General features: G+C 38.5%; 9 protein-coding genes, 1 long non-coding RNA gene and 1 pseudogene across 14 annotated transcripts in view; 5 read left to right on the top strand and 6 right to left on the bottom strand.

The window, feature by feature from the left end:
* The window catches only part of LOC149021459 (GPI-anchored adhesin-like protein), an 11267-nt gene extending 4556 nt beyond the window's left edge, over positions 1-6711 (bottom strand). For 2 of the 3 annotated variants that reach the window (XM_089149691.1, XM_089149690.1), the window contains exons 1-7: positions 6292-6711; positions 5307-5452; positions 5034-5216; positions 4722-4858; positions 3386-3428; positions 2560-2712; positions 1-1061 (exon numbers count right to left, since the gene is read on the bottom strand). The exon at positions 1-1061 is cut by the window's left edge and continues 1235 nt beyond it. In XM_089149691.1, the coding sequence (XP_089005817.1) occupies positions 1-1061; positions 2560-2712; positions 3386-3428; positions 4722-4858; positions 5034-5216; positions 5307-5365 (1636 nt within the window). In that variant the 5' untranslated portion in view covers positions 5366-5452; positions 6292-6711. The remainder of the gene's footprint in view (positions 1062-2559; positions 2713-3385; positions 3429-4721; positions 4859-5033; positions 5217-5306; positions 5453-6291) is intronic. The other variant, XM_089149689.1, reaches the window with a different exon arrangement.
* An 11983-nt stretch (positions 6712-18694) lies between these two features.
* On the top strand, positions 18695-53313 carry LOC149021457 (uncharacterized). Its single transcript, XM_089149688.1, has 8 exons — positions 18695-19250; positions 26760-26907; positions 49154-49304; positions 50119-50244; positions 50421-50501; positions 51357-51549; positions 51889-52156; positions 52551-53313. The coding sequence occupies exons 1-8, from the start codon at positions 19026-19028 to the stop codon at positions 52787-52789; spliced, it is 1431 nt and encodes a 476-aa protein (XP_089005814.1). The 5' UTR covers positions 18695-19025; the 3' UTR covers positions 52790-53313.
* On the top strand, positions 34456-40739 carry LOC149021458 (uncharacterized). Its single transcript, XR_016172335.1, has 3 exons — positions 34456-36600; positions 36694-37137; positions 37230-40739. It is a non-coding gene; the product is annotated as an uncharacterized LOC149021458 (long non-coding RNA).
* Positions 53314-54150: 837 nt separating the features above from the next.
* On the bottom strand, positions 54151-57516 carry LOC149021456 (putative cytochrome c oxidase subunit 5C-1). 2 transcript variants are annotated; one of them, XM_089149687.1, is made up of 2 exons: positions 57431-57516; positions 54151-54674 (listed from the first exon to the last, which is right to left on the bottom strand). In XM_089149687.1, exon 2 carries the CDS (start codon positions 54650-54652, stop codon positions 54461-54463), a length of 192 nt encoding a protein of 63 aa, XP_089005813.1. In that variant the 5' UTR covers positions 54653-54674; positions 57431-57516; the 3' UTR covers positions 54151-54460. The 2 variants fall into 2 exon arrangements, with proteins under 2 accessions (XP_089005813.1, XP_089005812.1); XM_089149686.1 differs by having other exon boundaries at positions 54152-54680; positions 57431-57510.
* Positions 57517-57969: 453 nt separating this feature from the next.
* Positions 57970-60651, top strand: LOC149021455 (Chaperone DnaJ-domain superfamily protein). Its single transcript, XM_089147123.1, has 6 exons — positions 57970-58429; positions 58720-58813; positions 58882-58958; positions 59038-59100; positions 59701-59955; positions 60235-60651. The coding sequence occupies exons 1-6, from the start codon at positions 58325-58327 to the stop codon at positions 60289-60291; spliced, it is 651 nt and encodes a 216-aa protein (XP_089003249.1). The 5' UTR covers positions 57970-58324; the 3' UTR covers positions 60292-60651.
* Positions 60652-68901: 8250 nt separating this feature from the next.
* On the bottom strand, positions 68902-69481 carry LOC149021454 (auxin-responsive protein SAUR78-like). The gene has a single exon (XM_089147122.1). It carries the CDS (start codon positions 69372-69374, stop codon positions 68964-68966), a length of 411 nt encoding a protein of 136 aa, XP_089003248.1. The 5' UTR covers positions 69375-69481; the 3' UTR covers positions 68902-68963.
* Positions 69482-79527: 10046 nt separating this feature from the next.
* On the top strand, positions 79528-80726 carry LOC149021453 (HSP20-like chaperones superfamily protein). The gene is made up of 2 exons (XM_089147121.1): positions 79528-80079; positions 80174-80726. Exons 1-2 carry the CDS (start codon positions 79864-79866, stop codon positions 80432-80434), a joined length of 477 nt encoding a protein of 158 aa, XP_089003247.1. The 5' UTR covers positions 79528-79863; the 3' UTR covers positions 80435-80726.
* Positions 80727-87762: 7036 nt separating this feature from the next.
* LOC149021452 (initiation factor 4F subunit (DUF1350)) lies at positions 87763-101165 on the bottom strand. Of its 2 annotated transcripts, none has more exons than XM_089149684.1 (10): positions 101048-101165; positions 100394-100805; positions 99723-99926; positions 90708-90765; positions 90061-90123; positions 89256-89331; positions 88575-88690; positions 88351-88440; positions 88128-88259; positions 87763-87906 (listed from the first exon to the last, which is right to left on the bottom strand). In XM_089149684.1, exons 2-10 carry the CDS (start codon positions 100774-100776, stop codon positions 87769-87771), a joined length of 1260 nt encoding a protein of 419 aa, XP_089005810.1. In that variant the 5' UTR covers positions 100777-100805; positions 101048-101165; the 3' UTR covers positions 87763-87768. The 2 variants fall into 2 exon arrangements, with proteins under 2 accessions (XP_089005810.1, XP_089005811.1); XM_089149685.1 differs by having other exon boundaries at positions 100973-101058.
* Positions 101166-104006: 2841 nt separating this feature from the next.
* On the top strand, positions 104007-137505 carry LOC149021450 (alpha/beta-Hydrolases superfamily protein). The gene is made up of 11 exons (XM_089149681.1): positions 104007-105878; positions 108708-108984; positions 109166-109351; positions 123649-123798; positions 124551-125018; positions 126045-128369; positions 129196-129401; positions 129486-129641; positions 132499-132733; positions 133292-133605; positions 134589-137505. The coding sequence occupies exons 1-11, from the start codon at positions 105118-105120 to the stop codon at positions 134887-134889; spliced, it is 5379 nt and encodes a 1792-aa protein (XP_089005807.1). The 5' UTR covers positions 104007-105117; the 3' UTR covers positions 134890-137505.
* Positions 135368-137158, bottom strand: LOC149021451 (pectinesterase pseudogene; annotated as a pseudogene).
* A 108-nt stretch (positions 137506-137613) lies between the features above and the next one.
* On the bottom strand, positions 137614-142352 carry LOC149021449 (sucrose synthase-like). The gene is made up of 14 exons (XM_089149682.1): positions 142011-142352; positions 141370-141510; positions 141074-141194; positions 140830-140981; positions 140533-140725; positions 139987-140322; positions 139810-139905; positions 139518-139691; positions 139255-139371; positions 138988-139154; positions 138668-138892; positions 138022-138585; positions 137773-137911; positions 137614-137663 (listed from the first exon to the last, which is right to left on the bottom strand). Exons 2-14 carry the CDS (start codon positions 141465-141467, stop codon positions 137631-137633), a joined length of 2415 nt encoding a protein of 804 aa, XP_089005808.1. The 5' UTR covers positions 141468-141510; positions 142011-142352; the 3' UTR covers positions 137614-137630.
* Between the last annotated feature and the right edge of the window lie 262 nt (positions 142353-142614).

Raw genomic sequence — 142614 nt, 5'->3', positions numbered from 1 at the left:
ATCCAGATTGTTCAGCTCCAGCAGGATAAGATCTAAACTGAGTCTGAGAAACTGCCTTAAAACCAGCATCACCAACGCTTGAATAAGAGTGTGACTGACTCTCCAAAGGTGCCTGATCCTTCCACCCTGCCTTCTCTAGTTTGCTTGTTTGAGCATTCACTTGTGTTTGTGAAGTCAGTTGATCTTTCAAACAAACATCCCCTGAACCACCAAACAAAGCTGTTGCTCGGGATCCAGAATTTGTAACTTGGGTCTGGGTAACAGGCAAATCTTTGAACCCAGAATCATCCAATCGACCTGAAGAACCCTTGGACTCAACCTTTGAAGTTAAAATTGTGTTGTGCGATGTGACATCATCCTTATTGTCCTCATTCAAGCTGGCAAATTTGCTAGACTTACTAGACTGGGTCTGAGAATTTGCCGAAGAACCAGGAGCAGTCAAACTGCTTTCCATTTCTTTTTGATCATTACTTAAGTCCATGCTCATGTCACTAGCCCCACTCCATCTTCTCAGAACGGCCTTCTCCACAACGGGAGGAGTGGACAACACATCTGAAGACTGCCTACGAAGTTCAGCAGACTTCCCTAATGCAACCTTACCAGTGCCAACACTCCCAGACTTCTCCTTCTGCTTGTTCTCAAACATGTTGATCCGGTCCTGAACACTAAGCCGCCTCGATGGCTGACTACTGGCCTCGGACAGTTTTGTCACGCTCTCTTCCATGTCCTTTTCTTTCTCTGCAGTCCCTTCCTTGACCTCACCCCTCTCATCAGAGCGTCGTGTTGGGAAGGATAAGGATGGTTTTTCACACGTAGAGGATTTGGAGTTCTCAGAGGGTTTTGTAGCATCATGATCCTGCTGGTGCTGATGATTGTTATACTGGTGCAGAGATTGGTGGAGCCAACTAGGCCCAGAAGGACCGCTTTCTTCAGCAAGGTCATCAATGGACATATCTGACCCAAAAGACATCCGAACTGCCTGATCATCATCCATATTCTTCCACGCACAGATTAGTTCTGGTCTTCTCTGACACAAGGAGATGAACTCACTACAAGCTTTGCTGCAGAGAGAGAATTATAATCAGGAAAACAAAACTATAATAGCCAACCCAAGAAAAAAATCAGAAGAAGAAACTTGACATCATCCTCTGTGATCTGAAACCCAAACCCTGAAGAAATATAACTAATATCTGAGGAATGAAGGGTGATTGAAAAACACCAATCCCACTTCACATTGTTATCATTTTTACCCCTCAATGAGAAACAACGGCCATCATGTGGATATAAACAAATGTGACAATAAAATCATTAAACACACTGTCAGGTTCAAAGTTTTCTGGTGGTTTGTGCTTGGCCATCAGTCAGGTAATTCTGATTCTATCTGCACTTGGGTGCATTTAACAAATCACACGTTCAATTTCCTCAAAAGATACGGCCAAACTATATCATGTAGCAGTAGCGACACGAAACTTCAGGAAAAATGAAAGTGCATCTCAATAGAGAAAGAAAGGATGCTTTAACTTTCATATCCTCGAACAAACAATTATATCGATTATGATTTACCAAATCACAAACTATAGACAAGTCCATGTGATTAGGGACCTAACACCCATCACTGGTCAAGTTTCAGCACGAAAACAAGTAGAAAAGTCCCTGAAATTTGAATTCAACATACAAATACAGAAGAGCCACTTTAATCTATTACAAGGAAAATGGCATTTCTTATTTGATGAAATTTAAACTTACAACTAAAATTTTTCTTCATGCTTGTTCGAGGCAAAATTTCAATAAAGTGAGATGAGTGTAGTAGATTTTTTTAATGCTTCTTTCAGGCAGAAAAGTGAGACAGGTCTTGGGTCCTCTATCAAATGACTTGAGATTTTTTATTTTTTTTTTAATTTATTGGATTTGGGGGTGGTAAGGTGGTTAGCAGGAGAGAAAATCTACAATTTGATTCTAAGCCTTAATTTGTGACAAAACTAACCACCCTTTGTGTGTTTTTTATCAACATGAACTAACAGTAAAAATGTAATCCAATCTAACAAGTGAAAACACACACCCATACAATTATGATGACCCAAATGAAGTACAAAAAGCCGAGAATGAACGGGATAATAGATATATTCGCGGTAGTTAGAAACCTCTGGATGGTCCAAGTGTACCTTAATCATTCTTTTGTTTCCTTTCATACTCTGCCTTCTGGTCTTTAATTTTTTTTTTCTTTTACAACAACAACCAAAAAAAAAAGAAGAAACCGAATCTGTTTTACGTCTTCTCAGCTGAGCTCTCTCTAATGTTCAGGAAAAAGAAAAAAAAAGAAGCATCAATATGAGTCATACAAATCTAAAGTTTGCAAGAAAGCCACCAAAAACAATTCAAGGAGTGCAAAAGTCACTGCAAAAAGAAGATCCCACCCACTGCAAGGTTTCTGTCTCTCTTGCAGATAGAAGGCCAACCTTACCTGGCAGCAAACTTAAGCTTGTACTAAACTCACAACTAATTGGTGTCAATGTGAAAGCCAACTTACACCTCTGAAAATGAGACTTCTCTTTAACTTACTTTAAGTGATGAGCACCAAATCGATCTGCAAAGAGTCGGAGTTCAGAGACAGTCTTAAGGGTGAAACCAGCAGCCGATGCCCGAGCAAGAGCTGTGGTCAGGTCTTGCTTAACTGCATCAAGTCGCAAATCAATTGCCCTCAGAAGCTCCTTCCTGCTTGCAAAAACAAAAAATTGGTAAAAAGAGTAGAACACAACTAAACAAACAAATATCCATAGTTTTCACAAACCTAAAGATTTATCAACGCCAACATCCAATGGATGATGAATGAGACCCTAACTACTCCACCTAACTCCCAATACAACCCTCTCCCCATCCCTACCCCTTCCCCCCCCCCCCAACCCCCAGATGGAAAGCGCAAAGAGGTTTTCCCAACAAATTGATTGATGTTGTATGAAACCTTCTTAGTCTGTGACATTATGCCTAACCTAGTTTTAGTGATAAACTTTATAGTTGTCTTTTCTTTAATTAGTTCAGCAATAAAACACCTTATTTGTCTCTTCACAACTCTGTAAATGCAGATATAACTGGCTCCAATACTTGAAAAGTTGAACCGACTTAAAAGGCAATAAAAGAACATATTAAGCTTTTTATTTTGGTCAGGGAAAAAAATCTATTAGGTCATTTTTTTTAATTGGAAACGAATATACAGGATATAAGCATCTAAAGAGACAACAAGTCAAGCTCCCCCCTTCATTTGTTAGTGATGGACAGAAAAAGAGACGAAGGATCAACAGGAATAAAGACCCAATGAATGGAAGCACCCTTTAATCTGACCTCACATCATAGTTAAGCAACTAAAGAGATGTAAAAAGGAAAAGCTTACTTGGTTATGTCAGCAGCATCCTGGGCTGCAATTCCATCTCCCCCTGAAGCAAACCACAGAAACAGAACATAAGTAAAGTCTCTGACTGTGCCATCCTACCAGTCACATTATAATTTCTTCTGAATGAAACCTTAGGTACATCAAACAATGGATCTTTGGCCTTGACATCTCATCTTTATCGCATCATGGTACATCACTCACACTTTGAACACAAACAAATTCTCAAAAGCATTATTTCTAAAGAACATATTTGAGTAACTGTTAAATGAATATGACATTGATTTTTATTGTAACTAAATGGATACCTGCATAAACTATTCGCACAATACCTTATCTTGTAACTTTTTTGGACAAAGTGGCTGGGAATGAATCCCAGAAAGAGCAGTCGGGCAACTACCACAAAGAGATCATAAGTAGCATCATTTAAATGTGCTATATTGGAAATCTCATCATATTAAACAGAACTCCAGAAAACATCAGAGGAAGCTGGGTACTTATAAAAGATAAAATGCAGAAAATAACAAAAGAGCACCATGACAGGTCACAGACTTGAATAAGACGAAAAATGCAACTACACAGATGTGAAAGAAAAGCAAGTATCAGAGATAGGAATCACTAATACCCTAATACCCATTCAAATAGCTCTGCAACCCCTCACCTTTATTTTCCAGCTCGTGTGCTGCCATTAGTAGTCATGATTTTATTTGTTAATTTCTAGTAACAACTACCTCAGCTTTTCATACTTTCTCTTATCACAAAATCAACTTAACCCATGAAACCTACTCCTGCACCCTTTTAACCTTCCTAGCCATGCAACTACACTTGAAAGGTCCTACTGAGATCTGCCGGTATTGAGAAGAAGATGTAACATACTTTTAGCAAAATAGTCATGGTGGCATTATGTCGAAGCGACAATAAAAGAAAACTGTCAAGGATAAAAATAAATACTGGGGATGTCCAAACTGGCACAATTATACATTTCCATAAAGACGATTCACTCAGAAAAAATACAACATCAAAACAAAATGACTGGTTCCATCTTAACTTATACGGAAACCATAGGTCTGAATTACAATCAGCAAGTCCGAGAGAGAGAGAGAGAGAGTGCTTGTGTTTTTTTTTTTTTTTTTTTTTCCCTGAAAATTGCCTATAAAAACTAATGGCAAATTTTAGGCATGGAAGCGATGCAGAATGTTGTCTTAGATGTGGAAGTTAGTTTTGATGCATAAAAAATCACTCCAAAATGAAATGCAAAACTCAATTTCCAGAAACATTGAGCTAGCAAATAACCACTTAAAAACTAAAATAATATAAAATAAAAAGAGCAAAGGATTACTTGATATACTCAATGAACCAGACAGCTTCTCTCCTCCTTGAGAGTAAATTTTCCGTGCTCCTTCCAGCTGAGACATTTCAGCATCAAATGTACTGACTAGCTCCAAAACCTCTGGTGTACTAACAAATCGGACAAACCTGAAACCAGGATGCCAAATTAGTGGGCATTGTAACACAACCTCCGAATATGTCATGAACTGTCAACTGTCTACTAGCAAGCACACTGTCTCATGATGAAGGAGATGAAAGTTCAGATTAGTCAAACTGTGGTTTCCAGTTGGCAACCAAAATAAAGAGAAAGAGTGAGTCCAACCTCTCAAGGGTTCCTCTAGTAAACCATGTTCCAGCATTTTTATGTTTATCAACTTCAAGCTTGATAGACTGAGCCGCTTTTGCAACTTGTTCTTCTGCAATTGCTAAATGAGCAACAAATGGCTTTAGCAGACCTGATGTGAGCTTCTCGGTAGCTCCATCACCAGAAACAAATAATTCACATCTGCCAAAGGAAAAGAAAAGGAAATAAATTGAAAATCTACAGCAACTAAATAGTCAAAACCCTTAAAATACCATTAAAAATTCTTCTAACCGTGAGCGTTTTGGCGACAGCTGGAACACAGCATAATCTAGTGGTGTGTCAGATTTCATTTTCTGATGGTATTAGCGGGGACAACCCTCCCCAGATCTTCAGCAGCAAACCTAATTTCAGCAACTCAAAGTCCAAATCCTCCGAATCTGTGGCAACACAACATTCATATCTCATCAGACAAGAGACACTATCCATCAGAGCTCATATCTAAAAACTTTAATTCTGCAATAGCTGGTTCCCCTGCAAGGATTAAGGGGAAACCAATAATGACGAATGCCAAAAGCCAGTGAATTCTTGAAAAGAAAAAATTAAATCAAGTAAACTGCATGACGTTCCAGATGTTTAAACCAAATAATAAGTGACTTTAATAGCTCAATCTTTAATCTACATTTCTCCTCTGACGAGCGAAATGACATGAAAAAGTTTTTGGATTCTTAACAACCGGAAAACAAAAGCGTTGATTTGACCAAGCGCCTACCTTCTTTAATTCCGAGTCCACCATTGATTACTACCATAACGATGTCAAAATCTAAAATGTCCCTTCAAGTAGACAAAGATTTTTCAAAAAGCCAGCGGCAATGAAGCCTCAGATCTAATTGAAAAGGATAAGTGAAACCAGGAATCCCTCAAGGAGATATCAAGTGAAGTTCTGAAGTTCATTTATAACAACAACAACAAAAAAAAGGGGGGGGACTAGACCAAATAGGTAGCAAAATGGACAACCAATTAAACAAAATGAAGAAGAGATTTTTACCCACATTCACGCAGTCACAGACACGATCGAACCAGAGAAATTGTGCAAACAATTCGATGAGCTCAAATCCTCAAATAATGTACTCAAATGATACAAAACCCTAGCTACATCTAGCAAAAACCAAGACGGATTCGTTTTCGTCTCAGAAATTGACTAGATAATGTGAGTGAAATCTTCAAAGTTACAGGCTGTAAGACTCAAACAAACTGATAGATCGAGATTATCTCTTACCTCTTCATGCTGCCAAGACCTTCGATTCCATTACCGATCATCGATTTCATCCCTTCCGGAAACCAACATTTCTTTTTCCTCCTCCTCTTCTTCTTCTTCTTCGTCTTCTCGCTGTTCTTTTTTTTTTTTTTTTGAGGCAACTTTTTTCGTGCGAGTGTGTGGATGTTATAAAATCTTTTTCTACTGTCCTCCCTTTCTTTTTGCTGTCGATTGTTATCGCTTTACTCCTCTCTCAAATGATATTTTCTTCGCTTGGTCTCTCTCCCCCACTTCTAAGAAAAACAGAAAACAGTAGAGAGAGAGAGAAAAGTAAGAGTAGGTGAGGAGAGAGAGGCTTAGAATTCAGACAAAGTAACAACAAGCTTACGTAGAATCTTTCCCCATTAATCCGTAGCTTAACAACATAAATTCTTTTTCTGGTACTGACTGTGAAAACTACACAATTACACCGACAGTGAAAGAGAACGATAGGTCGAAAATTTGAATTACCATAATGCCCTTTATACTCTTGAAACGAGCGTTTTCAGATTTGAAATTTTTAATTTCACCCAACTTGAATTTTTGGGTGATTTTCACATAACCACCATTCAACTCCATAAATTACCACTTCATCTACTTTAGCGTTTGGTTGCGAGTTAGACCTGGATTTCCGGAGAAACTTTTTCTTTCTAATTTAGAGTAATGTGGTATGGGAAAAAAATGTTAAGATTTTGTTTGGTTAACAAGAAACAAAGATTCCAACATTTTTGAATTTATAGAGAAAATAGTTCCTAAACTCTTTTGGGGTCAAGATTTCATTCTTAAAACTCTGAATTTTTTCTAACGATTTCAACTAAATTCAGTTTTTTTTTAATTGATTTAGATTTTATCCAAAAATTTTGCAGTTCACCAACTACTTTTAACATGTTGAGTGAGTTTTAATAACCAATTAAAACACTCAACTGTCTATTACCAATAAAATAAAAAAACACTCAACTGTCAACCCCAACTAAATTTTTTGGTTGAGTGGCTCAAACAGTTTGATTTTTCTATAATTTTAAGCCCTATAATGATAGAATTAGTTTAGTTTTTTAGTTTATTTAATTTTATTGAATTTTAGTATATTGTTTTAGACTTTGTTTGAGAAGTTAATTTCATTTGAAGTTTATCATCTCAATAAATAAATAAATAATGCAAAGTTGTCAATGCAGGATTGGTAAAGTGGTAAGATTCATAGGTTCGACCCTTGTGGACCACAAAACTCCCTCTAAAGATGTAATTTAGGAGCCCGCAAGTTGACCCGGATGAACCTTCGATACCAAAAAAATAATAATAACAATGCAAAGTAAATTTTACCGTATTGTGATATGAAGAAATTGAAAAGTTTCATATTTTTTCATTAATTTGACTTTTTCAGCTAATGATTTGATTTTTTTAGATATTTCAAAATATTAGAAAAACTCAATGTAAAATTTAATAATATAATGTAATTGCAAGATCCACCACGTATGAGATCATCCTTGTATATTAATTATTATTTCTTGGTGATTGTTCATAAGAAGGTTGAAAATAATAATTACAAAAAAGAAATATGATTAATAGCTCCAAGATAATATTAAGAAATAGTTGAGTAAGAGAAATAAAATCAAACCAATAATAAAAATGTGAACTCAAAATCCCATTGTTTGATTTTCTACCTATAGTGATGCAGGTGGGAACAAGTCTGCATCTTTCATGGGGTATAAGGCCAATAAAAAATAGGTATGGGACCAATACCCCATGAAAGGCAAAGATTTGTTTCCACCTGTACACATTTGGTAGAGAATTTAAGTACATTATTTCATATGAGGGACCTATAATATAAACATTAAAATCCCTTATAGATGAGTTTTTTTTTTTTTTTTTTTTTTGCAAGTTGAAAATTAAAAAAAAAATTCGGTAGAAAATTGAAAATAAATTTTATTGAAAGAGGTCAAAGAAATCTCCTAATCAGGGCTTGTTTGGTTATATGAATCGAGAGATTTCAAATCTCTAGATTCATGAATCTGAATTATAACCGTTTGGTTGTAAAAATCTCTAAATTCATAAAATCTAGAGATTCACATTTTTACACTAAAAACGTGAATCTCTAGATTTATGGGTAAGGGATGAAGTCCAAAGATTTCAAAATAACTATACATTTGCACATTCACAAAAATCACGTAGATCAAATAGTTTTTTAGGATGGATCCACAGATTTCATTCCACAACCAAACATCTAATTTTATAAATTATAACTCCATAGATTTGAAATCTATAAATTTGAAATTTATAGATATTTGAAATCTCCAGAATCATGTAACCAAACAGGCCCTAAATGAATTGCAGATGAATGTGTAATGAAAAAATGTGGATTTTTCAATGTAGGGTTGGTGAAGTGGTAATATCTATACTTCTCAGTGGAGAGGTCATGGGTTCAACCTTTACGGACGACAAAGCTCCCCCCTGAGGATGTAATCGAGGTACGTGCAAGCTGACCCAGATGAACCTCAGATACCCAAAAAAAAAAAAAACATGTGGGTTTAACCACAATTGACCACCCCATGCCAAGAAATCCGTAAGGAGCAATTGCTTTGCTCCTCTTGACAAAAAGAAACTGGACCAAGATAAAGAAAGATGTCGGACCCAATTTCTTCAACCAGAGCTAAGGCATGCCAATCTAAAGAGCCCCCATATAAATGAATAGATTAAATAAGGCACTGGAAGTGATTTTTTCCCCCTAAATCATAAGATTATTTGAACCATTTTTACAATATTTTCCAGTTATCTTGATGGTATTATGTAATAATATCTCCCGGGTCGAAAACATTTTGTGGTGTCCGTTGTTCTCTGCTTATACAATAATGCACATATATATCAAATAAGTGGTTACGAAAGCAAAGAAACTGAAAGCCTATTTTGAACTTTTCAATTTTAAAACTAAATTGTTAATCCCAACCTTTCATTTGGTATAAAAATAGCAATACTATGCACAGCAGAAAGATGTATAAAGAGGATTTTTTTTTTCCCAACTAATATAACCACGTGATATAATAGTGCCTTTGGTTACCTCGATGATCAAACGATTACAAACCTAAAATCAATAACCCCCTTATGTAAGCATTATTGTTGAATTCTAGTAAGCATTTGTTTAAGTTGTATTGATCCGTTCAATATTTTAGTCAATACTATTAAATTAAAATTAAGCTTTTACCATCAAAAGAATTCTTAAAATAATTTGATAAATAATTAAACTTTACAGTTTGTATGAGAGAAAAGAGTTAGCATCTTAAACTAGAAAGTCTCTCTAAATTGGTCGAAATACACATTCATTCAAGTAAATCTATTTTAACCAAGCATTCAAAATAGATCACTGGCTCTCTATGCTATTAATAGTACTAATTTGTATGGAAGATTTTTATACAATTTTGAAATCGAAAATGACTAGAATATAAGGGCAATATTGGTTTTTCATATAGTGTTTTTTTCTAAATGGATGTAATACCGTCTTTCGCATCTTAATCTTAGTGAATGGCAAAATGGATATTGCACACTTCCTAACAATATCTTAACAGTGTTAGAAGTGAGGGGGTGTCACGAGCCCAATTTATAAGGCTAGGTGAGGACACATAAAAAAACCATACCAGCACATGGTGTTCACCTTACCTAATAAACCTATCATCAAAGTATTACCATAATCATCCGATCATACTATCATACTACTATTATAAAAGTATGAACTCAAGGGACACTGCTACATTTCATTTACGTTCATACCCCTCTATATTCAATCAATTAGACATTTGTACTAGTAATAAATGATGTCTATAATGGTCAATTAAAAATTTTGAAATTATTTGAATCAATTTAATTCTCAATTTTCCCCTTCTCATTTTTTCAAAAAACCCATTAATCTCTATCTTTCAAAAAAACCATTAACAATAACTAGGCCAAGAATAGGAAGAGTTTATCCTAAACACCAATAAATATTAATTGAGGTTCACACATCTAAACGTTTGAATACCGCTTAATAAATGTAATAATGATATAACAATAAAAAATCATTATATATTGATATATTGAAAGAATATCTCATTCGAAATTTAAAAAAAAAAAAACTATGGAAGCTATAGTCTTCAATCTTTTCGAGAAAAATAATAAATAACGTAACGGTTAATGGTCATCTGCCAGCTATCAACTCCGTGAATCTTTTCTTCTTCATAAAAGCCTCTACATCTAGCAATGTGGAGGAATCCAGTTTTGTACACCAGAATGTCAACATCCAACAAGGTGTTGAAATTATGCAGCTTGTATGATATTTCAGAGACTCTATGTAAGCACAACATCTTAGCTCATTGTGTCCAAATTATATTGGATTTTACAACTTCAATTTAGAACTGTATAGAAATCAAGTGTCGGATTGCATCATTTCTAATGTTCTAAATGAAGTGGTTGGTTTTCACCATCAAAACATGCATGCTTAATGAATACTTTGCTTCTTTCAGGAAACCTAGTGGAGATCGGATATATGGGGTTTTTGATCACCAATTACCAGCAGCTCTGAAGAAGCTTCATTTCAATTGCTATCTTTCTACACAAAATGTTTGAAAATTTGTCTCAGAAGCAGATCCTTATCGGATTTTAATCCTCTAAGGCCGCTTTGGATGGTTCTGCGCAGATGATTAAAATCCATAATCAACCTCATCTGATTGCTCCAAAACTGGGATATAAAAGGCTTATTGAAGGTTCTCTTTGTTATTTTGAAGGCCCAACAGAAGCCTTAGTTGATGTTGTAATACTCTAATATTTTAGTTTCTACAGAGTTGGTTGATGTTTATTTGTTTACCCTGCCCCCAAGAAAAAATGCATATGAGATTGGTGGCTTTGCAATGCTAAACTATATTGTAACCATTGTGTATCCCATCTGGTACTACCATTTAACCACTGTGCATCATATAGTGGTTTCCATCTTAGCATTTTTAATTATAAATATAAAGTACAACTTTGTTTGTGGACTTCTGTTAGAATCTCTCTCTCTCTCTAAAACCATTTCTCGTGTTGGGGGTAGTGTTGCATAGGAAAACAGTCCCGGGTTCGACCAATATATTGAAATTAGTAAAATCACTATCTTGTATAATATCATGTTTTGATTAAAAAAATACTTAAATTCATAAATAATATGTACCAAAATCCTAGAGTTCTATAAGTTTGCTCTTGTAGTCCACCATCCATATTCTCAACAACTCCGTTGTGGGTAAAGTTCAATATTTTATGTTGTTTGCACATTTATCATGTTAAAATGAACTTCAGACAGTGTAACTTAAGTCCATCGCTACAAGCTGACATAGCTGCAACAATAGGAGAAGCATTGGAAAGATTCCACGAAGATAGTAGGAAAACAATTCTTCAACTGGTGGATATGGAATCTAGCTATCTAACTATGGAATTCTTTTGAAAGCTCCCCACAGGGCCAGAAAATAATTCAAATCCGAATGACTCCAACTCCAATGCTGCTTATCGATATTTAGAATACCATTTTCGGAGAATTGGTATGGTGTTTGCTCTTTATTTTGCTTTCTCTTGCATGGATTTTTGGACAAACACCTCAAGTAAATGGTGTCTTGAGGAGTTTGTGCACATCCCAACTACTGCTGTATAGTCCATGAATTCCTTGCAAGGTCAAAAGTCTCAGTTTACAAATGCTTGATTGACTCCCAGTTCTCTAGGATGGTTGTACTTTGTTGATTGTGGGTAATGGCAAAATGAGAGTTTGAAAGCAATGGTAACTACGAATGTATACAAATGCTTGACTTTATATAACCAAAAAATGTAATAAGAATGCATGACTTACCCAGAAAAATGTAAAAAAAAAAAGGGACTTTTATATAAACAAAAAATTAGTGTAGTTGGAAAGTATACGAATGCATGACTTTATATAAACAAAAAGTATTAATAAACTTGATTTTTTTTTTCTTTGACAAAATAGACATAATCACATTGCATGGAGTAAAGGTGGGAAAAAAGTTGTGTGATGTACTATTTGGTCATCTTCCATTCCTTGGTTGGTGGATCTTTGTTCCCCCTCTTTAGCTTTGCCCGCTTAAATGACTTAGCCTTTTACCTAAAAAAAAAAAAGTACGGAAAAAATGATAGATGATGAAAATGCAACCAATACAAAAAAGAATAACTTTGAGTATTATATTCAATTATAATTAATTTGAACAAAAGAAAAAACATATAACCACGTGCAAATGCACGTACATTTTTACTAGTTATATAAAAACATGTGTTCTATGGCATCTTAATGTTCCATTCAATTTCAAAAGCACACATATAAGTACCAACCATTATAGTCTTAGAATACAAAAATCCAGATTATGTCATTCATAAAATTGATTAATTCTTTCTTTTTTTTTTGTTTTTTTTTTTGATTTTGGAAGAATTGATAGATATTGTGGGGAAGAGATGCTCAGAATCAATGAAATTTATTATTCCTATTCAAAAAAATCATCAGAAAAAGGGTTGGAGTAGTTTGAAACATTAGAGCAAGAGTCAATAGTTATAGAAATAGAATATCATGATTATGTTAACTGGATAAATTTCTAACTTTTTTTTTTTTTAATCTTATGGAATTGATCAAAGTCTCAAGGGACGATTAAGAATTCAACAAAACCCTACATCTTTTAGGGGATCTCTTTTTATTGACTCTTTTGTCAAATTGTGATATTTCAAACCATTGAAGGAACCCATTTGAAAATAATTGGATGATGAGAAAATTATCAAAGATTGGCACTCCTTATTTTGATTTCTATGTAAGAATATACAAACTGTTCCTTGCTGTTGGCAAAGTAATTCTTAAATCTTTTTTATTTTATTTATTTATCTATCATATTTAACAATTTCATTCCAACATGCTCATTAAACATAAAAGTACTACACATTTAAGCACTAAAATAAGTTGATACATGTTACTTACCCAAACTCATCATGTTTTATCCTTTTCATATTTCTAAGTTCAAGTGTCAGACCACCCTCTTTCTTGTTAGCATCCCTCCTACAATATATTTCATTTCATAAGGTTTATGACTCCAACAAGAGTAAGGTTATATTAACCTCCCTAGCTAGTGTCCAACCCCATTTTAATTCAATCAAATATCTCAAGTGGGTGCGATTTACTATAACATTCATTATGGAGCTCATAAGAAATGAAAAACTAGGTTAAATGGGGCACAATTTCACATTCAAATATAATTATTGAAATAATACAACTTAAATACAAGGCATTTAAGGGGTAACAATAATTTCTTAAAAAGCAGGGTTTGCAAGGGATCCACATCCTCTGTAATTCATTTCCCTACAATTCCCTGCAATTCCTTAGGATTGTGTCATGTGGCATTTAAGTAATCCAAAGGTTACCCAACAAACTAGAGGTTAAATAAAATTCAAATTTATGGGTGAATTTAAATAAAATTCAAATTTATGGGTGAATTTAAATAAAATTTAAATTTATTTTAAATTAGATAACCATTGGATTACTTAAATCCCACATGGCACAATCTTATGAGAGAATTACAGGGAATTGCAGGAAACAAAATTATAGAGGATGTGAATCCGTTTGCAAGGGGGCATCAGTTATCCCTCAATAAAAAAACCCAACATCATTTGGGTTTTTTGAAAAATACAAAGATGACATCATTAGTTAGATAATAGAGCTTAATATTAGGTGGCATAAGTAATTTCAAGAAAAATCTAAGATTAGTTTAATAATTTCAAAAAAGTAGAGTGTATAAAATAGTAATTAAACTATAATACAAGGGCATAATAGTTTTATCCCAAATAAAATATTCCTTTCAAGTTTGAATTGGGCAGTACAACGCAATGGCCTCTGAAAAATCTCAGCAAAAGATTATCTATTTTATATAATCTATATGTTTGATAATTAAGGAATTAGGTGATCAACATTTTGATTATTTGAAAACAGAAAATAAACTTTCATTATGATAAATATTTGGGGATCATTGAAATTTGAAGAGGTTATATAGTGCTATGCACATCCAACGATGACTTTCTTTTGTTTTCTAATAATAGATTCATTCCCCTTTTCTAACCAATATAAATAAATTATATTTTTACAAATTTTTTCTAATTGTTTTCTAAAAAAATAAAAAATTTAAATTACTTTGGCTGATCTCATAGTTATTTATTTTGGATTCAGGAATTATTTAGATAGAGAATTCTTCGGAGTAATTTGATCAATCAATTTTCTGGTTTGGTCAACAAAATGGTAAAGAAACATAGAAATTAACTACGGATTCGGATTTGAAAATTATTCATTTGCAAAAAGAAAATTTGGGTAAAAAATTCGAATGCTTAAGGGCCTGTTTGGTTACATGAATCCAGAGATTTCAAATCTCTGGATTCAAGAATCGGAAGTAATATACCCGTTTGGGTTGTAAAAATCTCTAGATTCATGAAATCTAGAGATTCACCTTTTACACTAAAAACGTGAAAATGATGGATTTATGGGTAAGGGGTGAAATCTAGAGATTTTAAAAAAATCACGTCGATCAAATAATTTTTTAGGAGGAATCCATAGATTTCATTCCACAACCAAACATCTAATTTTATAAATTATAACTCCATAGATTTGAAATCTATAGATTTGAAATCTCTAGATATTTGAAATCTCCAGACTCATGTAACCAAACAGGCCCTAAAAAAATTTAAAGGAGGAGTAGAATTGTAAAGACAAGAAAAGTAAATATTATTGTGCACCTCTCTTTCCTGTGCACAGCAGTGCGGCACCACAGTTTGACATGTGTCACATTCTTGATTAATGGCTCAGATTAGAAGGGTGGACTTTTAGTGAAGTTTATTTAGTTAACGCCACCCTTTCTAAGGCCGGTTCTAACAAAAGTGAAAACCCACTTTGAAACTCTTTCCATCTCTCATTCTCTCGTTCCCCGTATGTGATGAATGAGGATTTTCCAACCCCAACCTCTTTCTGAAAGAATTCTTCCCAATAGTACATCAAAGAAAATCGACAGCCCAAAAAAATAACTACTGCAAATATGATAACCAGTACCTGCAACTGTTCACTTCATCCTTGTTTCTCTCTGCTCTCTGCTTCAGCTTTGCTACGTCACGTATGTGTACCAAATGCGGTCGATGCATCGCCATGAGCTTAGCTTCTTTGTTCTTTCTTGTAGACGCTCTTCTTGATTGTTTCGCCATTAACCTCGCAATGCTCATCATTGGCCGTATCTCCCTCAATGCCCGGTGTTGGTTTTGCTAATCAGATATGAACTCTGACATTATTAATCAAATTGTAAGTTGGGTTGGGTAAAATTTATCTTTAGGAAATTCACCTGAATCTGCTCCCCTCTGGTGATTGTAGGTGGTTCCCCTATGTTTGTCAAAAATTGCTCTGCCCAAAATCAGAGGATTACTTAACATTCTCTTCCAGCTATGTGTGACTTTAGGAATTCTTGCAACAAGCATGGTGAACTTTTTCATCTACAACATACACCCTCATGGATGGAGAATAGCTTTGGGGGCTCGTAGGGGTTCTTGCTGTGATGCTTTGTATTGGGTCGTTGATCATCAATGAGACTTCAACTAGTGAAACTAGCTATTCATCAGTGAGTCAGGATTCCAAGATAAAGAATAAATCAAATAAAACATCAATCTAACAATCCAAGAATATTCAAAGTGAAACTAGCGATTCATCCTAGGGAAAAAAGGAATTCTGCCACTAGCCTGCAGAAAGATGGAGGAAAGGGAGCAAGAGAACGAGAGATAAAAAGAGTTTCACTATTGGTTTTCCCTTTTTTTTTAGAGGCGGGTCATAGAAACGGGTGGAGTTGACTAAAACGGATCATAAACATGGGTATCTTTTACTTAAAACCCAACCTTCTAATCTGAGCCATTAATTAAGAATGTAACACGTGTCAAACTTAAGAGAAATTAATTATATAAACAGTCAAAATAATGTTGTTTATTAAACAAACACATTCAATGCTCAATAACTTATCAAAAATCCAAAACTAACATTGGCATCCAATAGATAAGCTAATTATGCCAACTACAACAAAGATTATGGTTTTGGATTTATATAGGTTGAAAAAGTGGTGGATGGCCGATAACTCAACCTTTTGGTTTCATTGGTTGCTCTCAAGTTAAAAATCCCATTTATTTGTAGAAGGAAGAATCGTAGAGAAGCCCATGAGTCTTTAGAAATTGTTTGAAGAAGAAATAAAAGAAAAATTAACATTAAATGAGTTGGCAATAAAAAATCGATCAGTTTTCACCTTTTTAATGTCGTTATTGACCAGAACTATTTGCATACAATTCAGTTTGGCCAAAATTAATCGTGAATTTTAATCATATATATGGGTAAAAGTCGAGAGTTTTTTTTTGGGGGTAAAAGTCGAGAGTTTTATTGAATCAATGGAAAAAAAAAGGATTCGAGAGAATAAGTCGGTATTATTCGGATTCTGTGAATAATTCGCGAATTTTCAGAACCCCCTTTACTGATTTTTCTTTCTTGTTTATAGTTTTTCACCTTATCAGAAAATACATAGTTTGTACAAAATTTGAAACACTGAAATGACAAGTGCAGAAAGCATATTGGTATGTCTTATAAATCCATAACTTGTGTTGTAGGTACTAGCAAACATGAAATTAGTCATTAGATATAGATCGAATACAAGTTTTGATGGGAACAAGACATGCATGCTTACAATTTGTATAGACAGTAAAAGTTATTTATCTAAAGTGAGACAGTAAGCTGGATAGAATCTCTAATAACTTCAAATTCAAGTACTGTGGCTGATAGAGCTATACAAGCCCTTGTATTTGCTGCAACAAATCCACCCCCAGGATCCCATAAAGAGACATCCATGCTCTCCCTTCTTGGTGTACACTTGCTGTGTTTATAGATATTCTTTCCATGCACTGAAAACCGTTTAGGTGTCTATAGAAACTTGCTACTTGTACCTACAATTAAACCAACGTAAGACTTGTATGGTAGGTTGATTTCACTTGCCACTTTTGCTTGTAGTCCAGATCAAAGAAAGTGCTGAGATGTCTTTTACTTCTTACATTATGAAGAGGGATCTGAGAAGTAGGTATTTCATTTATTTAGTGATCCGTCAATGAGATCAGTTACACTAGTAGGCTCATTTGGGTGAGGCTGTAGATGTATTTCCTTTGAGGAGAGATAGCCAATGGTCATTTTAAATGTTGGTACTTTAACCACTTTGAGGAGACATCAAGGTAATTGGCACGGTGCGTGACTTCTGGGATGGCTAGACATTGTTGTAAGTAGTTTTGGGTTTGTGGTGGAGTGTATGACTTCTGGGTGCGTGACTTCTGGGTGGAGTAGTTTTGGGCACGGTGCGTGACTTCTGGGATGGCTAGACATTGTTGTAAGTAGTTTTGGGTTTGTGGTGGAGTGTATGAGCTGAAGAGAATAGAGGACTTGGTACTGTTAATGTGTTGTCCTAATGCTTGAGTACATTCAAGAAGAATTTGTGCAATCACCGGCAAGGAAGAGGTGATTAAATTCAGGAGAGTTTCTTGCAATATAATGTATGTTGTAGTGTGTATGTTTGGCAGCCTAGGAATTCCTGTGTATAATGAGAATGTACACCAAATAACATTTTTATTATTCTACAATATTAGCATGTATTCCAAATTTAGATTCATTTATAGGGTCATAAGCGCATCCCCATATCCATGAGGGATTTTTGGAGTTTGGATAGTCTCCTCCGTCGGGGAGTACTCTGTGCTCCATTGACGGCTATTGACCACGAATTTCAAGGAGCCCACAAGGTTAGGGTGATGGGTTTTTTTTTTTTTTAGTATTTTATTATTTTTTAGAGCAAATTGCATTGATATCCCAAAATGAAGGCCATCACTGACACCCCCACTTTATATTTAAAAAACACATAGACCACAAAATTGGATTTTTATTGAACATATTTGTCAAATTTATCACTGAAAACAGTAAAATCACGGTTAGTGTTTGAAAGGTTTTCAATGACCAATTGAACAAATGTATCCAATCAAAATTAAATTTTGGAATCTCTGTGTTTTTTAAACATAAAATCGGGTGTTAATACTTTAAGGCCTCCATTTTGGAATACTAGTACAATTTGTTCTAGCTTTTATTTGTGGGCTCCACATAATTTGTGATTATAATGCGGTGGAGACTGGAGAGTGTTCCCGGTAAAGGGAGATGATCCACACAAAGGATTTTCTTAACAAATTTGAGCAACTTAATAAGGGAAAAACAAGATTATCCAAGATTAGTCCGGACCTCGGATTGGATCTGGGCTGGTTTTGAACCGCCATTTAAACCCATTAATTGCTCCTTCGCACAGTTGAAGGCGCAGAGGTTGGAATTGGGAACGTCTGCCCGTCGGGGCAAAAGATCCGGTTGCCAAGTACATCATGTGTTTTTTTCTCTTTTCGGGACTGCATGCTACATTCGCGGGGGATATGGCGGTTCTCGAAGAACAATAGTAGAACTGTAGAAGCGAAGCGAGATGGAATGGAGCTGCTTGGAAATTGAAATTCGAATTGATCTCTGGACCGAGAAGGAAACATGGGGAAGCGAGACAATTTGACTGCCATATAGAAAAGGAAAGGTGTTTTCTTTATTATTCGCTGCAAGAGGTCGGCTTTCTTGTTCACTCTGACTTCCTCTTGGATCCCTGAGGCAAGGAGAAGGTATGGTAATGGACAAAAAGTCACTTCCTAGGCCTCGAGTTCGAGTTACTGCAAATAAACGAGTGAGACAGTCGTCGAAGATTTGGGATTCAGTGCTTAAGCTTGGGGAGAATGAACTGTACAACTCGGTCAAGAAACTTCAATGGCGAGAAATCGGGGGATTCCGGAATATGGGGCGTGGGGCTTCCTCGGCTTCTCAAGAAAAATTCAGGAATTTTCAACTACAGGTTAGGTTTTTCATTCGTTTATGGGTGACTGACAGTAATCCGCTTCGATGTCTGGGTTTATTGAGTTCAGCTCCCTGGTTTACAACCATTATTATTATTTGTTTTTCCGGTCGAATTTTTCATTTTGCTGTTGTCTTCTACTACCGTTTGAATTATAAACCTGGTCCCGGGAAAACTCGGTCTTGAACTATCACAGCTGCTCTGTTGGGGCTTTCTTGTATTGGTAGTGTAATTAAGTTATATGTTTCTACGGTTCTGCCGAAGCATTCGAGGGGCTGATGTTTAGACTAAGACCCTTATCTCTTTTGATTAGAAATAACAGTAGAAGATGGAGGAGATGTAAAACGAGCAAGTAAACAATATACTGGATACCTGATTGGAATCCCTACTAGCCGATAAAACAGTTGATTGAAACTGGACTTAATTAAAGATAACCCATAAAAAAACAAGTAGTTTATTAGAGAAATCAGAAATAGTGGAGACTGTAACTTAGGTTAAAGGGGGGGGGGGGAATCAATATCTTGGATTCCTGATTGGAATGAGACTGACTACTCAACAGGGTGAGATGAACACTGAAGAACATGGATGGGTTTTGGTGGGCGGGTTGTGGAGAGGAGGTGTAGGGTGTTTCTGCTATGAGGCCAATTAGGGAGAAAGAGGAGGGTACACTAAGTAGTTTGACGGTTCAAAATACCAGGGGAGGGGGAGATGTCAAACTTGCATCCTTTGGGCTGGGGGAATCAAAAAGAAGTCAAGGGTAAGGGACTTTTGAGTATATTCAAGTTTTGCATAGGATTTGATACTACTTGATCTTATTGTGTTTTTAGATTTAAAAACAAATGAAAACAGATATGTTGAGGTGATCCTAAATAAGGCATGGATGTATTCTTGCCATCAGATGATAGGATATGGTTGAAGGGAACATTGTAAAAGGTAGGCAGATCCTTGGTAGACTGGTAAGTAAGTGCAAGTGGATGCTTTTGGTTGAAGATCTGGTAAAAGCCTCGGAGGACATTCGTGAGATCAATTGTAAGCATGTATGATATTTTACATGGATGTTCCTCATGAAGGTGAAGGAAGAAGACCTGGCTTTCAAACTTTTTTCCCCTGAGAAGAAGCATTGATGGTATCTAGGAGATAAGCATTAGCTAATTCTGTTCTTATAGGCACTGTAATTCAGATGATGCAAGCATTATCCAAAATGATTGGGTGAAAAGCCTCTGGAGGTGGCTTTTCAAGGTTGCTGTCAAATCCCAGTGCTAAACCTTGGACAAGTGTTGGAAACTACCAAGCTGGACTGCTGGAGTGGGTAGGGGCTGTGATGTAACCAGCCAGGGGCATTGTGGGGAGGCTCTAAAGAGAGCCTAGGACATCAGTCCTCTTGCGGCATTAGCCAGGGGGACCAAATGATAACAGGGGTAACTTGAAGATGGATTGCTTGTATCCAAATACGCACAAGATAAGGTTAACTCACGTGGGTTACAATGTATTTTCCTTGGTTAATCCGCCCAGAAAGGCTACAAGTGTTATCCTCCTCCTTCCCACCGGATATTTGTTTTGTGGATGTTGTTTTCTAGGAAAATGTTCCCTATTTTTCTTGAACGCCTCTTTAGGGGAAGGTGAGTCTAGCGAAGAGGTTTTGGTTCTCATTCCTCTATTGGATATTCCCTTTGATATTCCTACTAATGAAAGCTCACTTGGAAGATGGAGTAACTACACAAGAACAACAATTGATGGATAAGGACAATAATGTGTAGGGGGAGCAATAACCTACATTGTAGTCTCCCTTGAAGACTAATAAGAAGAAAGCAATTAAGGAAGTCCCCTCTACCGCTCCTAGTTGATTGGAAGCACCAACTCCTAGTCTTGAGGAGAATGTTCCTTGTAAGTCATCTCTTGACTCTGCTTTTGATCCCTCCCTATACTTACCAGTTGCATTAAGAAAGCAACCATGAACATACACCAAGCATCCTATTTCTAATTATGTCTCATATCAGTTACTATCCCCAGCTTTTCAGTACTTTGTTTCCTTCTTAACTTGCTTCTATTCCGAACACCTGGCAGGAAGCACTAACTTATACACACTAGAAGAAAGCGATGGATGAAGAGATGAGAGCCGTGGGGGAAAAAAAACCAAATGTTGGACTTGGTGATTCTACCTATAGGAGAAAGGATTGTTGGATGCAAATGGGTGATGGTATGGTAAAAAAATATAAAGCGAGACTAATAGGCTAAGGGTTCACTCAAACCTATGGGATTGACCACTAAGAGACCTTTGCCCCAGTTGCAAAGATGAATACAATTCGGGTGGTACTATCATGTGCTGTTAGTCTGGGTTGGAGCCTTCAACAACTTGAGGTTAATGTGGAGATTCAAGAGGAAGTATATATACGGATGTACCACCAGGGTACTCTTGTACTATAACTCAAGGGAAAGTGTAAAAATTGAACCATGCTCTGTATGGGTTGAAGTAGTCTTGAAGGGCATGGTTTGGAAGATTCCATAGAACTATGGTGTCCATCGATTATAGACAAAGTAATGCTGATCATACCTTGTTCATCAAGAAAACAAACTTCCATATGATAGTTTTACTAGTCCATGTGGATGATATTGTCATTACAGGGAGTAGTGAAAAAGAGATTTCAGCTCTAAAGATATTCTTGGGTGCTGAATTTGAAATCAAGGATATGGGGCAACTCAGAGATTTCTTGGGTATAGAACTAGCATGTTGAGCAAATGGCGTATCTCTCTCTCTCTCTCAAAGAAAATACACTCTGGATCTGCTTACTGAAATTGGAATGTTAGGGTGCAAACCAGCTGAAGCTCCTATTGAGTTAACTTACATTTGAAGGCCAAAGGAGGAGAACCCTTGCACAAGACCAGATATCAAAGACTGGTTAGGAAGCTGATTTATCTCTCTCACACTTGGTCAGGTATCACTTTTGTTGTTAGTCTGGTGAGTTAGTATATGCATGACCCTCATTCCTCACATCTTGATGCTGTCTATCGTATCCGAAGGTATCTAAAGGCCTCTCCAGCAAAGGGGATTCTGATTTCTCCTTATGGACACTTGAAAATTGAGGCATATACAGATGCAGATTGGGCAGGGTGTCCTGATGATAGGAAGTCTAATCTTTGGGTACTGCACTTATATAGGAGGAAATCTAGTAACTTGGAGGAGCAAGAAACAAGCAGTGATTGCTAGGTCCAGTGCTGAAGCAGAATTTAGAGTAATGGCACAAGGAATTTGTGGGGTATTATGGCTAAAAGGACTTCTTCAGACCTGAGGACAGATTCAAAGACTTCCATGCAACTACTTTCAGATGGTAAGTAATAAGTTAGCAATCAACATTGCGCACAATCTAGTTCAGGATGATAGGACCAAGTATATTGACAGACACTTTATAAAGGATAAGGTTTAGTCTGGGTTAACTCACATTTCCTTCGTCGCATCTGACAACTAGAAGGCAGATGTGCTTACAAAGACTCTGAGAAAAAAAGTGTTTTGCAATATTACTTGCAAGTTGGGCATGATAGAATGATAGATATATTTGCAACAAGTTGTGGGGGGAGCGTTGTAATTCTAAATAATATTAATCTCAAAGATAAAAAATGTCTCAAGGATTTATTTTTGTATTAGTCCCACATCGGGAAGTGTTCTTTTGTCTCCTATATTTTCTATTATAAATAAAGCCTGGCTGTATCTCTCTGACACAAGTCAGAATTCTTGGACAATTCAACAGTAATCTAATATGCTAATGGCTTCTTCTACTCATGTAACCTCAGGAGATGAATTAAGATTTTTCCAGTCTATCCATCTTCTGTTGTTGACTATAAGTACAAATTACAAGTGGTTAGAGCTTCCTACTCAATCTTATACTTAAATAACTTCCCAAGATGGCTATTATCAACAAGACAATAACCACAAGCTACTTCCAACTTAGAATGCTAAGCCAAGTAAACACAAAATAAATATTCTACTCTAGTAACTCTTTGTAATATGCTGGGCATGTAAGAAGTCTCTCTTTAAGATCAGACCTTGATTTCACTGTCAAAACTTAAGGCTACAGGCTCTATCTTTGCAACCTTGCTAAGACCAGAATCATATGGGGAAGACCCACCAAATAATTGATAAAATTACTTCCAATTCTTGTGAAACTGTAGATAATAGAATCTGGAAGTTCCTCATATCTTTTATTTCAGGTCACTTGTCCATTCTGATTGACAAGATGCTCCTCCAAGAATCACTAGTAGCATAGCTACCAACGCACCAGAAGAATCGAGGTGATGGAGGAGTGTCAAACTCAAGGCGACAACAACCAAGGCTACCCAAAGAACTGCTTGGACACCTAAGCAACACCTAGACAACCTTGGTTGGTAGTCAAACTGATGTGAACACAAAGACCACGCTAATTGAAACACCAAGTGGGGCCCACAAGATGGATCCAAGAGGCCACCATAATTCTGGCCGAAACCCCTTGAAGGGCAATTTGGGCATTTTTGCCTCCTCTTGAAAGATGGATTCACATCCAACTCTGAGTCTGCGAGTGAGTATTTGATTTGAATAGTTTGGAGTCTTTATGTTATGTTTGACAAAGTCAACAGTCCTAGTTGAGGTAGGATAGGATTCCCTTATTTTATCCAGTTGAAGAAGTCCAGCTTGATTGTAATTTTAGTTGCTTAGGTCTTATGTTACCTAAATAGCATGTGCTTAATTAGATGACTTAAAGGGTGTGAGTGGGATCTCATATCCAAGGGCTGAGATTGCATAGTAATTTGATAAGTGTTTTTATAGTCCAATTGAATTGTAAAGGAATCCTTATCTGATAAGGAATTCCTAAGTTAAGTCAGAGTCAGTTAATTAGGCTATAATAGCCTCTCCATTGTAAGTTATTTTCCGATTTGAAAACTTTGAGTGTCTAATGGCTTGAGTGCTGAGTGTGGTAGGGTTCCTAAGAGGGGGAGGGAGACCGTGAGGCTGTCTTTGAGAGCTTTCAAATTACATTTCCAGCATACAACCAATCCATCTTCAAGTTCAGAAGCATGAATTCACCAATTCCAGACCATCCAAGTAAGTCCCAGCCCTTCCCCCACCCCACCCGCAGCCTTCTCACACCTACCACCTTCAGCTGTAGCATTCCTCAGCCCCTTCCTTCTTACCTAGCCCTAGAAGCAATCCCAAGTTCCCAACCTAGTCTCAATTCACCCTAGCCCCGTCCCCTTTAGGTTCTGCAAATCCAGCCCCTCTCTTGCATCAATTGTAGGTCATCCCCTTCCTCCCCCTGTTCTGCTATTCCAGCACCACACCCCCCTGGTTAAACCCTCTTCTCTGGCCCCTCTTGTACCCTTTTCTCCTTTCCTAGAGTCTCATCTAACTGTAGAATCGAAACCCCAAATCAATTGCCCCATTCCACCTTGTATTCCCTATTCTGAAATTTCTGCAAGTCTTCTTCAACCTTGGAACTCTGCAGAACTTTTTGAAACTCAGTAAAACCCTAAAACAAACCCTCCATACCCCTTTAACCCTTCCAAACCCGAGTCCAAAATCTGAATCACAAAACCAGCAAATCTAGAGTCCATACCACACTGGCTGAAACCTCTGAAAACCCTGATCCCAGACCTAGTTGCCTTAGGATTCAAAATTTCAAAATCTGAAATTCAAATTACGAAGGATTCAGATCTGGAATTTTGTGTAGTAGGCTCTGAACCTGCCTTGAAACCCTAAAACCTCTCTATCTATGGCTGGAATATTACTGGGCAGCCATCTTATCTAGGGATTACAACATAAACCCTAACCCTAGATCGTGGTTTACATCACAAACATTGTGTCATGGGTTTGATGAGCTTACAACATCCACAGTCGGTTAGTTTCTACAATAGTTGATTTCAGCTTCAATCTTTGGAGTTGCTGCTCACTAATTTTATTTGGCACTAGATTTATGCTGGCCTCGAACTCAATGTTGGGGTTTGAGGACTCAATCTCTTGAGCAACTCAGTGAGATCCAAAAGAATTTTTGTTGCCTGTCATGTTTTGACCTTTGAGAGGGTTAGTTGTTACATTCTTGAAGTGCTCAGATACCAAGCTCCAAACTTAGCCACCCTTTGATCCTTAACCATCTTTGAGAACCAAATATTTTAAGTGCATGGATAGTCTATAGAGAAAATAATTAAAAGAGGGAGGGAGTGCTTTATGGGTGAAGCTACAGCATCGTTGAGGTGCCTTTGCATAATTTAGAGGTAATCAACCTCTTCTCAAGTTTCCTGAAGAGATTAATTTGTTGGTCCCCAGCTTTGGTTGTGCCGAAGCCTTCAGCACCCGATCTATTTTACTGCCTTTATCGTTCATAACTATGAACTGCAAGTGGTTAGAATTTCCTACAAACCTGCTCAATCCCCTACTTAAATAACTTTGATTATGACCATGACTAAATAACTTCATATTGAAACAACCTCCAACAATGCTGAGCCCAAATAAACTCATTTAACTACCATACCCAAATAACACTCGGTACATAATGAACTCGCCTCCCTTTAAGATCAGACATTCTCCTGAAGGTCAGAACTTGGAGATTAGAGGCTCTCTATCTTTACAACCCTGTCGAAACCAGGATTATATGCCAAATGAGTGATAGATTTTGCCCCCATTGCCCATGAAATTGTTGAAAACTGCATCCATAAGTTATTTGTAACCTCAATTTTCGGGACATTGTCCATTGTGATTTATAGAATGGTCTTCCAAAGTTGCTTGGTATTCAAACATTGTATGGTAGAGTTAGTGCACTTGCATTTGCCCCACCCTTGGCTGCTGTTACAGTGCTAAGTTGAGCTTTGTTTCCTTGAAGACATCACTCACTAGTTATATTTGGCTACATTAGGCGGGTAACAGTTATTGACAAGGTTTACAGTTGAGGGTTGCACATAATTCTTTGTAAGGAGTAATTTTCACAAATATATGACATATGTAGATGAACCATATTTTAGGTTTTCTTTGCATGAAGTGAGTGATATCTGTAGGATATCAAGGGTTTGGAAGAATTTCTGTTTTACAGATGAACTTCAAGAATGGTACTGTGATTTATAGGTGTAATGTGGAGGAACATTTGGAAAGATGCTTATCTCAGTTGTGTAATGGGAGAGTTGCCTTAATTTATTTGGGTTTCCCATTTATTTGTGCACATTGTTTATTTAAAAGACTTGACCAATTTTTTTTCTTCTTTTCTTGGGGCTTGGGATTCTGCAGAAAGTACATTTTACATTTCCACGAGATCTTTCCTTTTTTTCCCCCTTTTGTTTTCGATGGGAGCTACCAGCCAAGTAACTGAGTCTTCATGTGAAATTCCATTTTCATAGTATGAAGACTAGTCCTCAGTGGTTTTCAAGAATTTCATGTAAAATAAGGATATCTGGAAACATTTTGTGCTAAATGTTGTTAATCATCTTTGTTAGACTTGTGTAGTCATAATCTTGTTGTTCACCCCTTAAATTTGTCTTCCATGTCTGCTGGCTCAGGAGGAGTTTGATACATATGATCCAAAAGCTCATTTATTTCTGAGACTACAGTTCCTTAAAAAGAGATCGAAAATTATAGAGATTGTAGCAGCCAAGGATCTCATATTTGCTCTTGCTCAGTCCGGCCTCTGTGCTGCTTTCCATCGTAGTAAGTAGCGGGCTCCTCATGATTTTATAATTAAATTAATTTTGCTTTGGTAGGTATATGTTTTAGACAAACCAGAGATCTGGCAAAGATATTGGGTAAAATTTTTTGGTCAGTTTATTTGCACTATTTGACAGTACAGTGTAGAATGTAGATACCTGCAATGAAGTCAAGAACTCTATTTTAGTGTTTAAATGATCTAAAATTCTGTGGCTCTGCCTGTTGGTATAAGTGTACTTTTGTGTACTGATAAATAATTGTGTCTTTTAGCAAAGTAACATAATGATTATGGTGTTACTATATGATAAGTCTAACTATTTTTTCTAGTTGATTGGGTTTGTTGAGTCTAAACTCTAAAGAATTCAAAGATGTTAATATCAAGGATTTTGCTTAATGCGGTTTTCATTGTTTCGTGTCTGGTATTTGTTTCCTGTAGATATGTTTCTTTCCTATCCCAATTTTGTTCAGTTGTTTTCTTCCCTTGTCTGGTATTTGTTTCCTGTAGATACGTTTCTTTCCTATCCCAATTTTGTTCAGTTGCTTTCTTCCCTGTATATGATTTACAGATTATACCTGCTTAGCACCAACAAAAGTTGGAACTGCCAAGTTGGTGTTCTGTGTGCAGTAATTTATGCAATCCGAACTTAGCTTATGGATCTCAGATGCAAGCAGTCCCAGCAATCAAAAGATTCAAAACTGTGATAAAGTAAGCAACTGAACTGTTATAGGATTGAAATCATACTGATAGATGGGGAGAGAGAAGAGATGAGGTCGATTTTCTTCGGACAAAAAAGTGAAGAGAAGAGAACAGAAGAAAAGAGGAGAAAAGAAACAATGTTTTGAATAGGAGTTGTATATGCCAATCTCAACAACATCAAAACTCTTAAAAAGAACCCTTACTGATAGTCTGATGCAGGTGCACTACCTTGGTCTGACCCAAATCCATATGGGTACACAAACAGAAATTAACTGGGTTGATTTGGGTCTTTTGACTAGTAGGCTAGGAGATATTGTATGATTTTTATTTTGGGATTAACATGCAATTTTTATTTGGTAGCTTATGTAGAGATGTCTGTTAGGACTGATGATTTGAGTTTCTGGATTAGTTTTGGTTTCCTTTGATGTTGGGTTTCTTTTTCATTTCAAGTAAATGCAATCCTGCAATTGGAACTCAGATTTGAAGACTGGAATCATGAAGTGTTTGTAGTGCCTATGTGGCTGGAGTTATCATGCTATCCTGTTTCTGGCTCACCTCTTTGGTGATTTTCCCATTCCCCTGCGACTCTGATATCCACTTTTCAGATTTCTTCCCAATTCTCATACTAACCAGCTCTCCACTAATTTGGTGTTAGAGCCGAAGGATTCTTCTCTCTCTAATAGTTGTATTTCTCCTCCCTTTGAACGATCCTTTTTCTTTTGGTTGTAACCCTCTCATCCGATTCCCGTAACAATCTGTAGAACATTCAATGCATTAAGCACAGGCAATCTTCTCAAGGTTGCCTTTTTCCTGCAGTAGGTTTTGATCAATTTTCCTTCTCTTCTGCTTTATTTTATCACCTACAACACCCCCCAAACCACAGAAAAGAGAAGAAGAATGATGTGAACGGTGATCTGGGGTTTTAGTTGATTGAATATTGTCCTAGAACCAAGCTCACCCCAGGATCCTCTTCCCTGAGAATCAGCAGTCTTCTAGGGCTATAATCCCCTCCGTTATATGGTTTTTGTAACAATGGATAGGAGCTAGGGTGAGGTTAGGGCTAGAATAGGTCTCAGCCAGGCTTATAGGTCTAGGGGTCTGCATTTTTAAACTTTACACCTTGCTGTTATTGAAATTTCAGAACTGGATTTTTACTTTAGGGTTTGACTTCTAGGGTTTGTTAGGTTTTGATGGATTCTAGGGTTAATTGGAAGGGTTCTAGGATTTAGCTAGGCTGGAGTTAATTCTGTAGTTATTATCTTGTAATTTCAGAATTAATCCAAAAGGGCTAGGGCTTAGAAAATTTGTCACTTAGTTGGATTGAGACTCTTAATGATGTAACCATCATTCTAGGGATAGGAGTTTTGTTATTGTTTCCCTAAAATTAGGGTTAGCCCAGAGTCCTCTCTTTGTGAACCAGCAAAGTAATTATTGAACCTGGGAATAGGATATTTTAAGTTTTTAACAAACTTAGATGGATGATTATGTTTGGGAAAATTAGGATTTTGGGGAAAAAATAGGGATTCATAAAAACCTAAATAGGTTGTAGGAATTAAGATGGTAATGAGTTTAAGGTTGTTAAAATTTGCATGAGATGTGGATACAACTTCTGCTGGATCGATCTGGATCTTCTATAGTTTCTATTTTAGTGTTGCAGTTCCTATTTTTTGTAGTTCCCTTTTTACTTGCTTTCTATTTTTTGTGAAACAAAATATTGGAGGGAATATATTGTCCTAATATTTGGTAATATTTGTTTCTATTTTAGTGGACAGAATATTCTGTCCCTAGTATATTGTAATTGCAGCCCATAAATAAAGTGGTCTGTGAGTGTAGGAAATCTATCTAGAATTGTAGGGAGCTATCCTATCTCTGCTGGTTCATCCTCCTTCCTCTTTGCTTCTTTCTTCTTTTTAGATTCTGGTTTGATTCTTAGAGTCTGGTTTCTGACATGGTATCAGAGCAGTGACTACAGATCCTGTTGTGAAATTATAAACATTGTAGGTTGAGAGTTGGGAGGTTTTCTTGTTTGTGGTGAAACCTAGTTCATATAAGAAGGAGAACTAGAATTTGATGAAGATTTATGATTTTACATGATGAATCACAACCGATGAATTCTGATCTGCACTGCCGAAGAACCCTGGACAGTTGTTTTTCCTAGTAACTTATCTGAAATTTTCTGCAATTGTTACTACACTATCGTTGAGGCATTCCCTGCCCTATTGGGTGTTTTTCCTCCATAGCTGCTACAGTTTGTTGTGAGTACCACTGAGATTGCTGCTGCTGCCCTATTGAGTCTTTGTGTTCTTGAAAAAAAATAAAATCTGTTGGTGTTGTATTGGATTCTGCTGTAAGATATACTATTGCTGCCTCTGTTTTATTAAAATTTTCTGCTTTGAAAGATACTGTTGATACCATATTGCCTTCCAATTGCTTCTGTTATTGGTTTTAAGTACGACAAGTGTTTGGAATGTTTTTTTGAATGGTATAGTTACTTTGTTTACCAGAATCAACTTCAATTGTGTTATTCTTCTAGTAAATAAGGTTGCTTTGTGGTTGTCATTACTTAGAGCTGATTTTGAACAATAAGTGCCGACTACTATATATGTTGCTGTCTTATATTATCAAAGAAATAGGACCTTGTCTTACTAGTACTACAACATTGTTGCTGCTGATTCAATACCTTTCTCTGATTTAATTTGTTGTTATCTTGGATCTTTGGGATACACTACTGGTTCGACTCTTCCTTTGACGCATTTGCCACCTTAATATTGGTTGGTGCTTTCCTTATTGCTTACACGGTTTATTGTTGTTATGTTGTGAGTATTACTTTTGCTATTGCCCTGTTTGAGTTGATGCTAGAGTTTTATACTTTTCTATTATAATGACTAGAAGTTCTTGTATTTGGTTTCAAGTAACATGGTTCCTTCCTCAGTAGTGACTTTGAGATGCTGGTAAGTGGTTTTTATTATTTGTCCATGTGTATTGCTACATGTGAGGGGGAGATTGGAGTTCTTTACCTACCTACTTGGTCCATAGTAACCTGTAGTACATTTTACCTACCTACTTGGTCTGTAATAACCCATATTGTCTTTTACCTACCCACTTGGTCTTTAGTAACCCATACTACCTTTTATCTACATACTTAGTCCATAGTAACCCATATTGTCCTTTTACCCACCTACTTGGTTCAAGTGACCCATGCTGCTTTTTATTTACCTACTTAGTCAGCCGTAACCTATACTGCCCTTTTACTTACCTACTTGGTCCATTGTAACCCATATTACCTTTTACTTACCTACTTATTTCGCATCAACTCATACTGCTTTTTACGTACTTACTTGGTCCACACTCCATAGTAATCAATATTGTCTTTTACCTACCTATGCCTCTACCTATTACTTGCCTTCTTACAAGACTTATGTGTGGACATTGGAGCCACAATTTTTGTCTATTAAAGTGGAGATTCCTCCCAACTATTGACATTATTTGGATAGTGTCTTTGATGTTGTTATACTTATGGATATGGTTCATCTTCAATATTGCCTAATGTTCTCATTTGTTCGATGGTTCATTTAACATGAAGATTGTTGCCTGATGAAGTTCTCTTGGTGTTTATCGGTGTTGGCTTGTGCTTAACATTGATGAAGTTTTTTAATATATGTTCTTGTTACTCCAAGCTGGAGCATGGGAAATTTGTATGCTCTGGCTTGAGGGGGAGTGTTATGATTTGTGTGAGATTTGGATACTTCTTCTATTGGATGGAGATCTAGGTCTTCTTTGGTTACTTTCTAATTTGCTTATTGCTTGTTTCACAAGTAATTTCCCTAGGATAGTTTCTTTTTTAGTAGATTTGGGAGATTTAATGCAATATGTAATTTTCTTTCTTGCTGTAACTCATTTTGGGAAAACTTCTTAAATGAAAATCTGATTTTATATTATTAATATAGGAGAGAGCCAATACATGTATGAGCTCCGTCTTCTCTTTCTCTTCTCATCTTCATTCTTCTTCTTCTCTAAATTCTTGGGCCGGTTACAGGATCCTAAAATTCTAACAGAGGTTTCACAAAAGATTATGGGATGTTTTAGGGTCTTGGGAAGATCCTATGGACAAGTTAGGGTTTAGCTAATTTGATATGGGTTGGTTCGAGTTTTAACAATATTCCTATGGTAAGGTTTTGAGATACCCAGAACCACCCAAGAGCTGAAAAGAAAGGTTTTGGGTTGTTATGGGTTGATTCTTAGGTGTAGGGCTGATTCTTGGATGTATTTCTTGGTTTCTTGGTGAGTTCTTGGACTCTTTCTCGATCTGTCTCTTTTCTTTTCTTCTTCCCCCACCCCTCTCTTTCTGGTCTGAATTTTCAGAACTTGCCACGAGGCCTAAAGGGGAAAAGAGGGGCCAAAAGGGAGAAAGAGGGGGCGAAGGGAGTCGCAGGGTATTGGGGAGGGTGGGGGTGAGTCCTAGGTTTGCCGCAGTGGGTGGGGAAGGGGTTCTTGGGCTGTCGCATGGGCTGGGGAGGGCTGGGGAGGGCTGGGGAGGGCTGGGGAGGCTTACACAAGAAAGAGGAAGGGTGGGGAAGAGTTGTGGCCTTGCGGGTGAGGGAGAAGGGGCTAGGGTTGCTGTACTCACTTGATTCTGCTGCTGGGTTGTTGAATTGATGCTGGAGATTGGGAGAAGCTTGTTGGAATTGATGAAGAATACCTTCTAAAACTGCCGTGGCCCTCCATTGAAAGTCCCGACTTGATTTCCCTCAAGATTTAAATTCTTTGTATTCACTTCAACTTGTCTCACAATGAGGTAGGGTGGGCTGTGTATAGCCTTACAACTGGAGGGAAAAGACGTAGACTCTAACTTAGAAACCTAGCTTGACTCAACTTGGGAATCCTTTATAAATTAGGATCCTGTTTACAACTCAATAAATAACAACCACAAATAAAAATAAAGCATCTTGCAAAATCACAACTAATTATCCAAAAGGAATCTTAATTAAAAATGGATTTCAATTGGGACTCCAACTCTAATTGGGACTTAAACTCTTACTCAATTAAGGAAATACAATTAGATATAAACTCACAAAAATAAAACAAAAATTACTAGACCATAATATTAATCAAAATAAGTGGGAAAATGACCAAAATACCCTTAATAGGGTTCGGCCAGCCCACTAGGTGTGCCACTTTGGCATCAGTTTAGGGCCCAAGTTAGTGGTTTGGTTAGGGGGAGGATTCCTGTTTACATCGCTTAAGGTGTCGGCGAGGTTAGGGTTTAGAGGGAAGGTAGAGAAGGTAATCCTAAAAGGGTTTGGGGTTTGGTTGAGGAGTTTGGGAGTGTGGAGAGTTATAGTGAAACTAGGGTCTACGGTTTCTAGAGGAAGAAGATGCAGTGTAGGAAATTTCTGCAGCTAAGAGGGATGGGGCTGTGTAGGGTTTTAGAACAGGAAAATAGAGGGGAGAGAGGTGGGGTCTAGGGGAGGGTTAATAGGGGGAAGGGGATGGAGGTTTAGGGTTTAACATAGGGGAATGGGGCGCTGCTGCCGTAAGAACGGAAAGGGGGAGGGATGTCTGTGATGGGTTAGGAAAGGTGGAATTGGGTTTGCCATGGGGTAGGCAATTGAACTTACTTGCGGGAGAGTGTACTGGTTCACTCTAGGCTGCTATAGGTGCTGTCACAGGGCTGCCTCAGGCTTTAGAAGTTGAAGAAGATGAAGAAACTGCTGAAAACTAAGTGCTCAGCCGTGGGGATCCTTTTTGGATCCCATGCGTCCAATTCTCTTCTAGAACTCTCTGCAAATTTTATAAATCCAGTCTGAATTGTTTACAAGGTAGGAGGGGCTATTTATAGTCTCATTACATTAACTAGGACTCTCTAAAGAAAACTAACTAGAACTCAATTTAGGGAACCTACTTGGACTCAACTTAGGGATCCCAATTGGATTAGAATTCCCTAGTACAACTAAATTTTCTAAACTAGAAAAAAACTTAAGTAGAAGTTCCTAAACAAATACGACTTACATAATAAGAGATCAACTTTAACAGGGAATCCTACTTGAAATTATATTCCAACTAAGACTATTAGTTACATCAAGAGACTCGCAACTATAACTCAATTAAGAAAGTAAAAGTAGATTCTAACTCCTAACAGTGTGGGGAAACCAACTAGACCACTTTGCCCCAGGAGGAATAGTAAAATGACCAAAACACCCTAGTAGGATACGGGCCGTAGGGTTTGGGGAGCAACCCTAGGCCCTATGCTGCCACTGGAAATGATTCACATAACAAAGAGAGAAAAAAGAGAAGGGGGGGGGGAAGTAAAAGGAAAAAAAAAACTGTTTCAGAACTCTCGCTGCAATGGAGTTGATTCCCCATGTTGGGACCTCCTTCAAAGTCATTCATGATTGAGTAGGAGCTCAGCTTTCAGGAAACCGCACCAAATGTCTTTTGTTCCCTTTCTTCATTGAGCTGTAATGTCCTTCATGAAGAATTCTATATGTTGAAGTCCAGCAGCGATAGCTGGGTTTAGTAACGGATTTTTTGGTACCTCTATTTCTGTTATTTTGTAGGGTTGGTTTTCTTTTTTTGTTCTCATAGTTCTAGCGGTAGTTAGTGAAAGGACAGAACAGGATTTTCATTAGTAATTACTATCTTATAAATATATCTTGCGATTAGTAGGTTCTCAACCTAATCATACCTTTCCTCAAGCTTGTGTAACTCTTCTTCCTCTTCTTTTCTTCTTCTGTTTCTTTTTTCTCAGCTCTTTGGCTGGTTACAGAGGTCTTGGATTGTAACACCATGAACTCAAATCCTTGCTTGTTTTCCAAGTCTACTATGGTTATGGTACCCACCCACCCACCCCCACCCACAACATCGTTTCGTACTTTATTTGTGATGCGTCCAAAATCTGCTTAGCTTTTTGATCCTTGAGGATTAACCTGCAAAACAATGTTAGATGTGGCCCGACCATGGGGTCGAGAGGCTACCTCTGAAGGCTAAGTCAGTAATGGAACTGATCACAAAACTCTGATGAGTTGCAGAGCTTGAATTCAATATAGAATGGAGGGAAATGATTTAGATACCTTCACCGTGTGTTACTCGCTTGTTTAAATAGTTTTTACCTTTGATTCTCAACTGTTGGGTTCGCTTGTGTCTCCTCTTGATGGCCATTCGATCTTAAGGTGTTACCCCTTCTTCGTGGATAATGGCGGTTCCCATGATTAGCACAATCGCCCACTTCGCATAATGGCAGTTGCCATTTATGACTCGATCATACATCCTAGATTCCATTGGATCATGTTTATCTCCATAACCGCAAGGTTTCTTCCTCCCTATGCAACTGTCTGGTTCGAACCTTAGGCCGGTCTCGATCATAGTTGAGCTGCTCCCGATCGGAATCTGTGACCCGACCGTGGTTAAACCCGGTTTGTGCTGTTTTACCCACATCACGAGCCCCTCAAGCCAAGTGATTGGAAAGAACCGAATGATTATTTGGTTTGCCATTCCCGATCCTGACTCTTGAATTGATTGTTATCCTGAATTCAAACGTCGCCTCGCATTTATTGTTTCAACAGGGCAACAATACGCTCCTCGAGCTGCATGCCTTTCTTGTTCCCTATGCCGAAGGCACCACGTGGACCTTTCCTGCAGTTGTCATCATTACTTTGATAAGTTTGAACCGTTAGTGATTGTTAGCCGTTGATCTTCGTTCAATCTTGTTCATCGATGATCGGTACTCGAACCGTCGCTCACCCTAGTCCACTGATTAAAGTGAATCTCAACCATTCATCGTCTCACCTCTGGGGCTATTTAAACCCATTTCTCCTCAGTTCTCGTCTTTCGCTTCTTCATTTCGTGAATTTACCTGCACTCAAAGTTTCCAGGGCTCTTTTTTGCGATTTTCAGTTACTCAACTTCCGGTTTCAGGCTTCATCTTATTCAAGATTCGACAAGTAAGTTCCTTTTCTTGCTCTTGTTCATTCCTTTGCTCCTCGTTTGCATTCTTTCGTAGCTGCATCAGACCTTTGTTTCCTTTAGATTTTTCTTTCTTTTCCACAATGGTTAATGATAGAACCTCAAACGATGACTCTGTCGATCGTATGATCGACGGAGAGGGCTCTGCTAACCAAGTGAACCCCTCTCTCTCAGTAGAACTATCTGGTGATAAGGATAAGAGAATTACCAACCGATGGTATACCTCTATCCTTCTGTCCCTAGGAAGCAACCTGGGAATGTGTAGGAGAAGAAAAAAATTGTTTCTTCTCAGCCTTCCTGATAGCAAAAGACTTTACCAAAAGCCTTTGCTGGAAGTTCCCGATCATCCAAAAGACCATCTCATGGGCCCAGCTTTTATGTGTCCTAGATTCGTCCGGAGGAAGTTTCTTCTATTTTTAGTTAGTTTTCTCTTCCTGTTGATTATATTCTTCGACTCCCGAACTCTAATGAAAGAGTCAATTCGGCTCTTAATGAAGAATTCTCTATTTACACCAATACCTTGAAAAGTGGAGTTTGGTTCCCTTTTTCCTCTCCCCTTTTCTCTAAGGTACTTAACCACTGGGAGATATGCCTAGGTATGCTCCTCCCTAGTAGCTGGAGGTTGATTATCAGGCTTCTTGGCCTTTGTCACGAACCAGAAATAATTCCTTCTCTTCCCATTTTTTCTCAATTCTTCTACTTAAGCAAATCCAACCCTCCCAGTTGGGTTTTCTTTTCAAAGCGCAATAAGTCCGAGCTTGGATGGTCGGGGAGTATCTTGGCCAAAGTTACCTGCCCCTCAAACCACAAAGGGTGGTGCCATCGGTATTTATTCTGTCGAGCTCCACCTTCGGATCTTAATCTTCCGATTACTTGGGGCAGCTTCGACTCCCACACTGAGGTGAATCGTCCCTTAGCCTTGTCTCCCAACAAAGCAATCGCCGTAAAGAAGATAAAATCTATTCGTGCATGTCAGGAGATACACAGTTTGGCTATGGAGTCCGAGGCCGTTCTCCAGCTGTGGTGTCTAACGCTTGGTGAGCTCCCGAACCCCATCAATCTTGCTTTATTAATTCTTTGTGTATATATCCTTGATGATTTTTTCTAACTGCTTTCGTTTCCTCTTGTAGTGCCTCCTCGATACAATCCCCAAGCCGTTCGGGCCAATGCTACCAGAGGATTGGCTATAGTTGAAGAAAGAGTTGCTTGAACCAAGAAGAAGGAAGATGATCCCCCTGCTTCGAAGGTTGTTGTTCAGGCTCTGAAAGGAGTCCTCAAGGTTCATCAAGAGCCTTCGGGGAAGGGAAAAGCCCCCGTTGATGTGGAGGAATCCACACACGATGACATGCCTCTCACAAAGAGGAGGCATGATCTTCAAGACGACGCCAGTTCAAATAAAAGGTGTTCGGATACCGAGGGTGAGATCTATATCCCGCCTGGAAGTTGAAAACGACCGACTGCATCATGGATGATTATGACAAGGCTTTGGAGTGGAGTACCTTTGCTCAAATGCCTACCGAGAGCAAAGCCCTTGGTTCTGTCTCTGATGAGGCATTTGTGAACGCCTCAATCAAGTAAGTCTTTGCCTTTGCACCTTGTAAATTTCTGTAGAATATTTCTAATTCCCGAACTTTGCTGTTAATCATTTTTCTTTGCCATTTTGTAGGGTCATTGCAGATAGCTTCCATAGGCAGATGGAGGCTATTCTTCAGGTTGGATAGCTTAACATTTGGTCAAAGCAGCTAGAGAAAGAGGTAGAGGCGAGAGGCGCTGAAATTCTTCGTCTCCGAGGAGAGAATAAGAAATTGGAGAAAGTCTCCAAGGACCTTAAGGTTGCCAACGGGAATATTGGTAACCTTAATCGGGAAGTGGAAAGGCTTTGGGGGGTATTGAAAGAGTCAAAAGTAAAGATAGAAAATTTGGTGAAGGAAAGAGAGGAGCCTCAAAGTCGGGCAGCGCCTTTTAAGCCCGAGGAAATCTCTATAGAGGCCAGGAAAGCTTGCGTTCGGAAGTACCTGAACAGCAAGCCCCTCAACAAATTGTTAGTCCCTTTTAATACTCAGGCTTATAGAGATGGGCAGAATGATGTATGGAAGTTGATCCTGAAGAGGAACCCGACTTTTGATACTGCTCCTCACCAAAATGTCTGCCACCCCGAAGTCTTTGAAGCCCTTCAACTCCCTCTTCCCGAATGGGCGAATGATTTAGAAGATCCTCCAGCAGCTGATCCCAACCTCGATTCTATCTTAGTGATTCTCTGCCTTTATCTCCTGAACTTGAGGTGGTTCAAGAAAATGCTGCTCCAGAAACCACTGCTCAAGCCCTTGGTCTCGATCAAGTTCCAGCCTTAGCACAAACTCCAACCAGCTAAGAAAACCAAGATCAAGCTTCATGAACATCTCTCTCTTTGTTTTTTTTTTTTTAAACCGACTGCGTTTGGGTTCTTTTCTTCCTTTGTACTTTTGTATTTTTGTACTTTTTGTAAAGGCTGGCCCTTTATGGCCTATGTGTTAAAGAAAACCTTCTTTTCAGACTTGTGTGTTTATGCTCATGCGTAGTTTTACTTTCTTTCGCCGAATGTCACTTAAATACTGGCTTTTCTTCAACCAATATTAGTCTCGTTTGGGTATGATAGATGTTCCATACCGATGCCCTATACTTCGAAAATTCCTAAGAATTTTGCTAAGCTTTTGGAAGTCTCACTCGGGCTTAGCAGAAGCCTCGTACTTAAAAAATTCGAGAATTTTTCTAAGCTTTTGGAGGTCTCACATGGGTTAGACCGATGCCCCATGAAAATTCCTGAGAATTTTGCTAAGCTTTTGGAGGTCTTATTCGGGTTCAACCGATGCCCCATACTTAGAAAATTCCTGAGAATTTTGCTAAGCTTTTGGAGGTCTCATTCGGGCGTAGCCGAAGCCTTTTGAATTGATGGTTTTACTCTTGTAATCCTTGTATGCCCCCCATTCAAAGGGGTTTGGTGATCAAAGGTACGAATTGCATTGATAACTGAAAATTTGTTACATCCCATAATTGGAATAATATCTAAGGATAAAACTTTTTAAGATGCCTAGCATTCCACGACTGATCAAGTTCACGATCGGTTGCTCGATTCTTCAGCTTATAAGCTCCCGAACCAATTGGTTTGACGATCATGTATGGTCCTTCCCACGAAGGTTCTAATTTCCTTTGATGACGTGGATCAGATGCTAAAGTGCTTCTGAGGATTAAGTCTCCCGATCGATATTGTCGATGCTTACTCAGGCATTGTAGTGGGAGGCCACTCTCCTTTGATAGCGTTGAGTTCTAGCGATGGCTTTTGTTCGGACTTCGTCTAGCAGATCTAGGTTGTTTAACAGTCCTTGCTTGTTTGCTTTCTCTTTGAATTCCTGTTCTCTGAGTGTTCCTGCCATCACTTCTCTTGGGGCCAAGGCTTCTGACCTATAAGTTAATTTTAATGAAGTTTCTCCCGTGGGTGTTCGAACTGTCGTTCGGTTAGCCCAGAGGACATTCGGGAGTTCCTCGACCCATAAAGCTTTGCGTGATTCAAGCCTCTTCTTTATTCCATCCAACAAGGTTCGGTTTGTTACCTCTACTTGACAATTGCTTTGGGGGTATGTTACTGAGGACATCCGATGCTCGATCATATAAGTACTACATAATTGCTCGAAGTGGGGATTGTTGAATTGAGTTCCATGATCGGTGACAAGAATCTTTGGGATCCTGAACCTATGGATAATTGACTCCAACATGAACTTTTCCACCCTCTTCTCAGTGATTGTTGCCAATGGAATTGCTTCGACCCATTTGGTGAAGTAATCGATTGCCACGATTAGGAATTCTCAACCACCGGATGCCTTGGCGAACTTTCCCATGATATCAATCCCCCACATTGCAAACGAGATCAGGTTAGGGATTGACGTTAGGGTTACTGCTGGTTTCTTCGACACGGTTGAATGGATTTGACAATTTTTGCAATGACGCACGTACTCCAGAGCATCTTCTTTTACTTTCGGCCAGTATAACCTAAGCCTCAATATTTTATGCGCCAATGCCCGACCACCCATGTGTACTCCACAGATTCCTTCATGTACTTCTGCTAAGGCACTTTTTGATCTTTCGGGTCCCAAACATCTGAGTAGTGGTCCAACATAAGATCTTCGGTACAGTCTACCATTCTACATTGTGAACCTTGCCGCTTGAACATGGATGACTCTGGTTTCTTTTGGGTCTTCGCCTCTTCGGGCAATTTGTCGTCCCGAATATATTCAAGGATTGGGTTCATCCAGCATCGCTTTTCCTCTATGTACCGGATATATTCAAGGATTGGGTTCATTCAGCATTGCTTTTCCTCTGTGTAAGATATTTCCCTTTCCTTTGTGCTTGAGAAACTTAACTCCTCAATGTACATTGAAGGTTCTAAGGTCTTTTCCTTTGCATTCGCCAGCTTTGAGAGCTTGTCCGCCATTGTATTTTCCTTCCTCGGAATCTGACAGATTCGGACCTCTTCGAAATCTTTTCTTAATACTTGTATCAACTCCTAAGACATTTGCAGCCTTGGCTCCTTCGTCTCGGACTCTCCCTGTACTTGGTTAACAATAAGTTGGGAATCACTGTAAATAGTGATCTCAGATATTGCTAAAGCTTTTGCTAACCGAAGGCCTACTAATAAGGCTTCATATTCGGCTTCATTGTTGCTTGCTTTGAACCCGAACCTCAGAGCATATCGTATGATAAAGCCCTCGGACTTCTTAACAAAACACCTGCTCCTGCCCCTCGCTTGTTGCTCGAACCATCTACATAGATATCCCAAATGGTCGGGATGTTGGGTTAGGTAATTTTTTTTTGTTGGAGTTGTTGTCTCCACCATAAAATCTGCCAAGGCCTGAGCCTTTATAGCTGTTCGGGGTTTGAAATCTACTTGAAATTCTCCCAACTCCACTGACAATGCCACCATTCGACCAGACAAATCAGGCTTATAAAGGACTTTTTTCAAAGGGAAAGTGATTAATACCTCGATCGGGTGTGCTTGAAAATAAGGTCTTAACTTTCTTGCTGTCAAGCCTGTCATCATTAAAGCCAAAGCCTGTTTCTCGATCTCCGAATATCTAGTTTCAGCTAGGCCTGTAAACGGACCGGATTCGGCTCGGATACACCAGTATCCGAATCCGATTAGCAAATCCGCTATCCGAATCCCGGCAAAAATTTAGAGAAGGCATCCGAATCCGAATCTTTATCGGATATCGGATAATAATCCGATCCGATAAAATATCCGATTATTGATTGATAATTGTCACTTTTTTACATTTTTTATTATAAATTTCTAATTTCTTATTACCGAATACCGCTATCCGAATCCGATTACCGGTATCCGAATCCGATTATCATATATTTTTAAAGAAAAAATGTTAAATACTTTACTCTATCCGGATAAAAATCTATCCGGATATTATCCGATCCGATAAACAACTATCCAAATCCGAATTCGGTTGCTTAGTGGACGGATATGGATATTTTCCGGTAAGAAAAATTTCGGATACGGATACCCTTAAACGAATACGAATGCAAATTCGGAGGCGGATTTCGGCTATCCATTTACAGGTCTAGTTTCAGCATCCAGGAGTACGTGGCTGACATACTAAATTGGCCATTGCTTCTTGTCCTTCTCTTCAACGAGAACTGCACTTACAGCTGAAAGTGAAGTTGCCAAGTAAACTTGTAACGTTTCACCTTTCTCTGGTCGGGACAACAAAGACGGCTTCTAGAGCATCATCTTCAAGTTCTCGAACGCTTTCTGACACTCCGCTGTCCACCGTGCCTCTTTGCTTATTTTTAGATCTTTCAAGGCCTTGAAGAGCAGACACTTTTGTGCTATGAATAGGTTCAAAGCTGCAACCCTACATGTTAAGCACTGTACATCCCGAACAATCTTTGGGGGCTCCATATTGATCAAGGCCCTTTATCTTCACAAGATTCGCTTATATTCCTCTTTGGGAAACCATGAATCCTAGGAATTTACCCGAGGACACCCCGAACGCGCACTTCTTTGGGTTTAACTTCATCTGGTATTTTCTTAAGACTGAAAATACTTTTGTCAAATCTGCTATATGCCCCAAACGCTGAAGGCTCTTCACTAGCATGTCGTCCACATAAGCTTCTATGTTCTTCCCGATCAGATCTTTGAAGATTTTGTTCACAACTCTTTTATAAGTTGCTCCCGCATTCTTTAACCCGAACGACATGACTTTATAGTATAAGCTTTCACGATCGGTCATGAAAGCCGTAAATTTTTCATCCTCCATGTTCATCAGGATCTGATGATATCCCAAATACGCGTACATGAAACTCAAAGTTTTATAACCAGCTGTCTCATCGATCAGAAGATCTATTCGGGGCAAAGGATGTCAATCCTTCGGGCATGCCTTGTTGAGGTTTGTGTAGTCATTACACATCCTCCATTTCCCGTTCAATTTCTTAACCATCATAACGTTGGCTAACCAAGTTGGACACTCGATTGGTTTGATGAACCCCAAACTCTTTAGCTTTTCGACCTCACTTCTGATAGCCTCGTGTTTCTCGATTTATAAATTTCTTCTTCTCTGTATCACAGGTTTGGCTTTAGGGTCTATCCATAACTTGTGTTCTGCTACCGATCGGTCTATACCTGGCATGTCATTTGCCGACCACGCGAACACGTCAATATTCTTCTGAAGGAAACCCTTCAATTCTTCTTTGATGTCTGTTGTTTGCTCAGACCCGATGAAAATTGTTTTTCCTTCATCGTCAGAATCCAACTGGATTCGTTCCAACTTTTCTACAGGTTCGGGCCTCTGCATCTCGCCCTCGTCCCGATCATCCCGAACCTCGATTGATAGGGCTGTTGCCTTTCTGGGCCCATCCTTATCCTTTCAAGTACGAAACATAACATTGCCGGGATGTTTTCTGATCTGAATTTACCTCCCCAATCCCCTTATCAGTTGGGAATTTGATCTTCATATGCTTGGTTGACACCACAACCCCCAACTTTGTAAGGGATGGCCTTCTGAGTATAACATTGTATGCTGGCAACTCCTGAACGACTAAGAAGTTTACCTGAATAGTTGTTTCTTTGGGGAAATTTCCAATTGTCAGGTCCAGTTGTACTGACCCCTCTGCAATTGTTGACGATCCAACAAATCCATATAAGTGAGTAGAAGATGGCTTTAGCAAATCCTCCTCCATCTTCAGTTTCTAGTATGCCTCATATTACAAAAGATTTGCAGATGACCCTGTGTCAACCAATACTCTGTGGACCTCCCGACGACCAATCTCGACCTTGATCACGATCACATCATCATGGGGTGTGCATACACCTCTCTCATCCTCTTCATTGAATGTGATATTGTCCTCCACATTCGGTCTCTTTCTCTTTTGTGCCTCTCCCGAACTCACGAACTTAGACTTGGACTTGGCCTTCAATTTTCTGAGGGATTCAGGCTTTGGGGCCCTGAATATGGTAAGGATTGGAGATCGGCTAGCTCCTACAATTTCCTTTCCTTTCTTGGATTGGGAAGCTTCAACCTGACGATCTTTGTTTTCCGAATGCTCCCTTCTTTTTTCACCAGTCGCTCTTCTTTCCCGATCATCATCTTGGCTTTTCACAAAGTTGGACAAGTGCCCCTGGGATATTAGCCTTTCAATGTCCGCCTTCAGATGTCTGCACTCGTTCGTATAATGTCTGTAATCCTTATGGAAACAACAATACTTTTCCATATTCCTTTCTTTTGGTTTGGCAATCATCTTTGGTGGCCACTTTAGGATATCCTAATCTTTGATTTGCATTAAGATTTCCGACTGCGGAGTATTCAATGGTGTATACTCCTAATGGTCGGCGAACGTTGCCTCCATCCTGAACGAGCTTTTCGGCTTCGATAATTGTTTGGCACCTTTGACCCCTAACCTTTGTCAGATCTCTTTTGTTCTTTATTATAAGCCTTTATTTTTCCTTTCCGAGCATCAACTCTCCGTCGCTTCAGCCTGCTTTTGACGTCTCTGCATAAGTTCGAGGTATGTGGCTGGCATATCCTGTAATAGCAACTCTAAAAGACGCCTATTGGTGAGACCTGTGAAAAGAGCTGTCTTGGCTACTTGTTCGTCCAAGTTTTCGATTTCCATAGTAGCTTTGTTGAACCTTTGCAAGTAGTCCCGAATAGACTCGTTCCTTCCTTGCTTCACAGTGAATAGAGTCTCCTCGGTCTTCTTGGTTTGGATCCCACTTTGGAACCGACCAGTGATCTTTCGCGCTAGTTCTTCAAAATCTCCAATTCTTCCTGATGGTAGGTCCGAGAACCACTTTTGTGCTGCCCCTGTAAGCGATGACCCGACTCTACACATAATTTCATCCGAATTACTAGCAACAACCATGGTCTGTTGGTAGTAACTTATGTGGGCAATCGGATCTCCCAACCCGTTGAACGGAGAAAAAGTTGGGAGCCTAAACTTGTGGGGTAACTCGTACTGGCTACGGTGTCCACGAACAGAGTTTTTTGATGATTGAGTAAATATCATCAGTCCTCCTACCTCTTGTGAGTTGTCCCAAATTTTGATTGATGTTTGCCAATTCCCAATCAATGTTTACTGCCCGAGTACCATCCGATCGAACACTATCTCGACCTGAACGTTGGGATGTCGCCATATGCGTGCGTACCCCTCATTCAAGTTTGGTAAGAGTCCCGATTCGACTCCCCTGCACCCGATCCTGAACTATCTGTCCATCTCTTCTGGGCAATTCCCCAGTTCTTTTTGCTCCCAATCGACCTTCTAAATCCCCGCACGGATCTTGCCTAAAGTTCTGGCCTTCGGTTTGTTGTCTATTTCTCTGAGGGAAATGCCCTCGGACTGGGGAAAGTCATATTCCAGCCCCTCGTGCTTGCCCTTGAGCTTCCTCCCGATCATTGAGATTAGGGTGCCTGGGAGCTCCTAAGCGCTGGCCATCGTCCGAAGCATTTGCTACATCTCGAGAAATTGGATTTGCATCTGGTTCATCTATTCTTGGAGGCATAGTTGTCACGGCGACGAGGCAATGCGAGGCGGTTTTAGCTAGTTGGGGCGATGAGTCGATGAGGCGCCCTCCGAGGCGCTTTTGAGGCGGTCGAGGCGTTTTAGTGTACATCTCATACACTAATTCATTATAAACATATCTTATATATAATAAAAAAAACTAATATTAGCCATTTAGCCTACCTCAAGTCATCCAACATACTACAAACCACACATAGTAGGTCCTAAATAATAAAATTGATAATGATACCAAGCTTCTATTCTGAAAAATCAGAAAATATAAGATGAAGATGATGACTAAAAAAATTACTTTACATGGTGATGAAGCTGATCAGCCGATGCAGTTGTTAATAGAAGGATCCATCATAAGCAAATCAGAAATTCAGAATACAGGATATTGAATGAACCAGGGGAGCCTGTTGCAGAGGTTAGTTTCTATTGTGATCATCAAATTATATATGTTTAGAAATGTTGGTATGAATTAATCTGGAAGTTAATTTGTGTTTTTGTTTTGGGTTTCAGGCAAGGTTTAAAGTATCTCACGATACCATACGATACTAGCCGATACGTATCCATATTTGACCCAACCGATACGATACATCTCGATACGTCTCTCTATTGAATTACACTAAAATACATTAGCTAGAGCGATACAATACTCGATTCAGGACGATACGTCTCTTAAAATCAGCTGACCGATACGATACTCGATACCGATACTTTAAACCTTGGTTTCAGGTAAAGCAAAAGCAATCATGCAAGGGTGAACCAGGGGAGCCTGTAAAGAAGAAGGTTTACTGATCGAAGCAAAGCTGATGGAAACAAAGCATCAATCTCAACTGTTTGATGCTGAAAACAAATGGTTTGCACATGGTGCATCAACCAAGCTTCTGAAAAATTCATGCTTGGGAGCAAATTGCAAGAAAAAAAGAAGAAGCAACATACAGGGAATCAGTGATAATACAGTCATACACCATGCAGTATGCAACAACCAAACCAAAAAAAAAGCAAGTTGTAACAATCTTACAATCGCAGGGGGAAAAAAAAAATCCGGCAACATACCGTCGCCTGAGATGGTGACCGACGCCGCTGTGATTTGATTGCTGCAACTACAGTGGCCTTCGTATGAGCCTATGAGGGGGGAAAAAGAAAAAAGAAGAAGCAGAAGTAAGAGTAGAGTGACCAGAAGTAAAAGAGAAGAAAAAAAAAGTATTCGGCGACATACCGTCGCCTGAGATGGAGACCAGAGTGAGCGGAAGTGACTCGCTGCAAGCCTGCAACCGTCGGAGGAGTTGCAGAAGAAAGAAGAAGGTTGAGATACGGTGGAGTTGCAGAAGAAAGAAGAAGAAACAGAGTCGCACGAGTCCAAGTTTCCAAATCCTTCAAAGGCTGTCGCCGGTGATGACACTAGTTGTTGCCGGTGTCACTGGTGTCGCCAGTGGACTCTGTCGGAGTCGGAGATGAAGAGAGTTGCAGAGGGAGAGTAGCAGAGAGCGAGAGAGAGACTGAGAGAGAGAGCGAGAGGTTAGGGTTGAGATTGAGTTTCGATCGATTTCAATAATCTCGTTTTTCCTTTTTTCTTTTTTTCTTTTTTTAAAATTAGTTTAATGTTACAAATGATAATATGTAATAATATGTAACACCTATATAACAACTCACCCATTAGATTCTTTCCGATTAGAATCTACGTTTCAAATTAAATTTCACCTTTGATTTGGAATCAAATAATTTACAATTCTAAACCCCCAATAAGGCGATCACCCAGTGCAATACGGCGTCTGAGTCGTCTGAGGCGACAACTCAGAGACGCCCCATCTCTGAGGCGCCCGCCTTATGAACTTTGCTTGAGGCGACCATCGCCTCAAGCCTTAGAAACCCGCCAAGACGCCAAGGCGCCAAGGCGTCGCCTTGAAACCTATGCCTGGAGGTTATTCGGGTTGTTCAGGTGTTCACCTTCGACCAGTCCTTCGTCTTTGTGAATTTCTCCGTCAAGAACAAGATTTCCTTCAGGGGGTTTCCTCCCGGAGGAGGGGTATATTATGATTCCTCAGCGTAGTAGATCTTGTATCCACCATGGCTTTTCAAAGCGTTTCCCACAGACGGCGCCAAATGATGTGTCCAAAATCTGCTTAGCTTTTTGATCCTTGAGGATTAACCTGCAAAACAGTGTTATATATGCCGCTCGACCGTGGGGTCGAGAGGCCACTTCCGAAGGCTAAGTTAGTAATGGAACTGATCACAAAGCTCTAATGAGTTGCAGAGCTTGAATTCAATATAGAATGGAGGGAAACGATTTAGATACCTTTACCGTGTGTTACTCGCTTGTTTAAATAGTTTTTACCTTTGATTCTCGACTGTTGGATTCGTTCGTGCCTCCTCTTAATGGCAGTTCGATCTTAGGGTTTTACCCCTTTTTCGTGGATAATGACGGTTCCCATGATTAGCACGATCGCCCACTTCACATAATGATAGTTGCCACTTATGACTCGATCGTACATCCCGAATTCCACGGGATCATGCTTATCTCCATTACCGCAAGGTTTCTTCCTCGTTACGCAACTGTCTGGTTCGAACCTTAGGCCGGTCTCGATCACGGTTGAGCCACTCCTGACCGGAATCTGTGACCCGACCGTGGTTAAACCCGGTCCGTGCTGTTTTACCCACATCAATTTGTTTTCTTCAGTTTTCCTAAATACGATGACTTCCTCGCATGTTCCTTTATTTTTGTATTGTTCGAAGTGGCTCCCTAGGCATTAGTTCTTGTTACCCAACATGTACTCTCTTTGGACTCCTTAGTTGTCCTTTAAATTAAACTTCTACAATCCTCTTGTAAATCCCCATATCTTTACTCTTTTGTCACTATCTCCTTGAATTGAATATTCTTATATTTTTGTGGGACCCTGATGATTCCAAATATAACCCTGGGCATGGATTGCTTTTAGTTAAAGTGCAACTGCCCAGTGGAAAGCCTGCTAAATTATCTGTTGACTGACAAAGGCACAGTTTTGTCTTGACCTGTGGTTCGATCAAGGATAACAATTTTGATGCCGACCAAGGTTTCGACCCGCCAAAGCCAAAATTTGGTTGAAACTGGTCGAGACTTGATATTTTTTTGGGGTAAAACTTGACTTGTGATAGGCTTGGTCAAAACTGGTTGAAACTGCTGAAACTTTTTTTTTTTTTTTTTTGGATGAATAAAGAATTCATTACCAAAGAACCCCTAAAGGGAGAGAGAATGTACAAAGGGAGAGGAAGGAGGGGAGCCAATAGAAGCCAAGGGGAACAACCTAGCTCAAGGGGCAAACAAAGGAAGGGGGGGGGGTAACAAGCCTACAACCTATTAGGCGATGAAATTGAAGAATCGAGGCCCTGGGTAATAACAGTTAATTTGTTCCTTAGGTATCATGGACAAGGGGATGGGGGAGCATCTAGAGTATAGCAGAGACATCAAATCATCTGGTTTTCCAAATCACATTGAAAGACTTGGATTTGGACGTCGATCTTCTAAGCTTTCTCACCACAAGTGAGAGATCATAGCACCAAAAACCAACTTACCTATCTTAACCCTTTCTAGCTAAAATGTATCCTCTTTGACTAAATCACTGAACTTTTAATCCTGTATACTAACTCCATTGCTACTTTATGGGCTAATAGAGTAGGTTCTCTACAATTATGCCCTGAAAAACAATGTCCCAACCCATATATTTAAGCACTCAGGTCAATTACAGCCTATTGGACTATCACATGCGCATTATCAGCTTTCCAAGCTTGTGCATGGGCTTCCATTCGGTAATTGGAATTAATGTCTGATGCAACTGCATCACCACTAGGTAGCTTACATGGAGATGCTTCTTTGCGTAGCTTGTGTAAGAGACCTTTGCCGTATCTCATATCACTTTATTTTTATTGATTACTGGTTGGTAATCCTTTTCATATCTGACGCTTTTTCCCATTGAGAATTACTATGGACGCGTTTATTGTTGATTTTATTAAAAATAATGGTGATTGGTTGACTGCTGGTCAAAATTTGTTGAAGAAAACATTGGAGTTGAGATTAAGGGGGCATTAAATGTTGTGTTAGATAGTTAGACGTCTCGATTGCTTGAAATCCCCCTGCAGTCATGCATTTTCAGATTTCTGAAAACAGCTTCTTTCTGTTAGTCGCTGTTTAGGATGATATCATGGGTTAGAAAAATCCTAAATACCTAAACTACCCTTTTACCCTTCCACTAACACACTTCATCATTGTGTAATTGCTTTACTCTCTCTTGCTGTGGCAGTTCGCAGATGCTTGAGAATTAAACAAGCAGTACCTTGTGCCCACTACTAACATGACTACCCATCATCATTGTGTAATTGCTTTACTCTTTCTTGCTGTGGCAGTTCCCAGTTGCTTGAGAACTAAACAAGCAGTACCTTGTGCCCACTACTAACACAACTACCCATCAATAAATTTTGTTAATAGTATTATTATTTTAGTTATTGTGCTTGTACAATATTTTGTTTCGCTGGGTGTGTTATACTGACTTATTAAGTGGTTTTCTTGTTTGGCAGCAACAAATAAACGCCTGTGCTTCCTGAATATCAGCCCTGATGAGGTGATTAGAAGTCTTTTCTACAACAAGAATAATGAGTCACTCATTACGGTGTCAGTTTATGCTTCAGACCACTTTAGCTCTTTGAAGTGCAGAACCACTCCTATCGAGTAAGAAGTAAATCTTCATATTTTTGCTTGTTTTACTCCCTGGCATCTGGCTTGGGTAAATGCAAAAAGAACTCCTTAGAAAATGCTTTAGGTTGGATTCTGAGTATCGAGGATAATGTTCGTGTATGAACAGAATATATAAAACTGATTGTGTTCATACTGTGGATATTTTGATATTGATGACCTTTATGTGAGAAACCTTAAAAGCCTGGCACTGCGTCCTGTCAAACGAATATATGTACGGAATGGTTGTATAGGGTTTAACCCTCCTTCCCTATGTAAGTTACTTATTATTTTTTAATACATTATTATCTGATGGTTGGGATGGGAATTCTGGCCCGAACAATCTGGATGATTAGGCTGCGTTTGTTTGCTGGAATAAAGGTGGGGTGGGAAAAAAGGGGTGGGAAAATTCTTGAAAAATGTGAAATTTCTTACTTTCCTTTAAATCCTAAATGGTAGAGTGTTTGGTTGCTTGGGGTGGGAAAGTGGGAAACAAGGTTCCTTGAATCAAGGCCTTGTCCTGCTGTGTGGCGTCACTTTCCCACCCCATGCTTTTCCCCCTTTTGGTGGGATTTTGTGGGGTTGGGAAGTGTGGGCCCACCTGATCACTTTTCCACCCCTTTCCTTTCCTTTTCTTCTCCCTCCCCCACTCTGTGGGCCCACTGTTTTTTTCCACCCCTTTTTCCCCCCCACCTTGCCCGCGCCTTATGGTTTTTTGAGTTGCCTCCGGTCAATCATACAGAGTTCATATATCCAGCAGTTTCCTTCCTCCCACCCCCGCATTTGTTTACTTTGGTTAAAATTGTCACAGATATATTAGAAGGAATCAACTGGATGCTGGAATCCCACTCTTTGAAACAGAGTCGCTGAAATGGCCTGGTTTTGTTGAGTTTGATGATGTTAATGGAAAAGTTCTGACTTATTCAGCACAGGATGGGTAAGGGATTCTCTTGAAATTCCTCTTGGTTGTTGCAGTTCAGTCATTCCCATGACATTGAAGTTCCTATGTCAATTTGCACTAGTTCAGAATTTGTGCATTTGTTGTGCTACAAATCTTCCCTTACCATCTATCAGTTTCAATCTGACATTCTTGCTTGGTGCAAACTTGTGTAGCATATACAAGGTGTTTGACCTGAAGAATTACAACTTCTTGTATGCAATATCCGACAAAAATATTCAGGAGATCAAGATCAGGTACTTGTGTCTTCTATTTCATTATTTGATGATCTGATATACTTCCAATGATGCTAAAAAAAGCGAATGACATCTTGGTGGCCAGCAGTTTTCCTGTTGAGGAGGGTCTCATCTGGGGAATGCAGGCCTGACAGGCCATGCTAGGCTGACAAACTCCTGTCTCAGTAGTCAGAACTCTGGCTGCCTAGTGTGATCCTGGCCAACCCGGGCTCTGTTTATAGATACTGCAATATAGAGTAAGTGTTGAATTGTAAGGGTTGCTCCATTTTTGTGACCGAGCAGTCACAGGTTTGGATCTGGAAACAGTCTGGAGTAAAGCTGCACATACTTTACGACCCTCCCTAAACCCATGGTGGCTGGAGCCTCTTGCACTGGGTACACCCTTTTTGTTAATAATATCCCATAAAGGGTCATTATCAATATGGTCTATCTCAGATTAGATGGGCCAGATTAGTACCACGAAAGTGGTGAAATAGAGTTGAGCAATACCATAGGGCTCAAAATAAAGATTCAAAGAAATTGTTTTACGAGTTGAGCGGGCTGAACAGCCTTTGTCTTCCTCTAGCCACCTTGAAATACACCAAATTGTTTCCATAGTGGTGTGCCCGAAATTGCTAAATATGTCACATCTCATCCCCCTGATAAGTTCTTTAATGGTCTCTGATGTGTTACATTGTTCTTATTGCTTTTACTCAGGAATTTTAAATAAAAAATAAAAAAATAAAAAAATAAGGTTAAAGTGCTAGGCTTAAGCAGACAGTTTCCAATGACCCGCGCTTAGGGTGTGCCTGTTGCTTGTCTGTCAAATCTTATTTTAGTTAACTGAATCCTGTATGATACTTCTGTGGATGACAGCCCTGGAATTATGCTACTAATTTTCCAAAGAACTCCTGGATGCGTGCCTTTGAAGATACTCTCAATTGAAGATGGAACAATTTTGAAATCATTCAATCACCTTCTACACCGCAATAAGAAGGTTGATTTTATCGAGCAGTTCAATGAGAAGCTTTTAGTCAAGCAAGAAAATGAGAACCTTCAAATACTTGATGTGAGTATTTTCTGGTTCTCTAGTGCATAAATTTGCATGTATGGTGAAATATACTTCAAACAGCATGCCGGGGTCTAGTACAATGGTTGGGACCCATCATTCCATTCCACTGTTTATCTGGGATAAAATTAGCTTAATCAAACCATGAATCCCATTACATTCTTTTACGTGGTAACAGATCCCTATTTCATGAACCCTGAAACTGCTAGATGTGTGCCTTGTGGATGTGAGTTACCATGTTCCCATACTTCTACCCGCTAGATGTGTGCCTTGTGGATGCAAGTTACCGTGTTCCTGTACTTCTACCCCTTATCTGTACGTTCTTAAATGTTTGTGCAGGTAAGGAATACTGAGTTGATCGAAGTTAGCCAGATGGAGTTCATGACACCATCTGCCTTCATATTCTTGTATGAGAACCACCTCTTCCTGACGTTCAGGAACAGAACTGTTGCTGTTTGGAATTTCCGAGGAGAGCTAGTTACATCTTTTGAAGATCATTTGCTATGGCACCCTGACTGTAACACAAATAACATCTACATTACTAGTGATCAGGAGCTCATAATTTCTTATTGCAAGTCCACTGAAGAATCTGAGGATGATGGTCAATGTAAGTGCTTCTATCCCTGCATCTTTGTTGTTTGATCCATACTTCTCAATTGGTTATTAAGTCTAGTTCATTGTGGGTGTGATGAGGCATGTTCTATGTACTCATCCAGTTAAGGGCCAAAGGTAAGAGATCGATTGGCTCAAGAGTGAGATCAATGGAGAAACACAGAAACTATTCTAAAATAATCCAGCTTTTACATTTGAACAGCACTGAATTGGATGGTTTCGTTCATACCAGATAATTGAAAGTATATGGCATCTGGGGGCAGCATATTCATCTTTCTTCAAACTAGGTTGTTATGCACAAAATAAAAAATGAAAAAGTCCAGGGTTTTGCTTTTTGATTAATTTCATTTAAGATGAATTGTCCTTGATTTTTACAACTTATTCTGCAGCTTGTGCAGTTGGCTCAATCAATATGAGCAACATTTTAACAGGGAGGTGTATTGCAAAAATTTCGTCGAGTGAACCCACCCTCAAAATCAGCCCAAGAGGGAGAGGTGGGGGCCGGTCATGTGTCCGGAGTACAGTTAAAGAAGCTCTTGAAGATGTTACAGCCCTTTTCTATGATGAGGATCAGAATGAGATTTACACCGGCAATAAGCAAGGACTAGTCCATGTGTGGTCAAATTAACTGTGCTGTGTAACCCGAAGGGCTATTGGGAGTTTAGCCTTACCCTTTGTATAGATTGTTCATGTGAGGATGTGCTGCTATCTTATATCCCGAAGCAATTGGTAGTCTTTAAAATTGAAGTCCATTGCTTCGGTTTTTCTTGGTAAGTTTGTAAATATTTGTAGATTATAACATAAAATAATGGGTTTTTTTTTTTTTTTTTTAATCTTGTTTTGGCATATTGGCGTCGCTTCCCTAGAAAAGAAAAGGAAAAACGCTATCTTTATAATTGTAGCACGTAAACAACCTCGGATCCACTGAAAAATATCTGCATTTTCATTTTCGCAACTTCAACTAGAGAATTGAAGGGGCCAGATGATTTCTGGAGTTTAGCCTACTGTTTAGGGCAAAAAAAGGTCCTTTGCCGTGCTGAGTTTTCTGCATTGCACAGAAGTAATTTATTTGTATTCTTAGTCAACTATTTCGTATATATGTGCACTGCTGTGCACAATTCCGAACTGCAGAGGATTTTTTTAGAGTTATCAGAAGGCTGGAACAGCTGTGCACATTCAGGTGCATTCGCAAACGAAAACCTGATCCATACCCAGTTGCTTGCCTGGCCAAAGCCTTCTCTTAAACCACGAAGAATGGTTATTGTCCATGCCGTTTGTCATTGAAACAGCTGAGATGGAACTGGAAGGTTTAGGTAGGTAACCTGATCGTCCAATCTCGTCTTTAAGAATCACCACCATGCAGCATTTCTGATTTGAAGGGTTGAGTTGCATCACGAATTACTTTGACTTCAATAGCATGGTGGTGCCTTCCCTGGACTTATAACCATCTGTTTTCTCTTTTGGTGCCTTCTCAGATCTGCTCGGGCAAAAAACATGTTCCTTCTTCAATGGGAATCTAGCGCCTTCTCTCATGCTTTGCTGCTAAGTTCATAGAAGCACATGTTGAGAGGCACTCTTTCCCTTGGGTCATCGGGAGTTATAGGTCTTTCCAGTGCTTTTGGTTACCTTGGGTTCTTACGGTAATCAAAATGAGAGCATGAGATTTTGTTCGTAGCTTTCCCTGGACAGAAGAAACCCAACCTCGTTTGTTTCCAGTGCTATCAAATTTTTTGTTCAAGAATCTAAACCAATTCAATAACAGCATGAGAATCATCTGTAATCTGCCTGGCGTAGTTGGCGTAGTTGGTGAGAACTTGAAGCATGCTCAACTGCATCATCCGAATCTCAACCATTCCAGCAAAAAGAGACTCGACTAATTCGTCAGAATATCCTCCAACATCAGGTGGTAACCAAAGAGTTCTTTTTTATATTTGCTTCAAATTCAACAATCATGCTTTACCAAAAAAAAAAATAATTAAACAATTATGCATGAAGAGGCATTTGAATCTCAACAATTCCAGCAAAAAGAGACTTGACTAATTCGTCAGAATATCTTCCAACATCAGGTGGTAAGCAAAGAGTTCTCTTTTTATATTTGCTTCAAATTAAACAATCATACATGAAGAGGCATTCGATAACCAAATTTGTTTTTAGCAATGTTAATACCAGACATTTATTAATACTAAAAAGCTACTCATTTGTGCTCGTTTCCGTCCAAACTTCCACGGGTCGACTGCATAGTAACACAATGAACAAAAAACCATGTCGAAGGTATGGGAACATATTGGGGGGCGAAGGTCTACTCTTCAGCACCGATACTGATCTCACCTTTCTCAAGCATATCATAAAATGCTCTTGATTTCCTTTGTTCATTCCAGTGATACATTTTCCACAACCCCCCAGCGAACAAACCTAGGGCAGTCCCAATGATGATTTCCTTTACCACACTTGGCCCTTTCAATGTGGCGTGAGCAATCTTGTGGCCAGCCATTCGCTTGAGCAGTTAAAATTCCCTGCAACTTCAAGAGAATAGGAATAGCAAATACGTCACATTTAAATCCTTCCAAGCATCATGCTCTAAGACCAAACAAGGACATTTTCAGAAGGAAATTTTTTTTTTATATAAATAACAGTGTTGGCAAAAATCATGCTTTTAGCCAAAACAATATCATGGGGACCAACCATCAGCCATACCAATGTTTTTCTGTTACATACTCCCAACAACCAACCACCACCCACACACACACACACGCACACGTGGAGGAGGAGGAGGAGGGGGAGGAAACAAAGAAAAAGAGAAAGAAAAAACTGGAAACAAAGAAACATATGTGCAGACACACAAACGGAACTACAAGAGAAAAATGAAGCTTATTGATCCTGCTCTATAGTCTTAACTCTTGTTACAAAATCAAACCAGTCTTAATTAAATAGTTAACAAATCAAGTTGAAACGCCTAATGATCATCGATTTTCTCAAGTCTTGGCTTAAGAGATACTTGTATTCCTCCCTAGAAAACCCAGCAGATGAACCAATGCACCCATCTAACCCACGCGAAGAACACTCTTTAAGAATATGAGCTGAATACACACAAGGTAAACATAAATCCACAGTGTGACATACCCAAAGACTCCATTTGTGCATGGAACCAAAGAAACCCATTAAGCTTCCCCCACCCCCTCTTTCAGTAATCCACCAATTGCAAATATCAGAAGGTTGAAAGTGGTCAAACTCAGAGATAATGCTGTCTCTATCCTATGGAAAGTTCTCCAAATTCATTCTTTTGCAAAAGCACCATTTAACCTTAATTCTCAACGCTAGAGTTCCTCTCAAATACAATCACTACAAGAGTCATCCTGTTCATCAGACTCCAGAGTGCAGTCATTGCCATTTCAGACAGTGACCCCATTCTCAGGCATGAGGGTTCAATTATGTAGTTGACTCCAAATATCAAATTCACAGAGATGACTCACATTCAAATGAACATCATAGTTCTAGAACTTCAATTGGACTGGCCATACTGGCAGAATCTTATCAACAACAGCTAGTTTGCAATCATAGTTGATTCAGCAGTTCCCTTCCATGCTTAGGTTGTTACCGATATCCAGACTCAAGAGAAGCTGTTTTGCATAAACTGGGATAATTCGATCTCAAAGGTCCAATGCTAAAATCTTGGTTGAGAAAAATGACCACACCAATCCTTGAAATGGCAGACAGTATGCAAAACAAACTTTCATCTGACTAAGTTTGTTTGATCACATTGAAGAAAACTAATGTAGGTATGCTATCAATAAGGTCTCATACGACACTGCTTGGAGAAAAATAATGAACACCTTGAGGAATTCTTGGCATGATTCAAATAATTTTTTAACCATAGTGCAGTAGGGAATTGTTCAATGGAGAGCTCATGTAGTATTCCATAAGTAGTACAATATCTCCACCAAGGCCACCTTTTTTTTCTTTCCAACCTACTAGCTCAGTATCTTATTTATTTAAGTCCCATGCTCCACCAACAGAAATATGTAACAAATATCTCAAAGATTGTCATTGTCAAATGATTTAAAAATGCTCAGGGATGTCAGACGTTTGCTTGACATGATTAAAACAAGATCATAAGTCCTAACTTTAATTTTTTTTTCTTCTTGCATTCAAACATAAAAATTTACATCAGACTTCATCCACAAAGAAACATTTGGCGACCCTTAATTCTTCTCTTTAGTCAAACAAACAAAGCATTAAAAGATACAAAACATTCACATTATTGTTAGAATGAACCTGTTTGCATCTTTTGGTTTATCCTAGCAAAGTATCATCAAGGAATGTCTTGATTCTGATTTATAGAAGTAACTATGATTTAACAAGATTATTAGGTTATCAGTCCATATTACATTTCCCCCCCACAGGAAATAGCCTCAAAATCCAGTTAGAAATTATTACCATCTTACCAAAGACACCACCTAAATGGCTTAAAACATCTTCAATCCAAGATTAGAAATCCGAACCCTAACAACTCTAAGAAAAGCCCACAAAATAAAAAAATCGAGTAAAATCAGATAAAATGAAAAAATAAGAAGAAGAAAAAATCTCACTTCCTGATGAATTCCAAAGTCACCCCCGTCAAGGAACAAGGCGGAGGTGAAATCTGACTTTTCCTAAAATGCTCAACAAATGAGAAAAGAATTTATACATATACGTCCAACACTGATTTCTTTCCCATTTGGTGTGCTGTTCTACACAGGGGCTTTCTCACATTAGATTCTCAAAGGTCCCCGTCATTTTCGTCACGGTTTCAGTTTGTGCTCTAAAACATATGCCTTAAGTTTTGATCGCTAAAGTTTCGAAATCCACAGGCTCAATTTTCCAGTCGGCTTCAAATGGGAGATATTCCGCAAAGCGTTTTCCGGTAATCCCCTTCTCTCTCTGTGTTTTCTGATATTTCCGGCAGGCTTTGGAAGAGAGGAGATGGGTTACTAAAGTAACAGAAGTAACGACATTTCTAGGGTTAGATCGGCCAACGCCGGAGATAGATCCGACCATGAATCAAATCAACCAGAAACGATACTCTTCTCATCCAGGAATTGAAGCGATCCAAACAGAATAAAGAAACTCTAATCCAGAAATAAATATAACCATGTATCTTAAAAATACCAAATCAAAAGGCGTCAACGCAATGAATCTTAAAAAAAAGAAGAGAGAGATCTCCATAGCCATAGCTCACTAGATTTCTGGTAAATTTAAAAAAAAAAGAAAGGAAGAAATTCAAAGAACAAACCTATTCCTGCAATTCGCGAAGGCCGCGGTCTCAGTGGCAGCTCGATACCAATGCGCGTCTCCGAGAAGATGATGGTGAGACGAATGGGTCTCCGTGGTGGAATTTTATCACAGAAATCGCCCGGTCTAACCGGTAGTCGAACCGGTCGCCAGCCATCTGTTCTCGATGAGTGGTCCACTAGTCATGATCCCTTTACTACTACCATGATTGGCTCTTTTAGAATCATCACTTAGGAACCGTTGGATTGGCATAATTCTTTTTGGGAGAGGTAATGGTACGCTAAGTAATTATGTCCAATTACAGGCTTAATTCCGTAGTAGGATTTTTTTTTTTAAAATTTACAAGTTTACGGCTGAGTTGGCCCGGTAGGGAAGTTGTGACCAATGCCGTCAAACGAGACTAGTAGAAAAAGCAGAAAGGAGAGAGAGAAAGAACCTTCTGGAGACACTAATGAAGATAAACTACGATCTAACGATGAATCTGAGCCGTCCATCAAATTCCATTAACCACAGAAGAAATAAACAGGAACTAATGAAAGCTTACTTAAAAAGCTGGTTTCTGGAGTCTTCTAAAACCTTAGCGTTTTGGGTGGAGATGTCTCTCTGGATTTTCTCTTCACCCTCCACCTGCAACCTCATCTCATTCCCTTTCCTAATCTCTACGGAAGCTTTCTCTCTGAGGTTCCGTGTTTGAATCAATCAACTATGTAGCTTTTAAGGTGTCTTTTTGTTTTTCCTAATTTACTAAATAGACTTGTCTTGTCAATCTCCTTCTCCTTCTCCTCACCCAGCCCTTGTTCTATCTATATGTTTGAATCACGGAAATTCGTCGACAATCCCTAGTTTCGGTCGGTTCTTCTGTTGTGCCTTTTGTTCATTTCGTATTGATATTGTAATGGCGGACGGAGAACAGAAGAACAATGATTTTTATGCTGTTCTGGGTTTGAAGAAGGAATGCAGTGAAGCAGAGCTAAGAAATGCCTACAAGAAGCTTGCTTTGGTTAGAATTAACGATAAATCTTCAATTTTCTCTTGCATACTTATGTTTCGTATGTGTTAGTTGTGGCAGAATACAAGCCTGTTCTTATTTTATCCTTGTTCAACTTTAAAAAGCCATTGAATGGTCATTGTGTATGGAAATTAGACCAGACAAAGTGATTAATTTTTTGAGCAATTAGTTTCTTATTCTTCTGGTTTTTGTTTTTATTTTCCTTTTTAATGTTTTTTTATGGAAGAGCGTAACAATCGCAAACTTTGCAGTTTTAGTAATTGTTATTTGCATCCCTGCAGCAATGGCATCCAGACAGATGCTCAGCTTCAGGGAATCCCAAACGCGTAGATGAGGCGAAGAAAAATTTTCAGTCAATCCAAGAAGCTTATTCTGGTAATCCTAGTGTGTTTGTTTTCCCAAGAGTGGAGTTTCCCTTTACTCACTTGACGTTGTTTCTGTAGTTCTCTCCGACTCGAATAAGAGGTTCCTGTACGATATCGGAGCATACAATGAAAATGATGACGATGATGACGAAAATGTAGGTTGTAACGAAAAAAAGTTAAATAATTTTGCTGGGCGATGAGCAGTTTCTGAGTTCCCATTACCAATTGTTGCAGGGAATGCGGGAATTCTTGGGTGAAATGGCGGAGATGATGATGATGAATGAAACGGATCCCAGTGTAAGTACTGCCTCTTCCGTATTTGAGATTCTTATCTTTGAAGGTGAATACTTTCTTAGAGCGAATTTGATTGGACTTTCGTTCGATTGATCCCATGAAAAGTCTCTTCTCCTGAATTTTCTAACATTTTTCGGGCAAAAAGGCTTAGCTTTCCCATTCTCATCTCGGCCTCCAACGAGTTTCTCATGAGGGTTTGATCAGATCAAAGGTGGGCATTGACGTCACAGATCAAACTGCTGTCATCGTCTGTGGACCAAGTTCCTCTTCATGGGTGGGTGAGTGGGTCCTCCCATTTTGATCTCGCTCGAGGTTACAAAACGTCTCTGTTTCAACACCAGTAAGATAGAGAGCCACGTTGACCTTGGTTCTCCTCTTTAATGGCTCCCCAAAAATTAAGGGTGAAAATAAGAACCAATCAGAGAGTAGGGAAGAAGCTTCAAGAAGGTCATTTAATGGTGGTAACCGGGTGGGTCCCAGGATTCTTTTTGGACGTAATGGAAAAGCTTCTTCATCATCTTCTGCTACTTCCGAAGCATTGCCGGAAGCGTAACTGGGTATCTGATCTGATAATGGTTTCCTGTTTTTATCTGTTTCGAACAGGGGAATGGGCAGCAGAGTTTTGAAGATCTCCAAGAGCTGTTCGACGAAATGTTTCAGAGTGACTTGGAGGCTTTTAACTTCTCAGACCGTTCTTCAAGTACATCTCAGAGTAACCCTTTTTCTTCTGGTAATACCCACAACGACAATGGCAATATTGGCAATGGCAGCAAGAGATTTTGCTCTGGGCTGGTGAACTCAGAGAGATCCAGTAGCTTCGATGCTGAATCCATAGAAATTCCCAGATTCTGTATAGGAGTAAGTCCCTCCAATCTCTCTTGATTTTGTCAAGTGTTTGGTATGCTTTCTTCAAATTTGGCGTTTTTGATAATTTGGGTTGGCAGCCCATATGGTTCATTGGAGAACTCCAGACATTCACCACGTGTTTATTTTCTGAAACGAGCAAAACGTGTGAATTGTGTTATCTCGTGTCTCTCTTTCTTTCCTAATCAGTCTAGATCCTCCTCACCATTTGGGTAGAGAAATTATGTGTGAGAAGCATTTGAAGTTGGATTAATTTGTTCTTTAATTTGTTAGGCAAATGGAAATGAGAAGAAGGGAAAACGCAGAAAGGAAAGACGAATTGAAATTTGATTCCAGATGGGTATGTCACCATTACCATCACTGCAGTTGTTTTGGGTTGAGAAAGAAGATCCATGTTTGCGAAGGCATGCTTGGAGATTTGAAGATTTTTAGCTTTGTTAATTTGTTATTAGTTATGGCATGTAAGAGACTATTGCTAGAAGAATATATTAGATTTTCTAACGGCTACTTAGGGTTGAGTGTATTTATTTAAGATTAGAGAAATTCTAGATCTTATATTAAGTTTTAGTATTTTTATATGTTTTTCTTTTCTTTTTAGTTCTATTGTACACCATTCTAAACTTTTAACATAAATAGTTCGGAAAATTTGTAGTTGGTTATATTTTGACATTTGGGCAAAGTAAGAATATTTTGATCACACCGGATTCAATAGGATATTGGCATTGTTATATTTATGATTGATTTTTTTATTATATTAATAATAATTTATGAATTTTGAAATAAGTTCATAGTTTTATAATAATAACATTTAAATAAGCAGAGGGTTTTAAATTTCAAGGGCTTGGCTTAGTTGACAAGGTCATCAAAGTATGATGTCAAGAATTCATAAAGAATTCGAATCTTTTTGGGATCAGAGAATATTATCGTCCCTAATACATGCTGTCTCCATTTAATAAAAGTAAAATAGAATAAAATTAAAACATAAAGGGTGGATGTGTCTCTTTTGTAATTTTATATGATTTCATCAATACTCATTGATGGGTATGTTCATCATTTAGGGTAGAATAGTTCTTTTGAGTGTTAAAATGGTTAATTAATGTGTTATTTAATAAAAATCGATTGATTGTTCAGATTAAATACAAACTCATTTATTAAAAAGGCATTAATTAGGGAAATAGTCCTCTCTAGCAGGGTAGTTGTGAACAATCTCTTGAAAAGGCATCTACATCTGAGATGTATGCTGGAGATTGACTATTCATTTGAGATTAGTAAAAAAAGGCTCTTTTTTCTCTCTCACTCACATTCTCTGAGTTCAAATAGACAAGAGATTACACGGGAAGAAGGAACAGAGACAACAAAAGAAGACATTACAATAAGATTTTATGGAGTCTGAATCTTCTACTCATTTGGAAAAGAAAATTTTTAGTCCATATGATTGGATGCTTGATACGTGTAAAAATTAAACACAAAATCCACAACTCCTAAAATGTAAGAATTCATTTTTCCAAGAAAAAAAGAAAAAGGAAAATGTGGGAATGCAAATATTTTCTCTCTTTCTCAAAAAAAGGTGATTTTCTTGGGAAAAAAAGAGAGGTTTTTGTTTAAAAATTAAACATGTGTTATGCATCTAACCATGTTGATTGAAATTATTCATCTCCATATGGGTAGAGGATTCAGACTTGATTTTATGTGATTCAAACTTTTCCTCTAAAGAACGTGAATTACTTCAGTCCAACTGAAGAACCCTAACCTCGCCGTGCTTTGAGGTGCCTCCACTTGTTCTGCTCTCTTTGCCTCTCCGTCCCTCTCTCCACCTCTCTGGTTTGTTTTGAGGTTTTTTATTTTTCCACCTCATTCTCCACCCGCGCTTTGAGGTTTTTCTTTTCCATCCCTGTTCTACTCCCTCTAGTTTTTCTTTTTCCCACTCTGTTTTTGCTCCCTCGCCTCCTCTCTCCCTCTATCTGCCTCTCTCGTTAACTTTCTCTCCGCACCTCTCCTGTTCATTTTTTCCACCTACTCCCTCGCCTCTCTCTCTCTCCCTTTCTTCCCATGAAGTTTCGGTTCGGGAAAAGAAAAAAAAATCTATCCCTATTTCTCTTTGTCGCTCTCTCTGCTATCTCTTTTTCCCCAATCGGTGGAAAGGTTTGGTTTCTTAGAGAGAGAAAGAGGGGGGGGGGGGAACCTGTTTCTATTCTTTCTGTCACTTCTTTACTATCTCTTTTTCCCGAATCGGTGGAAAGGTTCAGTTTCTTAGAAAGAAAAAAAAATTCCAAGAAGATGCGAAGTCTAGTAATGCATTCTGCAGATTTGAAGATTTTATGCCGGAACTGGATGTGTCTCCCCAGGATCTGAAAGTTTTGTTGTTGCGAGAGTCTCGTGTTGCTGGTTGTTGTCGGTGTATCTTCACCGTCGCTATTATCTCCGCCCTTGTGGCATGTATTTCCGTCCTTGTGGCGTGTCTATGTCCGCCTTTATGGCATGTCGGTTGTAATAGAGGATACATATGTCATATTCCTTGAGCTTAAATGTTGTTGTGGTTGTTACAACCATCTTTCTAAGGGTTTGGGCTCGACCCATTCCTTAGCCAGGATGATCGTGTCTATTGCATGTATGGCATTTGATCAATTTCCATTCCTTGGTTCGGATCGAACCTTGTGTTTCATGCATTTATCTTTTATATTTATTTATTTTCTTTGCTATGTCTGTAGTTTCTTTCAAGTTCATGAATGAAGCTCTTCAGTTTACCCAAAAAAAAAAAAAAAAAAACTTTTCCTCTAAAATGAGTTTATTCTATGAATAGGTCTCCATTAATTTTATCTTTTAGGGTTGATTCCTTTACTTTAAATAAAAATGTGGAGAATAAGCCCAAGCCTTAATAAATAATGACAATTGCAGTCATTATGTCATAAAGCCAAATATTGGGATTAGAGTTGGGGAGTGAGTATTCACCCCTTTGCCCTTCTTCTAAGATACTGATAGCGTTTCCAAAAAGGTTCTACACTCCAGATGACATAGTCTAGTTCATTAAATATCCCTACACAAATTCTAACTACCACAACAAACTTAAAAATTTATAATTTTCGATTCCACACCATTAGACAACAGTTATTAAAATTAACTATAGAAAATGTAGTACTTAGCAGTATAATGGCTAAGGATGGTTTCCGATGTAATTGTACTACCTAGTTTTTTAAAATATTTTTTTTCCTTATTAAAAAAAAAAGAAAAAAAAAAATCCTCCTCTCCATTTTTATTTGAACTATTTAAATGGAGAATGGAAACATTATAGTTGTGTAATAAAGTGGAGAGCTTTTGTTAACACTAATGAAATAGAAGAAGAGCAAATTGCAATGGCACCCCAAAATGGAGGCCTTAAAGCACTGACACCCACTTTATATTTAAAAAGCACATAGACCTTATAATTGGATTTTCATTGAATATATTTGTCCAATTTATCACTAAAAACATTTCGGTCACTAAAAACATTTCAGACACTGTTTATTATAGCGATAATTTTTAAAATAAACAGTGATTTAATTAATTTTAGTGATAAATTTGACAAAGATATCTAATGAAAATCTAGTTTTTGTAGTTTCTATGCTTTTTAAACATAAAGTGGGATGCCAATGCTTTAAGGCCTCTATTTTAGGGTGCCAGTGCAATTTGTTCAATAAAGAATAAAAGAATTTGTGCACGTGTATTTGCAATCTTAAAGAGAATTAATTTGTAAATTTAAGATCGAGAAGCATCATATATGTTTTATGTATGCAAATATAAAATGCTCATGATGCTCATAAGTATTATATATTTGTATACATAAAATAAGACCACATGAGGAAAAGTGCAACGTTTTTAGGTGGCCAAGTCGGCCAAGTTGCAATTTACTGCAAATTGGTAGGCCTTAAAAGTTAAAAAGGTTTTAATTATAAAGACTATCAATTTAGTTTGACCTTTTCAATTCAAAATGAGCCCAAAACAAAGAAGGTAGTTGAGCCCCATCATGATTTGTTGAATAAAATCATAATTTCATTTGATATAATGGTGAATATATTTATTCAAAAGAAGCTTAAAACACATTTTGATCTACCAAGTAAAACAGCATGCAGCAACAAATTGGCTATGTAGGCTGTCAGATGAGCACAGAGGACTATCTTGTATTGAGACCATGTCTCACTCAGGATGTAACTATCAAGCTTAATATCTATATATTTTCTTTTTATCATAAAAAAAAAAAAAAAAAGTAAAACAGCATGCTATGAAGTGACTTTGGCAGCTGAAAAAAGGCATTTCTTCAATTCCAATTGGCTAATGTCACTTGAAAGCCATTCTCATGCTAATGCTTTTGTCCGATGGCTCGTGCCTAATGTGAGAGTGCAGCTGTCCATCCAATCGTTGGCTGCACGTGCAGCAGCTGCACTGAAGCAAAAGCGTGCTAGGGATGACCCTTGGAAGTCTCATTCTCTGGTTTTTATTGATGTCAAATGATGTTGACAAGTTGTGTTTTGTTTTTAGGTCTTTCTATATATCTGATTGCAACAAAGGTAATGGAAAAGGGAAGAAGAGAACGGAAGTGAAGTGAAGGAAGGATTCTTTTTCTCTTTATGTCTTTGGTTAAAAGTTAAATAAAGTAAAATTAATTTTATCAATTGTTGTTTGTTTGGCTATAAAATAAAAGGAAAATTACATGATTAGTTGCTTTTAGGTTTCCTTTTATAAAAATAGTCATTCAATGTTTCACTTTACAAAATTAGCCAAAACTGAGTTTGCATTTACGAAACTAGCAAAAATATTGATTTTTCACCTCTTTGGATATCTTTCTACCCTTAAAATTGATGACATTGAGCAAAAAAATCAATATTTTGTCCAAAAGGAAAAAGTCATTATTTTTTTTTACCCTTTGGTCATTTTCTCCCTTATGTCAATATGTCATAGGTCATTTTCACTCTTATGTCGATATGGTCAATTTTAGGGGTAATAATATCCAAAGAGATGAAAAAAACACTATTTTGGCTAGTTTTGTAAAACAACAATCCAAATTCCATCTCAATCAAGTTCTTTTTTCCTTCACTACAAATGAACTCTTTGAGGAATAGTGATTGTGCATTCTGTCAATCTATCCCCTGCTTTTAGAAATTAAATTAAATCCCAAAAGAAGAGGAAGAAACAGAGGATTTTCTTGGGTTTCAGATCTTCCTTTTGCTTTCAAATCAAAGAAGCCATGGGACAGAGAACTTACTGACATTGATGATCAAAGCAACGACCTTCTTGCTTCCTTGGATGGTTGAAGATGGAACTTTTCACTGTTTTGTACTTTTATTTATTTATTGAAGCTTGAAGGAAAGAGTAGAAATTAAATAAACCCTAGATGGTAGAAATGAAATGATACAGTCCTCTGCTCATTCCTTACGAGTGTGAGGGTGTGAGGAGGGGGTGAAGGGAAAAATCCTAACCAACAATCGGTCAGAATGTTGAAGGTGAGCTTTGCTGGCCAGATCTTGGGGGGGGAATATTACGTGATTAGTTATTTTTAGTTTTCCCCTTTACAATGGGTCTTTCATTGGATGGGCCTTGGTGGGTGAAGCATTGGCGTCGTGGACTTCGATGCTATATGCTCTACTGGAGGATTGGCGTTTCATTGTTTTCGAGTTTGATAATCTTGAGTTAGTTCAATGTTGTCTTGGGAAGGTTAAATGCCCCATGTTTTGCATTGCCCAATTGTGTAGACCAATTTTGTCCTAATGATTCAGGCCTCAAAGAGATTTTGTAGCAGAATCTTCAAGGTCAATGGACAATCTTTTCAATTATATCCCAATGATTCAGGCCTCAGAAGATAACCTGCCAAATCTGGTTAGGGAGGAGAATTTGGATGGAAGAATTTATAGGAAATAATTCAAATTTGTCAAGTGCTGAGTCTCAATGTGTTTATTAGCTTCAAATTAGGATATACACCGAACTTTGGCCCAAAATGACCAAAAATATCCCCGAAATGGGAGGTCAAAATCTAACTGAAACCAGGCAAAATTTTGCCTAGAATTTTGGCGAATTTTATTGGTTCGCTAGTTTGCCATGAAGCAAATCGGCAAAATTCGTTGAAAATTCGCACTTTGCTATGAACATAGAGATTTAACATAATTCACTTGCAATTTTCAATTTGGCTACATGTTGGTAACTCATGCTCATATACCAAAACTGGGCTCAGACTAGAATAAGGAAATCCCAAGCATTATTCCTAAGCCCTCTTATTCCAATAATGTAGTCTGACCCCATAGGCTGAGGTCCCAAGCTTGCATGCCTTAGCAAAGAAATTATAATGAATGGGCCATGAATCAGTTAGGGCAATACCAGAGGGCAATACCATAAGCAATTTGCTCTGATCCCCACCTAAGTCAAGGATGTCAAAGAGGGAAATTCTAGGCAATTGAGATGATTCGAGTTATTCGGGGGTGTTGGTCTTTTGCTAAGCAACAATCTCTTAAGAGTTACCCATGATGACCTTAGTTGCTGCACAACCACAAGACAATGCTGTCCATGCTCCTATGCTTTGTGGTCCTTTGTTGCCAACGAATGTATACCTGACTGCCCAACCAAGAACCTCTGAACCCATGCTACTCCAAGCCACCTTACAGCCCATAGAATACTTCCAAATCAGAAACCAAGTTAACACCTTAACCCTGATGCTAGCAAAACCCATAACTGCTTCAATTTCTGCAGTTTTGGCATGGAAGAATAAATGATATAGCAACAATAAGAACTTAGAAAGAACCTGCAAACCCATGTACTTGCTGCCCACAGTATACTTGATTAATAATTCTATGAGGTAGTTATGAGGATAGCATCAATCGATGTCTTGGCTTTTAGTCTTCTACATTTGAATGCGATATGGCCATGGCCCTCTCGACCTCTCCTTCTGAAGGTAATGTAAGAGACCAGACCAGGTGATCATGCCGTGATACGCTTCACGAGGGTTTGGCTCTGTATCAAACAATTATTAAACAAGGAGACATGCCATGTGATATCTGAATACATTAGAGTCTTCGTGATCTGATCACAACAATTAATCTAAGCTGCCACCCTGCAACAACTGAAACCAGTGGCTTTCCATCTTCTCTCTCCTTCCATTCTAATACAAAACAAGTTTGGCTTTGACTAGCAAGATTCACATTCATGCATGGCTACTGAAATAACCCCCCATCATCCATGTCTGACTGGCCACATAACTCATTATTTTCCTTCCACTGTCTTCTCTTTTGTTCTCATCTGAAACATTTTAATGGTTTTTTTTTCTTTCTTTATCATTGAATCAAGTTCAGTCCTTGATTTCCTCTGCTCCCATCTCTTATGACCATGCAGTGTTATTATCTTCTTAAATTCCTTTTGTTTTTATTTGTAGACAGAAGATCACAAACCGATCAAGCAACACCAAACCATCCGTCGGCTTGGGACCTCCATTGTGCCACAAATTGTCTTCTCTTGGCCCACTCTCACATGGGGCTGGATTCTTCTACTAGTGCCCAGAACAGACATGTACGCATGCATCCATGCATGCTTTCCTTTTCTTTGGTCAAAAAGCTGCACTTGCTCCTGTCTTTATCCTCACCTACCATCCACCTCTTGTTGATGAAGTCTAGAATTGATCAAGAAGGAATGATGAGATTATATGGTCATGATTAATTATGCTTTGCACGAATATCAAATGTAAAATTTCAGTGCTCTTCGGCAAAAGGGTTTGCTCACAATTCAGGAGGTATATTTTTTCTACTCTAAGCTTGTTGGAAAGTATCCCCACTCAGGCTTGGCTAGATGTGACTGAACTTAGAACTGTTATAATCATTATTGGTTGGATTTATCAATCTAGAGGCAAAGATTCGAATCAGCTAGAAAATGTCCATTCTATTTGGGTTTTGTTATGTTGGGTAATGTGGCTGTCAAGAAACAATTATATTTTTAATGAAATTCAAACAATTTTGTCAAGTACATTAGCCCTCTTCCAAAAACTTCTAATGGATGCTAATTCTATTGGGGGAGATACAAATTTGGACCAGGTCGTAGACATTAAATGTTCTGATCCTTTTTTCAAGCCACCTAATAAATTTACCTGATGCATTATGGTTGGCAGCCACAAAGTAGGCTGGTCCCTATTTTGGGCGAAAATGATCGATTAATGCTGCCGGAACGGCTTGCCATGGTCACCCTACCAGGCTTGAACTAGACTATGGGATGCCTTGCATTTTCCTTCTGATTTGCAAACTTTGTTTAATTCGGTTGTTTCCGACTCAGCTAATGGTTAGCCCTTAACTGGTCAGGTTTCCCGATGGCTAGTTGGGATTGGTTAAAGAAAATTCTGCTTTAACTCTTTTGAGCAGGGCATTTGCGCAGGACCCTAAATGCCCCGCAGATTACTTGGCAAGAGCCGGGGTTGTGGGGGGGGGGGGGGTTCGGGGGGGGCCCACCGCCTTTCCTTGGAACCCTCCAAGATCTCAAGGGGATTGCCATACATTACCTGGGAAAAAAAAAAAAGGGGGGGGGGGGGGGGGGGGGGGGGGGGGGGCTTGGGGGGGGGGGCGGGGGCGCCCCCCCCCCCTTTTTTTTTTGTGTTGGTGTGGGTTTTTGGGGGGGGGGGGGGCCCAGGGGGGCCCCCCCCCCCCCCCCCCCCAACCCCCCCCCACCCCCGGGGGCGCCCCCCCCCCCCCCCCCCCAAAATCAAGTTGCCCACCATCTATTTGTGGGAATGTTTCTGTGGCACCATCTCATTGCTTGGTGGCTATTCCTAAGCTCACATAAAGATTGGAATGTTGTTCAAGTCAGATTGAACTGGATAAGAAATTAGAGATTTACAAAGATTGGAATGTTGTTCAAGTCAGATTGAGCTGGATAAGAAATTAGAGATTTACAAATGGAAAAAATTAATCTCTTTATCATACAATTTTTGAGAATTTGGAAAAAATTCCAATGGTAAGATGATCAACAAGAGAGAGAGAATTAATGAGCATACAGCAACTAATTCAGGAACATGCATAGAACTCGACGAGCTCATTTAACGATTCCTGCTGTGTTTGTAGTTCTGCGTTCTCCAGCATCCAAAGCATGTGCTCGAACAAAACCACCTCACAACCCACCGTTATCGAGTCTGACTCTTCCGATTTCTCTACTAACTCACGGAACAAAGGATGATCAATGACATTGGAGCCTATGAGGTAGCGCCGCCGAGATTTCCCGACGTAAACTGGCTGATGTCCTTCATGAATCTTTCCGCTGTCAACACTTTTGTCTACAGATACAGCAGGGAAGTGGTCGTCGTAATCGGAAGGGTTTGCAGCGACGATTGAGCTATTGTTGTTACGACCGAACTTATTCATTGAATTCCATTTCTTTAACGCCGATTTCAGCTTCGTTAGCTTCCCACCTTTCGCCATTTCAGCTTTTTTACGAAGCTTTGAAGAACTGATCTCTGAGCAACTCAGAGAAACAAAGAGAAGAGAAGAGCAGAGAGAGAGAAGTGTTGGAAGCTTGGGGACGAGAAGGAAAGACCAGAGAAAGTTCGTATATAAAGGAGGCGAGAAAGTATATTTATTTACCGAGGCTAAGGCAAACACTTGGTGGGTCCCACGAGCGCCACAAGATAACAGTTGGAAACTTTGCTGTTGATTGGTTAAAACTTAAAACCAGCAGCGCCGAAAAGCTACGTTTGCAGTTTGGAGTGGGGATATCTCTTTTCCTACCGAGGAACACTCTGTGCTCTTAGGACGGCTTTACAACCACAAATTATGTAGGGCTCATAAGTAAAAAATAATAAAATATTTTAAAAAGTCCAGGACTCTAATCCTATGGACCCCTATAATTTATGATCAATAGTCGTCGATGAGCACTTTCCAGTCGGGGGAGATGACCCGGATTCTACAATTTGGAGGTTCTTTTCTAGTTTTTGTTTTGCTCCTTGAAACCTAGTCACAGTTTTTTGGTTCTGCCACACACGATAAACCTAAAATTAGTTTATTGTTTTCCCCCAGTGTTACCAAGTCTAAGAAAGCTAGATAAGAATTGTTTTCAGTCAACATCGAATGAGTCACAATGGCTTTGAGTCTGTAAGTCAAGAACGGAAGTTTCAATATAGGAAGTTGACACCGCTATGTTAGAAGTACGACCACAAAAATTTAACAACTATTCTGAAAAAAACTAAAATAGTGGTTGTATAATCTTAATGTAATGTTAAATTTCTTCCTTAGCCAACTGTATTCTCAAGAACTATGAATGTTCCGTTTTTTGTATGCTACTTATCAATTTATTTTATCACAGGTGATCACTCTTCTGCATAAGATAAATAAGGCAAAAAATTTCATACGTATGCATTGACATATTAATACTTCCAAATCACAAATGATTAACTAACCATATGATCCAATGATGATAAGGTCTGCCATTTATTTTCAAGACCAACAACTCTTAAATTCTTGAATCATGTCTTGTAAGAAGCTTACGATTGGCATTGTTGGAAAATTTTAATTAATTTGGAATCCTTAATAGGAAATTAATTTGTAGCATATCTTCATGCATCCCCCACATGGACTCATATGCCACTACAACACAAAAGACATAACTAGAGTAAAGAATATTTGAAGCTATGGGGTTTGTTTAATCTAAGATTTTGGAGTGATCACTAATAAAATAGGAGATTTAGACATACTATACTACCCACATTACTATATTCTTATAAAATTAAATATATATGTTACATATTAGAGGCCAACTACCCATTCTTGTATTATAATATATGATTTGTAAAGGAGGGTGCGGCGTTTATATATACTAATACAACTTAAAGTGATCACCGTTCAATATGGAGAGAGAAAGAGAGAAAATAAAATCTTTGTCTCGCACTTTTGTATATGGGTTGCATTGCTTTTGAGACTAGGAATATACAAATTTTTGGTTACATTATGTATCTAAGTCAATCACGTGTAACTACCAACTCAGACGTGTCTTGGTGTAAAGGAAATGATAAAAAGTGGTGTCGGCTTCGTTCTACGAAATCATAAAGGAGAAATTATAAAGGCAGTCTCTGAACCGGTACTATGTAACTCAATGTTGGAAGGGGAAGCTCTTGCTATGAGAGCTGGATTGCTGTTTGCATTTTCAGAAGACTATAATCATCTTCTGGTAGAGTCAGATTGTAAAGTACTGGTCAAATACATAAACAGTGCTTCCAGCTCCCCTCCCCTATGCTTAGCTCCTCTGATGGAGGATATTAGGGAGTTATGCTCTTCTTTCCTCTTGTGCTCCTTTCACTTTGTTCCAAGAGCGATAAACGCAGTCGCAGATGCTCTTGCAAAGAGGGCCATGTCGATCCCGTGTACGACGGTTTGGCCTATTTTCATTCCTTGGCTTTAGGAGTTATGCTCTCCGGTTGCCTAGGCTGTTTCGCGGGTTCTTTTTTCTTTTTCTTTCTTTTGTTTAATAGAAATTTCTTACCCAAAAAAAAAATAATGTAACTACCAAATCAATGAACCTATCTGATGATGATTGCCTTGTGGAATTAATTGAACCTTTAAAACAAAATTCAATCATATCTGATGAGATCAAGGCATGTTATATAAGTAATTTTCTGACCTAATAATTGAGGTTTGGAAATATACTCTCTATGTCTGTCTCTCTCTCTCTAGTATTAATGGTTGAAACGAACTGTTGAAGCATGTGGTCAAGGGAAATTTAAGATCACTAGCACAGATCTGCCAAGGTTTAGGGTCATGTGCTTAGGTTTATTAGCAGAGCCTATATCGCCTAGAGAGAGAGAGAGGGCATGACTCTCAAGTTAATGGCTTCTTAGGGGAGAGAGAGAGAGAGCAACTGCTTGGTTGTAAAAGCAATAAGAACAACTAGAATACATGAATGGGTGGATCTGGAAGGAATTAGGTTCTTATGATAGTGACCATACGACACTGGACATGGTCTCATGCATGCATGCATGCTTCTACTATCACAAGTTGGTGTAGTGTCCATTTCATTTCATTTTTCAATCCAACCAGATATGATGTTGGATTTCTTCTTCTACTTTGCTATGTAGAGCAAAAACTTAGGAAGAAACAATGTCGATGACCGTTTTACTAGAAGATGGAAAAGATGAAGAATGGTGATCCCTTTTGTAAAGATAGAGACTATAGTTTGAACGGAAGTAGAAAAGATGAGGAGAAACTTCAATCACTGTAGATAGAGAAGATGAAGAATCCAGGGTTGATGAAGCAATGAATGAAAAAATTATCGAGTTTTTTACACAGCATCATTATTATTCGGGTGAAAGTAGTGACCATTTGCTATTATGCTTTAAATTATATGGCACCCATTATAAAAATTACAAATTATATTCATAGCTAAGATTTTTGTTAAATGATGGAATGACGTCAGTGCCCTTATCCCCATCTAACTCTTTTAAAATTTGAATTGCGAATCATCCAATTGCCCTTGGGACGGTAAAATGACATTACTACACCCAATTTGACTCAGTAAATGACCTAAATGCCCTGACTGCCATTTAACTCATTGAGTGGGTGATCCCTTCACCCATCTTCTTCCTACCTTTTGCTTGGCAAAAGACGCTTTCCACCGTTGGCTCCTTGCCCGAAATCATCGTCTGTCGTAGATGCAACAATCCTTCACATCAATGAAGCACTCTGATTTGGAAATGAACAAAAAATGGGTTGATTCTTGTTGGGTATCCTTTATCTTCATCCTCATTGTCATTCTTTTGAGTTGTTCGTCATGTGTTCTGTGCCAAGACGATGGAGATTACTCTAAAACGGACAATCCTACGGTCCTTCCACTCCTTACCAACCTACCCTACAGTCAGATGTCCAATCTCATAGTAATATTTGGCACAGAGATTAGCAAACAACTGGGTTTCTACATAAACGATCTGTGCATTACTCGAATCACCTACCTTCTTTAATTAAGAGGGGAAAAAGAAGCTCAGTTCATTAATCATGTTCTTTTCTACTCATTGCCAGCATATTTTTGTTCCAGAATTTGAGTGTGTTTAACTATTGAACAGGGAAAGGGATTTGAATGAGGCATTCAAGGTTTAGTTCATTCATCATGTTCTTTTCTACTCATTGCCAGCATATTTTTGTTCCTGAATTTGAGTGTGTTTAACAGTTGAGTGTGTTTAACTTTTGGCAGCCTTGCTCTTGGCGCATTCTTTGGAAATTACCACTTCCACCAAGGGCCCTACATTTTATATGGAAACTACTACATCAAAAGCTTCCCACTGCTGACCTTCTTGTTGTGCGTGGTTGTAATATTCCAACTTCCTGTCACTTCTATGGCACTATGGAGAAATCGTCTGATCATATATTTCTCCACTACAGATATGCAACTATAATATGGCGTGATCTACATTTTCCGGCCCTGCTAGGAGCTTCTTCCATTAAAGATGTGGTGGAACAGTCTATGGATCTAGCTTTGAGAAAAGAAGGGACAGACAAAATTATCAACTCTCTACTCGCATTATGACTTCTTTGGAAGTCTTATGTGAGTCTAATCTCCACTCCTACTTTCAATCAACCAGCACAAGTAGTCTTCCAGATTTGGAAGGGCTTACAATTTTATGTTTCTCCTGAGCCTCGAGTTCCTATACCATCTACAACTTATGGAGTTATCAAATGGATAGCCACCGCCCCCTCCTCACTGTATCAAAATCAATGTGGGTGGCTCATTTATTAGGAGCAACGGCAAGCGGGATAGGGTGGCATTGCCAGGAACCATTTGGGGAAAATGTTATTTGCATTTGGACAGAGATCAAAGTCTCAAGATATTCTGACATTGGAAGCACTGGCAATGAGAAGGGCAATGTCATGGGCACAAGATTTCCAAGTGACACGAATAATGATGGAGAGTGATAATCAAGCTTTGATAGCTATCATTCAAAAATATCCCCATGAGGTGCCTTGGAAACTTTATCCCATCATCAAAGACATCACTATACTGGCAGCATCATTTGCATCTATTTTCTTCACTCATGTTCCTAGAGAAGCCAACTTTGTAGCTGACGCGCAAACTAAGGAAGGAGCCTTATCCCAAGATTTTTTTCTATATGTACATACCCCCCTAGCTCTATTAGGTTGTTTATGTTACTTGACATTTTATCTGTAGGTTGTAATGATGGTTTTTCTTTTTAATCAAGTGCTTTTTCCTACCAAAAAAAAAAAGGATTTGAATGAAGCATTCAATTTCTCTTCAAATACGACATTCTTGTCTAATTGCCTTAAAGACAACAAAAGGTAGAAGCTTCTCCACTTGTAAGATTTTCATTTTCTTGCTATTAGTTTAGTTTTATCAATTCTTGATTCATTTAAGAAATATATTGATGCCCTAAGTTTTTGTTAGTCAACACATTACGGAACATGCAACGTCTTTCATCTCAAGTTAACAATAAAAAAAAGCGAGCTCTATTGGATCTCTGGATGTAGTACAGATTAACCTATTGAGGTATTTGAGTCATACTCAAATATGATTTAGGTATTTGAATTGTACCCAACGTATGTTTTAATATAGGCCATCAGATTAGTTATAATCTAACAGCATAATAAGCCTTTGTGGGAGAGTCCAACTAACAGTAGAACCTTGTGTTGTTTTATAAATACTAGCTAGAAGCAACGATTTGGGTATTCCAAATTAAATAGTCAGGGTATAATGTTTTAAACAACATTGTGCCTAAACCCTAAACCTTAACAACCTTAAAGCATTAATTATTTCAAGTTAGAAGATTTTCTCAAGTTGATCGCACAAGAAGCATTGATGAGTTTGCCAAACAATCCAAGGACTTGCTTTCAATCTCCTTTTGTGAGTAAGTCGAGCGTACGGTAAGTTAAACTTTTTTTTACTAATCAAAATAATGATTGCTCTTTTCATTAAGGCGTTCTAATTTAAAAAGGAATTTCGGTTTTTTTTATTTTATTTTAAATTTCTTACTTTGGGAATTACGCAATAAAAGTGCGTGGGTTACAACCATTAAATTGGTTTTGTCCTTCATTACAACAAGTTTTAACTTTTCTCTAGACAAAGCATGTGGTTTGTTTCTTTTTTCTAATGTCGAAACTTCTTACCTAATGTTGATATGACAAAAACAAAAGAAAAACAGGATTTTTTTTTGAAAAATAAGAAAAACAAAAAATCCTACATTGAGATGAATGTGATGAAAATTTTTGTTTTTTTTTCTGATTTTGATTCACACCTTACCTACCAACCAAACCACTCACATCACCATACAAATGGACAAAAAAAATGTCATGATTTAAGGAAAGAGAAACACATACTTTGGTTTTCTTTTTCTTTGAAAATACATTTCAGATTTAAGGAAAGAGAAAATAAAGTTATCATGATTACTTTTTCGAATAATGTCATAACTATTCGAATTAATTATTCTTTATGTTTTGCTTTTGAAAAAGCATGATTACACTAAAGTGAATTGATTCTTTGTTAAATGTTTTCCCACAGGGCCCCCCCCAGAGGGGGGGGGGGGGGGGGGGGGGGGGGGGGGGGGGGGGGGGGGGGGGGGGGGGGGGGGGGGGGGGGGGGGGGGGGGGGGGGGGGGGGCGCCCCCAGCCGAGCCCCCCCCCCCCCCCCAAAAAAGGGAGTGGTGACCCCCCCCCCCGGGGCGCCACCCCCAAGGTGGGGGGGGGGGTTTTTTGGCGGGGGGCCCCCCCCCCCCCAAAGAAAGACCCCCCGCGGGGGGGGGGGGGGGGCGGGCGGGGGCCCGCCGCCGCCCTCCCGGGGGGGGGGGGGGCCCCCCCCCAGGGGGGGGGGCCCCCCCTGAGGCCCGACCCTCAGGAGACAATGCATGGTTATGTGCTCTCTCCCGAGGGGGCCCGGGGGCGGCCTTATTTCCCCACAACAAATGTATAATCTATACCGCATGTGGGAGATATCGAAACATTAAACATTGGTTTCTTGTTGTTCAAGCTTTTCTTGTTCTTTCAAATTACTTAGATTAATTTTAATAAAAGAAAAGAAAATAGTATTTAGTTAAACTTGTTTAATTTATCTCCCTTGATTAATTGTGTCAAGAATTATAATGGATGTTGTTCCAATTAATATGGTCAAACTGCATATTTTTAATGGGTCTGAGTTTAATGCCTGAAAAAGAAAGACACAGTTTAATTAAAGTTTTTGAATATGTTTTATACAATACAAATCTCTTTTGAAAATACATTCTCACAAATCTCTTTTGAAAATACTGTTGAGAATGTTGATGAAATACAATGGACAAGAGATGAGAATTTCTATAGGAATTATTTGTTGAATGTCATGTTAGATAGACTTGGAGAAACCTATATCAATTATAAAAGTGCTTAGAAAATATGGGACAGCCTAGTTGTTCAATATAAGAAGGAAGAAGAATTGTCCAAAACTCATCTAATGGACAAATTCATATACTTTCAAATTTATTGAAGATGCAGAAAGAAATCTACATGGACCAACATTAAGGGTATGTCATGAAAAGTTTTGAACATAAAGTTTGTAAATTAAATATGTAACAACCCCATAATTCTAACCTGAGATCAATATTACAAGTCCGAATATCCGAAGGTCCAGCCGGAATGAACTTTGAAGTATTCAGATTGAAGTCCATGATTCATACCCTGAATCCATAGATCTGGATTCTGCTGATGAAGAACCTGTCATTTTGGAAACTCAAAGAAGATCCATTGGAAACCCTAATGGATTGGGAAAGTGGATCATCAGTCGGAGTCAATATGTGATTGAAGATGTCCGGAATCAAAGTAAGATCACCCCCCACATGTTGATTAGGATTATTTGAGTTGGAGATCAACCCCTTGAGCGAAGCACCCAAGTACTAAAAAGTATTAGGGGGCGGTTGCTTAAGGCGGTTGATTGACCAATCAATCGCTCCAAGCAACCGCCCAACGGCTCAGGTCTGCTTCCGGGGTTTAAACCCTATTTTGCTCCGGTCCACTATAAATAAGTAACTTCGACCTTTTCTCTCGTTATTATATTCGGGATTACCGCTACAGACGGTTAGGAGTCAGAGAACACGTGGTAGAAGATGAAGGAATTGTGGTTTGAGAAGAAGATCCAATCCTCGTCACTTTAGCAAATCTTTCATAAATTAGTTGATCTCACACCCTCTATCTCATTTCTTCATCTCTTTGAATGGTGAGAGTCTATCCTCCTTGACTGGCAGTGAGTTATTTGTGATGGTTCTATCCTTCCATCAGTGATTTTGGTTAGATCATGTCCGAAAACGGATCCTTATATCTGAATAAATGATTGATTTGATTAAAAGAGATGATTTGGTTATTAATCATTAGAATTCTAAGGTTTTGGTTTGTGCTTGTGTTGTAGGCTCCTTAAGGATGAAATTCGGATCTAGATCATTTCAAAATCGGATTAAAATTGAGAGATCAAAAGTCAAAATTTCGGATTTGGAAGTTGTCTGGAACAGTGGAGGTTGCTTAGGGCAGTCGCTTGATAAACCAACTACCCCAAGCAATTAGCTGATTCACAATAGCTAAGTCAGTCCAATTGTTGCTCTGTTTAACTCTTGTCTTTAATGTATTTTTACAACCCTATTCTAGGTAGTCTCTGAAGTTCTTTGGACTTTCTAATTGTGAGGTTCAATTGCAATTACAATAACTTTTACATTCCTACAAGTAAGGACACATTCTTGTATATATGATGAGATATGATCTATGATAAACTGTTTGATTAATTGTATGCATCATTATTCTTATAACTTCTTGTAATAATATGATGCAATGATTCGTAGTTGAATATATATTGTGGATCATGTTTAGATGTATTTTAATTACTTTATGATGTTGAATGACTGATTATGTAATGATGAGTTATGATGTGTTGTAACTATGGTGGAGAGTATCCATATTGGGCATACATTGCTTGGGATATCAGGAGTTGTGGTATGGGACATTACTTACTGATACCCCCAACACTATCATGGTTACTGGATGACATACCAAGAAAATCTAAATTGCATGGTTAGGTACCCACACATGCTACTACCATTTCGTAGGGGTGTCAACGGTTTCGGGTTGGGCTGGTTTTTGGCTAAAAACACTCAGCCCAAACACTGTCCATTAAGAAAATAACAGTTTCGGGCCGCTATGATTTGGATTTGGGCTGACTAACAATTTAGGCTAACAGTTTAGAATTGGGTTTACTAATGGTTTGGGTTCGGATTTATTAGCAATATGTTTTGAGTACCTTGTTAATGTGTAGAATTTATCAAGAGCATGTGCACACATACAAGCATTAAGTTCTCTCCAAGTCTCTTGTGTTGGGTGTTCAAAACCAACAAATTTTTTTCTACAAAGAAGTAAAAATTATAGAACTACTATACAAAAGAAAGCCGGCATCTTCATGAATTTTAGTGGGTTGTCTCTGCTTATTCTCTTCTCCCTTCCTGACACTTGTAAAAATGGCTAAAAATAAAGCATTAAAATATTTTCAAATGATAATACATTTCCTAAATATTTACTAAGTCCATCTTCCCAATGGCGAAGGCTTTGATAGGCTTGTTGTTTGCATATTCCAAAGCAAAACAATTAAGGAAAACAAATGAATACTTGGGGGTTTTTCAATCTTTTATATTTAAATTTATTTTATTTTATTTATTTATAATGGGTTTAACGAGCTGGTTTCGGACCAAAGGTTCGGGTTAGCGGGCCACACATGGGTTGGTCTGGACCAACTCGAACGAGTGCAAGCTAAGATTGTTCAACCTAAATACAACCCATTAAACTTCAATTCGGGCTATAAAGGACCGGTTCGGGTTAGGTTTTGACACCCTTAGAAGTTAGTGGTTCAATCCCCCGTTCCCTCTGCACCTTCCCTTTCCCACATCTCATCCCCCTTGGATCTGTAGGCCCCGGTCACTATGACTGGTATAAAAAATGGCCTAAAAAAAATCTAGTAACTCTCTAATTTTATTTTTTTTTCTTGAGCTAAGATTTATTCGGGTCAACTTGTACACATTTTGACGAATCCGGATCTTCTCCCCGTCGGGGCAGTACAGTCCCCCATGGCTTCCTAACCACAAAAATCAGTAGGTCCCACTAGTGAAAAAAAAAACTTTTTTTCCATTTTTTTCAAAAAGTATTTTTCACCGTAGGCCCCACTGATGTTTGTGTGGTCAGGACGCGTCCGACTCCATTTTGACTACATCCTCGAGGAGATGTTTGGTAAGAATGAAACTCACAACCTCTTTACTAAAAAACATAAGTCTTATCGATAAGCCAACTCTATATTTACAACTCTTTCTAAAATTATTTCATTGAAAAACACACACAACTTTTGCATTGAAAAATTGATGTTGCTGCATTAAAAGTGTCTTTTCGAAGCAGATTTTTTTCGTTTAAGTTCAAAAATCACAAGAAACAAAACTATTTTATGAAGCAATTTCCGGACTAACCATTGGAATTGTTTTTCAGTCAATTCTCAAACGGGTCCTTTGTTGGTTTTCACATTTTTATTTTTTTTTTCCTTAAAAGCTATTGGATTTGTGAAACCCTAAATCACCACCACGTGCTATGCTCCTCCTTCGCATTTGCAATTTTGCTAGGGTCCTGGAAACAAAAATTACTGCCACGTGTAAGGAAATCTGAACCGGAATTTTCTGGATGGTTCCGACGAGTCTAGAAACCCGACCACCTCAGCTTCTCTCTCTGATTCTCGAACTTTCCTTTTTACGTTTTAAATCCCTCACCCCAATCTCTTGGGTTTAATGTTTCCGGTCGAACAGGTTCGTTGCAAATCTCAGGGAGACCTCGCTTCGCAGTTGCGTAGCTCTGTATACACTCTGTTGTTCATCGATTTAGTTTTTCCTTCAGGCATTTGATCTTCTGAGTGAACTCCACATCGATTCAAGCAGCGATAATGAGCTCTGTTTTGGATATCAGTGATGGCCTGGCTTCGGCTGTGAATCATTTCTTCGGTTTCCCAGAGAACATCGAGAAAATGATGTTCCCGGATCGCCATATCGACAACCAGGAATCGAAAGGCATGAAGAGCGTTCCTGTAGACATTCTTGATAGCCCTAAGGAGTACGTATTCTATATTGATGTTCCTGGTCTGTCGAAGACTGATATTCAGGTAAACTTGAAACCCTCTGGTTGCAAGAATCAACGATTTCATCTCTTGCTGTAATTGTGCTTCTGATATCTAACGATGGATCGATCGTGTACAGGTGACAGTTGAAGAGGATGAGAAGACACTAGTGGTCCGAAGTAATGGGAAGAGGAAGCGTGAGGATGGAGAAGAAGAAGGATGCAAGTACTTAATGTTGGAACGGAAAGCTTCAATCAAGTTCCTGAGGAAGTTTCGGCTCCCGGAAAATGCTAATGCCTCTGCTATTTCGGCCAAGTGTGAGAACGGAGTCTTGACTGTGATTGTGGAGAAACTGCCACCACCACCCAAATCCAAGACCGTTGAGGTTGCCATTTCGTAAGAGCAGAACAGAGTCCATTAGGGAAGGCAAGGGAAGCTTCCCTGCACAAACGGTTCCAGTCATTGTAGCATTGTAGATAGAAAATGGAGGTTGTTTTGCAATGGTTGTAGTTGATGTGATCTTTCTTGTTAAAATTTGACATTTAACTTTCAGAAATTCTAGTGTATCTCATCTTATCTTGCCAATTGAGTTAGATCTTCCAATTTGATTTCCTGTATGGTTAGCAATTACATCAGTTCACCAGTCATAGTTGTTAATTCTATGATTTCTGTTCGGCCCTATTGACCCATTGATCAAGAGATACAGAGTGTGACCTTCACAAAAGGGGCATGTATAACCTCTTTTCACTGCAGTTGTAAACCATATGCACCTGCTTCATTGCCCATCAAAGCTTTTGAGCCAGTTGCATGGCAATCTTCTCGGCAAGCGTTCTGGTGTCATTCAGTGACAAGGATTTTAGACTCTGGGCAACAGCACCTGTTGGGGTTTGAACATTACCCACTTCCCATCTTGAATCCTAGAGAACAGATAGATTGTCACAGTCTGTTACAGGGTATAAAGCACAAGCAGCTCTACTATTTATTCAACAGGGGAAAACAATTCTAAATGCCTAAATTCGATGTTCACAAATGTTGCAAGTGTTCAAATATTTTGAATATTGAAGAATCTTTTCCTCATTTAGTGCCACTATTCAAGAGGGAATAGGGTGTGAAATGTTCATATACCTGCATGCAGGGTGTGAGATGATTCCCAGACAACGATAGCTTGTCCAATGTTCCTCTGATAGAGTTCACGCAAGGCTCCAATATCTCTTCAAGCAAAATTAGTTTCATCAACGGTAATCCAAGTTGAACTTCACCTGGGAGTCAACATGTGATTTCAACGAATTATCATCAACCTAGGTGAACCAACCAAACCAGCAATGCACCATTCCCAAATGTTTATTTTAAGGGTAATTTTCATCTGGACCCCTGAGGTTTGGTCTATGTCATTTTAGTCAAAAACTGAAACTTTGCACTACTTCCCGTACTAGTCATTTGGAAATTATCACTTCTTTTGCTTTTCTTTCTTTTTTTTTTTTTATTTAAAAAAACATATAATTAATTAATTAAATCTTTGACCGTTGTTGTTGTTTTTTTCCTTGGTTGCTTCTCCTCCTTGTTGGGTCCTGTATCTGTTTTTTTCTTTCTTTTTTGTGTTTTCCTTTTTTGTTTTCTTGTTGGTTTGGTGGGTCCTTTGTTGTGATCCCTTTGTCTTGGTCTCTCTTTTTTTCTTTTCTTGGTGTCTTTTTTTCCTTTTTTCGCCTTTGTTTTTCCCTTGCTTTGGTTCGTGTCCTTCTGTCCCCTGTTTTTCCTGTCTTTGTTTGCTTTTTTTCTTTCTTTCTGCCCTGTCTCGGTTCGCTTTCTGTTGGCTTTGGTTCGTGCTTGCTTTTTCCTTGGCTGCTCGTGCTTGGGTTCTTTGGCTGCTTTCTTTTTGGGGCTTGCTGGGTTCTTTTGGCTTTCGTTGCTGCGCTTCGGTTCTTTGGCTTGGAGTTTGGCCTTGGTTTTTTGGGGTGAGGGGTTTTTTGGGGGTTGGCTTCTTGGGGTTACACGTTCTTTGGGGTGTGCGTTCTCTGGCTGCGGTCGGTTCTTTTCGTGTGGGGGAGTTCTTTTGGGGCTGTGGGGGAGTTCATTGGGGTGTGGGAGTTCATTTTGGGCGGGTGGGGAGTTCTTGGGGTGTCGGAGTTTCTGGGCTTTGAGGGAGTTCGTCGGCTGCGCTTCGGGGTTCTTTGGGGCCGCTTGCGGTTCTTGGGCTTCCTTCTTTGGGGGCCGGTGTCGGAGTTCTCTCTGCCGGCTTGCGGGAGTTCATTTTGGGCGCGCTTGAGCGGAGTTCTGGGCTTCCTGGTTGGCGGGAGTTCTGTTGAGCGTCTTTTTGTATAGGTCGAGATGTGAGATTTTATCTCTCTTTACTCCCCGGCATGTAGGTCAGTCTTTTTGGCTGTTATGCTTCATCCGACTTTTGCTTGTATGTAGAACTCCTTTCTCTGATCATGTATGCTCGATTATATCTCGAGCTTCCATACTTGTAATTTTGATGTATTTTGCTATCCCGAACTCGCTTTGTATTGTATCGGCTTTTGTTGTTGAGCTTATTTGTTGTTCTGAATTCCATGTTGGCTTAAAGTATATTGCTTGATATTCCACTTCAACTCTGGTTGTTTGGTATCTCGTCATGCATCTGTTTTTGCGTTGAGTCGGAAATTTATCTGATATAAGTCATCTTCTCAGAGGTGATAACATCTCTTGAAGGATCTTTGTTGTCCGAGACTCCACTTTGAATATTATATATAGTGATAATCCGATCTGCACCATTAGGTAGTCGATCATATAGATATAATCTTCGGACCCATGTGTGCCATATTTTGTTGCCACTTTATACATCATCACTTGAGTCCCACTTTTATGGACACATATATCTTAGATTCAACTAGCGGCTTTAATGGCATCCAACATAGTCACCGGGTCCTCTCCGTCAACACGCATCATTGTCTTCGGATCCGGGTGTTTTTGGAGAGAGGTATCTTTGGAGTTGGATAACCTCTGCGGGGTCCTTCGTCTTCATCTCCACGTGCCCATCGATTGCTTTGGATTTCTTTCTTTCTGACTCAAGAATGAGTCGACTCGAGTCTCAATTTGTTGGCGTCTTGCTTTCTTTCTTCTTCATTGCCATTCTTGATGTGAGTTTCTTTGGCCTTGCGTTCCATCTTCACCGTGCACCGCTTTTTTGCAATCGCCACGCTGGCGGGCTTCCTTTTTCGTGTCCCCGCTTGGGGTTCTGCTCCGTCGGGGTTTTTCGTTGCCTCCGCGTTGATCATCCTGTGCCATCTCCTAGTGGGGTTCTGTGTCGCCGGCCGTTGCGGTGCGCCGTGTCCAACATTACGCATGTTCGAATCGGTTGCCATTCTTCTCCGTGTCGCGTGATCTGTTCCATCTCTCCGTTTTTCCCACCTCACAAGGGAATTCGACACAGAGTGATAGTATTGATGATATCCGTGCGGCATAACTTACCATACTTTGGCAGACATAGTAATCACTTTATTGACATACTTAGAGTTTATAACATGCTTTGGCTTTTGGCTAAAGACAAATAAATAATATTATATTGAACCTCAATCACGTTATTGTGAATCAAATGGCATCGTTTGGAATAATCATGCAAAACCAATGCACTCAACAATGTGATCGGATTTAAGCTGGTGAGTTCCACCGAATTTCAAATATCGATTTCGTAAGTAATGATAATAGTTCCTCAATCTTCATGAGATTATTACTTGAGGAGAAGAGACTCATGTATACCGTACCTTATGGTGATTACTCAGAAATTTGGGTAGTATTACCTCACAAGGATTTGATCACCTTATTATTATTGAAGGGTTGATTTAGCGATCTGTTTGCCGATAGCCTTTTGATCAGTTTCCATAGCGGGCCAATTGTTCTGCACAATCTTTCATCCCTTCCCGGTTGAACCCGCTGGCTCGCCGTGCCTCCGGCGATCTAGTTAGGTCCACTGGAGCAAGGTATGCTAATTCTGTGTAGTTCTATTCCTCCTTTCTCTTGTGCTCCTTTACCTTTTTATAGATTTTCTATGTATGAGTTTGAGTGAGGCTCAACCCTAGTTAGGTTGTGATCGACTCTTAGTCATTGAGTCCTACTCAAACACGAGTAGTTGAGTCGTGTCGGATACTATTTCCTTGGCTGAATCTTATTCGTTTACCTTGTTATTCCCTTTGTACTTGTTCGCGCCTTGCTTGGTCGGTCTACGTGTCCGCTGTCGGACTGGCTCAACCCCTGTTTGATTCCGCTCTCGGCGGCTTCCGTTGGTTTGCTTTTTATTCTTTCCTTATCGTTAGCATTCGAAATCAAAAGAGTTGTTTAAGATCAAAACATCATGCCATTCGAAATCAAAAGAGTTGTTTAAGATCGAAACATCATGCCCTTGAACCTCGCGTCGAAGCTCTGCCACTTGAAGTTTTCTTAACCCTTCGAGCCATGGAATCGTCGGAAGTTTCAGATTTGTCTTCTCCGACACAGTCTTATCTTCGAGCCATGGAATCACATCTTTCTTATCGTCGGACGTTTCAGATTTGTCTTCTTATCATCTTTCGCCATGAACCGGTGTTTGAGGTCATGATATTCTGTTTACAGTTCTGTGGCGTCAGAAGATGAAGATAAGTGTTTCGGTTCTGTATTTCCATAGCCACAGAGTCCCAGCTATTGGTTCCATGACGGTTAATGGCACATGCCAACAACAGCTTCTCCCAAATCCCCAATGATTGCTTCACAACATCTTCGACTTTAGCCATGGTTTCTCATATCTGACGCTCCATCAACCTTTCTGCAATTCGTAGATAATTTATTTTTTTTCAAAACTAGGGTTTTTTCTCTTTTTATTTCTCTTTGGATTTCTTCGTCACTTAATGAAAATTTACCTTTTTCAAATCCTTGAATCTTGTTTCCACTTACCTGAGTTTTCCAAAGTAGTCCGGTGAAGCAAGAGAGCTTTAAGCTAGGGATTCAAAGTTAAATGAGTTGAATGAAGAAACATTCAAGTGTTTGATGTTCTTAGACGGTTGCTTTGTGGTGTTTCGCTACAGTTCTTCAGAATTGGATTTCGAGAATCACAAATGAATATTAACATAAATTTTATTTTTTTTCATTTTTATTTCCTATGTTTTTGTTTAAATTTAAAAAAGGGTAAATTTGTCATGAAAGTTATAATTTGTCCTTAAATTGACTTTTTCTATAGTACAGGGGAGGCAGATGCAAAGTTTCAGTTTTTTTGGACTAAAAATGACATAGACCAAACCTCGGGGGTCCAGGATGAAAATTCCCCTTATTTTAATTACAGCATGACCGAGGGCGCTTGATCATAGGAACACCATGATTTCCTAATCAAAATCTTGTATTACTGTTCCAGCTGCATCAAGTAAGGATCACTTCCATGCATCTCCTGTAAAAATAAGAAATACATATTAAAACATATGGTCGTGTCACCTTATATATTACCCTCCAATATGTGCATGATATCAGAATTCAACTAGCTTTTCTATTTATTCACAACCCAAAAGGGAACTAGAAGACAAGTAATGTCTTGTGCAAGGATGACGCCGTGGTAGTTAAAATATATGGTAAGAGAAAACAGAAGGAACAATCAGAGAGGCTCCATGCAGTTGACTGAGGTGAGTTTCTTTTCAGAAATGTTGGCCATCAAGTGTTTCTTAGAAAGCATGGCCACTGTAAACTGTACAGAGATTCTTATTACCCAAGCCCCACAAAAAAAAGAGGGGGGAAAACACAGGATCTCATATATGAAGAGAACACTGGTAAGGAGGGCCTTTTTGGGTATCAACTCACATTCTCATTTTTTTATTTCTTTAATTTTTTTTTTTGTTTTGGTATTGATTTTACATCTCTTTTTTGCGTAAGGGCCTGTTTGGTTACATGAATCTAGAGATTTGAAATCTCTGGATTCATGAATCTGAGAATTAACCCCTTTGGTTGTAAAATCTCTAGATTCTGAATCTGGATTCACCTTTCACATTAAACGGAATCTATAGATTTATGGGTGGGGGAAATCCGAGTTTAAAATCTATACATTTGTAAATTCAAAAATCACTCGATCGGTGTTTTGATGATTCGATTTCATTCAACACCAAACATCTAATTTTATAATTATACTCCTGTTTGAATCTCGATATTTGAATCTCCGGCTCTGTCCCGGCCTAAAAGTATGGAGAAACTCTCAAAATCCATAATAGATTTTTTTATAGACGTCCCATAAAATTCTAAAATTTGTTTTTATAAGTAGGAAATTTAAAAATTCTAATGCAATCTACAAAATTTGTCATTATTATGTTTAGAGTGTCAAATTCCATAATTTTTCTAAAAATGTTTCATGTAAATTCTACTTCACTTTGAGAAACAAACACATTAAAAGTGTTTAGATTTTTATTTTATGTTGCAAAAAATCATACAAAACTAAACAATTTTATCAAACGAATTTCAGCAATTTTTTTGGTTCTAGAAGTTATCAAACAGATTTCCTATTGTTCTTTATTTTCTCACTCCCAACCCCTAATTATCTGTTCTCATCTCTCAATATTCATGACCACGAGTAAGCATCCTCTATTGTGCATCATTCTTTGTTGTGCACAGTAGTGCACATGTATATCAAATAAAAGGCTGAAAAAACAAAAGAACTAAAAAATTATTTTGAACCCTTCAAAATTAAATTAAGCTTTTAATCTCAGTTTCCTATTTGGTATAAAGAGTGCACAGCAGATAATTTTTTTCCCATGACCACCTCAGCCTCTCTTTTTTTTCTTCCATCTCGAACTTTCTTATTTCCGTTTTAAATCCCTTCAGCTGTGAATCATTTGTTCGATTTCCCAGAGAACCTCCAGAAAATGATGTTCTCGGATTGGTATATCCATAACCAGGAGTCGGATGGCATGAAGAGTGTTCCTGTAGACATTCTTGATAGTCCCAAGGAGTACGCATTCTATATTGATGTCCCTGGTCAGTCAAAGACTAATATTCGGGTAAACTTGAAATCCTCAGGTTGGAAGAATCAACAATCTCATCTTTTGCTGCAGTTGTGCATCTAATATCTGACCAAGATTGTGTACGGGTGACAGTAGAAGAAGATGACAAAACACTAGTAATCCTAAGCAATGGGAAGCGGAAGCGCGAGGATGGAGAAGAAGGACGCAAGTCCTTACAGTGGGAGCGGTAAGCTTCTCCCAAGTTCTTGAGGAAGTTTCGGCTTCCAGGGAATGCTGATGTCTCTACCATCTCGGCTAACTGTGAGAATGGAGTCTTGAATGTGATTGTGGAGAAACTGCCCCCACCACCCAAATCCAAGACTGCTGAGGTTGCCATTTCTTAAGTGCAGAACAGTGTCTTCTTCTTTGCGCCATCAGGGAAGGCAAGAGAGGCTTCCCAGCACAACCAGTTCCTGTCAGTCTGTCACCGTCGAATTGTAGATAGAAAATGTAGGTTGTTTCGCAATAGTTGTAGTCGATGTGATCTTTCTTGTTGAAATTTAACATACAGCTTTCAGAAACTCCAGTCTATCTACACATATTGCCACTGTAATACATTTTGCCAATACAGGTACCATAGTTGTTAAGTTGTTAATTCAATAATCTCAGCTCACCCAATTGATTAAGAATTAGAGCGTGTGGCCTTCCAGAAAGGGGCATGTCAAGACAACCTCCTTTCACTGCAATTGTAAATCATATGCACAGGATAGGATATCACCAATCAAAGCAGAATGTAAGCTGGACCCTTATTTCATTGCCCATCAAAGCTTTTGAGCCAGTTGGCAATCCTTTTGGCAAGCATTCTAGTTTCATTCAGTGATGAGGATTTCAGACTCTGGGCAACAGCATCTGCTGGGGTGTAAACATTACCCACTTCCCATCTCAAGTCCTAGAGAACAGAAAGATTGTCACTGTTTGTTACAGGGTATAAAGCACAAGCAGCTCTACCATTTATTCAGGGGGAGGTATAATTCTAAATGCCTGAAAAGATATTCACAAATGCATAACTGATGAAAATTTTGAATATGGCAGAATCTTTTTCTCATCTAGTACCACTATACATGGCAAAAATTTTGATCAACAGGGGACAGGGTGTGAACGTTCACATACCTGTATGCAGGGTGTGAGATGATTCCCAGGCAATGATATCTTTTCCAATGTTCCTCCCATAGACTTCACACGAGGCTTCAATATCTCTTCAAGCAAATCAGTTTCATCTATCGTATCCAAGTTGAATTTCACCTGGAAGTCAACATGTGATTCCAACAAATTAATACACTAATTTGCGTAAAAAGACAGAAAGTCTTCTGGTCTTCACTAAGTTGTCTAGTACCAGTAAAGTGTGAGGAACATTGTATGAATTCTTCATACAAACACGATTCTCAGAGGGTGTGGGCTTAAACTCTGAAATCCCCTGGGTGACCTGAAGATGATAATCCCCCAAAAATGTTAGTTGAACAAAAAGACATGTGTTGGTGCATATTATCATGAACCAACGTAAACCAACCAAATTACCAACGTACTACGTCCAAATGATGATAGTAATTACAGCATGACCTGATTCATGACTGAGGGCACTTGATCAACAAATTTATTTAGAGACCCCATGATTTCCTCATCAAAATCTTGCATAATTGTTCCAGCTGCATCAAGTACTGACTTCCATGCATCATCTGAAAAAATAAAGTTAACACATATTGAACATACTTTTTGTCGTGTCACCTTATAAATAACTACACAAATATGTGCATGTTATCAGAACTCAATTAGCTTTTCTGTTCATTTGCAACTCAAAAGGGAAATGGTAAGAAAAACAGACGAGAAAAGAGAAGGAACAATCATGGAGGTTCCATAAAGGCAACAGCTATATGATTTTCTTTTCACAGACATGTTGCCCATCAAGCGTTTCTTAGAAACCAAAGTCACTGTAAATTGCAAGGATGAAAGTGGGGTTTCCTAATATGGTAAGAAAAACAGAAGAGAGAACAGAAGGAACAATCACAAGGGTTCCATAAAGGTGATTGCTAGATGAGTTCCATTTCACAGACATACTGGCCATCAGGTGTTTCTTAGAAAGCATAGTCAGTCTAAATTGCACAGAGAATCTTACTTATGAAGAGAATACTGAAAATAGTATTTAGAAACCATGTATCTCAAGTGGAAGAAAACTAACACACATGAGTAGAAATATCGTGCATGGAGCAGGCAAACAAAAGCATGGATAGGCTTCAAGAATACCTGAAGCACTTCTAGCCATTGAATAGACGGGAGAGGCTTCCATCATAGGCATCACCTGACTAACCAGCGGGCCAAACTGCACAACAGAGTTAGCATACACATACAAGAGCACCTGAAGCAACTTATATTGTTTTAGAGAAGTACTTCAGAAACTCCAACATGACTAGGGAGAACGACAAAATGAAACTTATTCAGGAAGCCGTAAAAGCTCAAAGTAATGAACTTCAAGAAACTATGTTTCTCTCCCTTCATTACATTGGAGGCTTGGAGCACTTAGATATAGAGCAGAAGCCTATTGTTTCATCCACGGACATTTTGAAATGGCGGTGGATAAGGATGGAGGTGTTTGACTAGGGGGAAAAAAGGCATTCACAGAAGATGTGCAAAATGAGTATCTAGAAATAAAATATAATCAACAATATTTGATTATCTACAATCTATTTGAGTGAGGATAGGACTTTAGGATGTACAAGTCCTTCAGTCCTGTGAGCCAAAGCATAAAAAATTTGAGTATAATCATATTCAGACAGAATAATTAATTACAATAGCACATAAGATCAAGCAGCCTATAATCAATTGGATACTTTGTATGGAGACATTGCACATAATGTTCATGATCCTTTCAGGCTTCCCTATTACTAATTTGATGACAATAACAAATTTCAGACAAAAAAAAACTTCAAATACAGTGGAACAGCAGAACAGGAAATCTAAAGCTAACTGTATCCAGACAGGAAAAACTCGGTTTAGCGGTTGGGATTTAGTTGAGCATAAAGTAATCTAGCATGTGCAGAACAAATATTACCTGCTCAAAGTAAGGAACTGCCTCTGCTGCTGGTTTGTTGTTGAATGAGATTATGGCATTAGCCTTCAAGAAGATAATTGTGAAATTTCTTTGTCAGACTTCCCGGATTTTAATTTTAAACTAAATCAAACATCAATTGCTGCATGTTTGTTTGATATAATGTCCTTCATATGATCCAGCACAGACAAACTTTTCTTCAAGGTGCACTTAATTCAGCCATGTGGCACTTCCATCCATTGGATAATCTAGTCTGGACGAGCCACATGGCAAAAATCATATCTAAGTTCAATCTTACACCCCTCATCAAAATGCACATGACCTTTTCATAACGCCCGTCTTAGTCTGCACCCTCTTGGTAGCCATGGATTTTCTCACTTGGAGAACACAGTTTTGCTGAAATATGACATGCAAGCAGGGACCTCCAGGTCTACCTGTCCGTAGTACAAGCACTAATACATCATCTAGGGAAGCTTAACTCAATCGCTGGTGAAGGAAACTTTTGTCTTTCCTTCTTCAAACCTTTTTTTATCGGCATTCTGGTTTTGACAAGCTAAACACAGATGGCATATTTTCTTCTTATAAAGCTCATCTAACGGGGCCCACCAATAGTAATTTTTGAGAACCAGGAATAAAGAGAAAAGCAAAACCTTTGGTATCTTCTCAGAGAAATAGCTTCCTGTAAGCAATTGAAGTAGAGCACCATTGCTGCAATTCAAACACAAAAATCACAACTAAGTTCAATCATATAAGAAACAGTTGGTGCTTTCTGGTCAGCTGGCATAATAACTAATGTAGTATTATTCATACAGAGAAAAGTAAAAGAGGCACATGTTTTGCAAGTGCATGAACACATATTAGAAAGTCTATGTTTTTACTTATGCAACAGTACAATCAGTACCTCATAAGGCAGGCAGGATAAACCGCGGGGGGGGGGGGGGGGGGGAGTAAGGCTGGCTATCTTCAGGACAGCAAAACCTTCCCCACCCCCCAGGAGCCAAAAAAACCCTTACGAACAAACAACACTTGTTTGGAGATAGATTTCATGATGAGGATATAAGTGAGCAGTTCCGAGTTTACCAGCGACATCGACGTAGAGATCATCCCACAACAGCATCTATGTGGATGGATGATGAGTTCGGAGGTTATCGGATTGTTAAGATCCTATGGTTCGATGAGAAACACTGCTCATAAGCAATTTTTCATTTTATTTTCCTTAGTCTTAGTGGGTTGGGTAGTAGTTTACTATTGAAATATTTTAATTTCATGTTTTGAGTCTTTATGGGTTGGGCCTAGAGTCTATTTTGGCCCAATTTTGAATTATTTTGTGTTTGGGTTATATTTACAACCTATGTTGGGGTTGTTTTGGGAATTAAACATGTAGGGTGGGAGCGATCAATTTTTTTATTTAAACCTTGTATGGAATTTGTTTTTGACAATGAATGAATGAATGAAAGAATCTCTCTCTCTCTAGAAGGAACTAGGTCTTCCCCCTCTCTTTCCTCCTTTCACCCTTGTTTCCCACTAGAAAAATTCCTCTTGCTCTCCTCTACAAAGATCTACTCTCTTTTTTCTCAAAAAAGACCTAGTTTCTTTCCTGGAAATCTTCTTCTTCTTTTCCTAACCCCACGGTTGTTCTGTTTTCTTGCAAAAAAATCTTTGTTCTTTTTTTTCTTCCCTCTTTCCCTTATTTCCTTTTATTTCCCTACCCTACGGCAGTCTCTGTTCTTTCTTTCATTAGTCTCCCTTCCCTTCTTTTTATTTCTTTTTCTCTCTCCCTCTCTTTTATCACCTCTAGTACAGCAGTCTTGTTGTGGTTCTCCATTCTAACCCTACTCTCCTTCCTAGGATACACCATTACTTCAAAATATTTTTTTCTCCTTTCCTAGGATTCACCACTACTTCAAAATATTTTTTTCTTATTTATGTTCCTAAATGCTTTCTAACCCTTGTTTTGCAGTCAAGATCAACAGGTAACATTATCTCTCCCTAAATATTTCTCATTTATTCTTTGGCAGCAGTTTGTTTAAAACAAAAACTTCCTAAGACTCCCTTTACATTGTTAATTGTTGAATTCCTTTTTAGAAATCTGATATTGATTAGGACAGCTCTATTTTCTTTAAGTTTCTTAATACCCTTGCATTCAATTTAGTGTTATGGTGCCAAGATCCCCATCCCCTTGTTTCCCTATTGATTCTTATTTAGTTGTGCTTACTAGTAGGACTTTTTGTGTTTATTTCTCTACTTTAGCTGTCTTACATGCATGATTAATCAGAATTCAAGTGCTGCAAATTCCTTTATTTACTATCTGTCAAGAATAGGCGTTTAATTCTAAGAGTCTAATAGCGCATTTTGTAGGTCCCCTAGTTTCTAGGGTTTCTCCTACATCAATTATGGTATCAGAGCATGGTTTAGAGTGTCAGTACTGCTGGACTTGTTAGATTTCAGGTTGTTAGAATTGCTGGTTTTTAGTTTAGGTGTCTTTAGGTCAGATCGTGTATGGTAGTAACCCGAAGTGGACACATGTATTTCAATATGACTGGTTCATCAAGAACCCAATTGACCCCTGACCAATTGACTCAAATGCTCCAACAAAATGGAGAGATCTTAAAGGCCATTCAAACAACTCAAGAGGAGTTAAATAATCAAAGGGTAGCACAGGCAGCCCAAGCCACCACCATTCAAGCCATAGAATGTAATGTTCAGACCCTTGCAACATGACTTACAGCCATAAAGGGACAGCAAGAGCAGCATGGACATAATGCTCAAGCCAATGGACCTAGGAATGAAAACTACCAAGTGGACCTCCAAAACGTTGACCACCGCTTCAAGGATCTTGATAGAACTAGGGATAATTTCCAAGATAATGGAAGAGGTAGAGGTAGAGGTCGTAGAGCACGTGGACATCTTGGTCCTATGCATCATGCAACCTATGAGCATGACAATGCTCTTGACACCCATAATAGAGGATTCGATATTAGAAGGATAGTCAAGGTAGAGGCCCCATCTTATGATGGCCAAATAGATGCGAAAGTCTTACTACATTGGATTAGACAAATGGACAGGTACTTTGATTTTTATAATATGTCGGAAGAGGTTCGCTTTAGGTTTGCTAAGATTAAGCTTACCGGGGCTGCCCAAGATTTTTGGACAAAATTAGAGTACCAAGAGAACAATCTAGGACTTGAGCCAGTGACCACTTGGGTTGAGATGCACAAAAAGCTTAAAAGAGAGTTCTTACCTATCACCTATAGGCTGAACTTGTTGAACGAAATGAACACCCTAAAGCAAGGGAAATTAACTGTGACTTAAGTACATGGCCAAATTCAATGAACTTAAGATTAGAAGCCGTACTCGTGAGGATGTTGAGCAAACACTTTCTAGGTTTATTATAGGACTTAACTCAGATATCCAATCACGACTTGCACCCCACTTAGTGCAAGATGTCCCTCAAGCCTTTAGGATTGCTCTAGAACTTGAGATGTCCATGAAGACTTTTCCTCAAAAGAATAGCTTTCAGCCCGGAGAATCTAGTTTCCGAAGGTCTACCCCTAACACCACCAATTTCCAAAGACCCCCTATTAATCCACAGCACCCAATTGATAACAAGGGTAAAGGCATTTTGGGAATTCCCCCCATGAAAGCTGGCCAACTCCAGTGTTTCAAATGCCAAGGATTTGGACATGTTGCTAGGGAATGCCCCAACAGAAACCTTTATGTTGGAGGGCAAGACCATGTGGATTTAGATCAGGATGATGATCAGGAGCCTGAGTATGAAGACCATAGACCAGATGAGGACATATCTGATGAGGATCCTAATATGGTATATGGGTCTAAGCTTGGAGTTGTGCATTGTATGGTATCACAACCCAAAGATACTGATGATTGGCGACGGACTAATATTTTTATTACCTATACTTGCTATCAAGGTAAGAACTGTCGAGTCGCCATAGATAGTGGTTGCATGAATGTAGTTGCTCAAAGTGTTGTTTCCATAATGGGGCTCAAACCAAAGGCTCACCCCAAACCGTACAAGGTTGCTTAGGTCGATCAATCTACTATCCCTGTAACCCTTAGGTGTTTAGTTCCCCTACATTTTGCTGGTCATAAGGATAGAGTGTGGTGTGATGTCCTAGAGATGGATGTTGCTCACATCATTCTAGGGAGACCATGGTTATATGATAGGGATGTCACTACCTATGGGAAATCTAACATTTGTATCTTTGAATATAAAGGGAAAAAGATCCGATTGATCCCTAGAGCCCCAACAAAGTTTAAGGTTGTGGAGCATAAAGGTAGTACCATCAAACAAACTTGCTCTAAAACACTTGGCATACTAAATCAAGCTGAGTTTGCCTGTAATAGCTCTAAGAACCAAACCACTGGTCTGTCACCTTTTGAGGTTTGTCTAGGATACCAGCCCAAGGCTCCTATAGACCTTATTCTAGCTGTGTCTAGCTCTAGGACTTCCCCATCAGCCGAATCTTTGCGCAGCACATATCTGATTTACATGCAAGTATAAGACAACAAATAGCACTGAGTAATGATCAATATAAGTCCAAAGTTAATGTGCATCGACGACTGCAAGAGTTTCAAGAAGGAAATATGGTGATGGTTAGAATTAGACCGCAATGTTTCACTAAAGGTAAACCGAGCAAGCTACATGCTCGTAGTGCAAGACCATTCGAGATTCTAAAGAAAATAGGAGCTAATGCCTATGTTCTTAATCTGCCAACTAACATGGGGATCAGTAATATTTTCAATGTGGAGGACCTTGTCCCCTTCCATGGCACTCCTACTACTGCATCTTTCTATCCAGATGACCTTGACACCCTTCCCTTTGTTTTTGATGACCCTGCTAGTAAGACCCCTTCACTCCCTACTACTTCAGTACCACCTATGCCTAAATTTCACAACAGAGTTGAAACAGTTGAAGAGATTCTTGATGAGAGAGTTACAACTACAAAAGAGGGAGGTTACAAAGAATTCCTAGTTAAGTGGCGGGGACATCCTGAGATCGACAGCACTTGGATCACGATGGCGGAGCTACAACGACTTAATCAAGGCATGCTAGAGTACTACCAAAGCCTTTATTCACCGGAGGTGAATTCTTCAAAGTCGGGGAGAGTTGATGAGGACATCAGTGAGCGGTTCCGAGTTTACCAGCGACATCGACGTAGAGATCATCCCACAACAGCATCTATGTGGATGGATGATGAGTTCGGAGGTTATCGGATTGCTAGGATCCTATGGTTTGATGAGAAACACTGCTCATAGGTAGTTTGTCATGTTATTTTCCTTAGTCTTAGTGGGTTGGGTAGTAGTTTACTATCGAAATATTTTAATTTCATGTTTAAGTCTTTATGGGTTGGGCCTAGAATCTATTTAGGCCCAATTTTGAATTATTTTGTGTTTGGGTTATATTTACAACTTAAGTTGGGGTTATTTTGGGAATTAAACATGTAAGGTTGGAAGGGATCAATTTTTTTTATTTAAACCTTGTATGGAATTCGTTTTTGGCAACGAATGAATGAATGAAAGAATTAGAAAAGAAGCTCTCTCTCTCTCTCTTTTATCAACTCTAGTACAACAATATTTTTTTCTCTTCTTTTTATTTCTTTTTTTCTCTCCCTCTCTTTTATCACCTCTAGTACAGATATTGCTTTGTGGTTCTCCATTCTAACCCTACTCTCCTTCCTAGGATACACCATTACTTCAAAATATTTTTTTCTCCTTTCCTAGGATTCACCACTACTTCAAAATATTTTTTTTCTCTTATAAAAAATATTTTTTTCTTTCTCTTATTTCTGTTCCTAAATGCTTTCCAACCCCTGTTTTGTAGCCAGGATCAGCAGGTAACATTATCTCTCCCTAAATATTTCTCATTTATTCTTTGGCAGTAGTTTTGTTTATAACAAAAACTTCCTAAGACTCCCTTTACATTGTTAATTGTTGAATTCATTGTTAGAAATCTAATATTGATTAAGACAACTCTATTTTCTTTAAATTTCTTCATGCCCTTGCATTCAATTTAGTGTTATGGTGCCAAGATCCCCATCCCCTTGTTTCCCTATTGATTCTTATTTAGTTGTGCTCACCAATAGGACTTATTGTGTTTATTTATCTACTTTAGCTGTCTTACATGCATGATTAATCAGAATTCAAGTGCTGCAAATTCCTTTCTTTACTACTTGTCAAGAATAGGTGTTTAATTCTAAGAGTCTAATAGCCCACTTTGTAGGTCCCCTAGTTTCTAGGGTTTCTCCTACATCATTTCATCAAACTGAGTCTTGAGAATGCCAAAGAGTGGCATTACACTATGGCATTCTCCAAAATAAGTCGATTACAACACAGAGCCACCGAAAACTTCTTTGGAGAACTTTCAAGCTGCAATCTGGCAGAAAAACCAAGGCAAGGCAATCTTCTTTGCAGCAGAGGCTTCATATCACCAACAACACTTTACCCATAGCAAGAAAGCCTATTACTTTTTAAGTCTTTTTGAAGCTCTAAAAAATGAAAAATGAAAAATGAAAAATGAAATTGAAATTCTAACAGCTTTTGTCACAAGAAGCAATAACCTGTGGCACAAAGCTGAAGCCTACACAAGAATAAACCTGCGGGACATTTTTTTACCCTTTTCTTCAGTCAACATGTGTAGTACCTGGTTGATGGTTTGATCAGCCACAACATCCTTCCACATGGCTGGAATATAGATAAGAGTTGGACTTCATCCACAATACTCTAGATCAGGGCTTTATTTTTACTTTCTAACAATTAGAAAGATGAGTGTGACTCAGGAACTACTTTGGAAATGCTGGTCGCCCCCTGAAAATGCTTTCTGACTGTCAACATTCACCTTCAAATTGAATGGCCTGTTATTGTAGGAGATAGACTCCTGAAATTGCACTTTTATGCATCATAAACCAATATCTAGTGCAGACCTACATAAGCTCATGCAGACTCAAGGGAAAACAAGGCTGAGGCAGAATGTGGTTCAGTGAGGTATGTAACAAGGGTTGAGTAAGACAGAAAGGGCTGGATAAAACTTACTGATGATCTGAACCCAATTTTGAGTTCAGGTCAGTGAACAGAAATATTAGAAAAAAAGGACAGCATAGGATAAGACAAAAATCAGAATACAATAAGAGTTTAGGAGTATATACTGAAAATATGTCAGAAACATGTAGCAAATCAGTACCACAAGTCAAGATCAAGAAACAACTTTATCAATTCCAAAAGAGAAGTAGAAACTAGGTTCAAATCAAGAAAGGACAGAATAGGGGAGCATCTGACAATAGAAGCTCCAATGGTCAATAGGGGATAATTTTTCAGTTGAGTTCTCTCCAAGGATAGGAGTTGTTCGATGGCTGGATCGGAGTGTACTGTGAGGCCTGGAGAACAACTCAGCAAGTTTGGTTGGAATTCTCACAAAACAAAATTTAAAACAGGAAATTTAAGATAGTGATCTTACTCAGCAAATGTTGGATCAGTGATACAGATCACAAGGAACCATAGACGAGAAGTTGAGCATAAAAGCAATAGACAAGCCACCAAGCTTCTCACACAAGGTGTCAATTTCATCGCACTCCAATTTCCTTCTCTTTATCAAAACCAAAAGTTCTCCATAGAAGTAAATCAGCAGTAGTAGCTGGGGGTCATTATCAAAACCATGGCTAACAATTTGTATGTAAGCATTCAATCATCCACATCATCCAGCTTGGAACAACCATTAAGAAATGCAAGTCCAAATAGCATATTTATAAACACATCACCGAGTTGAACGTTGGAGTTGACAAATAAAGACGAAATAAGAGATTTGCTGCATTTCTTGCTAAATGACAATCAACCTCAATATGCTTAGTCTTTTAATGAAAAACTAGATAGCAAGCAATATAAATTGTAGCTTGATGATAATAATATATCTTCATTGGTTGAGGTCCTGCGGAACCCAACTTTGTAATGGTATCAGTCATAAGTTTACGCTCAATCTAGCGGTTGATGTACAATATCCAGCGGTTGATGTACAATATCCAGCGGTCGATCTACGATCATCCACAGTACAAGCCTAAATCAGCATCAAAATAACAATATCAGTGTGAACATGACAAGAGTAAACAAGAGATTTGCCGGAAGTACCTTTAAGATATCTCAGAATGCAACAAGTCTCATCCCAAGGACCATGTTTAGCTTTCTCCAAAAATTTGACTGATGACTTACATGGCAAAAGCAACGCACACACTGACAAATAAGTTTCCCAACTTATCTTCTGTACCGAGTTATAGCCTCAAACTCTTTGCCATCATAGCCCCAAGCTCCAGATTCTGATCCATATGATTGTTGACAGGCTCAGAGCAGCCCAATATAGGGGTCTAAGATAGAAATTTGTACTATATATCCCCTCGGACAAATTGACACCATTATCGCAACAAGAAGTTTCAATCCCCCAAGTACCTGAGTGCTAAAAGAACCAGAATACAGATAAGATGAAGAGAGCGGACCTTGGTGGAATGATAAAGGTTGCTCCATTTTGACGGAGTGGTAATGGGTTTCAAGTCTGGAAACAGCATCTCAGCAGAAGCAGGGATGACACTCTGTATGATATGACCCTCCACATCTCCACAGTGGCGAGAGCCTTCTACACTGGATCCCTTACCGAGCAGAAAGGAAAGGAAGAGTATGGAGAACTCATGGAGAGACAGCAGAAAAGGGAATGTCCAACATAATAGAATGATCTATTGCCAGCCCCTTATATTTAAACTAATCCGTGCTGTTTTACATCACAGAAATAAACTTGAAGATACCTAATCCTAAAATCTAATCATAATAGTAAACCAAAATCCAACTATGTGGAGACTTTAAACTACTTCATCCATGGGAGCTCCAGCCAAATACACACATTCTAACAGTATAAAATCCAAGTGAACAATCAGAAACAGAAGTTATCATGGAAGAGTATGCACCAATTATTATAACTTTAAAATTCATTTATGGAAGTTTCACCATTCACAGAAGATTTTAAGTATAAACATTCCATCCTAAATCCACACATTCAACCTCGACCCATTAAGTATACCATCTTGAACAGTAGGCACAAAACTACAACAACAAGAATCCTTTTCCGAAATAAATGGGGTCGGTTACATGGATCCTTGCCTTCCTATTAGCTCTATTTGAGGCCACACTAGATACAATGCCTAAGCTACATATCCTTTCTCAACACTTCTCTTAAGGTTATCCTAGGTCATGCCCCTAGTTCTTCTAATTCCTTCAATATGGATTAATCGTTTATTGGAATAAGGGCATTTAAAGGCCTTTGCATGGTTCAGCTACCAACGGTAGAAGATTGGATAGTGGGGAGGATAAAGACATGCCAGCTATTCTTTCAACATGGTATAATCCACATGCTGAACATATTCCAACCGCAGCCCTCTCTTCATGTCCTTTTCTAGGTGCAAGGAGAACCTTCTTGCATAACAAGTTCAGCAAGATATCAAATCCCAGCCAAGAACAAAAGATGAAAATTGGGTGGGGGGCACTAAATCATTTATGTGAGCCCATAAAATGGCTCATAAATTGAGCATGAAACATCATAAATTGAACATAGACAACTTCCATTATCATGAAGATATATTTCAGAGGCTCAGGGATTCAAATTATGAACTCACCTATGACCAACAGAATAAAGTGGTAGTGAAATAAGTTCATTGGATTCTAGACCCGCATCAGGTAGTCCAGATGTCAAGATCCTGTCCAAGCAAGAATTGAACCTCGTATATACATCTTGGGCAGCTTGAGTATGATCGAATGTTACATTGTATGGCACAATGATGATAAGGAACCCTTCTTTTGCCAAAAGATCAATCAGATGGCTGCCAAACAACCAATCACATAGATAAATACAAATTCAAATAATAAAATACCCTCATTAAACTAGCAGCATTGAATTTTGTCAAAAATTAGAACGCTAACACAATAATTTGACCCACTACATAAATTTTCTTGGAAATCAATTGTTATTCCAAGAGTAAAATGTGACACTTGGAGTAAATGTCGAAACATGAAAACTTTTGGGAAGAATAATTTATAAAATTAGGTTGACTAGTCATCCATAGGATCACGAATCCACCTTAGATTTAATTATTCTTTTTCTTCTCTCTTCTTGCTTTTTGGAAAGAGGAGGGGCCTATCTTAGGATGTAATTTCCTGTACACGCTTTCTTATATATATGAATGTAATATTTTATGACTCAACTACTGTGAAGAGAGAGGTGGGAGGGTTTGGAGGATTTCGCTGTTAAGTATATAATTGTTTTCCATATTCAAACTTAGATTCTTACCTGTATGTAACTTCAGGAACCGCCCCAACAAAAGCCCCGCCCAAGAATTTGATAATCGCACAAGGCTTCTTTCCCTCGGGTGGGGGAACAACCAAACAAGAATCCAATTCCAAGTAATTTTTATTCTTGAAGTTGCCCCTCCCCGCATATCCATTAGAAACCATCTTCTTACTGGGGCTTGCAGAAGCCGCCCTGAGTTTCCCAAGAAGTGGAAAAGAAGGAGTTGGGTCAATGTCTGGATTCCCAAGTTGATTAAACTTGCGAGAAGCAATCTTGAAGTGAAAAGGCTTCCTTTTAGAACACAATGATCTATGTACCGTCAGATCCTCTAGATGACGAACTCTCACTGCCATGGTTGGCAGACTAGACGTACTCGAAGCCATCTTACTCCAGAATGATTAATTCTCAACTTCTGCAGGAAAAACACAGTCCAATGCTGTTAATCAGCCCAAAGCAAGTAAATGGAGAGTTAAGATTTAAATCACGCAAATTTCACAAACGAAAATGGGAAATGGAGAGTAAAGCGAAAAATCCAAAGACAGAAAAGATAAATTAAACAAATGAGAAGAGTAGAAGTACCAGAAGCCTTTGCTTCCTTTTACTATTAGTAACAGTAATAGTAGTAGCAGAAGAAGCTAGGAACCAGAAGCTTACCTTGATGGGAGAATTTCAAGAAGGCTATGGAGTTAGTATTTTATTTGACGAATAAATCATTTGTAAGGAATGGTGTTATGGGGATAACATAAGCCCACGATACCCCCTTTATCACCATTTCTAGCTTGCTCTCGCTACTCTCCCTGTTTGTCTCCGATAATCGTTTGGTAACTATTAAATATAATATATTATTTAATAATAAATGAGTTTGTTATAATTAGGTAAATAAAATATTATATATTATCAATTTGGTTTGGTTTGGTTTGGTTTTAGGGTTATTTTTTTCTTTTCTTTTCCCTAATGAAGGGTTTGTTTTACCTTCTCTTGTTTATATGTACTAGTAAATTTTTATATGTATGGTAAAAAAAATTAATTTTTAAAATAAAAATATAGTAATTAATTAGTTTTTAGATTTATGTACAAAATTATTAATAGATCTCATAATATTCTATATTGGGCTTAGACATTTTATAAAACTTATCAAAACTCACAACCAGATAAAGGCATCTTCAAGTAATAGTCATAGGTTGTTGGATTATTATAAAAATAAATAATATTTCAAATAATATAATGTGTAGTAGTAAATATAAATAAATATTTAAAATTATGATGTTTATTAAAAATGCTATCAATGAAGCATTTTGAGAGTTCTCCATTTCTTTTTAATTTTTAATTATTTTATTTATTCATTATTCATGCATTTTTCCATTGTTCGAAAAATTTTCAAAGATACCCAATATAATTGGCCAAAAACATGAATTTTCCAAAACTATGTCAAATTGATAATTACCAACTTTTACTTTAAAAGCTTTAATCAATAAAGGAAATGATGTTGTAATATTTTATACAAATTGAGGAAGAACAAGTAATTCATGGTAGAAGTAATAAAACAAAAAAAAGTAATTATACTTCCACTCACATGGAGTTGAATTAATTTCAATTTACATGGATGAATGCTTGACAAATGTTTTTTCTAAATACACGATATTGTTTTTAGTAATTAATTCCTCTCTATGTGCACGGAGGATTCAGATTCTCAAAAACATGCTTTTCATTTTTCAGTTATTCAAAAGTGAAGAACACTATAACTATTTTATGACGTCGTGACTATTTGATCTTTCATTTTTCTCATGCTTGTTTCTAGATAGAATATCCTCCTAAGATGGGAAAGAAATTTCATTCTCCAAGCAGTAAATCTAGTTTGGGAAATTTTCAACGCGACCCCTTGAGTTATCCAATTTATCAATTAGATTTTCTATAATATAAAATATATTAGTGACACTTTTGCTGCAATGAAATGAAACTTAAGAGCTGATGTAAGCAAATTAAACTTTTCACAAAGACAATAAATATCCTTGAATGAAAAACCCTATCCTCTTCTTCTTCCATCTTATATCTGCATTTGCATGAATAAACTTATTTTATTTTTCTCTCATTTGCCATCTTCTTCTCTTAAAATGTGGGGTAATATTGAAAATGAATAAATAAAATTTAAGTGAGTGTTAATAACAGGGTACCTAATGTATAAATTGAATAACTACTCAATGAATAACATTAATATTAGGGGTAATGTAAAAGTAGCCTTGAAAATTTCCCATTTAGTTTTACCCCCAAAAAACTTATATACAAAGGATTGACTTTAGTAACCTTTTTCTTTTAAGAACATTTTTTTTTTGGAATGAGGTTCATTCGGGTCAGTTTGCGCGCACCATGAATACATCCTCAATGCGCTTTTTATATAATTAATATAGGCGAGGCTTCGCCCCTGGCCTTGAGGGGATTCGAACTCTGACCTCCTATATAATGAATAGTGTGACACATAATATCCTTGTTGAAGTTGGAAGAGAGATCCGCAATGTCATTATGAATCTTTGACTATAAGCACGTCCATGATTTGAGTCGTATAAAAACGTACTTTCCTTAAAGTATTTGAACGCCCCTTTATTGTGCAAATTAGGTTGACCATGACATTCTCACTTCTAAGAAAAAACAACTCACAAATCCCAATGGCATGCACTCCAAAGGAAATTACTTGCAAGAAAGTTGGAATGTAGTACTCACAAAATACACACACTTCAATAGAAAATAAGAGGCTAAAATTATTATTGTTAAGAATCATTAAAAACCAACTCTTCTCCTTACATAGAAGAGGAAGAGACACCTATGAAGAATTATCTCTAAAGAATATGTTCTAAATCATGTCTTTTTCTTTAAGACTTGTTTTTTAGTCATTAAAACAAGACTTTTCGTAGACTACCCAATGGCTATTTAGGTATCTATTATCCAACAAAGAATAACATCACATCTAACCTTTCATTATAAAAAATATATATATTTTTTCCTTTTTTAGAACAGATAATTTTTTATATATTGAAAATATATTAAAAATGAGGATATTACATAACATATCATTAGCAAATCGAACCCACAATCTTTGATTTCACCAATTGTGCAGCCTTGCAATAGTGTCCCACGCAATTTGTTGCCAAAAGGCAAATGCAAGAGCAGCAGAAATAAGCTTTTTGCAGCAACTGAGAGGAAGTAATCTTAATTTCCTTTGATGCCAAATAAACTATACCTTTTATTACTAGGAAGAAAAAAATTGCATGATTTGAAATTAGGACTTGGACCTGAAAAAATGGATTTTTGTTCACGCTTGTGCGAATTGAAATATGACATGTGTTGTATTTTCTATCCAACGGCTAAAATATAAGTGTACTTTTGTAATTATATCATTTGGGTTAAAAAAACCGGCATTCGAACTTGAACTTACAAGTTCTGCTTAACCTACATCTTCTCTATTTAATGAAGGTCTCACTACTCTACTCTAATGAACTCGCTCTTCTTCTTCTTTTCGATACTCACCACGCGAAATCTAAACCTTTACCCAAAATGTGCCCACCATCACAACCGGGATCTCTTTGATTTTTGCATCGTTTCAGGTTTGAGACCCAATTATATCATTTAGGTTAAAAAAACCTTTTAAATTTACAAACCCATCTTTCATAAGAACTCAAATTCACCTAATGAACCCGAAAAGCCAAACAATACTAAAAACGAGAAATCTAAACCTTTACCCAAAATTTGCCCACCATCACAACCGGGATCTCTTTGATTTTTGCATCATTTCAGGTTAGAGACCCAATTTTTCATTTTGACTTCCAATCTCTTTGATTTTTTTCATCGTTTCAACTTAAAGATCTCTTTTGAGATTGTGAGAACCCAAGCCGAATAACCTACAACTCACAATTTTTTTTCTCTTAAAAACCCAAACCTTGATGTGATCGTTACAGGAATGAATGCAAAAGAGATGAAAGATTATTTCAGCATAAAAGAAGGTTGTGGTGAAAAATATACAAACAACACAACCGTGAATTTGTTCTTCGAAGCAGAGCTGCTCTTGAGCGGAAGTTAAACCCTATAACTCTTCTTTCCTCGTGGTTCTCCTCCAAATAAACAAAAAGAGAGAAGTGCAGACCCAAAATCGAAATGGAAGAACAAATTCACGGTCGCATTAGATGGATTGGGTCACCGGTGACGAGGGCAGTTGGCCAGGGTTTCCACAATCACAAAATCTTGTTTCAGATTAGGTTTTTGGGTTCATTTGTGAATTAGATTGTTACTAAAGTTACCTTTTGTAAATTTCAACATTTCTTTCTAAATAGATCGTACAATTACCATAATACCCTTTATTATGACCGAACTTAACTCATGACATGAAGTTGCAGCTTGTGCGGACAAAACAAAAATTCAGAAAAAACCACATTACTTTTCCCGGTAGCCCATCAAAACTAATTCCTCCTGAACTTTTTGGTTAACCGCCAACCGTCCTCCCTGATCAGCTCTTCGTCTCCAGCGCTCTCGCGCTCTCTCTCTGTCTTTTCCTTCTGGATTGTCCCAGTGAAGATCGAATACGACACGCAGGTGGTCCGCGTTCAGCTTCAAGGGCTATTCTCCACCATCCATTCCCAGTCAGCGTCTTAGACGTTTTCAAGTGATGATGTTCTGCTAAGGGTTGAGGAACATAGAGTGTTAATGTGCGGTGATCTCATCTCCGAAATCGTATACGAATGAGTCTCCGATTGAATTACGCTTCTCTTCAGTCTCAATCTCCTTGTCTTCATTTCCATGGGAATTTGCAAATCCCTGGTTTTCTCTTTTCGAGGCGTCGAAAACTGAAACTGGAACGGAGTTTCGCTCTTCGTAATCACGTGTCATCTTCGCTATCCGATTCATTCGAGAACCTGTTTCAGGATTTGGTTTCTCAGTTCCCATCGGTGAATTCTTTGGATTTGATCGCTCCAGCTTTGGGTCTTTCATCCGGTGCTGCGTTATATTTTTCTCATTTCAAATCTCGTAGGAATTTTGGAGTTTCTGATATTGGAGAGTGGATTTTGTTCACCAGCCCAACGCCATTCAATCGATTTGTATTGCTTAGATGCCCTTCCATACAGTTCGAAGGAAGTGAGCTACTGCGGGAAGTGAATGACAAGCTCGTGCAGGAGGATAGGCATTTCGTGAAGCTGAACAGCGGGAGGATTCATGTAAGGCATTCGAATGAGAGACATGGCCATTTTGAGGAGAAGCTCGTTTATCAGAGAGTTTGTATCCCCACAGACGACGGAGGGGTTATTTCTTTGGACTGGCCGGCGAATTTGGATTTGACAGAAGAGTCTGGATTGGATACCACACTGTTGCTTGTACCGGGAACGACAGAAGGAAGCACAGCTAAGAACATAAGGTCATTCGTATGTGAGTCTCTGAAGCAAGGCTGTTTTCCCGTTGTCATGAATCCAAGGGGATGTGCAGGTTCACCTCTGATCACTCCCAGGTAAGCCTTTTTGTGATCTGTTGTTTCATTTTGGTCCTACATGTTGCTAATGACAGTTCCTAACTGAGGACTATAAGTGCCATATCCGTCGAATGTCGTGTGATACGTAATACCTCCTAATGATTATCAAGGAAAGACAGAGAAAAGACAGAGAAAAAGGCTCAGTGGAGCCCTTCTCAACGGGAATATTTTCTCATAAAAAAGAAAGATGGTGCAGGAATTTCTTTAACTACCCTATCTCCTTCAAAATAAGGATTTGCATCTTAGGAATGATGCAATTTTGAAGTACGTTGAAGATATTCAAAACCAGTAGCCTCAATTTTGTTTCATTTATGGAGAGTCTGGATATACGGATTCTTGTTCTTGCTAGGGCATGGCGAAGAAATGCTTGTGGGTGGAATTAGTTGTAAGAAATGATCATTAGTTGGACTTTTGTGCACCTTGACATGGAAGAAATGCTTGTGGGTGGAGGGCATCCTGAAAATGCTCTGTGACATGTTGTGAGCTGTGGAGGGCGGCACCATAGAACCAGTCCATTGACCTGATCACAAGCTTGAAAAACCCTATAGAAAACTTCATTCAAATTCAAGCCCCCTGTCATTGTTTGAGGTTTTTGTCCAAATAGTATAGTGCTCTGTGTTAGTTTACTTGTATGATAAGCAGTGTACAAAGGGTGGAATTAGTTCTGAGGGAGAAGGCTGCTGTTATTAACTACTTGGGAAGACCTTTTTCCTGGTTCAATGTGGGCCTTATTTACCCAAAAAAGGGGGTGGACCACAGTAAAAAATATTGTTGGGTAAGGCTGCATAGGAAAACTGCTCCCGGGGTTCGCATGTGCGGCAGCCTTTAGCGTCGGGTTCAACATTTCTAATGTTATCTTTCATAAAACAATGGGAATGATCTCATCTTGTCCTTTCACTGGCAAAGTTTCTATTCCTTCCACCCCCGTGTACCCCACGTCTCCACGACAATATGGATCTCTAACCACTCTCTGGAATAAGGAGTATGCGATTTGAACCAGAATCAGGGCCGAAATAGAGCCTAGGGTAGCATCCCCATACCCTATGGCCTGCTAGTACCAGCAGGGGTATTTTGGCAAATTTTCAATGTGTTAGTTGAGTCTGCTTAGGGTTTATTGGGTCCAATATGCTTGAGGGATCCTAGATCTATTTTTATTTTTGAATTTGAGTCATTGAAGAGTCCTTGTTAGGTTGGGATTCATAAGTTGCAATGGAGTCCCCTAGTTGTAGTCTACTTCTTGCAAGGATTCTATGTCTACTCCTAGTTTTCAAATTGGATCCTTCTAGAGTGAGATATAAAAGAGTTCTTGTGTTAGCATGATTCATTAGTCCAAGTAGGAGTCTTAGTTTGATTTGAGTTCTAGAAGTTCAGTCCTTGTGTTAGGTTCTTCTATAGGCTATAAATAACAATGTAAAGTTCAGTTGTTGATTATTGAATAAATAATTGATTGAAGGAATTGGTTGGAGTTATGGGTTCCCAAGGAGGGAAGCCTACAGCTGCTAGGGTTATTAATTGTCTGCAATTTCCAAGTGTTCTCCCTCTCTCTCTTGCTTGCAGCAGTCTTGAACTTCTCAGAATTTCTGCAACTTCTCAAGCGTTTTGCTTCTACAACCAAGTACAAGACACCCGCTAGCCTACCCTTCCCCTTATTTCTTCCCCCATCTGCAGGCCCTACCCTATCCCCCTAACCCCAGTTTCTGCAGTTGCAGCCCTCTCCCCACCGCAAGTCACCTCCCTCTTTCCAAAAACCCTGCAGCAGCTTCCCATCCCCTCCCCCAACCCTAGTCTCTTAACCCCTTCCCTTTCAGCCTTAGACCTAAAACCCCAGCCCCTCTTCTTTCTTTTCTTCTTCTTTTCCACTTTCTAGTTTGTTGCAGCTTAGGAATTTCTAGACAATCCAAAACCAGAAAATTAGCCCAACCTAATACCCTAGGTTTCCCTTACCCAGTACCTACCCCTATGAGGAATGAGAACCCTTTCCTCATACCCTACCCTCAACCCTAAGTTTCAGCCCTCCCTTGTCCTCTAAACCCTAGAAAATTCTGCAATTCATCTTCTTCATTAGAAAACCCTAAACACTTATCTTCAAAACCCTAAATCTCCTTAACCCTCATCCAAACCCTAGGCCCTTTTAGGATTAGCCTCCCTATTACCTATTGAACACTAGACTTTAACCCTATCCCTAATCCAAGCCCTAGAAACCCTAGATTCAATAATTCAATTGTGAAATTAAATTTGCAGCAAGGTTTCAGACTTAGTAGTCTAAACCCTAGCCGAACCTAACCCTACCCCATTCCCACCCCAAGAACCATCCTCCAATCCTAATGCCATGTCAGTTGGGTATTTTAAACCCTAGTAGATTGTTGATTCACTTGAAGAGGATCTTGAGGGTGGACCTAGACCTAGGGCTTGCTTCAATCAATTAAACCCTAGATCCTGGTTCACTTCAGTGTGGTTGGATGCATTTTCCATTTCATAGACTACAAACCCAGTCAAATGGTTTGATGTATCTTGGTGTGCTAAATTTGCTTTATTTCTATAGCAATCTAAACATACGCCTTTTGACAAAAAGGGGGGAAAATTGCCAACAAAAATACCAGCAACATTGCACTGTACTTTCTGTTGTGAATTTTGAGAACGTCCGAATGAGGATCTGATGCAAGTTCCCTTAGTATCTGTTTAATTCTTCACTGCACTCAATAGACTTCTTTCACGGGTAAATCATTTATCCTCAGATCTTCTACAATATGCTGCAAATGAGAAAAGGAAAACTGATCGTAGAAACTCTCTACTACTTTCTTTATGTAGGTTATTTACAGCGGCAGACAGTGATGATGTCTGCACTGCTATACAGTTTGTAAACGGTGCAAGACCATGGACAACATTGATGGGTCTCGGCTGGGGATATGGTGCAAACATGCTGACAAAGTACCTTTCAGAAGTTAGAGAGAGAACACCTCTTACAGCTGCTGTATGCATCGACAATCCTTTTGACTTGGAGGAAGCAACAAGATCATCCCCTTACCATTTTACCATAGAACAAAAACTCAAAGGTGGACTGATTGATATTCTGCAGTCTAACAAGGTTGAACCTTTAAAGAATTCCATTTCTTAAATTTAATGTTTTATCCTTGACCTTATAGAAATAAAATGATGCTTGTAGAGTTCCAAATTTGAGGTTTGTTAGTTTGCTGTTTCATTTGATAACATTATTTCAAGCATCTACCACTAGTTGCTGACATGTGCAGAATTATATTTTTTTTTAGGAACTCTTTCAGGGGAGAGCGAAAGGGTTTAATGTGGAAAAGGCTCTTTCAGCCACATCCCTGCGTGATTTCGAGAAAGCCATATCCATGGTTTCTTATGGGTTTGAAGCTATTGAAGAATTTTATGCAAAATCTAGTACAAGATCATTGGTTGGGAAAGTGAAGATCCCTGTTCTCTTCATACAGGCATGCAGTCTATACCCATTATGCTATAATTATCTTGGAATTCCTATGCATTACGTTAGTGTTGTGTGTCAATACCTTTTCCATGTTCAGTAAACAATTAAGTTAGGAGTACTTTACACTTTCAAGGGGATTGGTTGTCATATATATGCCCATTGATTTAATATCCCCCCCCCCCATTTTGGGTTAGTCATTGATCTAGTATCTTAGGCTCTCTTGTGGATGAAACTATTACCATATGTGTCAAGGCACCAAGGCAATCCAAGGCGTGGAAGAATGCCAAAGCATAGGCAACCCACTTAGGTGATCAAGGTGCCTAAGTGTTATTTTCTATTTATGATATTCTCTAATGTTATTTAGTATGTTCCAGTATGTACCTTGTATTGTAAGAAATTAAGATTAAGCAACATCAAGTCATCAAAAATCAATATTAAGCCGCATTAAGTCGTCAAAGATCAACATGGAACTAGAAGATAGCAAAACTGAATGAGCAAGCCATTGGAAGTATAAACAATTAAACAAAAACAAACAATTTGGTTAATATCATTTTTGGAAATTCCGAAATTTCGAGCTGGCCTAAATGAAATGCCAATCGAAATCTGAAACTTGAAATATGTTGCTGAAACTTCAAAAATTCCAAGGGGTTGTACCGTAGGGGGGCTTTTGACTATGGATATGGATATGGTGGAGCATATGGTGTTTCATCTGTTGATTCCAATAGCATGTTTGTATATGGGTTTCGGGATAGATTACATGCATCATTTGTGGACTCCATCTTTGGATATCCATCAAATCTAGCACATCCAGTTATGCCAATTCAGCGACTAGGTTGCAGTCCATGGTCATAAGACACATTCCCTAGAGTAGGATATCCACTTTATGGTGATGATGCTACCTATAGAAGGGCAATGGCGGACTACATGGATAACTTTATCCGTACCATGTCATGGCTTGCTTATGCCTAATATTTAGAGTACTCCATGACCCATGGGATGGATCCAGCCTGACAAAGCAGCTTTTATTAGATTAGATTAGGTCTCATTTATTGTGATTTGTGTATATTTGTTATTATGGACCTCTGATATTTTGTATGATGTATCTTATTTATTCATTCAGTGTAATTTTTAACTGAGTATTGAATTCTACACTTCTACTTGTGATTAAATTCTACTTGTTCTTATATTTGTTGTTGCATTTAATGAAAATTTTAATATTCTCTTGCATAATATCCATATTCACATCATACTATCATACTACTATTATAAAAGCACGAACTCAAGAGACATGGCTACATTTTCGTTTCCTTAAATACCCTTATGTATTCAATCAATTAACACTTTAAGTCACTGATAAAGGATGTCTAAAATTGTAATTTTTAATGATAAGTATAATATAATTAATAATTACAATTATTATTAATAAATAATTAGTTGAGATTAATATTAATTAATACCACTACCTACTTTGAATTCTACCCACTCTATTGGAAATTGAAATAGTCTTTAAACACAAATTAAATAAATTATAATTAAAAAAATTAGCTTGCCTATTTTCATATTTCTTAGACTTATTATTAAGCACTAATATTTTTGGATCTAATAAATAATGCAACGATCTCCAAGATCTTGAAATTTCATCATTAATTACAGGTACATTAAATAATTATGTATATAAATTTAAATTCATAATAAATATAATTTTACCTATCCAGCTTCCTAGAAACAAATTTGGAAAGGCAAAAGATTAAATTGGGCATTCAATTATATCTATCCATTTCCAAGAAAAAAAATTCTTCATAACCGAATTATATGCCACATTGCCACTAAAGTCAGTCTATATGCCTTATAATTTGGCCAAGAATAGATAGCATGCTGTAATTTCAAATTATGAGATAGACTTTTATTTGATTTTAAATATTTACAATTAAACAAGTTCAAACAAATACAATGTAGAGGGTATTACTTTAGATCAAAATCCATGTCTACTTCTTCCTTAAAAAATGATAAGTCTTCTATTCACCTATAGTTCAATCGTAAAAAATCAATTTGCAAGATTACATCACACGTGTTTATGCACGTGCATCATTACTAATTTGTAAAAATGCATATTTTAGAACTCCAGTTTTGCCCACATACAACCATGCATTTTCCTATAAAGAACATCTCTTTGGGTTAGGTTTTAGGAAAAAATAATGCTTCCATTTTGTTTATTGGCCTCAAATTAGGCTACACCAAAAAAATCCCTCCCCCCTCAAAAAAAAAAAAAAAAAAAAACCACTGAAATTGACCATCAAAATCTGGTACAAAGTTGTTCTAGATTTTGCCAAAATTTTGGTGAAATTTCGAAATTTCACTAGTTTTGACCAGCTTAAAATGGAAAATTGAAACAAAATTTTTTACCTTGTTTATAAGTAATTAAAGTGCTCTTGATTTGGGAAATGTTTCGGTTGAAGTATATGCAAGTTTTTGGTTGTTTTACTGTTCACATGAACAGTATTATGTCAATGATGCTACTCTACTTTCTGTTTCTAATGTAAGAATCTTGCTACACAAGTTTTGGGAGTTTCTAGAAAGCATAGTTTTTATTTTCTGTTAGTTACTAATTTTAGAAATTGCTTTTTCAGTACTTTCTATTTTGGATAGATTTTATGAGTTAGAAGACTAGAAAATTTTGCACATAAGTTGTACTATTTGTTTCATTTTTTAGAGGGCAAGATGGCTTGCTTCTCAAGTCGTGATCTAGACTAGTGATATCTATAAATAAGATGCTGCGATTCTAGGAGTTCTAAGCTAGAATCACAAACTTATGTGATTCCTATCAATTCTTCTTCTTTTTTCTTCTTCTTCTTCTTCTCTCTCTCTCTCTCTCTCTCTCTCTCTCTCTCTCTCTCTCTCTCTCTTCTCTGTTTTTCCGTCTTCTCATTTCTTATTGTTATTGCACTGCTTTTGTTGATTAAAGTTTACTTTTCTAACATGGCATCAGATTTGTTTTTTATCAAAACAGTGTTGTTCTCAGTATTCTCTTCCGAAGTTCTATTTCGGTTTTCCTTGGTGTGCAGCCACCTACTGCTGCAACTGATATACTGTTAGATCAAGTATTAATGTAAACTGATCTTCCCCACCTATTACACCTTTGGAAGATCCCAGAACTTGGATCATATTTTGATATTTTTTTATCTCCTTTGTTAGCCTTTTGATTTTGCATACTGTAGTTTTTTGCTCTACCCTATTCGGTTCTGCACTCTGCAGAATTATTTTGTGGTTCTTCAAGTTCTGGGTTATTGGTTCGTGAGTTTATATTACAGATCATGGGATCTTTTGCTGGTTTCTAAAGATTTATTTGGGATGGCTACTGGTTTACATGGTTTGTTTCTTTGATGACTTATGAAGGACTCAAATAATACCTATCCATGCTACTAACAACCTATGGAATCTAGAGGAAGTTTGGTGTTGTTTCAGATTAGACTCACTTCATGTGATAGATTTTTGGGCAAGTTTCTTTAGTTGTTCTCTAAGATGAAGACTGGCTGTATGGTTCATATTGCAATCTTTTACGTGATGGTTCCTACATAAGCTTTTTTTGTGTCTTCTCTAAGGTGCAATCTACTTAGTATTGAATCCTTGGGCAGTTGTTTCCTTTTTATATAATAAGGATTGCGATTTACCTATCTGGCTGTGTTTGTATCTCAACTACTAGTTTGTAACCTATAATGTTATACAATGTTTCCTGTGAATCTTTGGGCTGCTGTTTCACTTAGGTTTCGGTTAATTAATCTATTTTAAAATTTTTCTTCTTGATTGACATCATTATCCCTTTCCTATCTTTAATTCCACCTTCTATACCCCTATTTTCATGAATTGGCTGCCTGTTACATCCTTCGTTTTTTTTTAAATGTTGTCAGTACCTTTTTTTCATTAGTTACCCATCTCTGTCATACTATATTAGAATCTTGCCATTAAGATTTTTTCCCCTTCTAAGGACAGCCTAGTTCCTTTCATGTCCATCACTTTTTTATTTACAAATAGCCTCTTGAAAAAATTGATTTATTACAGATTTGCCATTGGGCTTATATATTTACCAGTAACCCCCTGAAAAAATTCTGGTTTAGTACAATGTTGTTGTTATCTTAATCTACCATAGGGAGAGTTTGCAAGTTGTTTCTTGGATTCAGACTTGCTAGACGAATGAAGATTATATTTACCATAAAAGTCTCATTGGAAATTGTTGCTTGGGATCTTTTTATACTGGATATTGGTTTGTCATTAATTGTCCACGTGTAATGCTACACATGAGGGGGGGGAATGGTGCCTTATTCTATATCTACTTAAGGTGTGCTGAAAGATATTATTTGTGAAGATCTTTGTCCTCCAAAGGTGGTATTCTATAACAATACCTTTACATACCTACCATTACCTATCTTTACCTATACTACCTTTTACGTATTTGGTCTGCAGGAACCTATACTGTCTTTTACCTACCTCCTTGGTCCGTAGTAACCCACAATACCTTACCTATTTGGTCTGCAGTAACCTATGTTGTCTTTTATCTATCTATTTGGTCCGCAGTAACCAATACTTCTGTTTACCGACCCACACTTGACCAATTACTTGCCTTCTTGCGAAGCGCTTATATGAACATTGGAAATGTTTTTGTTTTTTAAAAATATAAAAGTTAGGCTAGCCAACATAGTTTTTTTTGTGTTAGGTAGAGCACAAAGCAAGCTATCTAACTGTTGAAAACATGGACTGAGGTTTCCTAATTAGAATAAGATTATGTTTCCTAATAAGTCTAGAGTTTTATTTCTATTTGTTTTATATTTCATTTTCCTACTTAGTATAGGGCTTAACTTAGTTGTAACTATAAATACCCTATTGGGGTCTTGTGAATAATATAGTTTTAGAGGAGCAATTCTCACATTACAACATGGTATCAAAGCAAGGTTTTGTTTTCATCCTACAGAGGTGCTGTAGAAAAAAATTTTGAAGTCGTTATTCACGTGTTTGTTTTCTTTTCGGGTATCCTGGAAATGTATATTGGGTGACTAAGTGCATGTCTAGGAAAATTTTGTCTGAGGAGTTTGGTATTTAAGCGGACCAGTTGTGTCCTTCCAGTCTTTCCTGGTGTACTTTGATTCAACAATATACCAATTGGAGGTAATCTGAAGAGATATTTTTCATGTGAATTAGTGGGAGTAATTTTGAAAATATTTCAGGGACTTTTTGAATAATTTCTCCTTACGATGATGGATGATCCCATATCTCCTTTATCTGGTACATCTGAAGAGTCTCCCATGTCTTCCATTTATAAGGATCGTGATTTTCTCCGCATCAGATAACCACTGTGAAACTTAATGGGACAAATTATCTTAAATAGTCTCATTCAGTTTCCCTCGTTGTTGGTGATTGTGGTCTTATGGGCCATCTTGATGGGACTTCTACAAAACCTTCGACACCTGGTCTGCAACTTTTCAAGTGGTGTACAGATGAATGCTTGATATGGGTTTTCTTATCAACTCCATTGAATCTAGCATAGCAGAGAGTTATCTCCTCCTTCCTGATGCGACAACTATTTGGAAAGTTACTAAAGATATATACTCCAGAGTTGGCAATGATGCACAGTGCTTTGAAATTAGACAGAAAATCAATCAGTTACAGCAGAAGGACCTTCCTCTTTCTCAATACTATAACACTCTTCGGGGATATTACCAGACTTTAGATTTCTATGGGAAGTTTACACCGAAGAATGCTGAAGATGCTATTGCCTATCAACAATGGGAAGATAAACAGAGAATTTATAATTTTTTGGCAGGATTGAATATAGAATTTGATCAAATTCGCGCACAAATCCTTTTTAGAGAGCCTTTCCCTTCTTTGGCTTAAGCCTATGCCATGGTAAATACCGAGGACAGTCGAAAGACAGCTATGGTACACACTCAAACATCTAATAGATCTGCATTGGTGGCTGGTTATGGCAATAATAAATCTAGTTCTTGTAATTTTCGCCCTCCAGTAAAGTGCGAGTATTGTGGAAAAGAGCGTCATACAAAGGACAACTGTTGGAAGTTGCATGGACATCCAACAAATTCCTATGGAGGTAGAAATGGAATCAAGGGTAGTAATCAAACATCTGCAAATCAAGCCAGTTCTGACACCCTGAGTACTCCAACACCTCTTTCCTCAGATGAGCTCCAACACTTTCGCCAATTGATGTCCAGACTTGACTCAACTTCTCCAGTACCTGACTTCTAGTACGAGTATAGCCTTTGTCATTGATCCCTTTGTTGATCCACAAATCCCCACAGGTATTTTTGGTTGTCACAATGTCAATTTGATTTATCCCTCCTGGGTAATCGACTCTGAGGCAACCGACCATATGATAGGCTCATCTACTTTGTTTCATACTTATTCATCTGTCCCTATTGCTCAGGATGTTTGAATGGTTGATGGGTCTCTCTCCCCTATCTTTGGGAAATGATCTATTATCTGTTTGCCTTCTCTTACCTTATCTAATGTCATGCATGTTCCTAAGTTTTTGGCTAATCTTTTATCTATTAGTAGCCTTACTCGTGATATGAACTGCAAAATAACTTTCTTTCCTTCTCATTGTGTGTTTCAAGACTTGGAAATAGGGCTTACGATTGGCAGTGATAGACAGAAAGGGGGGCTCTACTTAATGGATGGGTCCCCATCAGCTCTTTCTACGGTCTCCAGTTCCACCTCCCCTGCACTTTTTACCTTATTACAGTGGCATAGTCGTCTTGGCCACGTTCCTTTACCTATTTTGTCCAAATTATTTCCTGATCTGTTTAAAAGGTACAATTTGAATGATTTTTATTGTGAGGCATGTATTTTGGCCAAACAGACCAGGCATGTTTACCCTATTTTAGATAATCGTAGTAAAATTCATTTTTCAGTCATTCACTCTGATGTGTGGGGTCCTTCTTGGACTATGTCTGTATCTGGTCATAGATAGTTTGTTACCTTTATTGTTGTACTAGGATCACATGGGTTTACTTCACCAAAAAAGTGACGTTTTCTCGTGCTTTCAAAATTTTCATAATATGATTAGGACTCAGTTTAGGGCGACAGTCAAAATCCTTCGTACGGATAACGAAATTGAGTACTTGGGTGGCGTATTCCCTTCCTACTTAGCAAACCATGATATCATACACTAAACTAGTTGCGTTGACACTCCACCTCAAAATGGGGTTGCCGAACGCAAGAATAGACATCTACTTGAGGTAGCACGTTCCCTCATGTCTTATATGCATGTGCCTCTTCGGTTTTGGGGTGAAGCCATTCTTACTGCGGCATATCTAATTAACCGAATGCCTTCCGAGTCTTAGACCAACGCTGTCCCCTTGAGGTTCTTTTAGGTACACCAGTCTTTACAGTCTTACCTAAAGTTTTTGGATGTGTTGCCTTTGTCCGGAACCACCATGTTCATGGAAAGTTAGATCCTTTTGGGTTAAAGTGCATTTTCTTGGGTTATCCTCCTACACAAAAGGGGTATAAGTGTTATCATCCTAGTTCTCGTCATTTTTTCGTCTCTATGGATGTTTTGTTCCAGGAACAAATTCCTTTTTTTTCCCCCTACACCTCTTCAGGGGGAGAGTTTTAGTGAAGAGTTTCCAGTGTTGATTCCTCCTTTCAATATTTCTCCTGAGATTCCTGTAGATGATCCTCCTTTGGAAGATGGAATGACCGGACAGGAACAGCTGGTGGATGATATACATGGGGAGAATAGACCTTTGAAGACCTATAAAAAAAAGCAACAAATGACCCCCTTCTGAATCAAGCCAGTCAAAAGCTTTGGTTCCTGGCCCTGAATAATCCGTTCCTCCAGGTGAGTCTTTCTTTGACCCTTCTTCTAATCCTACTTTGGACTTACCAATTGCATTAAGAAAGCAGCCTCGAACTTGCACCACACATCCTATTTCCAATTATGTTTCATATCAGTCTCTATCTCCAGAATTTCAAAGTTTTATTTCCTCTTTGTCCTCTACTTCTATTCCTAACACTTGGCAGGAGGCATTATCTCACTCAAACTGAAAAGAAGCTATAGATGAGGAAATGCAGGCTTTGGAAAAAAACAAAACGTGGGACATGGTGACTTTGCCCATAGGAAAGTAGACTGTTGGGTGCAAATGGGTGTTTGTGATCAAGTACAAGGTAGATGGGATTGTTGAAAGGTACAAGGCAAGATTGGTGGCCAAAGGTTTCACTCAAACTTATGGCGTTGACTACCAGGAGACATTTGCCCCTGTTGCCAAGATGAACACAGTTCGTACTATTATTTCATGTGCAATTAATAAAGGGTGGAGTTTACAACAATTAAATGTGAAGAATGCCTTTTTGCATGGAGATCTCCAAGAAGAGGTATATATGGATATACCACCCGGGTATTCTACTACAAAGACTTATAGGAAAGTGTGCAAGTTAAAGAGGGCTTTATATGGGTTGAAGCAATCTCCAAGAGCGTGGTTTGGAAGGTTCCATAAGGCAATGATATCTAATGGCTATAAGCAGAACAATGCAGACCACACTTTGTTTATTAAAAGAGATGGTTGCCACACTACTATACTTTTAGTATATGTGGATGATATTGTGATCACAGGTAATAGTGAGGATGAGATTTCAGCATTAAAGACTTTTTTGGGAACTGAATTTGAGATAAAAAATATGGGAAAACTAAGATATTTCCCAGGTTTAGAGTTGGCATATTCTATTAGCGGTGTATCTCTATCCTAGAGGAAGTATACATTGGATCTTCTCGAGGAAACTGGAATGCTAGGATGTAAGCCTGTTGAGACTCCTATTGAGCCTAACCTACACTTGAAGGCAAAGGCAGGAGAACCAGTTGACAAGATAAGGTATAAAAAATTAGTGGGAAAGTTGATCTATCTATCTCACACTAGATCTGACATCACATTTGCAGTTAGTCTTGTTAGCCAATATATGCATGATCCCTATTCCTCACATTTGGATGCAGTATATCGGATCTTGAGATACTTGAAGACTACTTCAGGAAAAGGAATTTTAATTTCAGCTTATGGACATTTGAAGATTGAGGCATATACAGATGCAGATTGGGCAGGATGTCTAGATGATAGGAGGTCTACATCTGGGTATTGTGTATGTGGGAAGTAACCTTGTGACTTGGAGAAGTAAGAAACAGGCTGTAGTTGCTTGGTCTAGTGCCGAGGCCGAGTTTAGGGCGATTGCTCAAGGCATTTGTGAGGTACTATGGCTTAAAGGGCTGCTTCAAGAGTTTGGGATAGATTTGGAGGTTCCTATACAGTTATACTTAGATAGTAAGTCAGCAATCAGCATAGCTCATAACCCAGTACAGCATGATAAGACTAAGCATGTGGAGATTGACAGACATTTCATCAAAGAGAAGCTTGAGGTTGGGCTGATCCATATCACCTTTGTTACTTCAAACGAGCAACGGGCTGATGTGCTCACAAAGAGCTTGAGCATGAAGATATTCAATTACATTATGAGCAAGTTAGGCATGATAAATATCTATGCTCAAACTTGAGGGGGAGTGTTGAAAACATGGACTAAGGTTTTCCTAATTGAAATAGGATTATGTTTTCTAATAAGTCTAGAGTTTTATTTCTATTTGTTTTATATTTCCTTTTCCTACTTAGTATAGGGCTTAACTAGGTTGTAACTATAAATACCCTATTGGGGTCTTGTGAATAATATACTTTTAGAGGAGCAATTCCTCACATTACAACACTAACCAATCCTAGATTGCTTACATCTGATTTATATTGAAGGGGTGATATTTTAGTCATAGTTTACTTTTGCATGTGAATTCTGTCAAAGTCTCTCTTAATGAAAATAACTTTTTAGACATGAAAGTAATGTATTTTTTACTGCACTTTTGGTTTTGAGTAATGCTTTACCATATTAAGATATTGGAATTTTTAGATTTGAGAAAAAAACCCAGCATTATAAGTTGAAAAGTACACCTATTGAAAATCCAATTTTATTTTTGTCTTCAAATGTGGGGTTGTCTCTTCATCCGTTTGGAATTTGATGTTTTAACTATTTTATTGAATTGAAACAGGTCCTCCCCCCCCCCCCCCCCCCACCTCCAATATCTTTGAATAATATATGTAGTAAATCAATACCAGATTTTCTGTGTCCCAAATAATATTCGGGGTAAAAAAGAATGAAATACCAAATTTAAAAACATTTATTAAAAATGCTACTAAAGCAATGCTTTGACAGTTATAAATGTTTCTTCTTGGAGAATCTGTGTTAAGGGTGGCTTGCTGCAAAGCTCGCTGCTGAGGGAATGTTTTCCTAGTTTATGTGGTCAATGCTTTCCACAGTGTTCTTAAGAAAATTTTTAGTGACTTTCAGTTTCTCCTGTTTTGGGTCAAACGTGTCGATTGTGAACCTCAGGGTGTTATATGCAGTAAGGATTGTTCAGGAACTGTACGATTGACTAGTTGCCTTACATTATAATTTATCTTTTTACCTTTCTCTTCCCTAGGGAGGCGTATGCAATTCCTGGCATTTAGTAATGAAGTAATGCAATTCCTGGCATTTAGTAATGAAGTAATATAGGCATGTCTGGAGACAATACTTCAGCATACAACAACATTGCACCATTTTCTTCAACCTCCTGATTTCATCTTTTCCCTTAGTCCCTTTTAAACACCCCTTAACTTCCAACCAGAGGGAGCTGCTCCAGTCATCATGATGTGGTAAAGCAATTGTGGCATCTGTATGATATTGTTCTGACTAGCCTTGCTGAAACACTTAGAGAGCTGAATGTCAGAGGCCCTGAGCATGTTCACCATGGCAACATATCAGTCCCCACCTTCTACAGTCATCCCTTTGTTTCTGTTTTTTTTTCTTTTCTTTTCCCCCTTCAGTTTACTGCTTTGGTTGCTACTCCCAATTTTCCTTGTTGTGTGTGTAGATATGGCTTCTTGAACGCTTGGAATTGATTCCTCCTTTGAAGACCTGCAGTGGTTCTCTGTGCTTCCATATTTGAACATGAGTAGAAACTGCCAACACTCGACATTTTAGGGTGTTTCCAATACAGGAAGCTCCCACTACAGCAGGTCTGGGAATGAGCACATGTAGGCAGTCTTATCCCTCTTTAAGGAGAGGCTATCTCCGGATTCAAGTGCCAATGTTTTTACTGGTTAAAAGTTAATACAGACGTTGTTTACTGAGTTCGTAATGTTCTTCTGTCAACGACTCAACCTATTTTTAAATTTCAGCACTGACAATCCAACCCCTTGAAGTTATTGTTATAAAACAAGCATTAAATAATCAAAACAGCAGCTGAACTTGAACAAAGAAAAGAGAGAAGAAGAAGAAGAAGAAGAGAAGAGAGATGAAGAACTAGTAGAAGAGGCTGGTGATTCTTGCTTAAAAGTCTAGAATCATAGAGCACTTTTATTTATAGCTTCTAATGAATCTAATATAACTTGAGAGACAAGTAATTGTCCTCTAGAAAAAGGAAACAAAATATTACAGCTTTAGTAACTTCCTAACTCCTAAAATAGAAAGTTCTGAAAATAGAAACTACCACCAAAATAGAAACTATGCTTTCTAAAAACTCCCAAAACTTATGTAGCAAGACTCCTACATTAGAAATAGAAACTATGCAGTTTTTACTGTTCACGTGAACAGTAAAAACATATTTTTTATTGTTCACGTGAATAGTGTCGTGAACAGTAAATAGCCCAAGTGTATATACTTCAACACTCCCCCTCAAGCTGAAGTGTACACAAAGAAAACTTCAGCTTGCACAATAAGAATAAACTTGAAAAGTAGCACCAATCTTGAATCGTGTAGCAATGGCAGACGTCAATAAACACTGAGAAAACTTCACCCAAGAGATAATCAACACCAACTTAAAAAAACTTTAATTCTTCATGTCAATAGAACCATCAAATAATAAGAACAATCGACAATGTTGAAGACGAACAAAGTCCATAAGTATAACAGGATCAAAGATATTATCCATATAATGCCGGTAGTAGGAGAAATATCCACACTAAATCTTCAAAATTGCAACTCCAATGTCCACAACTATAGAAGGATCAAAGACACCATCCACATAATGCTGGTAGTAGGGAGAAATATCCATACTAAATCGTCAAAATTACAACTCTAATGTCCATATAAATGCTTCACAAAAAGGCAAGTAATAGGCAAAGTATAGGTAGGTAAAAGGCAATATTGATTACTGTGGACCAAGTAAGTAGGTAAAAGACAGTATAGGTTACTGTGGACCAAGTAGGTAAGGTAGTATGGGACAATATGGGTTACTGCGGACCAAGTAGGTAAGGTAAAAGACATTATGGGTTACTGCGGACCAAGTAGGTAAGGTAAAAGATAGTATGGGTTACTGCGGACCAAGTAGGTAAGGTAAAAGACAATATGGGTTACTGCGGACCAAGTAGGTAAGGTAGTATGGGTTACTACGGACCAAGTTGTTAGGTAAAGGACAATATAGGTAAAGACATGTAATGATATCGTTGTAGAATGCCATAAGTTGAGGATAAAGATCTTCACAAATAGTATCCATCAGCACATCTTGAGTAGATATAGAATAAGGTACCATTCTCCCCCTCACGTGTAGCATTACACGTGGACAATTAATGATGACCAATGACAAGCATCTTAAAGTATGAACACAAAAGAAACCCAAGAAGGAAAAGTAGCAGCCACATAGCAGTGTATTACTCACCAATAAAGTTGATCAACCAGCAGAAAATAGTCTCACAGGACAAAGTCTTGTGCACCAAGGGGGAAAAAAATTCTGGACCACCGCTAACCCTTAGGCAAGAGCAAATTAGATCAGGAAAAAAAAATATATTGAACCAGCTTGGAATCTCAAAATTGCAGTAGTCGTTGCAGCAATCCACTTGGAAGAAGTGCAATAACAGTTGCTGCAGTAGCAGATAATATCAAATCTCGGACCATAGCAGCAAACTTCTGCTAGATTTGAAACTCTAACAGATCTCGATATGAAGAAAAAATAGTCCTCTAGGTCTTTGTAGAAGTATTAGATAAAAAGAAGGCTAAACTTGATTCTGAAATAAACAACAGAAGAAGTAGTAAAGCAAGAAGGTAGCAACAGAATTTTTCAGAAGAGAGAAATTCAATGAAATAGGGGTACTAGTATACGACTTGCAACTAAACTTATAGCACAAACAATGGAAGACAATACTTAGGTCTTGCAATCCGAATTATGGGCATATCTTTGCAAGAATCAAGAGGAATCCCAAGACATCAGTATAGTGCAGATTGAACTTCAGATTTGCACACAAGAAAAGGGTAGTAGCAGCCTCAGTTGAATCAAATAGGTAGACATATCCCTAGAAAGCTTAGGGCCTTTTTGTAGTATTAATACATTGATACTTAGTGCTTCAAAAGTTAAAGAAGAAGGACAGCCATGCACAATTACTGCTGCGAAGGTTGGGGCTGCCCTAAATAAGAAAAAGGAAAAAAAGAAGAAGAAAAAAACTAGGCAGCCAAGAGAGAGCAAACGGTCCCTAAGTTGATTAAACTTGCTCTGATGCCATGTTAGAAAACAAGCATTAAATAATCAAAACAGCAGCTGAACTTGAACAAAGAAAAGAGAGAAGAAGAAGAAGAAGAAGAAGAGAGAAAGATGAAGAACTAGTAGAAGAGGCTGGTGATTCTTGCTTAAAAGTCTAGAATCACAGAGCACTTTTATTTATAGCTTCTAATGAATCTAATACAACTTGAGAGACAAGTAATTGTCCTCTAGAAAAAGGAAACAAAATATTACAGCTTTAGTAACTTCCTAACTCCTAAAATAGAAAGTTCTGAAAATAGAAACTACCACCAAAATAGAAACTATGCTTTCTAAAAACTCCCAAAACTTATGTAGCAAGACTCCTACATTAGAAATAGAAACTATGCAGTTTTTACTGTTCACGTGAGCAGTAACACAGATTTTACTGTTCACGTGAACAGTAAAAAACAGATTTTTACTGTTCACGTGAATAGTGTCGTGAACAGTAAATAGCCCAAGTGTATATACTTCAACAGTTATATTATGGTCTTGCCTTTGCAATGGAATCTCATGCCTTTTTTATTTAAAAATAAATTGACGCTTCTTTTCAGCTTCTTTTTATATAGTACATAAAATTCTGTGCAAAAAATGAGCTGTTTGTTGTTTTCATCTTAGCTTATACTGTCAAGAACATCAACTAGCTCTATAGTGCATGATCATAATAATTTTATTCTCTTTAACTGATTATATTTGCCAAAAATTTTTCCCTCTATCAGAGTGATGATGGGATGGTACCTGTATTCTCTATTCCGCGTAATTCAATCACAGAAAACCCATTTACAAGCCTACTTCTCTGCTCTAGTTCACCTCCTACTAGTAGAAGTGATATTTCAGCTCTATCTTGGTGCCAGCTTCTTGCCATTGAGGTTATCTCGTGTACTTTTCCCCTTCCTATTAGAAGAAATTTTTGATATTATTTTAAATGCATTTACTATTTATTTCAAGTTTAGGGTAGTGCATACTTATACAGGAAGTGCAAACGATACATAATAATGAATCTATGATGCTTTTGAAGAAATTTTCAAAGGGTATTATTTGATTATGATTGAACACATGGTTCATCTGATACACATAACTAAAATTTTTAATTGTGATTAATCTTCAGATATGAACCAGCAGTGATCAGGGGCTTCTTTGATTGGACCCCCCAAAGCTCAACGCATTAGTTGAAAACTTGAGAGCTGATCATTGGATGTTTTTATTATTTCTAGACTTGTCAATGTTAATCCTTGTGTTCCTATCCTTCATACTCCCAAGGGACTAGATAGGGGGATCCATTTCCATGAGATGTGCCTCTGGCCCCAGGGAGGGCTGGACTACTGCCCAGACAGTAAGGAGTAGTTTCAGTTCAGGTGGTTCTTTCAACTTCACCGCTGCAGTTTGAATACATGTTTGATCTCTTGTGGAGCTGCAAACTCCAAAAATAACCTTGTACATTTCAACGTCTTTTGCTAATTCCCTCCTTTTTAGTGGTGGTGGTTCATTGTCATTGGCTATCTAAATTTATGCCTCTAGTATTGTGGTTGTGCTCTATTGATGGCCTCTGTGATGACAACATGCAGATATAGTGAAGCTCATCTTGCCTGTGTTCTGATGTGTATATATTTGGGCTTTGTAGTGGCTTACAGCTGTTGAACTTGGATTCCTGAAGGGTCGACATCCTCTTCTGAAAGATGTGGATGTTACTATCAATCCTTCAAAAGGTTTAGCTGTGATTGAACCAAATGCATCAGATAGGGGTAGGAAGAAAAACTTCTTGAATCCTACCCACTCTGATGCTTTAAATGGATATTCAGTTGGTCCAACGAGTAATGTGATTGGAAAGTCTGATACCGCTCCCAGAGCTCGTTTAAGATCTGGAAGGTATTTAGAAAGGAAGATAAAAGTTCAAGATGAAGGACAAGAAAAACTTCTAGATGATTCTGTTTCACAGCAGAATAGTTCAATGCATGCAGAATCAGTTGAACAGGAGGGGGATGATCCAGTAGATAGTGAACGAGGCCAAGTGCTGCAGACAGCAAAAGTGGTTATTAACATGCTCGATGTAACTCTGCCTGGTACACTTGCAGAAGAACAGAAGAGGAAGGTATAGCTTTGTAATTCTTATATTTCCGTAGGTACTAGCTCTATGGTTACGTGTCAATATTTTCCCTTTTTTCCTGTAATGTTGCAATTGTTTCTTTTGGTTGGCGATGTATATTACTTTGTTGATCCCTTTTTCATATAACCATGTAGACTTTTTTAAACCTTCGGGATAAGTTTTATGACATGACTAGGTGAAGAATAATGGAACTCTACATTCTATGGTGGTTTCAGTTTGATGTTTACAATGTTCTTCTTTGTTATATTCTATGGCTTACATTGTACTTGCATGGTTTTTAGCATGCAAGATTATTGAACAATTTTATGTTTTGTTGGAGATCTCTTATTCATTTCCATTTATAGTTGCTTGCATCATTATTCTTGGCCATCTATTGGAAATCGACCATGGAAGGGCTACTGTCTTAGTGGTTTCTGTTGTGACCAAAGACAGCAAACAAAGGCTGCAACCCAGTGCAAGCCCAGCTTTCACAGGGTCCCAGGTGGGTGGACTCTAGTCAGTCCTAAACTTCAGCATGGAACCCTGTAGATTCTCTTATATTATCACTTTGCAGATCATCACAGGAAGCCTTAGTTGCAGAAAGTGTTAGTTACTTAGACCCAGGGAACCTAACATTAAATCCTACCAGCGTGAGTTTTGGCCTTGTTAATCTGTGTTGTGTCTCGTACTGGTTGACCACCGTTCTCTAGAGAAAGAGAACTAGGGGAAAAAATGGCATGGCAGTACAATACATCCACTATAGCATTTTATGTTCATTTCATCTTTAGTGATTTCTTGCAATCCTGTTACATCTGTCCATACTTTTTTCTCAATAAATGTTGTTTGTGATTTTGCATTTTCTTGGATTGTTTCTTTGAAGTATTCTATAATTTGTTTCCATGGGTATTGAATTTCTTGGATTCATCAGAATGGTTTGCCTCCTTGCAAAGCTTTCATCACAGTTTATTATTATTACTATTATTATTTATTGCTATGTGTATTTTAGATAAAATTTTCCATGTTGCCATGCAGGTCCTGGAAGCTGTGGGACAAGGAGAAACAGTGATGAAAGCTTTGCAAGGAGCTGTACCGGAAGACGTTCGTGGAAAGCTTACAGCTGCTGTTTCAGAAATTGTGCAAACTAAGGGAACAGATTTAAATCTTGATAAGTTCATGATGATTGGTAGGGCTTATAGTTTATCAGAGCGGAAGTCTAAGGCCCTTGAGAAAGCTGTGGGTCCCTTTAGCTCTGAAAATGGGTCAAGTAGCGGTAACTCTTCAGATCTTGTGGAAAGAGTTGATGAACTGCATGCTGCTTCAGACAACAATCAGTCCGGAATGGAGAAACCAGTTGGGGGAACAGAATTAGAGGTTCATAATTCATCAAAATCTTCGAGATCTGTTGATCTAGATGTGACTGCTCATCTAGATGCTCCTAATTCAGGAAAGAAGGATACTCAGGACACAGAGCCGAACCGTGGAAAAGGTGAGTTAACAATAGAAAGATCTGTGCAGGTCTCTGAACATGAAGAAACAATTTCAGAAACGGCAACTAATGAGAAGACAGGTGGCACTGAGGAAGTGCAGGGAAAGGTGAACCAAGGAAATGGGATAGTTCACATTAGTGCAAAGGAAGTGAATGATAATAGGACTACTGAAGATAAAAATTCAGATGGTTCAGTTGAACAAAGTAAGCAAATTTCTTCCACAAAGTCTCAAGAAGCCTCGGCATCTCCTCATACAGAGCCAAAGGAAAACGTGGGCAACAATAACCAGGTAAATGAAGAAAAAAACATGCAGCCTATGACAGACCAAAATAAGCAAGGGGGTACCAAACCTGAGGAAACGTCTCCATCCTTTTTACAAGCTCCTAATCCTCCCTCTTTAAATGTCTCACAGGCATTAGATGCCTTGACAGGTCTGGATGATTCCACTCAAATGGCTGTCAACAGTGTTTTTGGAGTTATAGAAGATATGATTACTCACTTGGAGGAAAAAGACAACAGAAATGATGGGAAGGAAGACAGGACTAAGGATAAGACTGAGGACAGGGTTGGGGTTGAGAATGATAAACCTGGTCCTGCATCTGAGCCCTCTGCCATCAGGGAACACAAATCTGAAATTGAAGAAGAAAGGAAGAAGGAAATGAGCTCAGAGTCCAATCAGTTGCAATCATGTGATAATCCTGTAGACAATTCCTCTGAAAAATATGTGGAAATTCATCAAGACACAAGAAATGGATGGGATGAGAGGACACTCTCAGACAATTGTAGTTCGCTTTATAAAAGCTCTACTGGTGGTTTGGGGGGATGTTTCAATGGTAACAGAATAAATAAGGAGGATAACAGGAAGAAAGAAGATTTGTCAAGATCCAAATTTTTGGGAGGGAATTTCAATATATCTAAGCCAGTACAAAAATTTACACAACATGTAACTATAAATCCATACAGAGATCCACTGTACAGTGAAGACTTAAATAAGTATTTTCTTTCAAAAATGTCAAACACTAAATCCCTAGATTTGGATACAACCACTGATTTATTGCTTGACTACATTCCAGAAGAGGGACAATGGAAGCTCTTTGATCAACCAGGAAACCCTAGAAATTTGGGAGTTGACCATAAGGGTCAGGATATCCACTCAGCACCAGATGAATACGAGACAGATAAAATCATTGAACCATCCTATGTTATATTAGAAACTGAAAAAGAAATGCAACAGATTGAAGAATATGAGGCAGTAGAAGATTTTAATCAGAAAGCTAAAATTGGTCCTGATGTATCTTCGGAGAAAGCATCACAATTTATTAAGAGTATTATACTGGATTCTTTAAAAGTTGAAGTTGGCAGGAAGCTAGGTGAATCTACTGTGAAAGCAATGGAACCTGATCTCGGTCAAGATTTGGAGCAAGTCTCAAACACAGTGAGCCTGGCAATAGGACAGAGGGGAGAGCTGGTCTGCTCTTTGGCAAGTAAAGACCCTGCTTCCAGGAAGTTTGGCACAATTAATGCAGAGATTATTATAGATACAATTTCTTCTGCTGTGCAGCATACGAAATATTTGGTTAAAGTGTTGCCAGTAGGTGTCATTATAGGCTCCACCTTGGCAGCTCTGCGAAAGCACTTCGATGTAGCTACAATGGATCAAGCTGACATGGAGGTAGAAGATTATGTTCAAGTTGGTGAGATGGGTAACCATCATAAATCTGTTGAAAAGAAGGTTCGATTTTCTTACATGGATAACTCAAAAATAACAGTTGAAGAGAAAGTTCAGAGAGGTCGTGTAAAGAATGATACAATGATGGTTGGTGCTGTTACAGCTGCCCTGGGAGCATCTGCTATGATGGTACACCAACAGGTAACTACTCTGCAACCTTGAGAAGCTTGGTGCAGCTCTTATGTCATGATTCTGACAGGTTCTTTTCAGCCTTAATAATAAGTATTCTTTACAATATATTAAGATAAGCTGCTGAGTGGTTTTATCAGATTTGTTTCCTGAATCCAAGCATTTTTCAGGTCCCTTGGAGTAGTCCACTTATAGATATTATGTAGTCAAAACATAAATTGAAGTTTTAATAGAAGAAGTTTTGAGTTTTGCAGATGGCCAAATGCAAAAGATGTTGGTTTATTACCAAAAGTGTCCATTTTTTCCTTTTTAAGTGCAAGCCTCTTCCTGATTTATTTTCAGAGGTCCATCCGACAAATTGGTAGTACATCTGTATTTCAGTTCGATGAAGTCTTCCAAGATGGTGCCACCAAGATTTGAGTTGTGCAACTTCTAGTGCTTTGGCATTGGAATGGGTTTGGTCATCCAAAAGGACTCTGTTTGAGTTCATGCTGTTTGTGTTACTTGCTCTTCATGCCTTGCCTTAAGCTCAGCTCTTTGTCATCAATATTTTTTCAAAATTTTATCCAGTGAATTTCACTTCTTTTGAATGTTTTGCTGTCCATCTGTTTGAGATGTATAGACCTTTTGGACTAAACTTTTGGCATTGTTCCTGGCCAGTGCTTCTAAACTCTGTTGGTGAAATTGTATTTTTATTTAGATTAGTAGATTAAAATCCAGAAGCGCCAAACTTTTGGGGATAATCAAGTTTTGTATTTACTACTCTTTTTAAACAGCTGAGAGTCAAGCCTGCATCTTATTTATGTTCATTGTTCTCTGTTGGAAATATTAAATGCAGAGAGCACCAGAGAGAGGTGATGAAATCATTGGAGTATCTTCAAGGTCTCCTGATGTTAAAGGAGGCCATGAGATGGTTCCTGATAAGCTTCAAGAGCCAATATCAGAAAAAAACCAGAGTATAGTCACTTCCCTTGCTGAGAAAGCCATGTCTGTAGCTGGTCCAGTGGTACCAACTAAGAATGATGGTGGAGTGGATCAGGAAAGGTGAGTTCATTTATTTCGGTATTTGCTCTCATCTTAAATTCTTTTCTTTCTAGGATCTTCCCTGAACTTTCTTTGTGTAAATAGGCTGGTTGCAATGCTGACAGACTTGGGCCAAAAGGGTGGAATGTTGAGGCTTATTGGCAAGGTTGCTTTGCTTTGGGGGGGAATTCGTGGTGCTATGAGCTTGACTGATAGGCTTATCACATTCTTGCGTCTTGCTGAGCGTCCCTTGGTTCAGAGGTATGTGAAATTTTGGAGTTCCTCTCTTCTGGTTGTTTTGATAGTGAGATTTATGCAGTTGCCCTTTTTTCATATTTTTTTCTTTTATTAGTCTACACCAGCCCTTAAATGGAAAATTTGACCTGCTTTTTTTATATTATTAACCATGATCTTGAGGTTACTGCAAGCTTTCAAGTTTGTGCATTGTTCATGTGTTTGGTGTTAAGTGGTACTGTGGGTTGAATGGTTTTAAATTCTTAATGAACCACCCAAAGTTGTGATTCATGTCCCATATTGGGTGGAATGCATCAGACTCCATTTCCATACCCAATTATTTCTTATTCCAAGTTGATCTTTTAGCTCCAGATGATGCAAGTCTTCTCAAAGCACTGTAACTTCTTCATTTACCCTGCAGTGTAGGTGCAGATATCGTTGTGCTGGTGAATTTCCGGATTTTAACAATCAAGGAAGAGGTGTAGGAGTAGATCAATGTTGTAGGAACAGTCCAAGTTTGGATGCATAATCCTGTGGATGATTATTTGAGAATGAAAACAGGATTTGAATTTGAGATGACATTTGAGAATACTTTCTTTGACTGGGTTTATAATATTCTGCTAATCTTGCCAGAGGCTACACGGTAGAAGAAATTGAAGTTGATGAGACGGTATATAGAAGAAATGAGGCTTTCAACTCACTGAGCTCCTAGTGTACTTCTAGTTCCTAGGGTAATAGAGAGATTAGAATTTCCCAAGTTAGGTCCACCCACCTGGATGAGATGATCACGAAGCGATATATAAGTCTTAATTCCTTGGCTTCATGCATTGCTGGCAAACTAAAGTGAAATATGGGAAGATCTATTCACTTAACAAAAATGAAATCTAATAAGATTAATTAGTGAAATAAAACAAGGCTAGAGTGTGAAGACAAAGCATGCTCAAAAATAAATGGGGTGAAAGTAAAGCCAAACAAAGAATAATATTCTTTAAATATAATTTCTTCTGAGTAACAGATATCAGGCAAAAAAATGTGATTCTGTAATCGTCTTACAAAGCAACAAATATTTTTCTTAAAAGTAACTGCTTCTTTACAATTCAAGTTATTTCGGGAGCATCTCTTACTCAGCTAAGAAGATACTAGAATTCTATGTTATCAGAAGGGGCTAAAGTGAGTGTCAAATTCTAGGATCAATAAAAAATATAGAGAATATGGATTCTTCAAAGATGGGAGACATCCAGTGGTGATTCTGAGAGTAATTAAAGAAATTCAGATCTGAACTTAGATTTCAGCAAATAGAGATTAGAAAATAAAATCAGAAAAAAAAAAACTCAGATTAGCTGAAACTAAAATTTGAATTGCCTAACGCAAAAGTCGACCTTGAACCAGGAAAAGCAGCAGGAGATGGTTGCAGCCAGGGTCAACAAAATAAGGATGAACAAATTGAATATAACTGAAACTTTATTGGTTTTCTTTCTCTCTTTTGTTCACATATGAGAGAAGAATACATAAAAGGATAAGCAGAAGAAGGGGACAGGGATAGTAGGCTATCCTAGATGTTGAAACCAGTTTTTTCAGACCTAACACCTCCAAGCAAGCAACAGAAATTCCATTGATCAGTACAACTGATGAGGCCTATTTTCTAGATCTAAAATTAGAAACTAGTAATCACTTGTTAAAACTGAGAATAGAAACAAAGCTAATAGCAGCTTCTAATAGAATATTCCATTGATGTCCAGCAGCTAATCTTGGTTACTATATATGTATTTGCCTTGATCCCATCTCTTCCTGCTGTGCCTGTCTTATGAGGTGCTCCTTCAAACCTACAAAAACTCACCACAACATTAGAACTGGCTGCCTTTCACAGCAGTTGCATCCCATAACCTCGCTGGGCTGGTAATGGGGCTTGTTCCTATGGGTATACATGGACTTGTGATCTACACAATGCCTTTTCAACAGTCCTCTACTATTCCCAGGATGAGATCATCATATGGATATATTTGGATTATTTTTGAATAAATTAATCTGAAGTAGAGAATTACAGAAAACAGGAGATTTTAAGTAGCAGCAAAATATGATCTCAAATGAACCAAAAGTTGGTTCAGTATTCCTCCCAGGTAATCCTTGAAAACCCCATAAAATGGGCTTCATCTGATCAGTAGATCAGCTTGCAGTTACTAAGGTTTCAGGTTGAAAACTGATTGCAAAATAGAGGGGAACTGCAGGTTCTGCAAACAGTAGTTAATGGAGTGGACAATAATAACGATTGTTAACTGACAAATAGCAACTAGACCTGAGAAATAAAAGGTAAGCATAAGCGGAGATTAGAACTGATTCCAGAGACAGCAAACAATTGAAGAAAACCCAGGACCTGAATCACAAAACAGAGTATGAAACAAATAAATGGAACTCATGTTAAATCCAAATCTACTTAAGATACGATAGTTTAACTAGGATCCTTAATAAACCTTAAACAACTCATATTAAACTTGGGTAGCTAAACTAATAAGCCCGTGAAGTGGCCTTGGTCTCCTGGCTGAGAGCTAGACCAGCAGAACTTTCTGGCCCTCAGTGTACTGGCCTTCTAGCTGAGTGCTTGTTGACCGGAGCTTACTGGCCCTCCTTTGTTCTTGTGCAAATGCATCTTTAGCTTCTTACTTGCATAAGTTATGCTTCTTTATCTAAGTGCATCTTGATAGGCTTGATATGCCAAAGTGCATTCATGTAGTCATGCCACTTGTTTATGCTATATTGTTTTGTTCAATTAAAAAGATTTTAGTGTTTGGCTAATTTGGATTCCATGGTTCTTCCAAGTTTTACTTTTAAGTTTGTTTTCTGAACTTCTGTATTAATTTCTTCTTCTTGCTGTGGCCTCTCTCCCCAGGATTCTTGGATTTGTCTGCATGGTGCTTGTTTTGTGGTCACCGGTGGTTGTTCCACTACTTCCAACACTTGTGCAGGGGTGGGCAGCACGTAATTCCAATGGAATTGCTAAATATGTATGCATCATTGGCCTTTATACTGCTGTTCTGATCCTCGTGATGTTGTGGGGCAAAAGAGTCCGTGAATATGAAAATCCATTTCGGCAATATGGGCTGGATTTGACATCAATGCAACAGGTATGGGCCTGTCACCCAACATAATGAAAACTACAACTGTTTTATGTGGTTCTAATTTACGTTGTCAAAGGCAGTGGGTAGTTACTTTACTCCTGACCTGTCTCTTTCCAAAATTTAAATTTGCTTGTTTTTTTCTCTTGATGAATTGAAAATTGTAATATTAGGATGAATTCAGAAAAAAATGCAATCATCCTGTGGGTAAACTTGAAATTTGACATTTATGCCAGATTAGCTAAATTGTGTTGAGAAACTGGAAAATCGAAAAGGTCAATCTGAGAATGTCACATTCTCAAAATGTATGTATGTATATATATATATATATACACACACACACACACACTATTGTTTTCTTTCCTTTACTCAAGTCGAGCAGTGATTTCTTATGCCTTCTGTATGTAATTTCCTTGGTGGCATATTTTGGAGTAGCTCTGTAATGCATTCTGTTTATCAACACATCAGTAGGTTTATATTTCTCCAGCTTTGGTTACTATTAAGATTGGGCAATGCTGGGATCTTGTTTATCCAGGAAAAACTAATGGATTGGACTTTTGCTTTCAGCTCTATGATTGTCTGAAGGGTTTGACAGCAGGAGTCATGCTTATCTTGTCAATACATTCAGTAAATGTGTTACTTGGTTGGGCCTGTTTCTCTTGGCCTAGCAGCCTGCCTTCATCTTTATCAAATGCTGTAGCATGGCTCAGAGTATGTGGACGAGTTTTTCTACTGACTGGGCAAGGAATCATGGCTGCAATTGGTATTGCCATTACAGAAGAATTGCTTTTCAGGTCATGGTTACCTGAAGAAATAGCTGTCGATCTTGGCTATCACCAAGCAATTATCATTTCAGGACTTACATTTTCTTTGCTTCAGAGGTAAATCCCTACATTAGAACTGCATATGGTCGTCTACTATTCGTATTGGTGTTCCTCGGTTGGCTAATATCTGCATGAAGCCAACTTTTTCTGATAGTTCTTCACCAGTTGGAAATAACCAACGATTTTCATTTCAATGCTCATATTTCTAGGCGTACTGTAAAATGCATAAAAGAAACATTTGGATTAGAGTTATAGAATTATAAGTAAGAACTTCCAGATAATGTAATTATATGAGATACAAGGCTACCCCAGCTATCCCTGATGGTGGGATTAGTAACACACTGCTCCGGATGGCCAAGGATGCCAGTTAAGAGATTCCTGTTTAGGATGTTGATCAACTTTCCTCAATTCCACTGCCATTACATGACTTGGACACACAGCCTCTTGTCAATATAACCCAGCGGCTGTCTGCTAACAAGCCACTACCTCAGTTTATGTGGCAACTCATTTCATTAGGGTGTTAAATGACTTGGACTTCAATCATCGATTCATTGATTGAAAGACTAGCCCATCTGGGCTGGCCCTGGTGACTTGGAGCCAGCTTTATAAATGAATTTCAGAACTTTGCACGGTAGTCATCCACTGTCATGTTCCTTTTATGTTTTTAATATTTATGAAGCATTCACACTGCTATACCTAATTCACAGATAAAATGCCATTGTGATATATAGTACAATAGTTATTGAACCAGATACATACTTGGCACCTGGCAATCAGGAGACTTTCTTTGCTTAGTACAATAGTGATTTCACATTACTTTCTATAGTTATTGTAATATATAAATATATATTACATCCTTTAATGGGAAATTGATTTAAACAGATTATGTTCATTCTTTGCTTAAATGGGTCGTGACTGGGTTACCGTACTTGAATAGCCCTTGCTTTCTTCCCATTATTTCTGGATGTTAAGATTCCATAACATGTAGCAATTTAATATTATTTCTATTTCTCATCTTCCTTATATTCATTCTTTTGTAGGTGTACTCATGCCATACCAGGTTTGTGGCTGTTGTCCTTGGCTCTCTCTGGGATTCGGCAAAGAAACAATTGCAGTCTATCCATTCCAATCGGGATGCGTTCAGGCATCCTAGCTACCAATTTCATCCTAGTAAAGGGGGGCTTCTTAGCCTACAAGGGCACTGGTCCTCTCTGGTTAGTTGGGTCTCAACCATTCCAACCATTCAGTGGAGCTATTGGTGTAGCCATATCCTTGTTATTAGCTATAGCTCTGTATCCACGAAAGCCCCTACAGGGGAAGCAAATTATGACGGCCAATTGAGAATAGGATGTGTTATAGCTTGGTCAAGTGGCATCTGGAAGTAGGTTGTCAGTAGTCTTGATGACTGACCATGAGGAAGAATGCCAAAATCTGGGATGAGAAGGTGTGTTGTACAAATTGTACAGTGGTTGGGGTTGTGAATCTTGTGATGGTGGAGCTGGTGCTGGAAGCCCCTGAAGCAAGTGCCATTGGAGCCTGGCCACCTTATGGCTGAGCAGCTTCCGTGTCTGCTTAGAAAAATAAGCAGGTTATACCTGTATAAGAGAGGATTAGGATTTAGGTAGCCTAGATTCTCTTTCTTGTGTAAGTTATACCTGTAAATTTTTGGCGAATAAGTTGCAAGTGAATACCAAAAAGCAAGAGAAAAGGTGAATGGAAGGAAAACCTTGGCCGTGATTCTTTGTTAATAAAAGAGTAGAAAATACTGGATTAGATGAAGGATGCCAACGGCATTAACCTTGTTATGAAGAGATGATAATCAAGGATCATAAAGAAAAGGAAAACCTGGTGATCCTAGCCAATAATCAGCTTCATGCAAGAATTTTCCTACTGTAAACTCCTGGGCCAGTACTTCACTGCAGTTCCTTTTATATCCTCCCCATGTCACACGTCCACCTGTGTAGGACCCTGGCCCACTATTCCAACACTCAATATATTCCACCGTGTCAACTGTGCTGTAACTGTTCCACTTTTGCCACCCCCTTGGATGTATGAGTTTCCCCACATAGCACTTCATCACCATAACCCTGGAATGGTTCCTCCATGGCCGTCCCAAGAATGTAGAACTTGGGTCTAACCAGGTGGCTTTTAGGAGATCTGGTGCAGCCAAGATGGTGCAATTCTGTAGTGAGAAACCTGTGTTCTGATGTGGGTCATCTCTCCCTTGCGCGGTGATCATGTTCTTCTGTCCTGGGATTGGTCGTCTGGCGAGAATCAAACAATTCTGGAACACAGCTGCTGCATTCCCAAATATGAAATCCACAGTTCCTTGAATCGTGCATTCACGGTATAACTGCCGGAAAGAATGTGCGTAAAGGGTATCCTGGTATGACGAGAAGTTGCAGCGGTAGAAAGCCGAATCGGAAGTTACTCGCACGGCCACTGCCTGGTGCTTTTCTGGACTTGATGTGTTTATCACTGTTAGGTCCCTCGCTAAGAACTTGTGTCCAGAAACAACTGCAATTGATGCTATGAGTTTCAGTTTTTAATTAATTCAAACACTCACTCACTTTAGATGACGGAGATTTACTTACTTAGTGGTAGCAGAATTGAAGGTAGAGAAACCATCGACGAAATTCCTGCAACCAATTATGAAGGTGGACGTCATTCCATCTCCAATCAAGATTATGTTCTTCATCTCCCTAGATATAAACACGTTCTCCATGTAAACCCCAGTTTTGATCTTGATTACGAATCTTTTAGAGCTCATCTTTGGTGCAATTCTCAAAGCTTCCCCGATTGTCATGAATTTCCCGCTGCCATCGGCGGCGACGATGACGTTGGGCTTTATCTCCGGCGCCGCCTCCAGCAGCTTCCGTTCTCCGTAGGACATCCAGTCTGGGAACGAGAATGAGAAGGGCATTTTGGTAATTGAATACTTCCGACTGTGACTGCGAGTGTGACTGGTGCTCGTTTCCAGGTGTTTGACCATGGCCAAGCAATTGCTGATCATTTGAGATATGGGCGTTAATATCTTCTGTAGTTTTTCTTTCAGACCCATATGACTTTGGCTTTCTTGGTCAGCTTCTTCAATGTCGGATAATCCATCGATGCATGTGTTCTCATTGGTCATGGCTGCGCTGAGCAGGGTCTTGAGGTTGCCGGCAAGGGTGGAGCCGAAGCCCAGGTCGTCGGACTGCTGGGTTTTATGAAGAGCTTGTCGGAGCTCGTAATGGGTCTGCTGCAGCATCTCAATGCAATCGTAGAGAGCATTCTTTTCTAGCGAATTCAGAACTTGGCCAGTAAGAATAATATTCAAGATATCTGATCGGGATTTCTTGATTGATTTCAGGGCGTATTTGATTGACATCTGTAGGATGTCGTGGGGTCGAGTGGCTTTTTTGATGGCAACAGGGTAAGACAGGGTTGTCCGACAGAGAGAAGGGTACAGGGTCTTGGAGCAGGTTTTCTCGAGAAGACTTGGGTGTTGTTCTTGCTTGTGGTGATGGTTGAATGATACTCCAAGAATCACAGCCACTGGGACAGCACAGAAGACGATAAAGACGACGAGTATAATCGTCTTCTTGGAGTTATCAGCAACTTTCTTCATGGTATTGCACCAGTTACGAGAAATAACGGGTGAATAGATTACAGGAAGGAGAAGTACCGAAGGCAGCACTCAGCAAGTGAGTTGGAAAAGACTCACAGCCTTGGTAGAGAGGATCGCAGAAATTTGAATTCCTTTTGCTCTCAAAAAACCACAAAATCTCCTTAGAGCACAGCACAGGCCTTTCTTAAGCGGGGAGGGGGTAGAGAGTAAATAACCCAAAACAACACAAATTCAAAAGCAGGGATTTTACTAAAGATAAAGGGATAAACATCAAGCCACCATTACATTTTGTAGGTAAAATGAGATGGAACAATTACATTCATAATTTTGACATCGAGATGTAAAAACCATTTGGAAAGTAAAATGGAAAAGGGGAATGGGAAGGGAACAAATTTCTGGGGTTCCAATCTGAAACAATGATATGTTTATTTCGTCAACAGTTTGCGGCTAACAAAATGCTCCCACCAATGATCTACTCATCAACGGCCAAAGGAACAGATTCAGCCTGAAATTCACATAAGTAATTATAGGAATGAGGATGCAAGTGACGAACAGAGCATATAGAAACTTAGAAGGAACACTGCTAGCAACTTGGGATGTGCAGAAGAGCTTACCAATTTACGGTACTTGAGAGCATAAAACATTTCAAGGTAACGCCGGGCCTCACGGCGTTCAAGTTTGGAGACGTGCTTCCAGAAGCCATAGACCCCAGCCAGGGTCAGCAATCTCTCTGAGTATATCTGCCAAGTAAACCTGTAAAAGAGAAACAGGCAAATTTGGTTAGCTACTTGGGACCTAACAGAAAGTAACCTGTTCATAAATGAAAGAATCTAATTTCACAGGTTAAGTATGGTTCAGCTCACTTCTCTTTGATTCGTTGTAGGCCTCCCTGCGAGATTTTGTCCCAGTGAGTTGGATCTTCCTTGCACTTATCAAAGAAGTTGACTAGAAGCTCAGCAGCCTGTTCCCCTTGGTAGGGATCAATATGGAAACCGGATATCCCATGCACTATGATCTCAGCTGGACCACCGTGTAGGGTTGCAAATGTTGGTAGACCACAAGTCATGGCCTCAACAACTGTTAAACCGAAAGCCTCATAGAATGCAGGTTGTACAAAAGCTCCTTTTGTGTCTGCTATGTAACGGTAGAGCTCACCATTTCTCACTGTGTTCATCTGGGAAGATATCCATCTGAATTGGCCATTCAATTTGTATGTTTCAATGAGATCATACATCTTCTTCATCTCTTCTTTTTCCTCCAAGTCTTTCGATTCCTTTCTTCTGTCACCAGCAACCACAACAAGATTGACCAACTCTCTCAGCTTGGGATTCTTAGCATAAAACTCAACCAATCCAGTTATGTTCTTCACTTTGTCCAATCTTGCCATCGAAAAAATTATTGGCTTGCTATGGTCATTTATCAAACCTCTGCAGAATCCCAATAAAACATCAATTTGAAGACAAGGAACAGAAGACAAATAGAGACTGGGAAAAATAAAGCAAAACTCACATGTGTTCTTCATTTTGTTCAGGGCTGTATAGTAGCTCCTCAATCTCAGGGTGGAAGTCTGTAAGTCGCTTTTCCTTTTCTGAGTACGGGAAGTAGGTAGCCGCATCTGCTCCCGGAGAGACAATGTTAAACTTGGGATCAAAGACATCAATGCCGTGGACAACTCGGTAGAGTCCAGGGAGAGTAAATGCAGTGTGACTCTCATATTGTCCAACAGTGTCCTTGCTGAAACATTGAGATTATGAGTTATGGCCTCCAGAAAATGGCACTAAATTAATCATACTCGAAAAACAAAAAGGCAATTGAACATGCAATTGTACCTTCCAGCAATCTCTTGGAATGTACTCGTTATAATAAAATCTGTATGATTCATAGCAATCAAGTCAGCTGTGAATTGGGCTGAGAAGTGATACTTGTTTTCAAACTTTTTCCAGTATATATCAGAATCTGGATATTTAGTTTTTTCGAGCGCATGAGCAATAGTGCCCTGCAAAAGAAAAATGAAAATGAGAACAGATGTTTGGTTGCTGGGGGAGCAATTTTGAGCAATTGTATCCAATAAACGACCAGAGTTATCAAAGCATAACCTGTGTGACCCCCAGCTTGTGTGCCAACAAAGAGGCAACAAGATTTCCATCACTGTAGTTTCCAATAATCAGATCCGGCTTGCCTTGCATCTCTTTAGCTAATTCATTTGCAACATCCTAATAACAAATCAAGGATAATAGACATTTTTAACAAGCCAAAGCTATAAAGGCAGTAGAGAATTTACAAAAATGCTTTCAGGTGGTGAAAACATGTAACTGGGAATCAATGCTTCAAAAAGAGAATTAGTTGAATCACATTTTACCTCAGTGTATGTCTCCAAGTATGGCCACACTTCGAATCTTGAGATCCATTTACGAAGAATTCCTTTCTCAGTTCTGAATGGAACACGGAGAATGCTAGTATGCTTTGTTCCATTAACTTGTTCAAGACGCTCAGTACAAGTAGTCCCTACTGCATCAGGCAGCAGACGAGTCACCTGGGATTTGACAGACACAAAACATCAACCAGAAGTCTTCATCCGTCAAAAAACCAGAGGTAAACAAAGACGGTTGTTTTGAAAAGGATACTCCAGAATACGACAACCACCAACTTACAATGAGAATTTGAGGGGTGATGTCAAGTCCTTGTTGCTTGATACGTTGTAGCATCTCGGCCTCCAAAGCACGAACTTGGTCCAAAATATAAACAATCTGAAATAGAAAAATTCCAAATAAATGACTTTAAATTGTAGTAATCAAGATGTATGGTAGTAGAACAGTTCATGAACATACCTGTCCACCAGTGTCGGGGAAGCCTAAAACATTGGATTGGGCGAAGTATCCATGAGGAGAAAGAATCACAACATTGAAAACCATGGGAATTCTCCCAAGGAATTTCTCTAGGGTGAATGGATCAGGTGCCTCCAGAAGGTCCAATAGTAGATGAATCATCTCTAGGACACGTTCAGCAGTATCACCCCACCCTTTCTCCAAGCCGATACCTTGGAACATTTGATCAAACTTTGAATATGGTGTTTCTGGAGGCAGACTGGATAGGTAATCATTTGCATGCCTTAAAACAGATTGGAAGGCATCAAGGGTTTGCACCTTATCATTCAGCATCATAGTCTGCTCAAAAACAAACAGCACCAACATTAGATTCATTAAGAATATCTGTGACGAAGATTCTATAAAATTTTGGTTTGTATGAGCATCTGGGGACAAAAGCGACCTGCTTTTGTAAGTTTCTTCAATCAAAGCTTGCACACAGGGTATGACTAAGCAAGAAGTCAAACCAAAAATAGTTAAACATTCAGATCTTTAGACATTTAACTTTACCTTTCCCTTGAAGTGGTGTCCCCTGAGGAAATCAAGCAGTGGATGCATGCTATCTTTGTCATGGAACATTTTCGCAGAGAGGTGTCGGTTGAGGAACTCCACACCATTACCAATGGATTTCGAAAGAGTTGGCCGAGGAAAGGAATCAGTGAATGGCTCAAAATCCAACTCAAGCATGTAATTATCTTTGTCGCTGCATCAGAGAAAACATGATATGATGAATGAACCACTAGTGACAAACAATAGTTAGATATCATACAACTAGAAGTAAATTCATAAATCCAGACACCAAATTACCCTCCATCCACTAGTTCTTCTTTGAACTGCAAATATTCAGGGACAGTCAACTCCTCTGCAACAAGTGCGTTGGTATTGATACGCAAATATTCCCAAACTCCAGGCCTAGGGCGAACAGCCAGCGCAACCCATGGAGGAGACACTATCGCTTCCTAAATTACAATTGCATGAAAGAAGATGTGATTATTTTCAAAAAGATGATCAGTAGCTCCAAAACAAGTAGCCATTTTAGTCAAACTCTCACCTGAGTGGATCTTAAAATATCACCAAAAACCCCATCAGTTAGCTTTTGCTTGCCCCCTACGGCTTCCAATTCAGCAAAGAGATGATGAGGTTGCAAAATCCCCTTCCCTTGGCTTTCCAATCTATAAGATCAAACGTCACCAGAAAACATGCTGAAATTAGATTCTTGTGTGCAAATCTGAATAGTTGGAGTATTTTCAACACCAAACAGAACACACAGAATAACACAAAAACACAACAGCGCTAGATTTTTCCCTTTTTTAGTAAGAACAGAGCTAGATTAGGAAGTAACAAAACCTTGACAGAAGAGCCAACAGTTCGTTTGGATGAGCAGAGAGAGTTTCGCCGAGGCGATCTCGCAGGCTATGAGAGCGAGTAAGAGCACGTTCCGCCATGGCCTTCTGCTATAATTTCGGACAAGTCAAGAAACTTCAAACTCTGTAACACAGATAAAATAGCAAATAGAAATCAGGAAATCCGTAATCCAAAACCTCAAGCTTTATAGAGCAAGAAAGTCAAACTGAAACCAGAAAGCAACATCTAGAAGGATAAACATTCTGAACCCCCTCAACCAAATATTTGACCCGCGAAAGTTGAAGAAACGTACACAGAGGCGATGAATCCAAAACAGATAAGTGCATTAAAAACGAACCGACCATAGCTTTAATGAGAATATTCAAACGCACAATAAGTGGATTGAAGCTTATGGAAGCTTAACCAAAGCTCCTTTCAGGTATTACTAAAAGGTATGAAAAAGAGACTTCTGGCGATTTCAACCATTCTGTGTCAACTTTTCAACCAAGAAACTTCGGTGACGTGTAGAAAACCAATTAAAATGTTATTCCACCGCTCCCTTTTTACGAAAATGAAATGAGAAATCGTTGATCTTGACCAATAACAGAGTAGGCAAATAGACGGAGAAAACGTAAAACACTCACCGCAGATAAAGTATCGAATTTTGAAACCTTCAACTCTTCAAGTAGGTCGGAGTCGCTTTCCCTTATCAATAATCCACCTGAGAAAATGAAGTAGAATGCTATAGTGGAAGAATAACAGAGGAAGAAGAAGATGATGATGATCTGCAAGTGAGGGGAAAAAGTAGAACGGATTGCAAAAAGTAGATACGAAATGGATCAATCAAGTAGAGAAGTGAAGAATGAGATAGGAAGGAAGAAGAACGAGAGAGGAAAGCTTTATATAGCAAAAAGGGTGGCTTAAAGAAATGATTGTTTTTGGTGAAGGAGAAGCTTTTTTTTTCTCTTCTTGTTTCAGCGTTGCTTTCACAAAACTGCTTTTCACCGCTACCCGATTCACCATTGCAGAACCGCAGCGCCATAAATTTGCTCGTTTTCCGGTTTCATCGTACGGGATTTGATTATTTTTATTATTATTTATGAAATTTAAAAATGGAAAGAAATTTTTTTTTAAAAAATTCAAATAAATCAGCCTAGAACAATCCTCCCTCCCTGTACGTTCCATGCTCAGCAGTCACTCCTCGGAAGATCCGATTGTCCGAAGGGAAAGGGTGGGGTCCACAGTCCA

This window comes from Hakea prostrata, chromosome 3 (genome assembly GCF_041222555.1).
Source record: "Hakea prostrata isolate BN-2017 chromosome 3, UWA_Hpros_2, whole genome shotgun sequence".
Classification (NCBI taxonomy): Eukaryota; Viridiplantae; Streptophyta; class Magnoliopsida; order Proteales; family Proteaceae; genus Hakea; species Hakea prostrata.
This window is presented reverse-complemented; position numbering and strand designations above follow the sequence as displayed.

What these genes read in the sequence shown, in the direction of transcription:
- LOC149021457 (XM_089149688.1), top strand. Translation starts at nt 19,026, where the DNA reads ATGGTAATGGACAAAAAGTCACTTCCTAGGCCTCGAGTTCGAGTTACT. An exon ending in TGCAGAACCACTCCTATCGA is followed by an intron (nt 49,305 to 50,118) that starts GTAAGAAGTAAA and finishes AAATTGTCACAG; the next exon opens with ATATATTAGAAGGAATCAAC. An exon ending in AGAACCTTCAAATACTTGAT is followed by an intron (nt 51,550 to 51,888) that starts GTGAGTATTTTC and finishes ATGTTTGTGCAG; the next exon opens with GTAAGGAATACTGAGTTGAT.
- LOC149021456 (XM_089149687.1), bottom strand. Translation starts at nt 54,652, where the DNA reads ATGGCTGGCCACAAGATTGCTCACGCCACATTGAAAGGGCCAAGTGTG.
- LOC149021454 (XM_089147122.1), bottom strand. Translation starts at nt 69,374, where the DNA reads ATGGCGAAAGGTGGGAAGCTAACGAAGCTGAAATCGGCGTTAAAGAAA.
- LOC149021455 (XM_089147123.1), top strand. Translation starts at nt 58,325, where the DNA reads ATGGCGGACGGAGAACAGAAGAACAATGATTTTTATGCTGTTCTGGGT. An exon ending in CCTACAAGAAGCTTGCTTTG is followed by an intron (nt 58,430 to 58,719) that starts GTTAGAATTAAC and finishes GCATCCCTGCAG; the next exon opens with CAATGGCATCCAGACAGATG. An exon ending in AATCCAAGAAGCTTATTCTG is followed by an intron (nt 58,814 to 58,881) that starts GTAATCCTAGTG and finishes TTGTTTCTGTAG; the next exon opens with TTCTCTCCGACTCGAATAAG.
- LOC149021450 (XM_089149681.1), top strand. Translation starts at nt 105,118, where the DNA reads ATGAGTCTCCGATTGAATTACGCTTCTCTTCAGTCTCAATCTCCTTGT. An exon ending in ATATTCTGCAGTCTAACAAG is followed by an intron (nt 108,985 to 109,165) that starts GTTGAACCTTTA and finishes ATTTTTTTTTAG; the next exon opens with GAACTCTTTCAGGGGAGAGC. An exon ending in GGTGGAGTGGATCAGGAAAG is followed by an intron (nt 129,402 to 129,485) that starts GTGAGTTCATTT and finishes TTGTGTAAATAG; the next exon opens with GCTGGTTGCAATGCTGACAG.
- LOC149021453 (XM_089147121.1), top strand. Translation starts at nt 79,864, where the DNA reads ATGAGCTCTGTTTTGGATATCAGTGATGGCCTGGCTTCGGCTGTGAAT. An exon ending in TGTCGAAGACTGATATTCAG is followed by an intron (nt 80,080 to 80,173) that starts GTAAACTTGAAA and finishes GATCGTGTACAG; the next exon opens with GTGACAGTTGAAGAGGATGA.
- LOC149021449 (XM_089149682.1), bottom strand. Translation starts at nt 141,467, where the DNA reads ATGGCGGAACGTGCTCTTACTCGCTCTCATAGCCTGCGAGATCGCCTC. An exon ending in TCCCCGACACTGGTGGACAG is followed by an intron (nt 139,906 to 139,986) that starts GTATGTTCATGA and finishes TTTCTATTTCAG; the next exon opens with ATTGTTTATATTTTGGACCA. An exon ending in ACAAGCTGGGGGTCACACAG is followed by an intron (nt 139,155 to 139,254) that starts GTTATGCTTTGA and finishes TTTCTTTTGCAG; the next exon opens with GGCACTATTGCTCATGCGCT.
- LOC149021452 (XM_089149684.1), bottom strand. Translation starts at nt 100,776, where the DNA reads ATGGCTTCGAGTACGTCTAGTCTGCCAACCATGGCAGTGAGAGTTCGT. An exon ending in AATGGCTAGAAGTGCTTCAG is followed by an intron (nt 88,691 to 89,255) that starts GTATTCTTGAAG and finishes TTATTTTTTCAG; the next exon opens with ATGATGCATGGAAGTCAGTA. An exon ending in TGCCCTCAGTCATGAATCAG is followed by an intron (nt 88,441 to 88,574) that starts GTCATGCTGTAA and finishes TATCATCTTCAG; the next exon opens with GTCACCCAGGGGATTTCAGA.